The sequence below is a fragment of the Limanda limanda genome, chromosome 11, assembly GCF_963576545.1.
Source record: "Limanda limanda chromosome 11, fLimLim1.1, whole genome shotgun sequence".
NCBI classification, from domain to species: Eukaryota; Metazoa; Chordata; class Actinopteri; order Pleuronectiformes; family Pleuronectidae; genus Limanda; species Limanda limanda.
Window position 1 is genome coordinate 8,262,277 of NC_083646.1, and position 144,179 is coordinate 8,406,455.

Here is a 144,179-nt window from a genome sequence, read left to right on the forward strand (position 1 = left end):
TTTAATATGATTACTGCTCACACATTTGAGTTTTTAACAGATAAATTTTTGAAAATGTTTGAAAAAGAGATCGGTTTGAAAAAATGTAATCTTTGGAATTTTCTGTCTGCAATTAAACCATTCAATATTATGGTGTTTTATGTTTCTAACCTGTGCAGAATGTTTTCTTTAGAATGAGTCGTTTACACTAAACAGTAGATTCTCACATGAATACTAGACATAGAGGGCAGAATAAAGCAGCCTCCCTAAAGTTTTTACCTCCTCCCTCAGGCGCTGAAACTTTTAAGGCAAATCTGCAAGTGGGTGGAGAGGGAGGCTATGCTCTTCATGCTACAGCTCACCTGGGAGCCTGACAAGACCTTGCTTTATGGGTCTGCAATTCCCTTCATGTACAACATTTGAGTTAATAGAAGTCTTCATCCCTGACCAACCTCATCAGGAGCTTACTGCCAAGGAAATTATGGGGCTAAAAATGGCGGCACGGCAGCAGCAGGGTAACTGTGGGGGGGAGGGGGAGGCCTGCTGAGGTAGGACAAGGGAATATCATTACAAGGTTAGATGAGATACAGATATCACAAAAAAATTATAATCAGAGCTGCGTTCACACACAGAGTGTAGCAGGGGGGTTACTTCAGATTAGCACATTGTAGTGGAGTGCTATTAACAGATTGTACCACAGTGACATTACAAACCTCCTAAAAATTATATTTTTATATTATATCGCTACTCAACTATAGCAATTTCTTTTTTTCTATCGAAAAAATGAGGAAATAAATTTCACTCCTGTATGCTTGTACGTTAGCCAGTGGAATGGTTTGTTATCAGGATTATTCATAAAATACGGAGCTGATTTCCATGAAACTTGTTGGAAGGATGGGATACAAGACAAGAAAAAACCCATTACATGTTGAAAGATGTGGGGGTTGGGGGAGGTGTTCACTCGTCAGTTAGGTAAAAACCTCTCGATTTGAGCTTTAATTAGTGGTAGTTTGTTGAGCTAAAAAGAGGGAAAACCTCTGGGGAGATACATTATGCGATATACCAAGTGAGTAGAAGGGGGCGATCTAACAACCAAATAAAAGCCCCAGTTTATTTGTGTGTGTGGCGTCTTGGAAGTGACTGCCTAAATGAGCTTTTGGGGTGATGCATTATAGGAAGGACAAAGGGAGTGCCAAAACTATGCCGTCAGTGCCACTTATGAGGGGAAAAGCTCCAGATTAACATATGGTGTATTCAATCTTGCTAAGCCTTGTGGGGGGGCAGCAATGAGTGATACAGTGAGGAGTTCCATTAAGGAACGGCTGCTTGTATTTGCACTTTATTATTACAAATAGATGCTCTTGCTCCTTCTCTTCCATTGTTTCACGAGCGCTCCATTTTCTCTGCTGATGTCCCCCTTGACAAAGCGCTGTTCGGGTTCTGCAATTTAGATTTTTGCTCATATTTACTTCCATTATTTTGTTGAGTGGAAAGCTTGTACACCAATTGATCAAATTGTCTGCCTAGCGCAGAGTGGTCAAGTACAACGCACTGCTTTCCATTTCAGAAAAGACCTGCTAAATAAGTAAATGTTTGTCAAACATATGAGAATGTCAAGCCCTGAAATCAGTCACTCAGGATGCAGAGTACGAGAGTAACTAAAAGCAAACATTTATTTGAGTACCGGGGCCAGATTCATTCTCTTTGTCAGGAGCACTGTAAGCAGTAAGCAGGCGTCTCACTTCAGAGTTTATTGTTTTTTCCAAACAGTTTGGAATCCAAGATTCTTGCCAAGTGTTTTGATATATGACACAGCTATTCACCCAGATTACAGACCTCAAGCTCTGCCAAGTTAATGTCCCAACCCTTGCTAAAGATTGGTTAAAAGAGAAGGTAAACCTCCTCACAATCATTCCGACCTGCGAGAAAAGACATCTGTCAAATGCATCGGACAAATTGGGGTCATACATTATATTTTCCTGGTAGTTAATTCACCCCGGTAGATGTCAGGAGAAGGTATTTAATTCTCCTTGTGTTGAAGCAATTCCTCCAAAGAGCCAGCTGCCATATGTCAGGAGATTATAAATGACACTTACCGTTTTCCGAGGAAATAAGAAGTGATAACCTTCAACTATTCCAACAGCTGTTGTTCTCTGGTGGACATATCATCACAGTAATATGTAAAGACACGGTGAAAGGTGTTTTCTGGAAACCTTGTCAGGTAATTGTTGGATTGACAATGAAAACATGGTCTGTCTGTGTCATGAGGGCTGGACGGGAGGAGGGAAGAAACAGGGTGAATATAATCAGAGTGAGAGGAAAAACAAAACATCCCCTGCACCTGATTTGCAAAATATTTGTAGTGACATCCAAAATACTCGGCACACATGTGCGGCAAAGACAGGGCTGGCTGTAAGCACTGTCATTTTTAGCTGCTTGGGGAATCGGCTTGGCAGGGCTGACATGTTGCCATTCCTCAAGATGTATAACACGCGCTCTAGCCAAATGAAATGATCTCTCGAAATTGAGGTCATTTCTATTCAAATATTTGTTGTCCTGACGATCCAATGGTAAGGGAAACCCATTACGAAAATAACTGTGATGACAGTGGAAATATTCCGCTATTCATAACATTGTCGGGAAGCAACCCGTGAAGAGAAATCTTTTGTGTGTGTACCAAATTATTTTACACAATTACATGGGAGGAATGAAACATGAATAAATGCATTCCAGTTTTATTTACATTAATGGTGTGCGTTTATAATCTCAACATTTGTGGAAGGGTCAGTCTTTACAGCATTTATCCATAACTGCTGACAGATGAAGCCTGTTGTTTATGTCGGAGATATTTGCACGTTCATTAAAAAACTTGTTATTTGAAAGTTTGTAATGCAACATAAATTGGCTGAGCATCAGCCATAATATTTTACTTGCTTAATCAAACTGCAAGAAAGGGTAATATACACTACTAATTGGATTTGTCATTTAATTTAATAATGAACACGAGAGAACAAAAATAAGCAATGAGCTACCCATCTCATTTATGCAATGTATTCAAAATTATATTGTCAGTGTCAGTAATGTAGTTATGTTAAAAGCTTGTAATAATGCCAGTACATGGTCAAGTGAAGTAGCTGTACTCCATTTGATTACGTTCAGTTCCTCATACAGATACAGTAACACTCAGAGATGTAGTACAGCCGTGCTGGGGTTTTCCTGCTTTAATCCATCATCTGTATCACTCTGCACCTGCAAATTGTATCCATGGTGAACCATATTAACCATATTTCATCTGACACACTTCTCTATCAAGTTTCACGTTGAGGCCGATGAGATGATTAGCTACAGAAACTTTCTATCCACGCTCCCTTAATATCAATGTTTCATCCACTACATATTTGATACGGATTCTGCAGCGCACCCTTTGGCATTATAGCCCTCTGTGACACGTCGTTATTTGCACAGCTGTAAAACACAAATTTGAAGTCCTGACGTTATGGTAGCATGGCTGAGTTTAAGTACCTCATAAAACATGGCTTTGGATGTCATGATCTGATTCTGATCAAATAAAGTCTGATTTTATTATGCTTTTAAAGTAAGGCAGCATAGTCATGATACTCCACCAGATCACACACAGTATGAATGATCACACAGCTCGTACTGTGATTGTTGATTTTTATTCAGATTACGAAGCAAAGTAGCTCATCTTGATCCATCTTTGCAGAACAACATAAAGTTATCAGGCTTGTCCTGCCTGAAACTGACAGGATGGAAATGGGCTGTGGTTTGCCGGCGGCGTCTTCCCAAGGGAACAGCCAGGACATATGGCTGTTGCGATGCAGAGACTTGTTATTCTGCAGTAAAGGAGTCCCACAGGACTACTTAAGTAGTAATGACAGTACGAAATGAATTGACGAGAGTCATATTTCCACAGGTGCTGCACTGAAGTCCCACCCAAGGTTTGTGAGGCCTCTTTTAAACTGATGCCCTGGTTCATCCACAAGGGTATTTTATCCTTTTTTTTCCTTTAGAAAGAGTGATATCTGTTGTGGTATTTCCCTGAATGGTGTGAGCTTGCAGCGTTGGCTGGGGTTGTTGTGGTGCTAGAGGCTGGTGCTTACCTTCCCTAGGCTAATAAGACTCTGATGTTAGTACATCCTGATCTGGCAGGTCAACAAGCGTGTAGAAACCAGTGTTCTCATTAGAGCACGGAACATTGATTAAGATTAAAATGCGCAACGGCACAGTGAAGCCCAAGGACCATGCATAGGACCATCAGCAAGTTTAAATGCAGCACAGCCTCTGTTTACTCTAGGAATTATTTTAAGTTTTTCTTTTACTATTCTCCCCAATTATTATTTGTTTAAAAAGTCAACTTGTTATACTTTTAGAAAAAAAAGACATAAAATATAATCGGGAATGATACTATTCCATTATGCTGAAAGAAAGAAGTAAGAGTCACAAACACATGTGCAGACATTGGTAAAACCTTTTTACCGAGTCATCATGTATGTGAATGTCAGTTAATAAAGAGGGGATGGTTTTGTTTCCTCAGAAACAACCAGACTGGACATGTGGGGCCAACTGAGAGCTGCAGAGAGGTGAGCAGCTTCTCGACTTTCTCGGGTCCACTGATTATGATCTGCCTGCGTCAAGCAGCTCCCAGCAGATATCAGCACATTATCTCAGGTTTAGTACAGCCTCTTAATCACACCAGGCACAGAATTCCATTAGTCTCTGTCACTTTCTCCCCAACTCAGGAAGCTAGATCCCAATCTGCCATTTGAACGTTATGGTCTCTCCCTCTCTGTCTATTTTCCCTCCAACCTTTTTTTTTATTTGCTCCATCCCTCAAGATGTTTCCCAAACAATCTGGCTTACCATTACCTTATTCTGCATTTGTTGCATACTGTGTATTTCCATTTGTGTCTGGGCAGGAATCTCCCTGTATATCATCCCACGGTTCTATCAGCTCTATCTCCAAAAACACATTTTATCCTCACACCCGTGTCAACAAGATGTACAGCGTACAAGGCAATCTTCCAGCTGGAGAGCTGACATTCTTTCCAATGTCATGCCTTAGGCATGTGAAGGTTGTGATGCGACAACCATATTGCATTTATTTCCCCAAAAATGTATATAACCTTACAGAAAATATTGTCTTAATTTCTAGAAATAATGCATAAATTGAATTCAATATGGATACACAGTGAATAAACAATAGAATCTGAAGTTACAATGTCCCACATGAACCAAACAAAAACATTGAAATCTTTAAAAAAACATGGAATATTTTTTTGTTTGTGCCTTTTACAGACTATTTTTGCCTACAGAAAAATCAATAGAGCTTGAGTTATCAAATCCAACGTGTGTTGGAAGAGAACGCAAAGGGGAGAGCGAGCGGCAGCTAAATCAATCCTGAGATATTGCCTTATTTAACAGGTGCCATAAATAGTAGCATTATGATGTTAACTGTTGCTGAAGTTACAGAGAGGACGAGGAGAGGTCAGACTACATGTTACACTCACTCTCTTTGCCCACTCAAAAGCGTCCAGTGTCTCATCCAAGTATACAGTAGCCTCTCCTGTCTAAATTCACTCCTGTAGCCAGGTGCGTTTCCAGTGTCTTCCACATTTTACTGCAACCATATCCCACTCATCAGATTCCATCAGCTAAACAGGGATCACTCATCTCCTTATGATATGGTAATCTGTAAACCAAACCTTCCTGGACGAGCCAGAGCATGCACACATACAGAAATAAATGTTAAAACTAAATAAAGGAGACATTTGTGACAGGATAGTGAAAATTAATCAATGGAGACAATTAGGGGAACTCACTCAGTTCACAGAAATCAGTCTATCAATAAGGCAATATATCATTTTGAAGAGGACTGGCAGGGCTAAATGGATTCCATTAGGTAAATAAATGTACAATCAGTGTGATTAATTGACAGATGAGGTTCATTAATAGAAAAAAACACTATAATAAAAGAGAGAATGAAGGTTAGGAGGGTGTAAATGCTCAAAAGAAATGAATGTTATTAACTGCACAGTAGCAACAGCAGCAGATTTATGTTGCATGCATGTACTTTAAGAGGGGAATGCATGCATTTATTTTAAATTTGGTTTCATTCATTAATTCCACCGTGGATTTATATTACTATTGTGGCTAGGCTACTGTCAGCTAGTGCTTTTCTTATAATTAGCTGGGGCCTCCATACATAATATGTGACTATGTGGCAATGCTCCAGCAGCATCTGCTGAAGCTGTGCTTCCACCCTTAGTGTGAACTACTGCAAGTGAGCCTCAGATTTAACCTCTTCCTAATCCTTCCACCACCTCCCCACTTGCCTCTGCACATGAGCCATCTTGGCAGAACTACAGAGAAAATGTGGGCTTATTGGAAATTTGATTCATGTTGCCCAACGTCACAACTAGGTCTGCTTGCCGTTCAAGTATAAATCGTGTTCCCCAAGTCTAAAAGTAACAGGATTAAAATGGGTAAACTAAACATGTGTATAACATATTTAGTGTTGTGCATTTCAAACTAATGCCATGAAGAGTAGGTTAACATTAGTTCTATTGTAGACAGACCGTGATTCCAAAATCTTAACTGTGGAGAGAAATCTCTTAATCACAGTTCTTGATTGCAGTTACCACAATTCTCTCGATTTTATCACCCAAGTTCAAACACCTCCAAAGGATATTTTTTTAAATTAAAACTGTAGCAGTTAATTTTTGTTTTTGTGTCCAGATGTGCATAGAACATCTGTAGTACAGCTATACATTAAGGAGAATATATAATTTCTGGTTGATTGGAACTAGTAATAGCCTTAGCAAATCAAATCTCTCTTCTCTTTTTCTGTTTAACAGTGGTGCACCCCATGCCACAGTACACTTACAGCTTTATAATGGATAGTCAACGGGAGCTGGGACTTGCTTCTGTGCAGATGAAACTACTTATGAAAGAACTTGCAGAGTTGCAAGGTGCAAATAAAATATAGGGTACCGCACATCTAATCTAGGACACCTAGAGTGTATCATTAGATTTAAACAGATAAACCATCTATGTGTTACTTTGCTTTAGATCTAAAATAGACAATCTGACAATGTTGCACAATTTCAACACAACATTTCAAATACTGCCGACACTTTCTTACACATATAATAATATATTAATATACAAACCAATGCGATAAAAAGCCCAGCTAATCAGCTATCAGTGTTCTTCGAATATTTTATTATCCAGACCTTTTAAGATTAAGCCGTTATCCCATTTCCCATTTTCATATATATATATATATATATATATATATATATATATATATATATATATATATATATTATATTAGTGGAGAAGTTAGAAGCCCGCAGACAAACAAATATAACAATTCTGCAGCATCTCAGCACATGTACTTCTGGCAGGTGTATGAATTGTACTGGCTGTTCTCTGACTGCAGGTTCAACCAAGACATTCATAAAACAGTATTCCCTAGAAAGGCATTCTAAGTATGCTGGCAGACATTTTGTTTCTGGCGAGTAAAGTTGCACCTGTTTTGTGTCTTTTTGTGTTTCTTAGCACAAACAGGAATGGACTGTTTGCTCCATCCATAACAGAGAGAAAGGGAGAGAGAAAGACAAGTATTGCTGTCTTTGCTCTGACAGCTTCAGAGGCACAAGAAGAATCTTGAGGTTACAGGTGCCATGCTGCAAATGTCACACTAGTAGATGAGCTCACAGGGTGTCCAACATGGAGACAGGGAGGGAGATGGACGAAGGGGTCAACCATGCAATGATGATGAAGACCAATACTCTATACTCAATACAAGACTAAAGCTTGACGTTGACATGTTTCAGGGTAGGAAATTGAGAATCAGGAGTCATCCATCCAAGTTGTGCTACTGATATCACAACCTGAAGGTCACTGCTGCCTCTGCAAGCCAACAGCAGCAAGACACCACAAACCAAGCGGTTTCTTCTAGTCAAGACAAATGTTCTCTCCAATGAAGAATAATGATGAAGGCTGTGGCCTGCATCCGAGTCGATCCATCAGTAGTGAATGTTATCTCAGATGCTGCTAATCAGGTTTTGATCATCTGGGAATGATGAATGTCATTGCGTGAGAAATACATCTTCAAAATCCTACTTGACAAGTGAGGGTCATGCTACTGTTTGGAAGATCTGTCTGGCTCTGTAGTTAAAAATACAGACAAAATTATTAATTACAAAAATTGCTCATTTGTATTTTGTCTTATACACCTGCCAGTGGGTAGTGCTTAAACGTTTGTTTACTTCTCCCTGATTGGTCCAAAGTAAATGCATCCTTTGTAGAGGATGACAGCTTGTTTACTGTTGCCTTGTTTTCAGAAAGTCTCATTCTTGCATGTGACTGTCCCTGAGGGATTAAGTTTTCAAGTTTCTTATTTGCTGTCATTCCTGTCATTTTTTTTATCTACTGCCGTTCCACCATTTAATGGTTCATAGTCAAGCACTGCTGCATGTTCCATACAATATCCCTCATTATTTTGGAGCTGTTTGTTCAGTTACAGCAGAGTCACTGGTGGTTCGAGCTCAACAGATGAGGTCTCTCTCTCTGAGCAGCTGTTGCAGGTTATTGATGACCTCATTAGAATGCTGCCTGCGGCACAACGGCTGACTTTGAAGGACTTCCCATATGCAATGGCACAAACTGCCATCGAAGCCCGTGCCACTTGTTTCATGCCAGACAGCATTTCCTAACGGTCTTTTAGTCGCAGAAGTCAAAGGAAAGGAACTGTAAAGGAGTATTGTGGTTCTGAATCCTCGCTCTGAACTGGAGACTCTTTATACTGAAGCATAACTTGAGAGCTTGGACAAATTCCAGTTAGCAGCTTTCCAAGTTTCACTCCTGACACAAATAAATCCACATCCCCTTCATTTATCACATCAACATCAACATCCCACAAAATATTTTTTTTCATATAATTGTACTCATTATATCTCCAAATGGGCTCTTAAATTAAATAACTCAGCTATTCCATGCGGACAAATGAGGTAATACACCATCCCATTTATGCTCCGCTACAGGTGCTGCCTCTTTATCTTTTATATCTGAGACACTAGCTTGCATTAACAAAGCCTCATTGAGCAATAATGCGCTGTAATTAAATATGACTTTACATTTGGCCCTACTCATAAATACAGGCAAGAAGGATCCACAAAAATAAAACACAGTGGGGGACATAAATTGTGATTTTCAGGGTTACACATTAACATTTCTGCAGCTTTGTGTGGACATTAAAACTAGTCTAGCACAACGGAAGTCATCTGCCATAAATACTGAAAGTGCAACACACGTTTTAATCATGCACTTTACTGCTACAGTGTGTGACTTTGTTTGCTACCGCAGTATTTATTGTGATATAAAGCGATGTTAGTTAAATGTCTTAAACAAGGGAAACCCTGTCAAGAAAGCATTCAGAAGAGTTGAAATCAACTCATAATAGATGTTTATCAAAGTATAATTCGAAAGACTAAATTAATTATAGGAAACTAATTAAAATCGTTATTGTCAAGATGCCCAGAGTCTATTAATTTGAGATAAAATGCCAATAAAATAGGTGCATGTGAGATATAAAACAAAAGTACTTGATTGGTCATCGAGGTCCGAAGCAGCTGTTCTGTCTCTTAACCACCACATTTTGGGTTAAACAAAGCTCCCAGCCATCGCTCGCAATCCCGCTTCAGGTGCCAAGAGAGTTGTATGCCAAGTCCCTCCAACTGTCACTTCCTTATTTAATATTAATGAGCAGTTTATGGTACACAGATCCATGCCACTACCTCTCAAAATGTCAGACAGTTTTGAACAGGAGTTTTGATCGCTTAGTGATCGTCCTTTTCCTTCAACGTTCCATTGGAGCGCGACAGAGGGAGGAAGGTGACAGTTCTGTTTTGGCATCCATCTGCACGCAGCTCAAATTGGCCTTCACAGCCCATAAACTTTCCCCCAGCTAGCCAGACACCCTCTAGCACCTTCCCTGTGGACAGGCCATATAATGTTCTCTTATAGAGGAGAGGGGAAAAGGGAGAGACTGTCTGACTTCTATCATTGGGGATGTATCATGTTTTACTAAGGAGGCAAAGAGAGTTTGGAAAAAGACACTCTTGAATTTAACTGGTGGAATAATTACTTTGTCTCTGCAATACTGAAGCAAAATTGGCTTCAACATCTTGTAGTAAAAGACAGCCTCCATTTCACTTATCATCATAATCAAGTCGTTATAATTAATATACCAAGTAAGGACAGATGCTGCAGTGCTGCCAATATTCAAAATGTGCTTTCAGCACATAAATGGCTTTGCAGAGACAAACACAGACACCCTTGATGGTCATAGATTAGTCAAAACATATTGATTCTGTACAATCTATATGTTTTGGATATGCACACTTTGTGTTTTGTAAGAAACTTTTAGAAAGACTGTTGCTGCATGCATTGGCAGCTTTCCAAGCCAAAGGACTGAAATGTGGGGACACAGTCTGATAGAGAATAGCAAATCATCTGCTGGTGAACTTCATCCCCATGTGGAACCAAATGGAATCTGGTCCTGGGCCAACATCAAACAGCCTTGCTGTAGGCTGCAGGCAACCGTGGGATAAAACACTGACAGCATTTCCTCAGGAGGAAATGGGCAAAGATGTTTGGAGTTCCTGTCTGATGAAGAGAGACTTGCTTTGCACTAAAATTCCAGACATACCTTGTTGACATTTAATTTAATAATTCTAGCTAGGAACACTTAAGCTCATCCACATCCGACGATGTGAACACAACTCAACACACTAGCGCATAACTTGTAACCCTCGCTTACAAACAGATGTGTGTTTACTAGGGTGTGGATTCACCAGAGGTGGGCGCTGTTCAGCGATTGGAACAGAAGTTCTTGTTCTAATCTATGCCACCTAGAGGAAAGGAAAGCAACAACAATAAAAGCAGAGTAATCCTGTGATTGGCCAATGAGCAACACTACTCTGTCATGCTTACACTAACTGGCAGGTATCCTGAGAGGGCTATTAATTCACTGAATTTGGTATACCTGCCTGTTAAGGAAGGTACAATTTATTGATATAATGATATAATTTTTTTATTTAAAAAAATGAATTGGCCTGCTGATTCAGTGAGATTTGTACCGGTCTCCCTGCTGGTCAGGTAAGAAGCAACTAATTTAATCGATGTGCTGTGCACAGCTCTGCAATAAAGAAACGGTACATGAGAGATATTATATGGTATTGTAAGAGGTGGGACATTTTGGTTTTGTTTATTATGAGACCGTTGCAGGACAAATTAAACTGTGGTGGTCCGCCGCAGTCAAGGTGATTAATGGGGAACACTAAGATATGGTGACGGTACATCCCACTGGCAAAGAAAGTAATAGCTGCTGCAATTTTATATGGAATACCTCCTGCAGGCAACACGCATTGCAGCTCTACAATTAGATGAAGCTTGCTTGCAACTGCATTGCAATGTCAAAGCTGTCCCTGTTTCATCCAGAACAGACTCAATTCTTCAATGCTTGGACTCAACCAAATGCTTGAGGCTTTCAAGGGAATCTCAGTCTTTGATGACAGGATAACATCTAGCATTTTCTGAAGTAACTACAATGAAACATTCATGCTCTGCTACCGTTTCAAGCATCTCATCTCAAAGGTATTCTGCTGGTGTGTGATCCGTTGTTTGGGCTGATGGTCGGTCTTGCTGCAGCAGAAAAAACACAGCAATTTCGGGATGTTTTGGAGATGTGGGTGAAATCACATCCAATCTGCACCGTTTAAAAATGCCAGCTATGACAGTTGAGCAAAACTGAAGACAATGAGTGTTATAGGTTATAAAGGCTGTTGGCAACATTATTGCATGACATCTTTGTGGGGCAGGGAGTGTCTGCTTTTTATCATGGTAAAAAGGTTTTTTGTTCTTGTTTTTGTCTATTTATTTTTGTGTCATTTTTGTCCAGATGTTTTCAAATGTGATTGTACATATGTTTACAATGTTCCTGACATCAACCATTGACAGGGATGTTTAATAGTACTGTAATGGAGTAATATACATATGCATACAACTTGAAATATCTATTTGGGAAGGTTGATTAAAAAGCATGGCAATTATATTTTATTGATTTGAAACAAAAACAATGCACTTTTATAACAAGCCCTTCACCCTTTCACCACCACTGCCACAACAAGCATTAGGTATTTTGTTTAGATTACAAATTGACTCATCACGATAGGTCAGCAGAAACAAACATTCCTTCATATTGCACAACCAAAGATTAAGATTATATTCTGCTTTAACCAAGCACTGTTAAGGTATAATGATCTGTGTACAAATGAAATGTGCTGCTGCATGCTAACAATAAAACATTGAATAACAATATACACACTATGTAGAGGGGTGAATGAGGTGAACCTAGAGTGTCTATACTGAGTGCATAATACGATGTTAAACGGCAAAAGTACAGTACCTTCTTGACAAACACTCCTCTGCATTAAACGTTCATGAGTTTTGTTTTATGTACACTGGAGAAAAAATGCCTTTCATCCAGTTCTATATTTATATTCATGAAAGCCTTTATTCCAGTCATTATCAGGGTCAAAGACGGAACAGAAAGAGCAAGTCACCAAGGCATTTCATGGGCAATGACTCTAACGGGCTATTTCACATAAAGTCAAATGGATAATTCAACATGATAGTACGAAGATAAAACTCTGATACTGGTGCTGTGAGGGATTTTGCAATGAAAGAGACGAGGTCTGGGATAAACAATTGTTTTCTCTCATTCAGCCATATGGCGTCTCCCGGTACAAACACAATACATGTAATGCCAAGCTCATTATGGAAGGGAGAATATGCACAAGTATTCCCACTGTGGAACCACTTCATTAGAGCAGTACGGTGTGCTGTAATTACATACCCATTAATTGTTCATCCTTTTTAATGTTATTGGGATGGGCAGTGTCATCGACCTTCTATTAGTCTTGTAATCCAGCTCTGGCACGCTGCCCATGGATGAAAGTGAAAATGTATTCATAGTTTGAATATTTGACCTGGAGCACGTAAATACATGTGATGAGTCTCTGTTTTTCCTTTTTGTTACGAGGGCAAAGTTAGGATTTGTAATGTGCCTCTAATGAGTGAATAAAACTGAGTGTTAGTTACCCATTATCTCTAATTTAAAAGTTATTTTTTCCCTCCAAGAAAAGCTGGATGTGCTTTTGTCACTTGCAGCTCACTGCCTTCTTTCATTACTCCCTTGTGAAAATTCCACAATGCACTCTTGAAAAGGCACAGTTAATTTTTGTTGGTCACATATTTAGAATTAAAAACTATCATACTGAGAAAAACTTACAGAATGTAAATACAATCAAAACAATGAAATATCATTCAAATCCTCAGGAAGGAGTTAAATTCCCATGCCCAGTTTTTTAATACCGTCTTTTTTATTTGAAGGTGATATGGACAGCCATTCCTCCAGAACAATTGTTATTTAGCTTCATATCCTATTACAGCTACATATCCTGGGCTGACATTGCCCATAATAAGGTTCAGTGCACACTGGCCCTCCCATCAAGCCAATCCTCTGGTGCAGCTTTAGCCAGGATGGGTCTCTCACCCACTGGGTCCACGGAGATGGGCATGGCACGGGTCAGCCATTCATTCACCCCCAAATGGTCAATGATGCACAGCCATTGGGCCCCAGCACATCACCCCGGAGTGTGAAGCAGAACATCACGCATTGACGGCACTGTCAAGGTCAACAAAAAGAGCACTGGTCTGGACGCGTGCCATCAGAGTGAGAAATCCACCACCAGCCTGCATGAGCAACCGACCAGGGCAGTCACCATGATGGCAAAGACGCTGGAGGTCATCTTTAGGTTGGACTTTATCCTCGCAGAATCTCATTTGTACACTATATTGAAATATGTGAGTATAGATCTGAGGAGATGAATCTGTAAAGGTAACGCAAAGTCTAAATGTCATTCATTACCTCAGCTCTTCACAACATTAGAGACACTATGTAAAACCACTCTAGATAAGTAGTTTATGGTCCTGCATTAGGCTGCAGCCCATTAACATTAAATCAAACGTAGACTTTCCATTATAAAAAATGAGGGAAAAAAACGTCCCTTTAAATGTTGCCTTAAAAGCCGCTCTAATATAATTGAGCACCACAACATACAATTGGCTTTGAATAAAATGATTCTTTTTAATAAAATCCATTTTGTAACTGCAGTTTATTTTCAGGAAGGCCTGTGTCTTAAAATAGTCTATATTTACTGACCTACATTATGGCAGCACTCAGTTTCCAAGCTGAACATATTATATAGCTAATCTTAAAAGGCACGTGCACAGAGTAGCTTGTGGTGTTGTATCAGTCTTTCAACTAATTTGATTTTTTCTACGTTTGGTGTGGATGTGGGAGTTTTTTTCTCTTCCTTTAAGATTGCAGTTATGATGTTTTTAGAAATTGTTAGATTTCCCTGAGAATGATAAAAATAATACAAATCTGGGAAATGTAATTTTTTGATCTTACAGATTTCAGATGCGCCTTCATAGGAAAAATGTAAGGCCTTGGTAGAGGTATATGCTCTTTTGAGTGCCATTCTAAATTCACTTGATTCTTTTTATATTTATCTCACTTGATTCCTGACCTGTCTTCCATTGCTTTTATATAACAAAATCGTCGCTGATCCATTTTTCTTCTCTCTTCACTCTCAAATTGTTGTGGGTGTTCCTTTGAAATCATTCCCTCATTCTCCTTGGCTTTTTTCCTAATGTCATCCCATCTTTTTTCATTTTGCCCCACTGCTCCTACTCCCTCCACCTCTCATGTCCTTTCACATCTTTCTCTCTTCATCTGGCTGGATCCTATCCTCCCTCTGTTTCCCTCTCTCTCTCTCTCTCTTTTACATACTCCCGATGTGCTCCTGCTGGCCCCGGTCTGTCCAAAGGGATTAATTGATAGTGAAAGATAATAAATCTTCCCATTAGGCGCAAGGCCCCTGCCCATCGCTCATTATGAACCCGCTGCTCCTCAACGCCATGGCCTGGGGTTTCCCCGGCTTTTTTAACAGGCACGTCTGCCATCTCGACGCCAGCAAGGTTAATCTCTCTCTATCGCGCTTGATTGGCTACCTCACGTCACGACACATTCTCATTCATGCATGAGCACCGTTTGTGGCGGGTGTTTATTCCTTCCTTTCTCTCTCGATTTGCAGCGCACCGTGTTTTACATGAGAGATCTGAGGCTCGCCGTGCAGCAGCTGTTGCATGTGACTGCAAAGGTCCTCTGCTGTAGGGGTTTGAATTTTATGGATCTCAAAGAAAAGACCTATATAAAAATTCTCATCCAGCAATTCGCATTTTCCCTTATTTACTAGTGATATGATGGATACGAAATATAGAAACTATTCTAGTATCTGGGAGTTGTACTGAATTATTGCTACCCTGAGACCTGTGGGATCCTCAGACATTCAATCTTCAATGGTTCCTCCTTCTTTTTTCAGACCACAGATCTCCTACCTGCATTAGCCAGTAACTGTATCCTTCTCCCAGTCTGGGCAGCTACCGTCCTTATCTATCCTCACATCTGTTTCGCTTTGTTCCTGAATAATTACTGTGACAAAACACACTATGAATAATTGATCCTGCTCATCAGGCGATTTGAGTTTATATGGTTTACCATTAGTCCTTGTAGTAGTTTTTCAGTAGTATAATCCCACTGCGATTACAGTTCAGTACATCCTTGTAGCTTTAAACTGTGGGCATCAACAGTACAGTCGATCTCGAGCAGTCAGAAACCAAAGGTCTACTGAATTTTCTAAATTATTGAAGATTTTTCCCTGGAGACATAGAGATGAATTTTGTTGGAAAAGAATCTCTTTATATTTGAATTAATAAACCTTTCAATTTCTGAAACACTTTAATAAGCTCTGTATATAGCAAGCAATATACAGTATTGGTGATAATCCTATAACTAAAAGCTAAGTTTAACTGTAAGGTGAATTTTATTGCAGCAGTGGACAAAATGATACTTACTAAACATCCTAAATGACATCCAAATCACATGTTTTACTTAATGCTAAAGTCATGTTTGCCTACATGATCTAAGCACAGCAGCACAACACAAATCAATCAGCAGCTGAACAGGAGATATAGATAGTTTGTATTTTTTATTTAAAACTTCATACAACCCATACAGCAAACTGTACAATTGAATTATTCACAGTGAGTTAAAAAGAAAATAATTCAATAGCTTTTCTTAAACATTTTGTTGAATTTCCCCGTGTTTTACTCAGATGTCGCTTATTCTAAGGTTCTCTTAACACATACAGTTACTAGGAAAACAAAATATTTTTTTCCCTTTGTTTTTTACAAAACCTTACAAAAAACTATATTCATATAAATTCTGCATGTCCACAAGGAAAACCCTGGTTGGCACCAACATATTAATCATATTGTTTGAGAGGTTTCCTGCCAAATGATAGAAGCTTTGCAACTGAAAAGAAAGGAATACATAAAAAGGCATACCGTCATGACCTTGGGGAAATCAAAACTCACACACTGCTAATGGAACACAGGTTATGTAGCCTACATTTTGCATTACTTTTCTCTCACAGTTCATACAATTTTGTGTAAAATGACATTATTATTAACATTGATTTATAAAAAGATATATATATATATATATATATTTATATATTCAGTAACCAAACTGACTGAATCAGCCAAATCAGAAACCCTGTTGTAACTAATTTTGATTATGATGATTTCAGTTCTTTTCACATATCAGAGACGTGAAATACAGGCAAACTTGAGTCTTTGACCTGCATGACAAGCTACAGTACACATGAGGGTAACGTTATGTAGTATAGCCATTTTTCAACTGTGGCAACACATTAGACCAGGGGCCCTATTCACAAACATTCTGAGAACACTCTCATACAACCCCAAACTTAGCCTAAAACTTTCCAGCAAGGAGAGTTCTCTGAGCAGCTCAGTAAGAATAAGACAAAAACTGTTAGTCGCTAGTAAGACAAGTTCTTTTAAAAGGTGTGGGAAAAAAATGGATTAAAAGAATAGTGGAAGCACTGGAGAGATGAGCGATGTTTAATCTTAACTTAGTTTGTGGACACGTGTAAAACCATTTCATGACTTCAAACCTGATGTTACAGAGCAAGCAGAGAGGCAGGTTAGGGAGAATATAGCAAAGTGAGCTAACGCCTCCTTCCCGTGCAGCATCAGTGTCATAGCCATGTGTTCTGCATTCTAAAAGCAAAAAACGAAGATTGCAGCATAGAAATTGGATTCTTCATGCACAGGTGAGCGCTGTGTCACTTACTTACAACCACTGGGAACGTTATCTTAAAAAAAAACGTAATAACACAATTTTCTCGTCAGCTTAAGGAATTTTAAAGCCTCTTAAAAAATCCTTGTCCCTGCTACGAACAGTTTTTCACTCAAGGAGGCTCTCTTAAGGGCTAACACTCTTACTGAATACCAGGATCTTGTCTTACCTGTAACAAATTTCAATTCAAGTAACAATTTTCCGCAGAGGTTCGTCACCAGCTTCATGAATATGGCCCCTGGTCCTTCTTGGATTCTCAAGAGAAGTATAGGGAAGTTACGTAAGATTAAACCTTACTCTAAGGGAGTGTCTGCTAAATTCTTGGGAAAGTTAAACATTTTCATTTCACGTTCACCTTGTAGAAATACACTAGTCATCAAATAATATAATGCATTAAAGAGTTTTGGGGCTATGGAACTGGGGAAGTAGTTTAAAGTGAACCCTCTAATGAAATAAATAGCATCTATAACATATTTGACTGTGAGCAGAATTAATTTATAACAGTATAAATTTAGCAAAATACATTTTCTCCTGCTGATCTTATCTACATACTCTACTTTGCAGAAGGGAATCGATAAACAATTATACAGTGACTCTCTACCAAACCAACGCTAAGTTTTACAGATCGGAGTTTCCTTGAATCATATATTTAGTCATATATTTTTTTTTTTCTTGACATTTCCACAACTTGAATCTCACAGAGGTTTGTTGTTTGTTCAGCTCCCCACGTGGCAGCAGCTCACAGACTCTTCGAATCTTCACACAGCTCTCGATTACACTCGCTTAACATATATACTTACTCGACAGACATTAAAGTCAACATGAACACACAAAACGTCTGTCCTCAGTCTATTTACCATCTATTCATCACTTTGTCCTTCAGCATGGTACAAGTATGGAATTACTCTGTTCACAACAGGTAATGGGGTAAAAAAACAAGATAATATTCAAAGTCTTTCCTCATTTAAAAGCAAACATTGGCCAGTTTTCATTACACTTAGTGAAAAGAAATAGCCTCTTGATACAGGCCTGTAAAATAAAGTAACTGTTCAACAACATGTTCAGGAATACTGGGGATATTGAGCAGTCATGTAGCCATGGACAAAGACCAGCGCATATTTTGATGGATATGTCACAATTAAATGCACTCAGTTTTAAGGTCGAAGTCTCTGTGCCTTACAATTCTTTATTGATACAATGCCTTCCATCCCATTCTGTAGCATGCTATCATTTTAACCATGGTGAAAAACTTAACCTGGACTTTTGGAATTGATTAATCGTTCACAAAGGACCAATGTCTTTTTTTTTTTACGGATTGGGAAGTTCATCCAGTAGTTTTCTTATTGTTTGATAGCTTTGTTGATAATGATAGTTTGAAGTGAGGTGTTTTTTATTTTAACCAAGCAAAGACAATGCCACAACCGCCCCAAATACAATTCACCTTCTACATAATACCCTGCAACGAGGGATTCGTAGAACCCCTTGATAGTCCAATTTACACCTCTCCGATTAACTTTGCATGGATCACAAAGTGAGTGTTCTCTAAGAAGCTAAGTGAGCAGTTATTGCTCTAACTTGTCATTATATAGTTGTTAAATGGTCAGATCTTTGGCAATTTAAATGATTCAAATTCAGTCATGTCAAAAATCCTTACTGAAATAATTTGTGTTTCTGGCCAAATCTATCACATAACACTGATCCAGTCATCAACAGTGGAATTTCCTGTTTAATATGGATTTCTCTCAATTGTAGCTTGTTTTGCATGAATGGTTAATTTGTGAGGAACAATATACACATCACAACTTTAACCAAGGAACTGCTGAACAGTTGGAGTACTTTAACAATGCCCCTGTGAACCAAGCATTCAAACGATCCTTTATCATATCCTACTGTCTTTAACTCAAAAATAACCATATAAGCCTAGACAACTGGTTTGAGGTAACTTTATTTTCTTCTGTCAAAGGCCATTTAGGAGTTTGTATAAATCAACAGGATAAAGGTTAGAACGTGATATTTAACAAAACAAAATCAATGAAAACTGCCCTTCCTTGTCCTTTTGTATATCTGTCATTTATTGCCATTCTCATCAAAACCTTTTGTCTTACTTCGGTCCAGTACAATTATCAGTCTCTTCACTGATGAGGATTCCTTAAAATTATTTGTATTTTCTTGTGTTTTTATGTTGCGCACGTAAACATCAGACTTAAAACTGAATATTTGGGTGAACTCTTTTCCCGGAACCGCCCCCGCATATTTATTTTTTTCAAATCTTTTGTGGTTTGGATTAAAGTGGTGAATGTTGTCATACCTGTGTGGCTGATGCTGCCATTTTGAGATGCCCGTGTTTTGTGAGTGTCCCCATGTCACTGAGATGCCCGTGTTTTGTGAGTGTCCCCATGTCACTGTGGTTGATGATGTATCTGGTGATTCCGTCTATGCCATTGTCTCTAGTCTCTGGCACTGCCCCTGACACATTGCTTATGAGGTTCTTGCCCTGGGGGGAACACAACGTCATGGGAACACAGGAGTCATCCCAGTGCTGCAGCTCATGTTGTCCTTTCCCGGGAGTCGTCGGTCGTTGTAGGCGTGCATGTTTATCACTGCATCCGTCTTCACCATGACTGGAGGCTGAGGCTTGTGTTTCACTCGCCTCTCGCAGGTGAACGACAGTCTGATCTCGTCCACCATGGCACTGCACAAAGACCTCTGGGCAAAAAGGGAGGATGCGGGGAGGAGAATAAAAAGAGAAGAGGGGAAAGGGATGGGGGGTATATGCTTTAGCTTTAAATTGTTCTGACAGCAGAGAGTGTCAACACTCTAAAGAGTACAAAATGCATTAGAACACAACATTCATATTGTGTTAACGCTTGCGTGCGTGCGTGTGTGTCCGTGGCTGTCAGCAATGTCAAATCACAGCTCCAACACATGAAGCCTGAACGCTCATTATTGTTGCTGTGTCAGAAAGCATGAACAAGTATGGTGCACGCAACAACTCACTTAGCTTGAGTCAAATTAGTTATTTACAACAGTAAAGGGTTCATGCTATTCTGCCATATTAAATGACTAATAATGGATTAATTTTCTATGCTCCAATTTGCAATTATGCCTGTAAAAATAAGTAAATGTTGTAGTTTTACGGCCAAGTACTCCTGGGGATTAGCTACAGACATGCAAATCCTTTTACAACATATTTAAACTAAAAGGCATGAATAGAGCCCAGCATGGGTTTGGAGGCTATGTGCTGAGGATCAAAAACAAAATAGGCATGTTAAGCAACTTCTTTGGTAAAATGAAGGTCAAAAAAAAATTGTGCAGTGTAATTAAATTAATTCTAGACTAATTTCCCATCTATTCAGCTAAACCACAGAAGAGAGATCAAATTAAGATAAAATAGCATGTTGTGTGTGATTTATGGGGATATACACCTGCTCACGTTCTGCAGTCTTCCTCAGCTTGTAGACGAATTCAGCAATCGCCACAAAGACAGACAGCACCAGGCCAGAAGCCAGCACGATGAATATACCACCCAGGTTCTGGATACCCATGGGGCCTGCCTCACGACGCTCTTCATCCAAGCAGCTGTTCCCGCTCCACCACTTCTCCTTCAGCATGTGTAGGCGCCCATCCTCCATGATGCTTAGGATCGCTATGGTGATTTTGTCCCTGTATGGAGAGCCTGGAAACAACATAAGGCCGGTTTTACTTGGAAGAAATGCCAGCTGCAGTCTGTGATTATGAGGCTCATAAACACGTTGTGGCACACAGTCTGACTAAGAGGGAGAAAGAACCATCTTGTCCTGCTGCATTGTGTAAAAAGCATCCCCCTCATACTTCAAAAGGCGACACACTACTCACAAAAGAGCTGGATTTTTTTTTGTATCACTTTGATTCTCAAATATATTCGCAGGTCATTTGCATGTCTTACCAAGGGGGGTGCCGATGCCGTAGCCTTTGCTGTCGATGAGCCCTCCCACCTGGGTCAGGTTACAGTTCCTCCTAGTGATGTAGTCAATAGTGGTGGACTCCATTATGAGGGCGTAGTCTGACTTCAGCACCCTCTGAATCCCATCCTCAATAGACTTCACCAGGGACGTGCTTGGCCTGCTGCTCATGAAGGCCCACATCTTCTCAAAAGTAGAAACCTTAGATTTCTGAAAGGGAAGGAAAGAGTAGTTTTAAAATAAATGTAACCTTGTTTGAACATCTTTCTCCCTTCAGAAATACCCCCATTAAATATGCAATACTTTTATCACTGAGAAATAGTTAGTAACCTTGTAGACCAAATTATTGAAGCTTGAATTACTCCTAACTTTGAAATACTGTTAGCGCCCCTGATGAAGGGCAGAATGACTGTACACCCATGGGGAGTTTTAAATGCCTGATTAAAAACTGTCAAAGGCGATACATCTGTTACATTATAGACACAGTTTTTTTTTTTTACGAATATGGATTCTTTAGCCAGTGACCAAACAGATTTATGTGATTACTCTCACAGATCTCCACTGTTACAGGATTAAAGGGGAGTAAATTGAAGCTTTGTGCACATCTATTCTCATAAGTGCTACTGAAGCAGCAATAATAGAATGCCTCTCCATTAGTCTTGCATCAGGCTATGTGGTATTTCATGCAATTTTATGTGAGGTCACATTTATGCCATGTCTAATCCTAGATAATTACTGTCTAAAGACTTTAAGCCATTTCAAATTGTGAAAGATGCTGTTATAAGAAGCCCTCCATTATATGTGACTCCAGTAGAAACACGGTATTTGTTGTTTTAAACTGTGATGTGAGTCTGATATTAAAACTTGAAAGCACCAATTAGGATTACTTGTAAGTGTCCTTCTTATATAGAATAAATATAGAAAATAAAATATGGCAATTTAGGACAACTGATGCTGGTTTGAATTACAGCAGTTTGTGATTCAAAAGGTCTCCTGATGATGAATGCTTCCCTATAGATCCCTTCTCCCTGCTCAGGGTACAAAATGGCATACAGCCACTTCCAGCAATTTCTTTCAACCTTTTAACAGCAAATGAAAACTTCATCCTTTGGAAGCAGTTGACTTGTCTACATGTGCCCTTCAGTGCTCTTGATATCCTGACGAATTTAACAAAGCAGCACCCCCTCATAGGAGGGCATTCAATTGACATGGCAACCTTCTTCGCACATCTTAAATTGTGTCTAACGTGATGTATTTGTTGGAACTGTTTCATTACGACACTGACACTGTGACTTGCACAGTGTGTCTTCTTATATCTTGTCATTGCTAAATGATTATCTTGGTGAACATTTACAGAAGTTAGCATTACACTGTATTTGGTCTTTTGGGGTCAGTGTTTTTATTGGCTGCATTTCCTGCCATGAATATTAAAGGGGTGTAATGATGCTTATTTAGAGTTACATATGTCTGGGGGTGACTACAGTGTCTAGAAATATATGACATTTATTATACATACATGTAATACTTCATTACAATATCTGGTTCAATGTTTTCATCTTTATTGCAACAGGAAACAATTTTCCTTTGATAACTAAATTCGTACTATCCGTTTCAAAACAAATCTATTTCAGAACCTTCCTTGGTGAATTTGTACAGCAGTCCATTTTCTTTAGTCCATTTAATTTGAGTGGTCTTATCCTAAAATACAAATCCTATCACATTTAATAGATTTTAAGCAAAACACATAATTTAGTATGTCACCCTAACATAACTTTAGGGCCAAATCCTTCTGGTTCCATACATTTGCAAAGCCCTTATCCTCAGTATTTATCCTGCTTCTCTGCCTCACCGAGTCGACATCATCAGGGCTCTTCTGTGAGCGCAGGCGAGAGCAGAGGGCACTCGAGCCTTGCCGCTTTGATGAGGTAATTAGACACCTGTGTCGCCTTCTATTTATGACGCGACGATCACAACCGCAATTTAGAAAAGTTCACAGAAAGATCTCAAATAACTTCACATGGCTAATCAGAGGAAGCGAAGGTTGATTTCTTTTCAAAGGGTCAACGAGTCGGGTTGGATCCAGGCTGCTTCTTTATCATTACACCCCATTTAATATTCATGGGATGAAATGTAATAAGTTAGCAAACTTACATTGTTATTAACTAACTAAATACTTTTCCTAAAGAATACACAGGCTTTTTCAGTTTTTCCAATTCCTCTGTGTTATGTATGCTCCCAACTAAAGCCAGGTAAAGCAAGAGTGGAGAAAACTTTTCCTTTATGTGCTTGAAGCCTTCACAACATATTGGTCCAGCGAGGGGGGGGGCTCAAAGACATGGTAGCTAAAACCAAGCCTTTCAGATGTGTGTCAACATTAGAGCTTGTATACCTTTTTAAGTTATATATATCCCAAATTCAAATAATGAGCCTGAATATGAGCATAATACAAAAAAAAGATGTACAAAAGTCATCAATAATGATTTCAATGCACATCATATGAGCAAATATCCCGAACCCAAACACGTTCTCGAAGCTGCAGGATCCAAATCATAAACCTTTCAGCAAACTCAACAATGAAGCCTACAACATTTATGAGCTCAGCTACAAAATTTTCAGGGCATACAAACTATGGGAGGAGGGTGCCCAAGAAGAATCCCTTCTCTTTTTCGTGTCTTGCTATTGACTGTTGTAAACTTATGGACTATCTTCAATATAAATGCCTAGTGTTTTCATTTTCTTACTTGGAGAAACAGTAAGTCTGTTACATGTGTTATTCAGCACCAGAGCAGCAGCAGCAGCAACATCTATTGCTCAAAAATAATAAAATAAAGTGAAGGACCCTGCAGGCAAACGCTGAAACTTTGGAATAAAAAAATCATTATGGAGGAACACATCAAACAGTGTAGAGGAGTGGAGAAGCTGAAGAATGTGTCTTTGCTGTGGGACTTAAGATCTAACTGGGGAAAGATAAATAAATAATAAAGATATAGAAAGAAAAGATATAGAATATTTTTCAAAAAGTCCATTTAAAAACTCGAGATTCAACATCTTGCCACATTTCTGAACACACAACTTTTACAGCACTATTACTGTATGAGTTTATAGTTAACAAACTTTAGCTACAGTTTGTTTTTAACTTGGAAATGGAAATGATTACAACAATTCCATAAAATGATAGTGGAACCTTTAGTTTTTTAAAATATGTTTTAAAATATGAATGAAATTGATTTCAAGAATAGATAAATGGCTTGATTCAATGGAGCTGCTCATGCTAGTACCGTACCCTGAAGAAGGACATGGTTGCGGCATCTTTGACGACTCCATACTCAATCTTTGTCTGCTTGGCGATGTCGTCAGCTGAGTCCACAGCCGAGTCCATTCTCTCCACAGTGAGAAAAGCTGTTAGATTCGCTGTGTAGGATGATATGATGATCAGTGTGAAGAACCACCATATCCCGCCAATGATCCGGGTTGACAGGGCTTTGGGCATCAGCTCTGAGCCTGTAAGCAACACAAAGTGAGAAAGATGAAATTGTAGCTGTCAACTCGGTAACAAAATTTAACAAATGCAGAAACATGATCACTGACATTAGTGTTAATTAGCCTGTAAACATTACTGGCAGTGCAACTGGTGTTGATCAAGGTACCGTCAGCGTTTGTCAGGTTAGAATAAACTCGAAGTTAAGAAATAGGTAGATCAGACCTGTAAGTGGTTAGTTTCCAAGGATTTGACACTGGGTGTAAAAAACCTCTCAGTTAAGGCTTTGGTTGCAGATGACTACAGTTTTATTTCAACAAGTCCTCTCACACGACCCATAGCTTGTGTGTCACTACCATAGACTGTATATAGAGATAGATGACGCATCTCTACTTCCTCCCACTATCAAGAAATGTAAACTCTGGTAGTTTGATTTGGTGTTCTTCTTTGTTTGACTTAATAAATCATCATTGTTTGGGTTTTTATTTTGCCTTTAGATCGAAATTCAATAAAAATATGTCTTAATTGAAATTAAAATAAGCATCAACATCCTTTAATGAGCGAATTAAGAAAAGTCACTAGTCCCTGTAAAATTCAAACACTCCTAAGTCATACTCATCAGTTAGGCATTTGCTCTGGACTGTAATCACTACGACAGATTTGCGAAAGGACTTTTGGCATTAAGTTCCCAATTTAGATTTATCTTTTGGCATCAATAGCAGTGGAACCTTCTCCCATTGTTAATTAATTTTTTTCGGAAATGAGTTTTGGTGAACATACGAGTTGATGTATTGCTGTGAAAACTGCATCTCTGTGGGATGTCAGATTAAATATAAATGAGACATGTAACAGAAACAATTATAATTCACTCAGTTTTCCTTCTCTGTTTCTATCTCGTCACGTCGCCAGGATTACAAGACGTACACACAGGTCTATTTTGCAAACAAATCATCACAGTCTGTATAAATAAATGCAAAAAGAATCAAGATATACAATTGTGCGGAGCCCGAGTGACATTACAGCTCTGAATCAGCCTTGACTTTGAGTGGTCCTCTGCTGAGTAATACTATGTTTACAATGGTACACTGACTGGTACTAAAGTTACTTTATATCTCATCTCTGACAACCTTTAAAATACCCTTGTGCTTTGTGCACTCTGTTACTTTACTGAGAAGATTTATGAGGGCAATTCTGAAGAGTAACAAGCCCACAGAAGGGGGGCAGAGTGGTCAGCTCTTTAACCTCTCCCACCAAATTTGATTGGATTTGTCCTTTGAGGTTTGACGAAGACTACATGGTTGCAAACAAGGGACAACAGGAGCGTCCCTTAATTCACTCTGACTTCAGAGGGGGAAGATCCAGATGCATTCCCTGGTCGCACTAAAAATGAAGTGAAGCAACGGGTAACTCAATTGAATTCCACACTATAAAGCCCTGTTGTCAGCAGGGAACTGTGTGTGGCGCTGCATCAGAAGACTAATAAATTCAAAAAACAGATCAGTCGTATTGTGCCAGGGAAACAAAACGATGTCAAAATGGCATTTGTTTACTCTAAGAAGGACTTCAAGGAAACCAAGGGAAATTTAACGTTCTTTCAGGAAAAACAACACTTACTCTGTTACAGTAAATATCACATATCTCACTGACATGAATGCCGTAGATGGTTGTGTACAATTATGAAAACTATTATAATCAATAGTAGGACCTGCGTGTTTGTGACCAAGTTAAGAATTTCTACAATATTTTTAAATTAGAATCGCTAAAGAAGATACAAAGAAATATACGAAAAACATAAGAAAAGGAGTTAACATTACATTTATGATTATATTACAAAAATATATAATAATATTACAACAATATGTGTTTAATTCACTGCATTGTGAAACCAGTTAGATTTATCTTTTCATGCAGTCTCAGGATTAATGTCTCAAGATGAATAGGGAGTTTTGAGTCTTTACATTTCCATTCTTGATGATTCAGTTATTCTGTAATATTAATATTATTAAGTGTGAATAGTAGTTTTTTGTGAGAGTTAAATAATTCCATTTGATTACTAATTGATTCTGTATGTCTTACGGCATCAGTGAATACTTGAGCATGTGTATTACATTACATTACATTACATTTCATTTAGCTGACGCTTTTATCCAAAGCGACTTACAATAAGTGCATTCAACCCTGAGGGTACAAACCAAGAACAACAAGAATCAAGACGGTAAAATTTCTTCTAAATAAAGCAAAACTACAAACTGTGTAGTAACTATATAGATATTTCTGTAGCTTCTACTAACGAGACAGAGCTCCACATTTATAAAGAGGAGATCATAAAGAAGTCACTCTGCTATTCTCCTTTGTGCAAATGAACAGACTGTTTTGCATCTAATGATGCTTTTTGAATTGTCAGTCTTTTGGGACACAAAAAGCTGTTCTCTGTGAATCCAGGAGATCCTTGTGCTCAACATGATGCCCCCAATGTCTGAAGTGTTTCTCCCCACTAGCAATGCCCCACATTAATATGAGAGAACTGGGCTTTCCCATGAGAACATTACCTGCACTTAGCTTTTTCTCTATAGAATCATCACACAAAAGCTGCTGTTCAGTGCTGGGGGCTTTTACTCAGTGTTAATTACTTTGAAATTATGTCAATTGTGAATGGAAATGTTTATTGCATTGCAAGTAAATCTGGATCTGAATCTCTAAAAGAGGCTCCAGTTTCTTAACCACAGACAAAATGCCATCGCAAATTAAATCTTGCATGAAGAACCAAATAGAGAATATAATATTCCAGGCTTAAAAACTGCGGCTAGAAAATGAAAGCAATAATGTCACAGAGATTGAGAGAATTGGGAATAAATCAACTCGTAAATCAAATGTGCTTTCAAAAATTATTTTATATGAGGAAACCAATTTGCGGAAAATGATCAGACATATGTTTGTTGTGAGCAGAAGTCTACTGAGACCCCCAGGAATGCATTTGAAGCGCACAAAGTGTTTGCTTTTGCACCTCCTCGTATTTTGTGTTCTTTGTGTTATCTGTGACACCTCCCTCCCACAGACAAGCTGGTTGATTTTTTTTTTTCTGGATCCCCTCAAACACACCATTTGCATTTTAAACATGTCACGGAAATGGCTCCCGTCTCGGCTGCTGTCACAGTTTGGCATACGAGCAAGAGATGCCTGTTTATGTGACACAAACAAAATATACATCGGTGCGGATACCAGTGGCAGCATGTGCTACGAGAGGCTGTAGGACAACTGGGTGTCGCAGGATCCCAGAATCATTTGTGTAAAATCGAAACACAGACGACTTTCAATCTCCCTGTCAAGACATTTTGACAGTGTTTCATTTAAAGATCATGTCAAAACGGTAATGTGACATGACGGAAAATATGCACCATATGTTCAGACATGAACTTCATGTTAATTCAGATTTCCCAGTGAGATTTTTTTTCTCCATATGAGCTATGAATAAGAGCTGATTAGCAGCTGCTTTAGTCAGCCACGGTAAATATGAGACACACAGAAGCTCAGGCATTGACAGACAGACAGTCGGCCACTGTATACATTATAATAGTGAATTCTCCCCTGTTTAGTTTAATATTATAGGCTACTAACTTGCTCATTTTGATTTGATTCCCTCTCCTTTCCCTCCCCTGCACGCTGCAGCTACATCCGTAGCCCTCTGTCTGCACCAGCAAATTGGCAGAGCTGCTCTGCAGTTTCACAAGAGTGCTGCCGAGCTTCTGTGCTTAATGAATTGCTGAATGTGTTTGCTGTCCTTACGGGCACAGATCCACTCCCGGGTCTCTCGGAGCATCCTTGATTTGTCTTGTTACATTGAGGTTAAACATTTTGTTACTTGGGTCTTTTTTCCCTCCACAGTTGACTTCATTAAGTTATTTCTGGGGCCTTCATTTGCTTACCGATCCCTTTAAGGGACACCTAACGAGTGAAAACCTATTTGTAATCCTTTGGTTTCTACCGTCCAAAGGTAGAATTTAATCTGCAGCTGGAATTTTTGTATGTTTGTTTTTTTCTGTTGAAAGAAGAAATGGGTGCTGTTGTTTTTAGGCTATAAAATGTGTGCATTACATGATACTGGTGCAGTGCCCATTCTAAACCTGCCTGTCTGGAATGGACTTGACGTGATAATGCTGGTTGCAGCTTTCTCTCTGAAACTGTCAAAGTAAAAACAACAGCAATAGAGCTGCAGCTAGTAAAGACCTGCTGCTGCTGGACTCACTCTGCAGAACCCTGAGCCTGCACCACTACTGCTGCACAAAGAGCTTTTCACCTGTTCATTTAAAGCTCGACTCAGTGTGCACAACCCCCCCAACTGGAGAATCTGTTGCTGTTGTTGTGAACGACAACATCACTTGCGTTGATGAGTCCCAGCCGCCACCGCCACAGAGCGCTGATCGCCTGTTTATTCAAATTTTGTTATCATTGAACATTTCACATCGTACTAAATTCAACTTTGTAACATACAGACAGACAGATGGATATTGTTGGAATTATTAGATAGATATACAGCCCACTTTACCATTCAAGTGAATGGGAGTTGTCACATTGTCCACATTTATATACAATCATAAATATATACAGTATATTTAATTGATAGGCTATGTGTTTAACTGTTTTGACTGAGACATATGGATTCTCTACAGCGGGGCACTAAAAGTCCATTTCATACGGCGCTGAAAACATCACACCAGCCAGTTGGAGCATGGCTGACAGCTGGCATTTGTCAGACATGTACTTCGAGTTACCCTTTTTGTCCCGACACTCAGAGAGCTCTTGTGCAGGGCCAGCGACTGTGTTATGGACAAATAAATGCGGCAATGTTTTCCATCCTTACCTGCCAATCTCTGACAAGTGGCTGGCACCTACTCTTCTCTTTTTAAACAGCAGGTAGCTGACAACAGCCTTCCTTTGTCATGAGCTCGGCAGTTGTTCTTGACAGGTAAATGTCTTATGAAACAGTCACAGAATGGAAATCATGGAGCTTAAAGAGGCAGAAAGTGGGAGCTAGCCATGCACAGGAGAGGATGGGGGGGGGAGGGGGGCGTGACAGTATTGTTTTTGACAGGGAAGGGAATGTGTGTGCCGCTGTACCTTGTTGCATTAAGGAGCCGACACCGAACCAGAAGCTGTTGAAGAGGGTGAAGTTGTTTTCCACCACATCTGATCCGGGGTTACACGGATGTGCATCGTACCATTCATATGGACTGAACCTTGGAACGAAACAAGAAGTTAGAAAGCTTTTGTTAAAGCTTTACCGATCTGAAAAAATGCAAAGCTTCCTCTAGTATTTATCCTTTGTGAACACTGTTCCTTGCTCAAGAGGAATTTTAAAATCTGAAATATATTAGCATACGAGCTATTCTGAGATTTGCAGCTATTTTCGAGTTTCACCTTTCGTGTCGAGTAAAAAGAGAAATAACTATTGTGAAGGCTGCTCGACAATGTAGTACTTCAAACAATCTGAATTAATTGTTCCACTTGTGGCAGTGGAACAAGTATCTTGATTAGAGACAGTTGCTTATATCCAAATACAGCAGATAATGATCCACCTTTTCAATACTGTATAGTTTTGTTTGGTATGTCTCTGCCATTTGGAGGTGGGCACTCAATCTACATTTGGTTTATCTAAGCTTTTTAGCTGACAATTTCTGCTTGCTGCTGCTAGAAATGAGTTTGACATTAAAACAGTGAGGCTATCGGCTTTAAAACAAACAATGAGCTCAAAAAAACACAGAATTTGGTATGGCTGAGAGTCACTACTGAGTTGGTTAAAAGTTGTTTATATACTCATCACTGCAAGCTACAGCTTTCAAATTACACACAGTTCTTTGAACCGTTCTTCACACATAGACAGTGAGTCATGCAGCTTTGTGTATGGCTATAACATGGGCATGTAGGGAAAAATCTACATGAGTAAGTTTTATATGTTTGAACATTTTAAAAGTTTAATCCTTGATGAAATGTCAAGTCCAAAACATTGTAGATCAAAACGCTTTTGGTTTCTAAGTCTTATCTTTAGAAAAAACCCTGCACTTTTTGTGTGCTTTGTAGTTAAATGTGACCAACGCGGCAAGAGAGTATTTTTCAGATGGTTTAAAATGGCACATTTGACAATGTGAGGACTTCTCCTAAAGTAACCCAAAAGGAATCTTTCCATATCTCTGCCATTTAATGTGACACTTGCCTGATAATGCTTCACACTTTTATTGCTCAAGTCCTTTTAAAAGGCAGACGCTGAGATAAAACACACTTAATGTCACAGCTTTCTCCCTTTTGAAATATATTTTTATATAATGTGTCAGTATTCCAGGTGAATTCCAGTAGAATTGAATCCCTTAAACTGCAGATATTATCTCAGATAGAAATGTGGCATATTTATTACTTTAAGGAGATACAGACAGTGCTAATGGCTAAAAAAAAAAACATTAAGTAAAGGGTCCATATCCCTGGAACCCACCAAGGTGAATCCTCACAATTGCATTCTCCATTGTTCTCCATTGTGATGGGCTATAGTGAATATAAAAATATGTTTTATTGTTCCAGAGATAGATACACTTCACTCTAATTACATTCTGCAGAAATATTTGGTAATGTTAATCAGCTGCTGAACAGAATCGTTGGCTAATCATGAAACTGCTTCACAATGTAGTCTCTGTTCAAATAATTCAAATTTTATGATAGCAGTTTAAACGTCTGAACTTTTGAGCATAAGGGTTTATTTTGGTCCAACGTTGACTCTTCTAAGCGCAGTCTCTTGTGCATTTAAATTAAAACTATTAAATATACTCACTGGTGTTTCCATTTCTGAGTGTTTCTCTTAAGACTCCAGAGAGGCCTTGGGCTACTGCCGTACTAATATGGTGCTCCCTACTATTTCAATTAATTCCCCCAGTCTCATTTTTGTTTTACTTTAATGTTGAATTGAAAGCCATGGTCAGATAACTTAAGCAGGTTGATAGTGAAGAGGCATGGTAAATGTGTTTCGTAAATCCAAAACTCTCATGAAAAGGACATAAACATGACACAAATGAATTAATATTATTTTTTAATCTATTTTAAGTGCAGCCTTGACACAGAAAATGTTACAAGGCTGATTTGTCTCGCTCGAATTCTCTGCTAATTTCTAAAAAGCACATTCAAATTCACATTCAGACTGTGCAGCCACGTACAGAATTGCCTGCTAAACAACACTATTAACCGTCGGCCAGGAGAACAGCCTACGTCCAAGAGGAGGTCTGGAAACCTGCTTGGCATCCAAGCATCATATAAAGCAAAACGCTCCATGGTTGCATTTACAGACATTATATATAATTTGCACATTGCAGCCAATGATGCAACCTGCACTTTCAACTAATGTTTCAGTTCTGCTAGTCATTAAATTACACTCATTTCCCCACTTCTACAACACTGACTGCATTTTTTTTTTATGCCCCTGCGATCATTTTTTTCAAACAAACCTCTAATGCATTTGTGATTTATAGTCGTCGGCAATAATTCACAAGTTTACTGAAAAACACAATCAGCTATGGATCAATTTGATCACAGATGCATTTAATAACAAACTTGAGCTGGCTACAGCAAAAATCCTTTTCAACCGCATTCCCGTTAGTCTTCAAATTTAAAAATTACAAGTCAAATCTTTACTTACCAAATGCTGTTGGTTTTGAATAATATGATTTAAATTATAAATGTTCTCTTACAGTTAACAAATCTTACACTACCCTAAAGAGAACCTGTGTTAGACTTCAATAGATCCCTTTCACCTAAATATTACACACTGAAACTATAAATCTCTGTGTACCATGATGATAAAATATTTGTATTCGCACATTGAATATACAGATGGCAACTAATTCTCACTCCTTGCAAACCAACATATCTTAACCTCTGTTATTTGGGGGATTTTTTTAGGTATATCTTTTCAGGTTTTCTATTATGGACTTACATTCTCTTGAATCACTCTTAGTTTGAAGGTAAACGTTAATACAAGCATTATCTTTTATTATATTCATCTACAGTTATGAAATAATGTGTGCTTTTGAACAAATAAATAAAATGTACCTTTCAGCATGATTAATAGAATCTAGCAGATGTTCTGTATGACCAAACCTTGACAACTCTGTCCAGCATTTAGAATTGCCCATTGGTGCTGAAGCAGCCCTCTCATTGTTCACTTTTCTGTATCGTTGCATGATGCACATTTGAATATGCAGCTTTTCAGCTATTTCGGCCGACATCCAAACCCCCCCCCATAAAAACTGATGCAACAATTTAAGATGATTTTGTATTTATGTGAAGCCACTCCAGAATGTGTTTGGTCTCACAACAACGAATGAGGAAAGAGGAGCGCAGCTGTTTGCTCTCAAACCCCAGAACTCCTTTCAACGCCCGGTTTTCAAGAACTTCCTCAAGCACCACTTTGCATGAGAAGCAGCAGGAAAGACTGACAATGACACTAACAGGATATTCATCATGCTCATGGCCAAAAAGAAAGAAAAATACAAGTGAAGTACTCTTTAGTCACATTGATAATCTCCATCCATAATAACTTTCACTAATTGCTGCCAGTAATTTTGTTTTTTTGTGCTAAAGATGAACAATAAATACTGTAGATTCTGCCCTTGGAGCTTCACATCAGGTGTGTATATTTATTGCTTTTTGTTCTGCTGAAAATTATAATCTTGGCTTTTGCCACTCTTTCATTTTTTTTTTTTAACGATCTTCTAAAGGCAAATCGTTTGAAGCTGCATTGTTAGTTCCAAAGATATCTCACAGGACTTTGCAACTCAAGTGGCTGGAGTGTGTTGTATTCCTCCTCCCACTTCTGGGCTGTGTAGAACTCATGCAGACATAACTGTGTTGATCACTACCTGGCAGCTTACACAGTATGAGAAACTGGCTGTAGTAGTGCAGTAATAGCTGAGTAAATTATGTCTATTCAAGGGTCCTATGGACAAATTCATGAAAGACCCGCTGGAAAGAATTGCATAGACATTTTACACTTACCTGGCAATGACAAAAAGGACACAGCTAACCCCGAGGTAGGCGAGCAGAATGTAGACCCAGATGTCGGGAGTCATGGGATTCAGGAAGGAGAAGAAGCCGTTGTTGGTGTTATTGGGTTTGCGATACAGGATACTGATGCCCATGCTCATGAAGGGCTTGGAGAAGTCAATAAACTTTTCACGCACGTAGGTTATGGTAAGAGGAGCCACTGCCAAGTCTGCTCTCTGTAGAGGACAAACAAAAACAGTTAGTTTGCTCTTTGTTGACTGTTAGTTTGTTGTCACAATTAGGGATTGCCAAGACATGTAGTAGAAAGATTCATGGTACCCAGAGGATGAATTCTAATAACACTGGTGATGAACCTGACTATCGACCACTCAAGTCACATCACCCTTTACAGACACTTTAAATAGGTCGCTTTTATACACAGACCTTTTTCTAACACACACCATTCACACACTGCCGGCACAGCCATCAGGAGCCATTTGAAACGTCCGCATGCAGAATAAGGGAACAGGGGATAGAAGCAACGACCTTCTCAATATAGTGGATGGCCGTGTTCCTTTTGTACAACCATGGAGTTGATATTTATAACTTTGATGAATATATCTCAACAACTATGAAATAGTATGTTAACATTGTTATTATAAGCCTGTTAACATGCTGACATTAGCATTACTTTGAGTGGGTAAAATACACCGAGAATATGCTTTCAAGTATTAGTCATGTTATATCATTGATACTGTGACTTGTGTGTCAGGAGGCTTTAAGATTTTATTTTTAAGATTTATTTTATTTAATGTGAGGCAACACATAAGCATTTACAGTCATTCATTTCAAATATGATAATACAATTGGTAAATAGTAAATGTGAAACATGTTTTTGTCTCCAATGAAAACAGAAATTGTTCTAATGTATCATGTGCTGCTCCATCTTTACAGCCATTACCTAACGTCAACAGAATAATGACACGATTATGGCATTGTACAAAGGACTTGCTGAGCATGACAGATACGTTTCAGTCACCTATTGTGTGCGTATCACTGCATATTCGGAAGGTTACTGTTCATTTCAACGCTCCTCACAACTCCCCCTGCACCATGTCTGGACAGGAGGTTAATGAAACCAGCTGCTTGGTTCACGCTCGAATACCTCGTTCTTCCAAGAATCCAGACCCATCACAAAGGGAGGCTTTTTTTCTTCCTACACATCGAGCAGTGGAAGAGGAAAAGGACTTGTTCGTACAGCACTTCCCTGTACAGCCTTTTTACCAAGTAATATGAGACAGCTTGTGTGTTTTTTAGTATTTTATGCAAAACCCTGACATCTAACCCTACAAGACTGGAATGTGCTGGTTCCACAAACACATTCAATCTTAATGAGATGAAAAGCTGAGCTGAGTGATGCAGCTATGTCCTGCCCTCCTCTTGCGAGCTGATGTATTCTATGTCATCTTCTCTGTTTTTACCAGCTTAACCATCATTTCTATTCACTTTCGGGGCCCTACGGCTATTCATAACATGAATTTAGCTTCCCCTGTGGCTCAAACAGCTCTTCCCGCAGATTCACTTGATAACTTCCACACAGCAGTAAACAAAGGTCAGAAAGAAAACATTTCCACTTTGCATGTGGCACTGTGGATTATGCACTCCTGTGGTCAGCACCATGGTGGTTAAATGCACAGTGGCCTCTGAAGAGATGGAAAGATGGGAAAACCAGGGCATCCTGTCGTGCCTCTGCTGTCCCTCTTAAAATATTCAAATTTGTACATCACATACTGCTCCCTCTGTTCTCTGCTGCCAACTGCAGCTCTGAACCAACCTGCCACTCAGCCGGAAGATCAACCAGCATGCGATTGCAGACATCCCTACGGCAAGCTAATATACATGCTGCATGTCCTTGTTCTGCTTGCCGCTTAGGCACACAAACTGGGCATATGCAAGATAACCTGATAGTGCATGCCACATGGCTTGGTGTTATCTAGGTTTGCAGATGGTCGGCTTAGTGGTATTCTCCCTCTGGACCTTCTCACCTGACAACAGCCTGGAGGATTCATGAAGTTAAAACTAAGATAGTCTGACTAGCTGAATATAGGCTGCAGGTGTAAGCCAGCTCTTCTCCACCTGTCCACTTCCTGGTTGTAAACCTTTTCAAAGTCCACATAGACAAAAACCTCTGAGCTAGCAACCTACAAAGGCAAGTTTTGACAATAACTTGGATCATAAAATCATTCCTTTACTGTTTTGTACTCCTATATTTCTGTAAATTGTCATTTTCAGTGCAGTGATCACACACACATATATATCTTTATATAGAGAGATATATATGTGAGATATTTGGAATATGCAAATATTCCAAATGTCCCTCCCCTTCAATACTGTTTTGCAGGGGCAGCGTAACTGTATCCTTGGCTTAGTGGGACCCAAGACAATTGTGATTAAAAGACAATTGTGTGTGGTTAAAAAGAAATATAAACAAGCCACAGCATTTTCCCCCTATATAGCAGAATGATAATGGCTGCAGTCAAACCATTCTCCTGCGCTGACGCAGCTCTGTGGAGTATGTATAAGACTGCAACTGAATTAAAGTATTTATTTTTAACTTAACTGTACGCTGACCTTAGACTAAGGGATGTTATCAGTGCATTTACTCAATTCCAAATATGCAGTAATTATGTGCTAATTACAACCAAGCCTTTTGCCACTTATTTACACAGTCCGTAGTCTACATGCATCTCAGAGCAGGTAGTGTGATATAAGAATAATTTCGAAATAATTGACTAATGCAAATTTGATATCCTACTGATTTAGAACAGATTGAAATGCACATTTTTCTGAAGATTGTGATTATTATTGCCGAAATACAATCTGCTGAAATGATTGTTCAGACAACCAAAAGCTATTGTTGATATTTGAATGCTGAAGCAATGTAAAAATAAAACGGTTTTATTCGCCAGTTGTACTCTTATACAAAAAAAGCGTTGTGGGAAACAAATGCACAGTGTGACATTTATGTACTGACCACACACAGTAATATAGATACACACGAACGGTCTCATATGCTGTAGTCTGGTATCAAATATACAAAGGGCTAATGATGAAGCGCACTTACTGTAATCAAGAAATTGGTACTTTGCATAAGCAGCGGGCTTCAGAGTGAGGTCGTCTGGAATGTGATTTACTCAAGGGAAATGTTTGCTGCTGTGGCAGTTTAACTCATGCTCTTACAGCTATTGGTTAGCCACTCTCACAACTACCTAATCCTGCTTCTGAGATTAAAATCAAAGTCACACACACTTGCAGTTACATGTTTCCCCCACGAAATACCCAATTATGGGCGTTTCTACCTGAATACAAATGAATGACGTTGCTTCAGCTTATCATTCCGGCTCAAGTCTCGTCCACTATCTATATGTGTAAGAGGATTTGGGCCGGCTATAACTTATGTGTTGAAGCAAAGATTAATTGCCATGACTGAAACAAATGATGTGCTAAGCACGCTGTTAACATTTCCATCACAGCATGATTAAAGTGATCATCTATTGTGGCTAAATCAAGTTTAACAAGGCCTGTTGCATCATTTAGCACCTTCCAAACAATGCCCTTTGGCACCACAGCAAGCTTTGTGACTACACACAGGCTAATAAAGGGCTGTATGTTACACAATACTAAATCGCTGCACTTGGCAATGTCGCAGTTACTCATTCAGAAGCATCGGTAACACGAGGATTGAAATGTGTAATAGTATCACATTCAAAACACATAAAAAAACTCACACACACAGATTTGTACTCTCTCCTTCTCTGCAACAAATCTTAATGAATTATAGACACAAATGGAGGCTTACAACTGATTTTAATAAACCCAAGTCATGTTCTCTTAAAAATATGTCAGTCAAACAATTTTGTGTAATTTCTATAATGGAACTATGATTTATGAGGCTACACTATGGGAGCTGATAGTTTTAACGCAGGAGTCTAAGTGTTGCAGCACCATTTTATCAGCATAAACCAACACTTTTCCCTGTTTTCTACACTAATACAGACCTTATCTAATGTCATGACCCTTTTTTAAGTAAAGCCACTGATCCCCAGTAAACTGTTACAGATCTTATTTATCTGTTTTACAGCGGAGGGACAATCGGTTTTTAAGGGGTAAATAGAAAGAAGTTATGAATACAAATTGACCAGATACAAATTATGACTTTTGACGTCTACTACCTTCTGTATCTATTTGTATGTTGTGAACACAATGGATTATTATAATAGGTTTTTCAAATAGACCATTCTGTATGGATACCGACTTACTGCATAGATACATGTCACAAGTTTAGAAGAAATATAGCTGCAGTAGTTTGTAGTTAGCTACGTCTTCTCACTGGCCTCTCATATCACTCCAGGGTCAGATCTCTTGAGCTTGCCTTAACGTTTATGTTTCAGGTCTGCTGAATCACGAACAGCTTATCCATACCGACAAGGGTAAGGAAAGCACTAGACCACAAAATAGAACTGACTAAAAATCCACAAAGGCAACGTCATGCATCCTTGGTCATGTGATAAGGAACAGTAAAAGCAATAACTGGCAGTACAGATTCTAATCTACACTTCTGCTGCTATTTACAAAGGCAATAGACCTAAGAAAGGCTCCAATATATAAGTGTCTTATCAAAAGAATCAAGTTTAAATGCAATTTCGTGAACTGTATTTGTTTATTGCTTTATTGTTTCTAACTTTTTAAAGATGTAAACCAAAGCAAATGGAGTAAACATAGAAGATTAGCACTGTTTTCAGAAGGTCTCAATCCCCAGATGCTAGATCTCCTCAAAACACGTGTAAACCTCACTCACACTCATTCTTCTTTTATATTTGACTGAGTTAATGAACAAACTAAATGGAAACCTGCACCAACTCCCTTTAAACTGAAGAACAGACTAATACAACGAGTGAATGTGCAATTTAATGAGGGAACCATGCATCTTCATCTCGGTGCCAGTGTTCTCTGCCTTTAGTAATCCATTTGATCCCCTCAAGGTTATTGTTATCAACATGGATCTAGCAAGAAGCTTGGATGGTGATACAAAGTGTAGTGGATGTCCACCTTTCTCAACCCTTTCAGCACCAAGCCATTGACTCCTGCCATACGATTCCCTGCACTAAATGCCACTTAAGCTATTACAAGTTTTCAGCTGAGTACAGCGCTGACCTGATGGGGCTGAGGACAAAGAGAGAGCACTGACACGGACGCTTATGAAATGCCAGCAGGGAATTGCCACCATGACTTTGGTGTAGCCGCTGCTTCATGGCCGCTGGATGTATGAGTTTTATACGCACAGCTGCGATTGCCCACTCTGCATTAACAAGATGATCGGTATCCTTACAATATGCAATGCATTTACATTGCTCCTCCCAGATCTTCAGCTGAAGGAAGTGGTTTGTCTGGCATCAACACACTTTTAACATTTAGGCAACCTTGACATAATTGTGCCATAAATGTAACTGACAGCTTTGCAGGCTCCCCCTGACTCGTACTCCATCATAACTATGTCACTGTCCACACAGAGGACATAACCAGCAGTTCACTTCAATGGCAGGCTTTTGTAAGTTCATGTGATAATGTAAAACACATTTACAGTATATGGAGCTGCCTTATTGCAGAGATGCAACATATTTAAGGAATAGTTTGACATTTTGAGGAAAAGGGCTCATTTGCTTGCCAAGAATAGGCTGAGAGGATTAATACCACTCTCTTGCCTGTGTGGATAATAAATACAAAATGCTTAGCTGAGCAATAAGACTGGGAACAAGGGGTAACAGCTTGTCTGGATTTATGTAAATATATATACCAACACCTCTAAAGGTCGCCAATTAACATGTAACACCTCATTTGGAACACGAAGCAAAACATAAACACAAAACTTCATGTTGTATACCTGGGGTGGAAGAGTAACTTCTTCTCTAGTTGCCTGGCAACTGCTAGGCTAACTGGCTGCTTGATCCAGCTACTTATTTTATGTATAGTGAGTGTTGCATCCATCTTTTTATCTAATTTCTAATCTAATCTATATCTATATATTCTTGAAATGTCAAACTGTTTCTTTGGGGAAATTTGTTGCAGCAGACAATATAAAGTACAACTTACGTGTTCAATAAGTTCCCTGATCATGCCGTTCCACTGGCCCTTGTCGTCCTGCGAGCCGTATTTTCCATCAGGCACCAGGCGGATCTCATACGTGAAGCCCAGGATGTTGGAGAGCTCTTTTAACAAGTCGATGCAAAACCCTTCGAAGCGGTCGTTCCCAACCAGCGCCTTGTCAGACTTCTTAAGCATGACATATGGCTCCTCCTGCACAGACCCAAAAGATCAAATGAAAAGCAATGGTGAGGTCAGCTTTTTCAATTTGTTTCAGCACATCCACCTAATTGAAGCAAAGTGATATGAGCTGATGAGCCGCTGTTGCATTTAACAGGCAGTGACAGCAGATTCCAACTCGGTGTACGGCTACAGGAGGTGTTAAAATATGAAAGAAGGCTGAGGTTTCTCCTACATTGATGTATTAGTGAAAGGAGACCTGCGCTACTTTAATACTCTAATGCAAGTTAATGTCTTTTAAATTGCAAAGCCCCAACCAGTCTTTGCTATAGTGATGGTAATGCACAGAGAGGGAATGTTTGCCATCGGTTTGTACTATATTTGTAATGTTGAGCTGACTGAACCTACTGTCGTCCCCACTCTGCTGTGTGTTGACCTATATACATGAAGCTGGTGCACAGGTTGTTTATTTAATGGACAGGAAGCTGCCACCTTTTACTGGCCTTTAATATCCTGTCTGGCTGCCCATTCTTTTGGTCTGTGTAAAAGGTTGATCAGGAACAGAATACAGCATCATAATGTTACATGCCCACAACTTTACCTTCATCAACTGTCACTAAACTCCAAGGGACAACAAGTGAGCTGACACCTGCAGTGACACTGACTAATACAGAATAGCTCATCAATTATTTCCTTTAATTAGTGCCTGTTACTTTTTTGCTGCCAGATAGACTTGCATATCCTGCTGCGCATTTCAGGACATATGTTGGTCTATTCATGCAAAGGTTGTAATATAATTTATTGCCTCCAGATGAATTATTTACAAACTAGCACAGGAACAGAGTAATTATCTAGTAAAAGTGAACCTTCGCTTTTTAATATATCTTTTGTCAAAGACGAGAAAATAAGCAAAGTGCCCTTCATTACACAAAAAAATAGTTTTTCATGGGGTCATGTATTGGTTATATGTGTGTAGGAGGACAACGAAAGTTATCGTAACTAAAATACAACATCATGTGCAGGTGGCTTTTAGACATTGTTTTGTTTTGTGGTCTGTAACACAACCTGACATGAAACAGTGCATCAAATAAAAATGCCTGGAAAAACACACAGAGAAAGATACGTGTCTTTAATTGTTTGCTATTAAAACACAGCACCAGTTGGACACTACTATTGCGATGGCCTTTTAAATAAATTATAAGATATGAATACTTGATGACAGTGTACTTAGAGAGTAAGCGCTTAGTCACAAACTTTGCTTAAGTTGTTCAATTAACTTCATCAAAAAGTTTGCATGTTAAGGGGAAAAGTCATTACCATCTGTTTCTAGCCTTCCAATTCTTGCTATTCCCCAAGGTTTGAACTCAAATCAAAGTGTTTATACCAGTTCTACCCTCGCAGTCGCAGCATGGGCTAGCATAACAGAAAGAAGGAGGGAGGTGGGCCTGTGAAGAGACATTACAGGCAATGGAGTGCAAACAATTAATGTAAGGAGGAAAACACATTAAGTGCCTAATCTCCTCGACAAAGTTATCACTATAAAGCTGTCAGACGTCTTGTTCATGCATCACTGGAATCAGTTTGATGCAATATCATTACGCAGAGAGGAGAGATTGATATTAAGACTGAACTCTCTTCAGCGATTTGAAAGTAGCTAGTTTTATGACCTTAAACTAATGATTCCCAGTTAAATAGCAAATCAAAGAACATGTCAGAGATATTCAAATGTATTCTGAATTTCTGGAAAAATTAAATTGAACTTGAATCACTTGAAGTGCTTCGTGATCCACTCCAAATCTGAGGTTAAATCATGAAAACAGTAGCAGGCACTCCCTTGTACACAAGTTAAATATTGCATCACTAGAAACTTCATTCGATTTCTCCTCTTGGAGATGGAATGAACAATGGCATCTGATAAGCATTAATTGGATTATGAATTATTATTATAACAAAATTACAGTCTTGTGGTCGAACATAGTTTTTATGAGTTTAGTTAAGAGTTTATTATTGTAGCTTGTATATCTGTCCCGAAAAGGTGTATCGGGGGGGAACATCTGCTTCAGAAAACCCCAGTATCCAATGGCAGTCTCGTGTACAGGGGTTCTACATGATGTGAAGCTGTGGTAGGGATCACCCAGTTTTTTCCTGAACGTCTGAAAATGTATTTAATTCCATTCTAAACAGCAGTTCATTATAACTTACAACTAGAATGACACTCAGTAGAGCACATACCTCTGCCAACGCCCAAAATGCCCTTTCAATTCAATGAAGCCGCACTTTAGTACCCAAACATTGATATCAGCTCCCTAAATGTGCCTGATATATAAATATTTGTGCTTCATCACCATCCATTCCCTGGGAAATATGAGAAAAAGTAAAAATAAAGGTCTTATTACGCAGACTTTTGACACTTGGCCATTGCCAGCTGAAACGTCAACTGGAGCTGTCACACTTCATCAGCTGTAGTTAACTTGCTAATTAAGCTAACATGAGTTGTTAAAAAACGCCGTCCCCGTCTCTGACTTTTTAATGTTTCCAGCTGACTCATTTTAAATTTGGAACCCTGTAAAAGGGTGTTAAATATGAAATTAATCGCTGCATATGTGATTTTGTGCGAAAAGAATGTGAGGCTGAAGCTGCATGCACGATCCAGGCACAGACTCCTCACCAGTTGTGATGATTCGAGACATTAAAATGAAGATGCAATATTATTCCTATATTGCAGTAAAGGATTTTAACGTAAAGCTATTTCTGGTACTACATTTAAGCTTCTTCAAATCCAGTAAAGGGCAGAACAGAACAGCCTCTAATATGAGCCAAAATTCTGAATTAGTAGCATCCTCACCACAAAGAAATATTACACAGTGGCTGTGCTGTGGTGAACAGAGCTTAAAATGAATGCAACCTTAACAACTGTTGATGATGCAATGCTTCTTGGCCTTAGAATTAATGCTGGTTCATTTATGGTACACATTTGATTCCAAGGCTCAGGAGTAGGCCGATAAAAGTGGTTAGAGTAAGATTAGGTCCAGGTTAAGGTAAAAGAAGACGTAAATCAACGGGGACAACAGACCTGGACTCAACAACACCTCCTCCTGATCCTTCAAATCTAATCAAGTCCTTAACCGTAAGGAGGCTTCTTGCTGGGCTACATTTTCAGCTTATGTTAGAGCACATAAAAAACGCTGCTTGATCCATTCTTACAGTTGTTTTTAGTGGGCAATATATACACAAGTAAAAAGTGATATTTCAAATCATACATGCAATAAACAACGCACTTGAACAATGTACTTCTTTTTCAGGTATGCTGTGCCTGGTTATAGCTGTTAAGCTATGACTGCATAATGGCTGGTGGAGGGGGTTTAGCAAACCATCAATTATAGTAAAATTTTAGTACAGTATCTGATCTATAATCTGTGATTTGTGTGCTAAGTTTAGATCTAGCAAATATAATATGTCAGAAAGATATGTTGTAAACTGAGTGAATCTCTTTTTTAGTGTTGCAGTAAATCTGGAATATAACATGGCTGATGCCCTCTGGATGACAATGAATATCTCTACTGGAGAGAGATAGATATAAGACCTTATGCTGAATTTCAAGGTATTATCTTTCACACCAGGGTGCACAGGTGACCTACCAGGATGGTGGTGATGACGAGGGAGCGGTTGGCCAGGGAGTCGGTGATGTTCATCCCCTTTCGCTTTGGCGCTTCTGTGATGTTAAGACCCCCTGACGGACTCCACTTCCCCACCTGCGGAAGATGAAAAGCCTTTAGTTAAGTGTTCTGTGTCTGTTGGTGGACTGTGACCCCAGCAGAGAACCCGTCCCACGCATTAGAGCCAGGTTGAACACATCTCCTGCAGCATATGATGAGTCACCTTCATATCAGCAGGTCAGGGGGTTTGGAAAGCAAAAGGTAGATAGGTGTATGTCTTGAAATAAATCTTGTATGATGAGCTAACCAAATAAATTTGAGGCATTTGAGGAATTGTATCTTATAAACCAGATTTTATATATATTTCAAATTATTACATTCGGCTATAGTACACAATAATAATATAATGTCTAACATGTCACTTTACTGGTGTTGTGAGTATCAGACATCCATGTAAATTTGAATAACAAAGAAAGAAAGTTTTATACAATGACACTAAAACAAACAGAAAAATTATTAAAATGGAAAATACTGCAACAAGGGTACAGTTCATTTGTATGAAGGTACATCATGGGGCTGCAATTTGGATTACACTGTGAAAGTAATTCTGCTCCGCGGTCTCGGAAAGAAAAGCCAAGAGATTTGAACAAATAAAAGGAGTTATACATGCGCGAAGCCCTCAGGCAAGAACCTCTGCACATTGTGGAGACACACTCTAGAACGTATCATTAGCACAAATAGTCCTCTGGCTGTCAGTTACAATCTCTGTTTGCAAGTCAAACCCTCTACCAAAACCCGCCCTCCATCTTTACTGCGTTCTCTATTACCACAGACACAGCTTTTAATAATCACAGGGGTTTCTGCTCGAGGTGGATCCATTTAAAGACACACAGCGCCCCACAAAAAAAAGCATGAAAAACCTCTGTTAATGTCCTCCCTGCCTAATCCAGAGAGAGGCATATGCTCTAATTTGAAAAGCACATTAGTTACAGCTTGTCAGACAACCAAAGAGGACTCCAGGAGAGAGATTTAAAAATATCTGTGAATGCTTTACGCTTTGCAAAACTCTTTGTAATTGTACCCAGTTACAATTAGCTCAATTCATTAAACATGATTATCAAAAAGACTTGATTCAAAAGTTATTTACTCATGCAACCACACAGCAAGCATTACATTTATGTCGCCCTCCTGAGTGCGCCGGCATGAACTGAAAAGTGGCACTCTAAGAAACTGTTCATAAATCCAGCACAAGCTCACATTTGGGCTAATATTCAATTACAGTGGATTAGTTGAGAAAAGTCCACATCTTAACAGGCTCAAATAGTTAAAGCCGATTCCATGGATATTAAAAAAACGGCATTCCGCAGCACAAGGCTGGATCAACACGAACATGCATGAGTGTAGGACCTGTCAATCACGTGAAGATGCAAATATGTCATTGGATACTTTTATCAATTTGAATGTGCTTCAACTTAATTGACTGCTTGCAGGACAAGATGCCAGTAAAAGAGAGAAGAGGGATAATTTCAAAGCAGCAGTGTTACAAGTGAATATCTCCGTTCTTGAACAGAAGGGTTACAAGCTGAAAAGCCCCTGCTATTATATGGTCCTGAGCCTTTGGGGAGTACTTGAGGAAGTCATAATGGGACTTATCCCTATTTGATGTATTCATAATGTATGAAAGCCCTCTACTAGAGAAAAGCTGTTATAGTCCAGAGGGTACTTTGCCTTACACTATAATAAAATAAGTTCTACATTACAAACCTCTTAGTTCGTTTTTTTCCCCTTTTTGCAAAACATGTTTATACAGCTCATTACCGCCAAACAGCATTTTGGGCATCACCTCGAATTATCATTAAGACAGGCTGCAATTAACACCCTAATGTGTACCCTAATCCAATTTGCTTTATGATCCACTAACTTATGCTTATGTTGAAGCAGCCAATTTGCTTCCTTGTTAGGAGGTAAATGATACTGTCAAATTTGCATTATCCGTTCCACCTCAGGAAGCAAATATGAGATGTATTTCTGAAATCAATATTCCATTTCTTCTTTTTATGGTGTAATCGTCACAGAAGTTTTACTTTTTTATACCCTGTGTTGGGTTATATACATTGCTAAAAGTTTTAGTCCATCTGTGCAAAGAACGCATTGTAAAGGAAGCTAGCATTTCAATAAGTTACCTTTTCAAGTCCGTCCTCCTTTAGACTGACGACATCCAGGTCGAAGTCTGTACGTAGACCAGTTGTCTTGTTGAATGAGAGTCTCCCCGTCAAACCATCCCAGTGGGACTGAAAGATAATACATATTTAAAACCACATTCATTGATCAATTTCCACATTGTCAATGTACAATGATGCACACAGCATTCTAAACTACGGCACAACCAAATGCGACTTATACAGGAATCTAACATCATTATTCACTGTCGCCCAGTCAGATTGGTTCAGATTTAATTGTATTAATAGTAATGGTGCTGTTGCAGTGCATTTTGTCACCACTAGGTGCACTCACCCGCTTATGTTGTAAGTATTTGGTTCATATTGCAATTTGGCAAAACATAATGAAGAACTAATTGCAGAGAAATAAGCAAGTGCTGTCAACAAACACACGCTACAACTTCCTCTATCTTCAACTGAGAGAAAATTCAAACTCACACATGCATGAACACCCATAGACCAAGAGTACGAGCACGAATTGTACAGGCTGCATTTCCTTTTTTTTAAATTGCATTTTACATCTCAACGCCTCCAAAGCATTTTCCCTCCAGACCAAAGAGTTAATTAACAACCATCTCCTTTTGCTTGATTTCCCATGAGGGGGAAGAACACATAACTGCCCCCATTACGATTCCCTGATACCCGCCACCTCCATGGATGTGCGCGTATGCAAACACGACAGTCCCTGCTAAGTACCTGTTTTTCTCACACTTAGGCTAATAGAGGTAGCCATCTATCAGCAGTAATGGAACTACCTCTTCTTTTTTCATTGGTCTTGTCAGCTTTGGTTTAGTCTTGCCATTTGTATTGCTTGCCCAGCTATACAATTTATTTTTAATATAATATCTTATTAATTTGATCTCCTTGAATTATTGTCATATTTGTATCCATTGGTATTCACAAGACCATATCTTTAATAGATCTTGCAGTATGCTGATATTTCAAATCCAAATTCTAACAACTGCTCAGGCTATAACTCCATTGTTCCCTCCTGTCGCTTGTCAGAACTTGTTGTGAGGAGATTCAAGCTTCAAGGAGAAGTTTGTGGCGATCTCCTTTTTCCAAGCCTCGTACCTCATTTCATCTTGCCTATTGCTGCAGAGGTGGGTGTCATGTTCAAACTGCTCTAATTCAAAGAGTGACATAAATGCCTCAGCCACATCACATCTGAAGGACCAATTCGACCTTCAGAACATGTCAGACACTTATCTTGGAGCAATCGTAAATCAGGTCTGAGTAAGGGTTTCTGTAACCTCACACGACAGTCTGTTTGCATAGGAACAACCCTGTAATGATATCTTATTTACTTCAGTCATTATCACACCAAATTGCTAACATGAGTGCTAATGGTACATCTCAGCCTCACAATGCTCATTGTTTCAACTGACCGCACACACACACACACAACATTGTTTGTTATGCATTGTAATGGTGTAAGCCTATGTGATATTGTGTTTGCGCATTTGGCAGACAAGCAGATATTGTTCCGGCAACTCAGACACAAACAATAGTACTCGTGGATCTTGTGCCAGATGGGGATGTGTAGCTGAGAAACATGATAATATGGGGCATCAGTTTTCAGAGCACACTTTACACAATGAATTCCTGGTGTTGTGGGAATGGTTGGAAACAGTTGCATCATGAGCGCACAGACACAAATTACATTTTCTCCCAGGGTGTTCATCATGGATATGGCATTATGAATGGATGGTTACATATTGTTGCTCTAATTCTATTTACTCAGGGAAACTACTCTTAACATTGGATGCTATATACCCTGGGCCCTTATTTTTGCCAAACAAAAAACTGAAAATTGGATTTTGTTTGCTTTTAAATCCTCCTGAAAGACACTGCCTGTACCTTTACTTACTTTGTTAGAGTGATATACCTCAGTTCATATCAACAAGGTGACAATAATCATCGTGACAACAATAATCATTCACAGAAACCTTTTATTACAACCAGCCACTCTAAGCTAAGAGGAAAGGCACACAAACTGTACCCCACAATGCTGACTGGTCAGAAATCGTGCCTCACTGGAAATCTCAACACCTTACTGGTCTTAGTGCACTTAGCTTTCTATATCCTGGTAGCCAAAAAAGGGCCAACTGACACTGGGTGAGAGGTGGGATACACCCTGGACAGGTCACCAGCCAACCACAGGGCTGATGCATTTCAGTCACACAACTGTTCACAGTAATACTTGTGACATTCAATGGCGGCCAGCCTAGGTACAGTGAGGATCTGCTTGGCGACCTCGACCCTAGGGAATGAAACGTGGTGCCACATGGTAGTAACTTGTTAGAAAGGATGCTGTCATTTTGAGGAATGGGTTACCTACGACCACACTGTTCCTCTCTTTCATCAGAGTGAGGCTCAGGAGAGCATTTGAATCAGTTGAATTGTGTTACAGAAAAGTGGATGAGGAATAGAGTTTAGCTTTACCCTTTCATATGGACAGCCCCCTGTTGCTATCACTCTTATTGCTCTGTGGGCATATGCAAATTAATCGGGCAGTTCCCACAGATGATGAATTCTGGTTACAAGCCGGAGCCTTGATGAAATACTGCAGCTCGAGGTTAATGCTTTATTTCAGCAGTAATGTGAGTGATTATAAGATGGAAAGAGAAACAAATGGAATTCCTAGACCACACCCAAGACAAAAAACATCCTAATGATTTTGTTGTTTGAACAGATCAAGATACAAATAGTAGCATCGCTGCACACCCTTCATCTGCCATTTTGCAAAGACTTGTTTGTGTATTCGGAGGCACTGTCAGACTCTCATGTTAGATGAAATAAGAGCTGATTACACAAGTTGCACTCTCAAAAGGTGACAGTACGTGCTTTCCGGAAAATAGGTTATGAATACAGGGAATTTATAAAGCTGACAACAACGCTGCTTTGATGTGTCTATCAAGGCTTGGTTTTCTTTATATGTGGATATTATTGATTTACTGGGTAAATAGCTAAGCCTCAAATGACTACACGGTCCTCACTCCACTCCTATTGTCGTGTTCACCACTCAATCAGTACGCTTTCAAACTCAATTCAAAATATAGCAACATGCAAAAGGTGTAACATTACCTCTTTGATGAAACTCATGAAGCGACCTCCGAATCTCCAGGGTTTGTGGCGGTGGCACTGCAGCGAGTTGACTGTCATCTGCGGAGCGTGCTGGTATGACACGGATACAATGTGGACCGCATCATAGGTCAGAGCTGCATCTGTCTGGAATAAGGGGTGAACATTATTTCAGCTGATGCCTGTGGAAAGATGAAACAGTCGGGTATCCATCAATCTAAAATTCATGCTGATGTGGGACAATCTTAAGAGAAGATTTTTGTTTTTCTAATACCGTCATTATTACCATTGTAAGTATTTTGATGAAACATTCTTTGACACACTTTTGGTGCAGCCATGGCATTTTTGAGATAAATGTATTTACTGTGACGACTAAGCCTTCCTTCAAGCACATGAATGTTTCACTCTCTTTAAACACCCATCATACACATTTTCAGATGATTAAAATGAGATAAATGTACCTGTAAATTACCATCATCAACTGGTAAATGAAAGTATAGTCCTATCTTTGTATTATTTACTTTACACATAGTTACAAATTAAGACATTAAAAGTTGGATTTAGCTGCTGTATACTTATTCATTACAACTACCAGTCAGTTTTAGGACTAATCAGGCTTCAGAAACTTTATTTTTTCCCAAAATAATAGAACTGTGTCCTGTCCTTTCCAGGATTGACCAGGATTGACCTTCCCATTATTATACCGGAACAGAGCCAGGATTTCAGAGCAGGTGGACATGTTCTCCTGTTCAGTCATGTAGCTTCAGAGATCTTGGAGTTGTCATATACAAACCTTTGTTTAAGCTTCACTTGCTTTGTCTACTAGGTTGACGTTAGTCAATAAGTTTAATCAAAGTCTTTAACCACAAAACGAAATTGCCCACAAGTAAAAATAGCATGTACATTGAACCCATGAAGAACTGTTTAGAAGATGCTGGAACCAGTACAAATGATTTTATCTTTAAAAAATATATTAATAATAAATTCATTTATCTCTGTCTTTCCCATTCAATATTTAGTGAAGCAACCCAAACTACACAAGTCTGTCCACATACTAAATAAATAAAAACAATAAATCATGCATAAGCAAAGCCTCAGGCTGTGTAAATTAGAATCATGTATGGTGTGCATTGTGTGAATTGCTGGAGTAAAAGCTTTGATTCTAAAAGTAAAACACAGCAAAATCAAATTCTCACAATGGGCTGAAGCCAATGATCCCTATGTTGACATTTAGATTGACTGACTGACTTTAAATGGAACAACACAGAAGTAATAAAACATACCGTCATGATGCCCTCCAGCAGGCCGGAGTCAGGTTTGTGTGGTAGCTGCCTCTCCATCGACCACTTCTCCACAATGGATGCAACCTGGGGATTATCCACGTTGAGGATGCGGAAGCCGGTCATGTTGACACCACAGAAGCGATATGGCTCCAGGTCAATGGCCATCAGGTCCTTTTTTTGAGAGACAGCAGTATATGGATTTTCATTGAGTGTACGAGTGATGAGCATCTTTATTTTAAGTATTTCTCCTGGATGCGTCCTCCTCACATATAAAAGGAGTGACGCAGCAGCTGATTAAAGAGATACTATATTAAGACCAAAAAAAGGAAAAATACAGATTTCAATGTCACATCAGGAAAATGTAAGTATGGTGTCTAAAGCAGTTTCTGTATAATAAATGAAATCTTAAAAGGCTCTTGCTGCAGAGTCATTTTTCTGCAGGCAAATCCTTTTAGAATTGACAAATTGTTATTTGCTTTGTACCTACATAGCAATGAATGGCACTGCACAAACTACATGCTTGCTCTATACAACATGTTTTTCATTATTATTATCAATCATGCAAAATGTATAGATTCATATTTGTAGCTAAGGAAAAATTGCAAACAAGAAAAAAACAAAAAAAATCCACCAGTTCTGTTGGATCATGTTAATAATTCAACACTTGCATTCCCCCAGCAACTTCTGAGCAAAAAGCAATTCAATTTGAGTCGCTGTAATTTCTGGGGCAGCCGTTGTAGCTGAAGTGTGAAGTCACATGTTGACACATGTCGTGTCGGAATGGGCCAGGGGGCTTGGAAAAGACATTTGGATGAACATAGATATTTCATTAGCACCCTGTGGGGTTAGTGCTGAGGGAACAAGAGCGTGTAAGACACTTACTAAAGAACGGTCGCCGCCAGTCTCTGAAAAATTTCTCCTCATTTATTTTTTCTCTCCCAATAGAATCTAGTACTGTACTATCTTTTATGAACAGAGATCAAAATAAATCACTATTGTTCCATATGACATTCAGAAGCACTCAGCAAAGTAGATCAGGTTACGAGTGTTGTATCTTTGAAGCTAAGAATACAAACTAACTGGGACAGAATTGTTTGTAAAAAATAATTCATCTTTTGCGACATCCTCATTTTGTCTCAGGGCATTTTCGAAAGTCGGGAGAAGTAAGTTGTTCCAATTATAAGTTGACTTTTCGCTGCACTGCCTTTTTACACACGTCGATGAGACAGAAACAACATTATCCAACAACGAAAACATTACACAGCAGTGTTCTTTACCTGAGGAACACGCCCCATATCTCTGAGTACAAGTAGAAGTGTTCTTTATGTGCTTAGCTTTAGGTTCTCACAGATAGCTGCTGTGAGACGAGAGCTATGACAGACTCATTTCACAAGGACAAGGAAGTTATTACCCCATACCACTCTGCTGTTGCCTTTTTTCATGCTCTAATAAGTCGCCATTTCCCTCAGCTCAGAGGGTAAAACACAGACATCAGGAGATTCCTTCGAGGGGAAATTGTATTGCTATGCAAAACCCTGTATTCATCATTTTCAATCAAATCAAGCCACTAGGTATAATCGTATTAATGGTGTGGCAATCAGTATGACAACATATTTAGATAGATCCCACAATGAGATTGTATAAAGATACCCTGAATGAAAAAATATCTTGTTCCAGAAAATCATATCAAATACGAGTTTTACAGTCGTAAATCTATTTTTCTCTTCCATTTATTTGGAAACTGCTACACTTAACACATCAACCAGTGCACTAACAATAAAAGGGAATTTCCCTATTAAAGCAATACACATGCTACACCAACCGGACGCATGACAGAACAATATCATTGCCACGCTGTTGAGCGTGAAAGATGACACCCATCATGCCTGGACCTCTATGTCATATCGCATTATCACAACAGTCGGGCCGAGTCCAGAGAGACAGCCACTGTGTGTGTGTGTGTGCACAAGGGAGGCAGGCACAGACAATAACAGGGAGTGAAAGGAGCAGCATCGAACATGCTGCTATTCATTCCCGCTCAGTCTGTTGTCACCAGATAGCCAGTGTCACAGTGAAGAGCAGCCATGGCTCCCCAGTGGGACTCTGCTAAAATGCCCAACAAGATCATTTTAGCAGAGATACAATGTTTGGCTTTATATCATATATATATGATTTAATACATACAGGTGCCAGTTTATTAGGTACACCTAGCTCAAACTACTGCTCTGATACAGCTGCCATATCTTCATAGAGGTTACGATTTTCAGTTTTCTGTGATTCTACTTTAATACCTTTTAAGGATATTACAAATGATAGGTCTATTTTAGGTCTACTAATGATTTATTGATGTAAACAAACCTTTCATAGAGTCTAAAATCAATAACTTCTTTTGATATAGCTTATCGATTTAAAAGCTAATAAACTGCGGAATTATATTCAGTTAAAAATCTGATTTATATTGGTGCTGTATTGCAAGCAAGTTCATTAAATCACTACATATGGCATCATTCTGTAAAAGCTCACGATGAAACACTTTTTGTAAAATTGGAAATCTCGTTCAGTTTTTAATCTCAGGCTGTTGTTGTTTTCCCTTCTACCACCTCAAAGACTTTTGTTGACTTAACATAAAGCAGAGTGTTTTCTACAGCACACTGAAGACTCCATTAAGCCTGCAGTTTGTCAAACAAAATTGATATAATGGACTGGATCCAAAGCCCATTGGCAATTAGCCACTATTCATCACGATCCTCAAGCGGTGGGGAGATGAGAACAAACAAGACTCTATTTGCATTAACAAGCATGATACATTACCAGAGTGGTGAAGATATAGTGGTAATACTCTGTCATCATCCCCATGGTCTGTGCCTGGAAGGAGATGGAGACAGAGGATGGGAGAGGAAGGTGTGAATGAATGGAGACAGGGGAGAGAAAATGGTCATTTCGTCACGTCAGGGTATTTTAGAATCAACAGAAGGGTGAGAACAGACAAAACCAAAGAGCCTCACGGAATGGGCTTTCATCAGCACAGGAAAAACATATCCAGATTTTAATGAACATATTGACGAACATGCTGTTCATTTTGTGGGCAAGTGTCTGCCATCATTTGCCGTGATTCCTGCGCCATATGTGTGCCAGAGAATTACCGAAAAGCAACTGTACTCGATGCTTTTCTATGCATTTAAACGGTTCGCAATGGCTCAGGACATGTGACGTTATCCCAGCAGAGGCGAGCCTTCAATCAGAAGAGCTCGGTAATCTTTGTCTCATAGCCCAACACTCCATCACTGCCACTTGTTTCACTCAATCTACATTCAAAGGCACCACATTCCCATGGCGGCTGTATTTCCCTCTTAATTGTACCATCTGCCGTGGAGGAAAAAAAAAAGCCAAGGTTATGTAAATAAGATGCTGTGCTTATGTGGAGACAAATTTCACTTCTCTATCTATAGACATCAAGCCAAATGCGTGACATTGAAAACATGAGTGATGTTTTGTATTGTGAGCAGGAGATTTCATTAATTACAGTAATGTATTTACCAATGAATTTAGAGTGTGATGCAATGTGATTCTGTCAACATTTATTTTTTTCATCGGGCTCTTATTCTAGCTTATCTCCATATGTCCCTGGTCTCGCCAGTGGCACAATCATGTTTTAAGATTAATACTTAAGAAATGACACAATGAAGGGCAAAAGGAGAGGTTTGATCTTCAAAGGGAGCAGGGACAGACTTCTTATTTTCCTGCATCCTTTCAGAGAGCGAGTGCAACCTGACAGAGGCGTGTTGAGTGCAGGTGAGCTTGTCAAAACAAAGACGGGACCCAACATACTGTTGACAATCACAGCGTGACAAATGTAACATCCCAAGGGCACAATACAGTAGTTTCAGACGCGATGTTTCAAACCTTTAAAAATACAGTCTCGTCAGATTCTCCTTTAGACGTGTGCAACCCACACCACTCGGGTCAGATTATATTCAGCGCATCAGATTTTCACTTATGTCTTAGAGATGAGCTGCTTTTCTGTAAAGCTGGATTTGAGAATCTTGACATACTGTTGTTCATGAGATGATCTGTTTTGTCACACAACAAATCAAAACTCTCGTGATATGAATTCAAGTGTTCGCCCTTAGAAAGAAAGTTTATTTTATTTCTGCCTCCAGCTTGTCAAATGTCAGTATTTCTTGTTTAAAAAAAATAAAAACTTAATATATTATTATTAAATATGTGGAACCGAATGTATTTTTTTGGTTTGGTGGGTGAATTTATCACAACATTTGTACAATTCGTACAATTCATACCCTAATAAAACATTCACACGACTTAAAATAAATGAAGACAAATACAGGTAGTCTTCGTGGTTGCGCTAATCTTTATCTAATAATTATGATTAACAGGAATTATTGCAGTGTTTTATCTAACGCTGTATTTTGTAAATTAAATATGCACAAAGCTTCTCTAGAAGGCATCACAGCAAAGTGTCACAACAACACACATTTTAAGTTACTACATGTTAGTACTGTATTGAAATAAATTAGCTTTCTCATGATCGCACCTTAATACGTCTGTACCACGACGTCCTGATAATTTGTTGATGGAGAAGAACTGTCTGGAGCAGATTTACCCCTAAACCTTCTCTCACTTCTTCTGGACACTGATTTCATGGTGTGAGATGTGTCGACTGGCCACGAGCACACATGTGTCAACTTAGATCTCCGTAACTTGGGAGGACTGAGTTATTTAAATAACTTGGAAGGAGATGAAGCATTTGATAAACATGTTAATAGAGGATGACAGCAACTGAATGGAAGAGGGGGGAGGGGGAGAGAGAGGGTGGGGGAATCCAGCAGCAGCAGCCTGCCACTGACATCTATAGAGCATCAGACCACCTACACAATCTCAATTTAGTTCTTGTTGACAGCTCTTTGTTGACTGACGGTTGTTTATATCAAAACCATGTATAAACAGGATGTATATTAAAGTCAAATTGGGCGGCAATTCGTCCATAACAACCGCCCTCTGCTTCTCTCCTCCCACCCACCCATTTAAGGTCTTGCTAAATCAAACCCTCCATGAGTCCGTCCACCACAAATATAATAAGAATGAACTGGTGTCAAACAAAGCTTTGAAGCAGAGGACCAGGAGATGTAATTTGTCCGGTTCTATCAATATAAGGCTGAATGCCATTTTATGAAAGGCTCACACTAACCTGTTTGAGAATCTGTGCCGCCATTTGGTGACTGCAGTCGAAGATGATGCGGAACTCGCGATTTCTCTTCATCTCTTTGAGAAGGGGCCTCGTGTCCTGCGTGTCAAGAGGAAGCTGACGTATCTTTAGCCTGATGTTGTACCTGGACGGGGCCATTATCAGCTCCTGGAGCCTTATAAGGCCTGAAGCAGAGAAACAGCACCAATGACGGCATGGCCACACAGAAAATGCTCTGACAATCAGGTACATGATGTAGATTCTGTAACATTACAGGAACATTATATAGAAGTATAACAGTAAACACGGTAAATGGACACCAATATTAACCTGATTAAGACATTAGACTCAATAAGACACTGCCATGTAAACAGCATAGTCAGATTACCTTAACCTGAGTAATATAATACTCAAAATAAGCAGTGATCAGATTAAGAGATGTGGACTATTCTGACCTTATTCTCATTATTTAGACATGTATACATCTTAAACACATTACGTATTATTGGAGTTTGCACAATATTTTGCGATATCAACATAAGGCAGTGATCAGCTACTTCACTCCTCCCCTGATTTTAAATGTAAACCTTTGCAAAATTAGAGAGAAAACACCCAATCACTCCTGGAGGGGACATTGGATATTCTATTAGCAGCATTACATAAACATCACAATCCAAATCAGGTCAATAGTCAGAATATTGCCATTCATGTAAACACAGTCAATATCTTCACCTGTGCTGTCATCATATACCACAGTGGCTGTTTTCCATTTGAGAAACTGCACTAAGTCCAGGATGGCATAGCTGAGGGATGAGTAATCCGGGTATAGGTTTGCGTAGAAGGCGTCCCTGTTGTCCATCGGGTGGTGTTTCCATCGCACCTGGATGTGCGGCACTTCCAGCGCATTGCAGATGGACTGCACAGCATTTGACGATGAGCTGTGTGAGGGCCCAAATATTGCAACCACTCCTAAAGACAGCTGGTCGCAAGCTAGAGAAGAAAAAGACAGAAGAAACGCTTGAGGAGAAAGCAACTCCCAATAATTTACATGAAGCTTCTCTGACCAACCAGCTTTTTGTTGTCCTTCCACAGTGTGATCACAGTCCTTAAACAAACACAAGAAGTAACTCACCTTTCCTCGATGCCTCAAAGCTGTCGTAGATATTAATCCTCTGTATGTCATATGTTAATGTTGTGTTTGGCAACAAAGTCCTGTTTCTGTTGATGTTATTGACAGCAAATTTAAAGGCAAGCTCCTCCGCGCTGACAAGTGAAACAGGTCCTTCTGTTTGCTCGAAAATCCCACCTGAAGGAAAAAAACAGAAGGATACGTAAAGCCCATGACAGTTGGTCTCAAACATTAGCACAAGCAGAGGTAGAAAACGCAGGATTCCAGATATAGGACTAAATGATATCGAGAGGCATTTGCACTTAGGATTGGCAGAGAGGGGAGCAGTGCACATTATACAAGGTATTGAATTTGCTCAGCAAACATGGAGCAGCCCTCTGTATTTTCAGGGAATGTGGAAAAAAACAATATCAGCTTTGAAGTCCAAAGCCATAATGGATTTAATAATGTGTGTGTGTGTGTGTGTGTGTGTGTGTGTGTGTGTGTGTGTGTGTGTGTGTGTGTGTGTGTGTGTGTGTGTTCCATCAGTCCAGCAGAGTAGTTCAGGCTGCTGTCTCTCCATTAAGATGTCCTTTTATTTCAACATACAACCACATTGGCGGAGAACATATCTGGGCTCAGTACTCTTCTTTTACATAAAATTCAAAGTAAAGTTTTTTTAGATGGAATGGACTGCTGCTCAAAACTCACAATAGGGGCTCACATCAAAGTAGACATGAGACATCAGGGCTGCACAACATCCTTCAGATAACGGAAAGAAGAAAAAGCGTATTTTTCTGTAGTTTACGAGATGGACGTTACTTTGCATCATGTGCTAGACCTAAATTTCAAATGCAAAAAAAACTAACAGGATCAAAAAGACGGATTTTATATTTACTTTATGTCCTAAGCCCTGGTTTTATACATTAATTTAAGTACATTTTTAAAAGAACGTAAACTGCTTAATCTATGAACAGCCATACATTTAATCACTTAAATTAAATTTCGGTATCTTAAATTTAGTAACCCTGATGATGTCATTCTGATAGAGTGTAGCATTGATTTAAAATGTGACTAATGTTAATAGTTTACATTGAAACATATTCAATCGGTTAAACTATTTACAAAAATCCAGTTACTTCAGTGTCCTTTAAACACATTATTTGATATTCAGAGTGTTTATTTTGGAAATACGCCACCGTCGTGTCCTCATCTACCACATCTGACAATCCTCTAAGTTCCACAAATTGTGTGTAATCGTCGGGGAAGTAAGAAACGCAAGTACTGTCAAATGTGAGACAACAAAGTTGGTCTGTGGCTCAGCTGCAGCCTTGAAGACGACAGCTTCGACAGCTTCCTGGAAAAACGCCTGTAGGAACATCAGCTTATGGAGAGACCAGCTCCTCCACCTCCACTCTCATCATATTATCCCTTTCAATAACAAGGAAGAATGCCTTGGCCTTCTTCTATCAAACCTAAAAGGAATGTTCACTGTCTTCAAAAGTCTGTATCTGTATTTAAATTGAACTTGAATGGCTAGAATTGAGGCAACCTTTTAAAACAAGCTTCTTCTGCATCCAGATCACACATTTATAAACACCGAATCATCACAGTGGAAGTAATGTTAAAAATTATTTAGAAATATTGAACTGATTTTATATGATTTCTCTTAAAACGTTGATAATCATTTGAAATCTCTGTCCATTCCCTCAAGACTCTGCTTTATGGTAGTTACTAGTTGGTTTTGTGTTGCATAATATTCCAAAATTACTTTTCAAATACTTCCTTATTGAAAACAGTTTTCTTGGTTCAATTGCATTTTAATCCAGTCATTTCTGTCTTGACAATAGGCCCATTTTCATAAATCACATCCTGTTGGTGTGGCAGCCAACCATTATTTTTAATGATCCATTAATCAATTGATGATGTCCAAGGCGACAACATCTGGCTGTTTTCCCCCAAGAAAAGACTATAAAACTTAAAGATATCCAGTTATAACACATCAGAGAGAAAAGCTGTACAAAAGCTGGAACCATGAAAATATTTGGCATTTATTCCCACATGGAAGACAATTAATTGCTGTTTTAAATTGTTACTAGTTCATTTTGTACAGTTTTTGGCTTCGTGCATACCTTAATCAATATTGAAAGACAACAAATAATAATCAATTAAAAATACTCTATTGTAATATGGCCCAAAAGGCAATGGATTTGTATTGTTCAATATTCCTGTTTTGCTGTATTATTTGTTCTGTGGGATTTTGCACTTCCATGGCCTAGTGCACAAACTGTCTGGCACCCTGGTATCATTTCACTAATCCCAGAGAATACCTGGTTGCAGAGAGCTGAGCTTGTAAATAGCATCTGTGACCCACTGATGCCCCTGAACAGACCCCCAGTGCCCGGATCACAGAACCATATATCTGCTGCTGCTATGGGCACAGTGGCAAGTCTGGGAGCCAAGATCATCCCACAATTTATGACTCAAAGCCTTCCCGGATTGCGGGGGGGACATGATGCATAAACCGCCCGGTGGAATGCGTCACATTAAAATAAATGAATCCTTCCATTTCATAGGGAAATCTCATTAGAGTACATTAAGTAATCACTGGAGTATATAGTAATTTGACTGTTAAGAGGATAAAATGTGCATTGCTCAGAAACACTCTAACAAATTTAATAAACAAGAGGAAAAACCTGCTCCTTGGGAAGAAAGTCCTGAGGATAAGTTGGTTTCCCATTTTTAGAATTCTGCCATAAATACAATGGCAAGAGCTGCTGCAACTCCATCAGATGAGGGCAAATCAGTTCTTTTTAGCATCACGCCAACTTAACTCTAATGATGTAGAGATTGGAATATTATGGATGGAGCGATTTTTACCAGCTCCCATTTAAACTACTATGCTGAATGCGTGCACGAATTGAGATGCATAAATACGAGACCTGATTTTGTGAATCATCGTCAAAAGGCCTGAAATTAGCATGTCTATAGACACACACACAAAGGCCTTTAATTAGTCTCTAAGGTCCCCCTACAATATATAAATCCGCCACTAATTGCAGCTGTTTCCATAATTTGTGGATTGGCTGCATTCATAAACCACAGACTGATGCATGTGGAGAGAGGAATATGCTACAGTGGCATAAAGTACATTAAACTCGACCACCCAAACTTTGAGACATGAGGAGGGGCTTCTAGTACTTGTGCTGTATGATATAATCACAATCTGGTTCTGACTCTTATATTGTGCAGAATTATACACAAAACAACACACGTTATTAATCAGTTACTTCAGTTTTACTGTGTTCAAGTCATTTCATAATTTCCTAATTCCCAATCTGATGTATTTCGGGGACTGATGTCTATGAGAATGCAGTTTGAATGATTTTAAGATTGAATTTAAAGACTGTTGTGCCGTGGTGCAGGTATTAGCTGTATTTAATGCCATTGTACTGCATTCCGCTTATCCTCAGTGTTGCTGGTGCCAAAATCCATTACCACTCATTAAATGTGTTAAGCCTACAAGATTTGCAGATGTAATTATACAAAACAAAGGCATCATGAAAGTAGAAAGCCAGGGTATGTTGACGGGGCTACAAAGTAATCGTTTATAAAATATACAATGTACATCGTAAAGTACATCACAGAGTTAAATATAGATATTGGAACAAAAACAGATGTTCATCGAGACATAAACCTGTTCACCTGATCATAGCAATGAGTACAAGTGCATGGAATGTAATTTTTCAAGCTAATAAATTATACATTAACAAAACATTTGGCCTGAATGCAAATGAAAGCTTTAGGTGATCTGTAGTGAATGAGAATCAAGCTGAATTTAATTCTTAAACAGTTGCTGTGAGTGCTGAGGGGTCTGCAGGGCCTAAAGGATGCAGGCTCGAGTTTCACGTTTCAGCTGTAAAAATCCATGCTCCAGCTTCAGAGCCCTACACGTCATGAACCTACAAACAAAGTGGGCAAACGCACAAGCATAAGCCCACTCTCTCTGCTGTTGTGCGAAAAATACAGATTTTAAACATGTACTGCATTTACTGATAAAAGACTTCAAAGACTGCGATCTGAGTGACAGGGTGACAATCTGCCAAATCCAGCTGCAATGTTGAAATAGAATTTTATCAAGGGTTGTTTTTGCTATTTGTTTGTCATATTTCCCACATTAACATTAAAGCTGTCAGGTTTGGATGAAATATACTTTAGATAAATTTAGTGTTACCACGTGTCGGATTTCCTAATTTTCTGGTGAGGCAGGACTACTCTGAAGAAATGTTTTATTGTATGTTTTGTTTTCCCTTTTATCCGAGTGGATTTATTTGTTGGAGAAACATGCTGCATTTATCTTTCTGAATTTATCTGAATAAATTCATCATGGAAAACTAAATGCAATCTCATCTAACAGCTGTGGTATTGTTGTGGAGCCATTCAAAGAACAATCTTCTTCATCTATGGTCGTCATCCAATAGTTTGTAGTTGTAAGGCAATGTAAACACAAGTGTTGGAAATGTGTCCGTCCCGAATCTAACAGCAATCACACAAACACACAACTCTATTTTTGAAGGAATCATAACATTTTCACTTTTGTCTGAAAATGAGCCCTTCCTTGTTTAAGCAGTTGACTTCATTATTTTGTGTTCAACAAAACTACTGGATACCATTACCACTACAGGATAATAGGCCTTTTTGTTATTTTTCTGCTAAGCAAGAATCCGACCTTACATGTTGATAACAAACTTTGATGACCTCACCCCACTCGTCCTTCTAAACTTTGCAAAACCCTTTTTTTAGAAAGACTACCCTGGGGAAAAATAAAATTTGAAATAGATAAATAATTAAAAAATGTTGTATATAAATACAATGAATAATACATATTCAAAGACATGTAGGTACTACTACATCTATCGCCCTGCATTGCATTATACCTTGAGCTTGTAAAAAACAACTCTTTGCTGCCAGCGCTCCAGCCTAAACAATGAAACTAGCTCATTATGCTCTTGGATACATGTGCACTCGCCCACTGCATTTCTGAGTGTTGCTCTTTTGTACTTTCTTTTCACTGGTGGGATTCCCAATCTCCCTGTGAATAGCTCCCTGTCTCGCTGGACGTACAACAGCACTCAGTTTCACAATGATGGCAGCAAACAATGACCGGCGCGAAGCACACACGCAAACTGCCACGAACACTCGGAAACGCAGCCAATTTCGGGAAGAATACGTTTCTTCATAATTACGGTTGACAACAGAACACTCGGGACCATCGGTTGCGTTTTGCTGGGCCCAGTAGTTGAGTTAGCCAATGCTGTGCTTGCTATCAGAGAAAACACAGGCCAGCAATCTTTTACATTTAATCAATGATAAGTATCATGGCAGGAAATTAAGGGTGCTGGTTAATTAATGGTGTCTGGCAGCGTGTCGGCTCATTAGTCAGCAGAGACACCTCACAGCAAGAAGGTTCCAGGTTTGATCTTAGCTGTGGTTCTTCTCCGCACGTTCACCTAGGTTTCACCCCACCAGTCTGGTTCCCTCCCTGTAGTCGGAACACATGCGGCTCAGGTGAATCAAAGACTCTAAATTGCCTGTGGGTGTTAGTGTGAATGTTTTTCTGCGTGTGTTAACCCCGTGGTGGATCAGTGACCTGTTCAATGTGTTCCTGTGTATTTCTCGTAATGCTCCGGCCCGTCTGTAACCCTTATCAGGACGAAGGGATCATAGGTGAGTGGGTGAGTAATTACTCTGGTGAATTTAACCAGGACTCAGAATCTCAATTTTGTTTTAATTGGATTGCTAATTTGGAGGGAAAATCTGGGCAAGTGTGCATTGAAATATGAGCCACTATCTAGTATATTGTAGAGCAGTAAAAATGTCGATGGAAGAGCTATCTCAAAAACATGTTAGAGTGATTGCAGCCTTGCGTTGTAATTGCATTGCATATAAACCAACTAAAAGATATCACATTAACTTAATAATATAGAATGAGATCTTTTGAAAATGTTAATACCTAAAATATATCACTGTACCCTCTAACATGATGTGTTTAGCATTATTCTTCCCAGTACATATGTTTACAGACATAAGATTAAAACAACGTTAGGATCACGAGCTCCGTGTTCTCTCTGTCGATCAATAGGCTGGACATGATTATCTCACAGAGCCTTCTTACTGTGTTTTGGTAATGTGACCGATTACATTACAAAATAAAGCTAAAGCACAGTATAGCTTAAAGGATTAAATGGGCCATGTTACTTTATGGGTGTCATCCGCTCTTGTGTAAGCGTCTGTGTAAACTGGTAATGCATGTCAATTTACATAACAAGAAGAATAAAGCCTTAATTCTCAGAACAATTGTTATATTTTAACTATAACAATGTGTGATATATTGTTCATTTGATCTTTTTTGTTTTCCAACAATATTTAAATTCACACGCATTTAACAGTGGATTGAAATTCAGCTTTGCTTTATAAAAAATGACAGTAATGTTTGATTGTTTACTTTGATTTATAACCTCAGATTATGAAGCATTTATCTGTTTGCTTTAACTTAATCTATGTCAGTGGCATCTGGTAAAGATTTGACAATGTTAGAACAACTAATATTAGAAAATCTTACTTCCAAATGCACGGCAATGAAACCAGCTGTGAAAAATTTGCAGAAATAAAACTATGTAACAATAGAACATTATTGTTTTATTAATATTTAGACCAGTGCAATATAAAAAGACAAAACAATATATGATTTTCTTTTTGAAACATCAAGCAAAACAATCCAGTTAAATATTTCCCAATAAATATATCACCTCAGAATAAATATATATTAAACATGTTCACATACACATACATTGTTTCTTGCAGCGTGCTATAGATAACGTGACTTGTCTCTCACACACACTGCCTGTCTGCTAAGCTGACGTCCATTCATCATTCAGACTGATTCATTCTGTCTCCATTCATGTCTTAATGATTTATTTTCCTTGGTATTGTAGCCACCAATAACATGGCAAATAATTGTCTCCTCCAACGCTCAGTCTCACAGCGATCCATTAGGAGGAGTGACTGTTTACATTTCTTACTTGTGACAGACTGTCAACATAATTGTATATACATTGTATATACTTGTATATATCACTTATATATAGCAGCTTATAACAATCAATATTGATAATTGATCGCAGCAGGAGAATCTGGTCTTGGATGGAGAATAATGACAGAAATGCACAGAAAGTAGACAAATATAACTGGAAGCAGCTTTTCTTCCAAATTTGACATCGACAGTCGATGACAATGTTTGAAGTGTCACAGCATTTAGACGGATGTGTTGTAATGTGCACAGCTTTCAAAGGACATAATAGATTATCATATAAATTGAATTTGGCCTGTAATGAGAAAGGATGTTTTAATTATGTTATTTCTGCCCCTAACTCGCTGTCCACATTGGATCTTCGTCCGGCTCTATCACAGCTGAGAGGCATTCTTATTTATTTGATACGATTAGTAGCACTCTTGCTGCCCTATAATGTTGTGATATCTCCTCTGTCAGTGGACTGTCAGGTAACAACACATTTGTAAAATCTAATTTTATGCTCAAGTGGTTCTGCTTCTGCAATTTATCGCAGCTATCGCTCACCCTCTCCCCTGCTCGCTCCTGCTCGCTTCCCCTCGCTCCCGCTCCCTCTCCAGTCTCCACCCTCTCTTCCCAGCTTAGTGAGGTGTTTTGATCTCATTATCATTCCCAAACATTCACACCGGATAATCTGTCAGGGCGGGAGCCTGTGCTGTGCACCGTGCAGGGCACCCTGGTCATGATTAGGGGTGTCGGGGCGTGCTTGCAATGAAAATACCTTTTTCTTCAAATTAGAAGTAATCGCTGTATCTTTCTCCCGGTATGCTTCAAAAACTCGACTCTGTCAATGAGATTCTTTAGTCAAGAGAAGCTGCCTCATACTGTATGAGAACAGCTGTGGGCCAACCCGGGGAGGACACTGAATTGATTAGCCAAACAGAGCAGTGGGATTCAGGTGGCCTTTCAGAAGCCACAAATCCCTTTCCAGAAACACTGCACAATGCACAGTGAACCTGCATTAGACAATCCCGTTCCACAATGCACGATACAAACAGCCACCTCTCTCCTGTCTGTGGCCTATTGTTATCACGGACTTAAAACCCACCTCATGCCAAATCCTCACCTCGCTGCCAGTTCAATCAAACATTGTGCCAGGGAAACGGGGAGCGAGACAATGGCGACTAATGCCAGGTGGATGGGGGCTCTGGATGTGCCAAGCTACCTGTGTCCATCACCATCCCTCCCCCATCTATATCCTCACCCGCTGCCACCTTTCTTTGTCCACATATGGTGGTAGAAAATGCAGACCTGCAGCCCTGGCACTTTGTCACAGTGGGACACAAAGGTGTCCAGCAGCAGGGGAAAGCTCCACGCTGTGCATAAACAACAGCTTTAGAAGGTACATCTTCAACAATCCCTATGTGTATGAGTGTGGTTCTGTTTTGGAAGTGGACCTATATAGGGATAACCACGACAACTTAAGTAAAGCTTATACTTACCAGCCAACCAAGGCTGTTTTTTCAATAATAGAGTACAGATACTCTGCTGTTGTGCATTTTGAGAGAAATACCAAGCTAATAAACTCCAAGGTTATGTCTACATGCAGTATTAACAATAATTTTTCAAGGCCTCAATGCAAATACATATTCTAAATTAAAATCTTATGAGCAGGGACCCTGGAAGTGAGTCAGAGTTGGTTGTGCTTAGAGAAAATCTGTATACATTAATTCCATCATATTAAATGCAGTGCAGCTGTGTTGCGATTTTAATTTTCGGTTGAATGGCCGACAGCATCATATACCAGTTTGAAAACATTTGATATCACAACAGACATTGAAGAAATCACAGTTTCGTTTATAAAGACATATCCAACCCACTAATAACACCAATGAAATTATCTAATTTAGGACTTTACATTATTTACGTCACAACCTCCTTTGCAACCCCCATTCCAGTCTCTATGCTCATCAGGCTACACTAACTTAAGTCTTTAATCCCACTGCAACATCATTTTGTACCTAAAAATTACTGTTTCACATTCACCAGCTCTGATGTATAATAACCGTCGGCCATACTCACTCCCCTGCAGTCACAACAAACCCCAAAAATGTCAAATATAATAATTGAGTGTGCAAAATGGGAGAACTCCAGAACTACTTCAACTACTTATAAATGTTAATGGCCATGTAACGCTAAAACCAAACCTCTCCAGTCCCCTGCACTATTGAAGTGATGTTTTTTCATCAGCTATGAAAAGAAAAATGTCAGTCATGTGTGTATGAAAAGCATGTGCCGAACAACTGTGAGCAAACAATATAACAGCATGAAATGAAAGTGACAGCAGAGGTTCTTTTCTCCCAGTCCGAGTACTTGAATGAAGGGATTTACAGTAAGTAAGTGTGCAAGCTAGTGGGCCTCATCTGCCAGGAGAGCAAAACAGAAGGAGAGGTTTTCTCTTTGCTGCTGCTGCTGCAGAGTAAGGCAGCGTTTGCACAACAACACAGTGTAAAAGAAATCTCTTTGTTTCAATGAGATCACTGTGTTAATGCAGCAGGGGTTTTATTTTTTGCTTTGCTCATACAGCCCTCAGCAAATGTAATGTCTTCTTTTTATTGTATGTCATTTAAATCAGGTGATACAAGTATAGCTGCAGTGAAAAGTTGGCACTCATTCTTACTGAAAATAAATAAATAAATAAAATGTGTGAAGAATAACTTTTTACTTTTAAGTCTTTCAAATTTCATTCTATTAGATTTTATGTCAGAATCAATATAATGTGATGATTGTCAGTAAAACAGCGGCACTGAGGGCTCAGTGTAATGACCTCGTACCTCAAGTCCTCTCCATCCACTTTTATGTTCATATTCTTTGTGTTGGGTCACTTTGGGACTGGAGGGCTTCATTTTCATTAGCGGCACTTTGAAGGGGACCTCTTAATTTTACGGTCAAATACCTGCTGCTGACCAATTGACTCAACCTGAGAGTTAGAGCTCCACGCCTCGATGTATATGGGCTCCAAAGGGGAAGGCTATAGGAAACTACTTTGGGTCACAAAACCACACAGGGGAATTGACATTGATTTTACAACTAAAGGTGCAATTAATATCAAGGCCTTTGTTTATTGCTGCGAGCGGCTTCAAAGTCCATACTAAAACGGAAAGGCATTGTTTAATCTAGGCCACCTTATTACCGTGCAGTTTTGACAACCACTTAGTTGCTTTAATGCTCAACATAATTAGAACAAGAGTTTGAGTTCAGCTACGTATAAAACTCTTTGACAGCGCTATTACTGTCCCCCACCCATAGAAGTTAGCGCCTTTTGCCAGAGGCATAATGAAAACAGGACAAAGAATCTTCTATGATCTTTTCTCTTTCAAAGATCTTTGACAGAAAAAAAAGCTTGACTGCAACCCAAATTAATTCCAAGCAGGATTTATAATAAAACGGTTAAATATCAAACTTATGTATGAAGTTTAAATGTATTTTATGGCGACAGGAAAAAGGCCCTGGAGCTTAGGGGTTGAAAGAGGTCTGAATAGTCACCCTGTTTTTCAAAGTCATTGCAGGCGCGGCTAAATATAAATCTGCCCCACTTATTGCTGGACGGACCACACATGCAAAGTAAATGTGGACAAATGAAGGGGAGGTGCAGGTCAGATCATTTGGGACACCTCTGGCTAGTTTCTGGGACAGGAGGCACTCAAATGGAAATTAACTTCACTGTGTCTGCAACAGCGTTCACTTCCTCGGGAAGAAGCCCAATCTCCCAGCGTCTGATTGGAGGCCCTGGGCGCTCGGTTTCTATCAACGTTCTCTCAAGTTTGCTGGTGGTGTGAGGACGATTATTCCCCTTGGGGGGGCGTATAGAGGGCCACGTACTGAGCGGGATTAGCAGAGAGCAGGAGAGCAACGAATGTGAAGGACCAGTCGACCGAGGAGCTTTTAACTGATCGCTTCTGAATGAAAATCAACATTTATAGAATCAGAATTAAAGATACAGCTGGTAGGCTTTTCTCACTTTAACACAAAATCTACATAGAAGGACATTCCTTCATGTGTAAATCAACATGTTGACTGACAGCCCACATGAAACCTCTCTTGTAAAAAGTAGATCTAGATTTGAATCAGGCTCTCGTACGAGGATTATATTTCTCTTTTTTTGGGGGGATCTCTGTTTCAAAACGTTCTTGTCAAATCAACTTATCAATCTACAGCTTTCTTCTGAGATGATCAGACGAAACACAACACAATGAGAGGAGACATTGTGTGTGTGAAAACTGTTGCATACACATCGTGTCCCGAGTCATTCATTCCCAGTGTGCAGAACCAAATGCACAAAGATTATATTTTTGTTATTTTTCAAACATGGTTTGACTATTGTAACTTTGTAATAAAAGCTGCCTGTTTTATCACAGAGCACAAGCATTATTCCTAAGCACTTTGCACCGTCTTTTCAAAGCCGATTAGAGCACGGAGAAGGAAGCAAGCTCATCCTCGCAGAAGCAGGATATTTACATTTCAGTGCCCTGTGCAGGGAATTTAAATTTGGCTGCTACGATTTAAAAAATGCCGGCTTCCTAGCAGTTTCGCACATGAGTGCTTAATGGCTTCGTTAACATCCTGAGGGACTTTCCTCATTACCTGATCTGGTCAGCTCTGACAGGTGCAACGAGTCTCATCACTGACTTTTGTTCATTGTGCCAAGTTCCCTCGCACCAGCGATTGCGGTGGAATCGCAATCAAAGAAACACGTGTGAGTCAAAAAGCCAATGCTCGGAAATAAACGTCAGTCAGAGGCACAGGGGGAAAAATTCTAATGAGATCAGTGCCCTTGACAAAAAATTTACGGCCCAAAGTTAAATCTAGTCTAAATTATTCCTGCATTGCCTTTCTGAGACTCTTTGGACACAGACCAAGAACACCATTAGGCCATTTTAAACAAACCCATTAAGTATGTGTTTCATTACACAGGCACTGATAAAGTCCCGGAGCAATGCTGTAGAAAAATGCTTAAGATTTTTATGTTTTCTCTATTAAATTCACCAAAGATATCAGATAATAGTCTTCTAGCATCCCATGGATTTATCTCTACCTCACATACTTGAAAATCCCCCTACAGCACATCATTTATAATATTTTAATTCAACATCACTTATCAGATTTTTATCCTGAAGGTCATAGAATTTCCCTATAACAGAGGACAGCTTATGTTCGCAGTAATAATTCAGTAATTCAAAAGCCTTGTTTGCATTTTTTCTTCAAAATACAAAACATCTGCTACGTATGTAACGTAATAAGAGGATTTCCACATAAGCAAGGTTGACAGTGTCTGACTGAAACTGTAAAACCTGTGTCCTGCACCAATTGAGTAAAGACTGGCTGCAGGACTCGGTCCACAGAACCACCGCTGCTGCACAAAGACCTGTTCCATTGTAATTGTGATGAACAGGATTTTGCTGTTGTCGTGATCCACAAAGTCAGTTACCTTGATGAGTCCCAGCCACTGTTACAGAGCGCCAGTCATCTGTTTATTCAGAGTTTATTAATATTGAACGTATTGTGTGTCCCAACTGCACTGCACTTGCTTGGGCCCAAAACAACACACATGACAAGTCTGAAAAAGATAAAACTAATGGTTCTTGAGATATGTGTTTTACATACAGACAGAGATTTCTAGAATTATTTATTTTATGAAAACACAAGGTTTCTCTATTTAAGCCCATCCTTATTACAAATTGCTTTGTACAAAATATGATTGGAAGCTGAAGGAGTCAGAGAGGCATCCTAACAACAGTGCTGTCTTCTTGCCAACATCCTCCGACCACGGCAACAACTTGTTTTCTCACACTGCTCCCCCCCCCCACCTCGCCCTCAGAGTGATGGTCACACACGCTGCACAGCATAAATTGTCTTCAGTGTTTGCTTTGATCCCTGACATGAACATGGCACCCCGCTAAAGCAGCTCCATGTGGAGTACTGACAATCAGCCAACACTTTGTTGTGGAGAGAACACAACATGTGTGCGCCTTGTGAATTGCCCTTACAACAGGGTGTGCATCATGTCTGATCACCCACCTGAAAAGCACAGTGGAAATACTCCCCTGTCTGAAGTATGGTAATGAGTTCTGCTCAGGCTCCAGACAACTTTCAAACTCGACACCAAACGCAGACTACATGTGCAGAACTACTGGGACATCTCTTTGTTCTTGTTCTACACTGAGAGTATTTGGGTTTAAAACCATATTTAGGTGTGTTACTCTAAGATATAGAACCTTTTCAACCCACTATTTTTGTAGTTGGGAAATATATTAGAATGATTGTTTATTGTTGGCTGTTTAAATATTATCGGGCTCTCAATGTTTAGTCTTGGTTCTAGCCTTGGGTTTCATCTGTTTATGCTCAAGAGGATAAACCAACATGGAGACCAGGGTCTTAAATCAGGGGAAATCTTCCACTTGTGTGCTGAACAACATTAAACAGGTCGACCAAGGAGAACAACAGCAGTTGAAGGCGGAGACATCAGGAGACATCAGCACCAACCTCCACAGCGAAGGTTTTACAAGCCACTGTGTGAAGAAGGCTTCAGGAGCAGAAATACAGGAGAGGCGTCTCCGCATGATGCCAACCACTCGTCAGCAGAAAGAATCTGAGGGTCACAGTGGAATTTACAAAGAAGGGAGGAGAAAGCTCTGGAACTTACTGTATGTGACCATGATTTACTTCTACCACAGAGACGGAAAGGTCAAAGTGTGGAGAAAGAAAGGATGAGCTCATGGTGCAGAACATCGAAGCTCATCCGTGACACCCAACAATATTAATTCATCAGTGTGCAGCAGAATGAATACAGAAATCAACAAATGCAATTGTCTGCCAATAATTATTCAAATATTAAATTTTATTCAGATTTAGTCACTCAACTTTTTTGCTCGTTTAAACACGGGTGTGTTCATACAAATGGTGCAACGTAATTAGTTTATTAACAAATTAAATTCTGAACATGTGTCTATTATTCTAACCCTCAATCCAGAATGAGTAAATGTATTGGCCTTGCTGTTCCAATAGTGTATTTACTGAAAGAACAGGCGTTCCACACTATGATTAATGATATCATTATTGTTCATAGAAAATCTGCATATTTGTAAAAGAAATGTAACTACAATTGAGCAAGGTCAGGTTCAGCACTCAGTAATGGCAAGCATTAAATAAGAGGTAATATGTTGGCTGTATATAACCTTTAATAAACCTGGCTCTTTATTATGATCTTTATTTTGCAATAAAACCTGCTATAAGATTAAGACCTTGTTTAAATGGTCACTTGGGTTGATCCATTATTTCAGAGAATAATGCTGCTTCTGATTTTTTGGGGGTTATCTGTTTTTGCCTTTTTGTTTTTATTATTTAAGTTTAGGGACCATTATTTCTTAATATATCGGGTATTATAAATTTTTTACACAATTAATTAACAAAAAAGGCAAAATATTTCCATTCTAGATTTCCAAGGTGATTGAAAATTTCCAGAGATATTTAGTTGACAGCACATATGAAATACAAAAGGAAGCTGCACAAGGGCATGTTTATATTTGTAATATTTTCAGCTATATACGTTAATGTATGTAACTGTTGCTGATAAGTGAAATATGAACAATATAGAGTCCCAATTTTCAAGATAGTTTTACAGTTGAGTGTGACTTTGTGCAAAATGTTTAAACATACAATATTAGCACCAACAATTAATAAGTAGGCTTGTTAATGTCATATTGTGTTTATCAGCTGTATTCTCTGTGCACTTGGAGTAACACTGTGTAGTTAAACTGATGTTTTATTGTTGTTTTATTATGCGATCACGTAGTTATTATTTAATCAGAAGTTTTACTCCTTTTTGTCCATTGAATAAGCTTTAAAGTATCACAAGGCCATAGAAGGTATAATAAAAACTTCATCCCACCCACTGCAGAGTAATGTATTCTGCCTGAGCCGATGGCATTTTCCTCTGCCAAATGAAAAAGGCAAGAAATCTCAAATGAAGTGAAAAAGGACCGAGGCAAATCCATACCTCATACTAACCTCAGCTCCTTGTGCAGTCAAGTCTCAGTGCTTTTATCTGGCCGACCTAATGCTATTGATGGGCTCTTGAGAAAGAACAGAAAGTACTGTTGCAACAACAGCATTTTGGCTTCTTAGCATTTGTGGGAATACACAGTACGAGCATTATGGGAGCAGATTATTTATTTTGAATGAGAGGCAATTCAATACCTTGGGTCCAATGGGAGAAGGTAAAATGTGTTCCCGGTGCAAAACAAGCAGCCAAGCAGAGACTTGAGAAATCAAGGTGCTGAATTGAATAATAACGGAAAACGACAAATCCAACAAACTCTGAAACCTCAGAGCTGACAAGTTCATTACCAGCTGAAACCAGCAGGCTAACAGCTTTTCTTAGGAGGTTTTTCACTAATAAAAGGTTTCAAAAATAACTGCACACACTGCGATTTCCGACTGGCCACCACAATGCCGGTGGCTTGGTGTCAAATCAAGGTCATGTTTTTAATCCCATATTTCCCCTTTTCACATTCAAGCTTTTCTTTAGCTGCTGTAACACATCAAACCCAGTGTGTTGTTTTTCCATTATTCAACCACAGAGGCTGCAGCTTGTCCAGTTCATACAAAATGCATTTTAAATGGATGGGAATAAGAGATAACCCAAGATATTTCACATGATTAGACAGATTTGAGAGAACACAAAATATCACTACTCCTCAGTAGAAGGATCAGGGGACATACACAAATGGACAAGACACATGTGCATACTAACCGGAAATAACACAGAAGAGATACCACAGGAAACATCACTGCAGCTCCCCTGAACAAATGATTTTGTCCATAATAGTGTTTTGTTATCGCAATGCCTTTATTTCAGAGTGGTCCTCCTTTTTAAGTTTAGCTGCTTCTAGTAAAAAACATGATGGTGTCGTCAGCTTAGCTCTTTTTTCATGCAACCAGTTCGATGGGTGGGGGGGGGGGGGAATTATCACCCTGGTAACTAAGAGAATGGAGAAGCTCGCTCTGGCCGTTTCTATCCTGAACTCTATGATATGTCAGACACTACAACAAAGAGAAAAAAAGGCCTGTTTGTGGGAACAAATCTTCCAGGAACTGACTGTTGTTTTGCTGAATGTGTTTGTGCTTTTATTTTGTTGTCATAGAAACAAATTCCACGCAAAGTGCTTCTTTTTGTTTCCGATGAAGCACTTGGGTGAAATGCTCCCCAGTGCTGTGCCAACACATTTCGGCAAGAGGAAAAACTATATTGACACACAATCTGATGCATTGCAAAGTAAAATAAAAGGTTTTATCAACAAAATGAGGCACTGTTATTGTTCAGTGTTAATGTTAATACTGATAATATTGGCTAAATGTTCACTGTCTAAATTTGTAGTGTATCTTTAGCCTAAGTGCTCTAGTTGCCTAATGTTTGGAGTTCTAACCCTGATCTATGTGTCTGGGTCTTTGTGTACATTCACTTTTTGTACGACAATAATGTTGTGTACAGGCATGATAACATTTCTCCTTGGGTTGCTCAGAATGGGTGAATTCCGTTGGCGTGTTTGGTATGTGTCTCGGATACACTTGAAAATCAGTGGAACTCTGCCCTTTGTTTCTCCGTGAGAAACAAAGGAGTGCCATTGTTTTGTATGTCTATCTAACACTGTAATAAAAGCCATATGTGAGGAGGCTACAGCTAAATCCACCTTGCCAATCTCAAGGGTGCTTGTGGGATCAAGAGACCAAAGCTAGCGTAACGCCTGGTTTAAAGAGAGCGGGCTGTGTGGCAAGAAGGGAGAGGAGCACCTGGCAAAACAACCCGTGATCCACTCGCTTCCTTAAGCACTTTCACGTGGCACTAGTTTAGTAACAGTCACTCCAACGGCAGCACTTGAAATGTGAAAGCACAGGTGCTGTTAAGCTGGTGTGAGTGGCTGCAGTCAAGGACCTGTTTTGTCATTCAAAGCAGAGATGGCCCGAAGCACTAAGATGTTTGAAGAAACTTAAATATGAACGGCTCTACCTTGGCCATAATATCCTGTTATAGTTTTCCGAGGACGCTATGACAGACTGTGGAAAATCAAGTTGTACAGCTGCGTAACTGTTGTGCGATCACTGAGACCAAATCCCCAACATCAAAGGGGCCTCACTGTCAACTTTGAGAGGACGCACGCATGTGATGTGCAGCGTTTCATGAGCTGTCGTAATCCGTTAACACTCTTAATTAAAAAATCTGAGTGGCGATGCAATCATGATTCGGTCGACTGCCGCGACGACGTCCACTGTTTGTTTGTGCAACCTGGATTCAAATGGGGATAGTCAGTGGAAATCAAGTCATCACTCGGTAATGCCCTTGTGGATGCGACACGCGTCACCAATGACTCATGAAATGTGTTACTCCGATCACAGGTTAAATCCACATCATCAATCCTGGAGATTAATTTGACTTGGGAGATGAGTTATTCAATAATTCATGGTGTAATATTTGCCTGCAAATTAATTCTTATTCAATGTGACAAGGAGAATTAAATGATTGCTTACCAGGTAAATTGAACATAATTATTCTTATTTCAAGCTGTGGTCGGCCCAACAAAAAAAACCTTCAGGCTTTGTCGTTGTTTCTGCCAGGTGCTGCTGTTAAGACAAAGAACCAGCATGTTTGTATTTCCCAGAAGATAAAACAGCTAAGTTTAGACTGGAGCACATGAAAATGATTCATGTGCTTTAGATGTTGTTCATCTCACTGGAAGATTTATGATTGGTATGTTGCACGGTGTAGAAAATGATCATGCTTGAGCCATATGCTCTGAGAAAATCTAATGTTACCACATTTTTTGGGAAGTTTTTGTGACTTTAAACTAGTTTACACAGTGAGAAGAGTTTTACTTTCTTCAAACATGCAAAGAAGTAGAGCTATAGGGTTGGTAATCCTGGGAAAGCTACAGTTAGAGAAGGCTACACTTTGAAAATGCAAACAACATCCTCCCGCTCCCATCAACCCACTCGCCAATACTACGCTTCCATAACGCACACTTCTGCTGGAAGCCGACTTCTCTTGGACTCGCTCGCTGACTTCAGCCTCTGATTCAGCGGCCCATGCCTCTCCGGCTGAAGACTCTGCTCATGTGCTGTGAGAGCAGGCAGACAGGTCGGGTAGTAACAGACCAGTACGCCATGCCAATCATTACAGTTATCATGGGCCATACATATCGGCCATTTTTTACTTTCTTTTTTTTCCAGACAACTTATATATTGATGGCTTGACTTTTTCAACAGATTCGATTTAAAAAAAAATTAGAAACAACCTAACAACCCTACCTCTAAGGCATCCCCTTCGGGTGACCGACTTTTCGTCTGAATATGTGTTTCAAATTTTTTTTTTTCAAAACTTCATAATATCAGATTTTCCAGTCGGACAATAAAGTATTTTGCACTTTGAAATTGCTGCCGTTCTTGTGAATGTGATTCAAAAGGTGAAGGTCAGCGTGATAAAGAGTAAAGTTGTTAAAGCCTGTTAACTACAGAGTGAACTGTAATTATATGAGTCTACAGAATGGAAGCAGCAGCACTTCTACGACGTGACCTCAAAGGCAGTTTCTCATTCACCGCCTGACAGAGTTATTACACCAGGTCGTTACAATTACTGCTGAACAACAATCTCGTACTCTGACATTTTAAAAGTGCAACTTTAAACCTACAAAGCGCACCACTGGAACAGGAGTTTAAGCATTTATTATGTTAATTGAAAGTGAATTTAGTGAGAACCCTCACAATTCATGCACCAGAAATGCCTCAGCTTTATAGTAATGTACTGATAAAAAAACAAAAAAAAGTGCTATCAGAATCACTCAGTGTGATACAGCACAGGAACAAGTATCTCCACTTTACTCACACCTGCTGTCTACCTGTCAAAAGCCTTCACTGTACTGCTGGTTCGCCTCCTTCACCACGAACCCCCCACTCACGCATGGAGCCTATTCACAATTGCAGGCCCCCTATTGCGGTCCGTCAGATGCCAGCCTCAGACATAGTGCACCACTGCGCTGCAGTCTCCGGAGCTAAGTGTCACTTATTCCTCCCGTGCTTCTCTTGAGGAGAGGGAGCGAAAAGCACAAAAACACACTCGGGGAGGAAAGATAGCTGTCAGCCGGTGCTAGAAATCATTAAGGCAAACACATAGTTGAGGGCATGTAATGTTAGTATTGTCAGTGATGCTGCTGCTGCAGTGTGTTAAGTGAGAATATGGAGCCAAAGACGAGAGCTCTGGGTGTTGGCTATGATTATCCCTTACTTCTTATCTAGCTATATTCCTCTTACATAAAAAGGGAAGAGGGCGATAACTTTTTTTTTTTTTTTTAATCCATTCCATCTTTTCCACCTCAGTCCATTTGTTTAGTCTGTTTTCTTATTGGTATGTCTGCAGGGAACAAAACTGCAGAACAGAAACAAAAACTTGTTGGAAGGATTATCAAGTATTGTATCGTCTTTCAGCTGCTCTATCGTCCGCGATGGATCAGTCCTGTTGCCTTAATCAATCCATTTTCAGTCACACTGTTTTCAGCAGAAATGCTCTGACATTCACTGCACACTACACCAGCATGGAACACTACACAGTGTCAGAGACGAGCTACGAGCTGCTGAGCTTAGTCGAGCACTTACATCCATCACATGACCAGAAACATGACTCCTAATGAATGCTAATGTCGCTCCTAACCAGATGTGTGCCAATAGACCTTTATAAGGTGAATGTGTCAATATTGTGTATACAGCTCGTCTCCATCGAGGAAAAGTCAATAATAAATGCATATTCAAACCTCCATCAGTTAATGTCTACGTAGCCTTTGTGGCTCATACGGGAGACGCAGGAAAATAATGGAACCTCTTGTGGTTTCTGGCTCAGTAACTCAGGGTTTATCTATGGATGGAATAATAAGATGTCCCTCAGAAAAACCTCATGTGGACAAATGTCTTCATGGTCTGGACGTCAATATGTGGACCTGCCCATTCCCTGAAAAACTCAAAATGAATCACGGGATCAATTTAAATTCAAGCTGAAACATTTTTTAAATAAACCAGTCATGTATGATTGTGTGCCTTACATTATAGCTTTAAATGGATTTGTATAATTGATTGTATTTGTGTTGTGTATTTGTACAGCAATCTACATTCATTACAAATTCTTAAACACTGTGGTGAATGATAACAAACCTTTCTTAAATTATGTGTTAAATCTTTTGAATATATATTTTATAAGGTATTAAAAAAATTATAAAATACCCATTACAAGACAGACAAGTTATTAAATGTACTCAAATGAATATGTGCCTGAAATTATTTTGTGTACATATGAACATATGTTATTATTTCATGAGAGTTGTACAAACAATATATTCAATATTTATATGTTTATATTCCATGTTTTACATAAAATTATGTAATATAAAAATTGTTAAACTTCAAAATCCAATCAGATACTGCTTAACTGTGTACATAGTGTTTATACTGTATGCTACCATACATTCATAGCATCACCTTCTCTGCACATCATGGATCCGTCATGTACTTTCTGTCCTCAACCACCACTTGAGATGGTGCTTTTGTTGTACATGATATTGGGCGAGTGCAGCCCAGCTGAGTTAATCTGTTTTCTGCATCAGTGACTTGCAACAAGTCCACTCTCTTTTTCATTAAGTGACTGAATGATCCTGGAGGCTGAGCACAGCAGAGCTGCTGTCAAATCGCCCTGCCCATCCATCACACATTATTAGCAGGTGCCCATTTTCAGAAATAACAGGTCTTGCTTACATTTGCGTCTATAAACAGACAAACACACACACAGACACACACAAGCATCATACACACTCTCCCTTGTATTCTTGCAACAAGTTAGCATGATAAGATTTCCCCAGCAGAGGAATCTAGTTGGACAAGTTTCCAAAACTATGTCTAGTATATAAAAAAAGACATGTCAGGTGGATTACCCAAGGCAAAAGTAGTTGGCATCTGTTTGTGTTTAGGTTTCCCTGTTGTTCCCTGCTTAGAAAACTATTGTTTACAACTTCTTTTCTTTTAGAGGAAAGAATAGGAGGGATCAGCGTCCCAGGCCACGAGGTGCCATCGTCTCCTCTCTCCATCTGTCTGCCCACTCTTCCGAGGGCTAATTATCCTAATCCCTTGAATCCAGACTGTAGGCTGGTGGCACACGCCTCAGTCCCAGGACGCAAGCGTTTTGCCTCCCAGTTAAAATGTGGAAATTAATTACCGCCTGCCCTGCTGCCAGTGGGAGGAGGAAGAGGAGCGGCAACCGCAGGAAGGCTTGTCCCTAGCAGGTGTGGGTGGGTGCTAGGGAGTTCTCCTGTGAGCCGGATATAGGGGCTACGACAGCAGCTCAGTTTGTTGAGAGCTGTACTCTACTACAGGAGCCTTGTTGGCCATTTGAAGTCTCTGTAGGACACCACACTGTTGAGTTCAACAAGCTCAGTGAATGGAATACCATGAGATACAATATTTTTTAAGTGTGAGGAATAGAAAAATAACATTGATATAAAATGAACTGTGCTGAACAGAAAAGTCTTCATTTGCCATTATGAAAAAGGGTGAGAATAACTTCATCCTGTGTAAACTATGGTGGGCCATTTTCAAATGAGTTTTATATTGAGAAAAAAGCATTACTGGTGTATGGCATATGTTTCTGCCATTTCTTTAACACAGTTGACTGGATGGAAAAATAACCTGCGAGATATGTGAAAGCTTGCACCCACATGGCCAAATGACATAGACATACTTAGTCACGCTTCTACTTTGCCAAGAGAAACGGGGTGAGAAATACCACTATTAAAATGATATTCATTGGTGAAAAATTGCAGTTTTTGGCTTCCACACTTTCTATTTTTCTCAGGGGGGTTTGCTCTCATTAACACAAGTACTGGTCTTGAAAATGAACTGCCTGAAATGATGCCAGTTCCTAGACATGGATCCTTATGAATTTATAATCTAAACCCTTGAGACTAACCGAGGAAGAGAAGTTCTGTTGACATTTGATTTGCTTCAGAGCCCGGAAGTTCTGCTGAACAAGGGAAAGCCTTACACCTGTGGACATATCTGATGAGAAACAAATTGGAGAGAGCATTTTATCACATGGACATTTACCACATACACAAACTTCACAGGCCAGCATGTGTGTAAAAAAGTATAGCCTCATGACTCACATGTAGTTTCACTGAGGGGCTGTTCTTTTCTGTGTTTATATCACAGATTTGAACATAAAAAACTACCCTTGTGGTTGATGGTAACTCTACGGGCAGTATTGACCTTGAGAGACAATATAATGCATTGTCCAACGAGAAGACAAATGTCTATACTAAAGTACAACCAATAAATACAAATAAAAAAACCTTGTCCACAAAATCGTCATTTAACAAGTCAAGACAAGAACACAAAAATTGCAACAAACCCTCAAACCAGCATGCCTGTCCAGTAGGTGGCTATAAAATCTAGATCAACGACCCATCAAATACTAGAGAGGGAGATTGTACGTATGCTCTGTGAGCTTCTTCTTCTGTCAACCGCTATGTAGCTGCCATTGTTGTTTCTGGTGCAAGCGCATTACAAAAAGCAACACAGGGCTTGCACGAAGTAACTAAGATGTCATTATTTCCCAAACAAGCTGTTTTACACTTAAAATGCAGTTATGCATGTGGATGAAGGGTCCAAAATATTCACATTAGTATGGACAGGGTGTCATCTTAGCAAGGAGGTTCTCTGAGGATAACTCATTATTCATAAACTGTTTGTAAATATCTTTCAAAGGCAGAATTATGTTGTGATATCCTTTAGTTCATCCGTTAAAAATAGATGTGTGTTGTTAGATATCTTTATTTTATAACCTTTTAGTATTTAATTAAATTGTTGGGACTTTACAATGTGAGAGAATGGAGTGTAGAGGAGGATTTTGCATTTGAGGATATCACAACTTCTAATGTCCCTATATAAACCCATGACAGTTTAAAAAATAGATTTAGCTTCTCAAAGACATCTGGTAGGAATAACACACTATGTAGCAGTGTAGCTTATGATTAAATGAACCTGTTGATGCACAGATAGATAGTTCCATTGTAGTCGAGGACACCTTCTAGCCTCTCCACATTTTCTTTGGCCTTGAGTGTGAGATTGTCAGGAAGTACATTTTATTTGATGCAATACATGGCTGACCTGAGTGTCAGGTGGGTAATGGGGGTCATCAGTGAGCAGGTTGCTACGGAGATAATCAAATACCCAGAGGTGCTAAGCGGGTGTGCAGTGTCAGTGGTATCATGCTCTTTCCTGCCCAGACAATGTTCTCTTCCTAAAGCCAAGATAGAGCTGGCTTAATCCACACAGCTCATTTGCTGATGAGCTTAAGAACTGAACAATGTATCAAAGGAAGGTTTCTCAGTGAAAGAAATGTGTTCATGTACAATGATCAGGCACTGCATTCATTTTCATGTTGAGGCTGATAGGTGTTATATCGTGAAAAGGCCAAAATAAGACATTGTTTTTTTAAGAGTTGATCCAAACCCAGATACACCTACAATGCTTTGTATAAGGAAAGTTGTATATTGAGTTTGATAGGTAGTCACATGTATTAGTGTCTTTCTGATAGGAAGTCCTCAATGTCAGATATTTTACAAGCCTGACCTTTTCTGATTATGTATTTGGCTGTCAGAGTATTTTCTGAAGCTTTTTTTGTAATGATGTTTTTAAAAAGTCATCACTCACTCTTTGTGTAATATTTTGTCAAAATAAACACAAGAATTCTTACAACTAAAACCATATTTTGTCAGATCACACTGACCTTTAAACACCAAATCAATTTGTTATTGTGTCCAAGTGAACAAGTGTGCCAGATGTAAATAAATTCCCCTCTGGAGTTCCTGATGAATTGTATTCACAAGAATGTGTCTCACATGAGGTCGCAGTGACCTTGACCTTTAAAGACTAATCAGTTAGACATTGAGTCCAAGTCAATGTTGCCAAATTTGATTAAACTCCCCCAGGCCACTGAGATATCATGCTTATGAATGAGATGGATGCGTGAACAGATAGACCCACAAACCTAATTTCTCCAGCTGCTGCTGTCCCAGCCACTGACCAATGACTGTATATAGAGATGGAAAATGTGTCTCCACTCCCCCTACTGTACAGAAATGAAGCCAAGATATATTGGATAGCTGCCATCTTGTCTGCATTGCAGTGATTGGGGAATGGAGCCGTAGTATCGAGGTTCCAGTGATACACATGCTCAACCCAATGCGAGTTCGTCTCAGCTGTCAATCAATATGTCTTGTCTAATTTTTAAGGTTTCAAATAGTTGATTAAAACTATATATAGGCTACACTTCAGCATTCATCTGTGTGATAAGCACTAGCTAAAGTGGCAGACATTTTAGTTTAGCTAATGTTCCGATTCCAATATGGAGGATACAGCCAGCCACCAAGAGGCTTTGGCTTCACTTTTTGGTTAGCTATCATGTCATCCATCTTTATACATTATAAAGTCTATGATACAGGATGAGTTAAACATCAATAATCTAATCATAATTTAAAATGCATCACTTAAACAGTGTTTTTCTGATGATGTTTAATATACATTTTACAAAATAATACACATGTACCTGCTCTTATACGGCAGTATTCTATGTATGTTTTGCATATGGACATATTCAAACCTTTTTATCGTGGATACCTGACAACACCAGGCTGGCACTTCCTCCAATTCTCCATTATAACCTCGAGACAAGCAGCCGTGTGACAGGAAATGGCCACGAGTTTACAGGTTTTTTATTCCATCCAAACACTACAGAAGTGGTTTCACTGATTAGCATGCCTTCTAGCTGACAGAAGGAACCAATTAGCGTAATCACCTGCTGTACCACGGCACATGGTTTTTCCATCGCCGCTTTAGAGTGAGGCAACAGAAACAGTGCTAGCTAAGTTGATTACAGCATCTAATGACCTTGATAGTGTGACGAGTGGGCCTGTGTGCATTCATGGCTTTTAGCATACTGCAGGAATCTTAACACTCCACTTGACTTTCAGAGATGTGATCCCACCTTCACATTTCCTCATTAGGAACCCTTTGCTGATCATTAGCACCTTAAGTGCCTTTAATTGATAGTCATCTCTCACCGATGACATTCCCATTATTCGCGGACTAGCCCCTGCCCGAGTCAGCCGTACGATTCCTCCACTTTTGCACTTCTCCCCTCCGACGAGATTGGACAGTGATGCATTGAAACATCACTTATCATTCCTCGGAAACTGAAGCATGTCCTGCTCCACAGAACATGACAGTGCTGCAGGACAGAGCAGGTCATTTGTTTTACCACTCAAAAAATCATTTCCCCATAATGCAGCATATGATGCCTCCGATGGAGCGTATCAATTTGAAGGTGAGTCAAATTAGAATATATTTTGAGGTTGGGTCCCATCAACGGAGTGCTATGGAGTGAGTGACAGATGCGTGGCTGCTACAGTCGCAGCCCTTGTCAGTTTTTCTCTCTTTCTCCTTAACCAGTCCCCGCACGGCCATCTATCTTTCTTGTCCTCCACCACAATCTACATCATCTGTTACCGTGGTTTCCTTCCATCTTCCTGTGAATCTCGGCTGAACTGCTCTGTAATTTACATCAGTGACGCAACGCCTTTTGTGCTGCTTCACAAGTTCATGACAGTCTTACCGTACAATTTTTTTCTGATCTCTTACGCGAGGAGAATATAATATAAACGCATGAGGGCAAATTCCTCCAGGCTGTAGAATGAATTTGCTATAACCAACTTTCACTATAAATTATTTGCTATGATTGATGCAATGGGCCTATAATTAACTTAGATTTGCTGAGCTGTGACTAGTGACATTTAAAAAAAGGAATAGATGCAGTGAATAAAATATTGGCTCCAGTTTTTCCGGACCTATCATTATTTCCTTGGACTATAACTGACTTTCTTCATATGGAAACGTTAATACAGTGTTCAGTGCATTTCAAGTGAGAGCCTGAATACAATTTGCTTTTGCAGCTCCCTACATTTAAGCATAAGGTGCTGAGCTTCTACTGGTAAGGAGTCACCACTTGGTTTGAGACGGCTATGAATCAATTTTGAGTTTGTTCGTCGATTCTTGATACAATAGATGTGATTGTATCAATCATCATCCCTGCTAAATCCTGATGAAATATTCAAAATCTCATGGAGACATGCCGGCGCTGCTGTTTTATCTGTTCACAAATGAATGAACAGACATCTAGAGCCAGCTCCTGTTTTTCTACAGCAGCTTGAATTTGGCAGCCAGTGTCTGACCTCCAGGCACGCTAACAGGCTAATGATACGCTAATGTGTCCCATTACGCCCGATTTGCCAGGAGGGGATTCTTTTGGTTGAGCATCACGCTGCTGGTGGATTTCAGATGGGCAGTGTATAATGATGCACGCCTTTCTTCCTGGCTCATAAAAGATAGAAGGAGCAGTCCTGCTGAGAGTCATTAGAGGGCCATTTACACTGTGCTTTTCTTATTCACACACTTTTTGGTGGTCTTTGAAGAGAGCCACAAGGCTACGCAGACATCATGAAAATGAAACGTAAGCCGCCACTCGGGCAGAAAGTAGTTCCTGTGAAGGAGAACTAAAACAGCTGTTCAGCTCTCACAATGATCACCAAAACCAGTGTTTGAGGTTAATGCTTTCCAAGTAGCCAAATAAATAAATAACTTACATGGAAAACCAAAAAATTCTAATTGTATACACAATTGAGGAGGGGAAACGCAGGTTTGGCTTGCATTTCCAGAGCATAAAACACAAATTAGCATGGTGTGATGCAAGCGAGCGGGGCGAAATCACATACCATTTTCTGCCTCCTCTCTCAAGCCTTCCTATTACCATTCCATCGACAAATTGAATCCAAGGCTGATTTGAATTGCACCACCGTATAACCTCTTATTTATTCATTGCTTTTTTTCCCCTCCCCTACGTACTATTAAATCTAATAATTATTTTTCTCAGTACAGCAGCCACCACATACTCTGAACACCAGAGTGACTTCATGCGTCCCAGTACAGGCTTTCAAGCAAAAAAGGAAAAGTGAGATTATGTTTATTAACTTCATCATATTCATCATAGACCCAACTACGGCATCATTTTCCATTCCATTCCATCGATTTTGCCGAAAATTGGGACAGCTGCTTTGCAATGGGAGCTTATTTCTTATTGGTGTAAGTGAGCCTGTGGCTCCAGAGTTTGATCATATGGCAGTTTATGTTCATGTCCTGTTATTAATAATATTTTAAACAATATCCCCCCAAAACACCCGTAATGAGCTTCTCTCTGTAAACTGAACAACGGTGCACAAGAACAAGAAAAAGAAAGATAAACAAGCTCTAGAACAACAACTAATGTTGCATCAAAGTGCCATGAGAGAGCCACCACCAATCTGTTTATAAAACAACTCTTTGCATTATCAATTATTTGGTGCTGGATGAGAAAACGACATCATGTGAAAAAATGGACTGACCTCTGCTTAAACAACCAAAGCTACAAAAGAAGCGAGTGATGAAAATATAAACCTTATATGAAGATTTGTTATGATTCCTTTGGTGAGCGGCCACGTCCAGCCCACCACTGACAGGTAATTACTCCATTACAGTGATACATCTAAGATCTGTCCACTGTTTACTCTGTGCTTGCCCTCGCACATTACACTGCTGTGCCTGACAAGAAAATTATGAAAGAGGCAGTGCTGAGGCGTAGGTTTGTGTGAGTGTGTGTGTGCACGGTGTTAGTGTTAAACGAGGCTGTGATATTTGCCACTTCAGAACCAATAAGCTTTTATATAATGGATGTCTTGTCTCATATCCATGCTCTCCTGATGTCATAGAAAATAGCCTGGAAAACACAAATGTCTTATCTAAGTACGAAAGCCTGTTTGTTCATAGGAAAGAGAGGGAAATAGAAGAATGGAGCCCAGAGAAAGACGGAGGGAGAGATAAGGGTATCATGGTGTTACTGTGTGTGAAGTGCATTTAAAGTCAAATGTTTGGACAAGTTTCTCTTCACATCAACCGACTCTTATCAGCAGTACTGATCATGAATTTTCCACAAATTTATGATCACCCTTTTTCGGATAAACACTGTCAAAGAGCATGACGACCATGGGGTGACGTGTGAAGGAATGTAATGCCAGCACGGTTTGTTCATTAGGAAGAAATTAGAGTGAAGAGCAGTATCACTCCTCCTGATATTTGAACAAACTTTCCGCTGATTACATTTGGAGATAAACTGACATCACTTTGACAGGAATTTAATTGAAGGTCATTTCTCACACTTGAGCGTCAGTTGGAGACATGCAGGCTGAAACTGTGGGCGCCATTCGCCTTCATAATACTTGAAGTGATAATGTTTACACTCTGGATGTGGGCAAAATGACAAAGCACCATGACAGTTTAAAGTGAAAGAGGCTGCAAGGAGGGGAAAGTTTCTCAGCTTTAGAAAAGACATTGAATTACAACAAAGTGATAGCCGGTAGCCACATAACTGACTTGGCAATTCTCGAATAAATGGTAACCCACCATGATGTTGCCCATTGGTTTGTGAATCGCTGTTTTAAAGCTGTGATTCTGGTATTTTGTCCAGCGCCATCCATACCATAGGAGAATTGAGAGAATACAGATTTCTCACACTTTCACATTGGTTTCACTTTCTGGAACCGGAACCTACATCCATTTTTATACACAGTCTCTGTAGCCATCATATTACCGTGACCACACGCAATCAGTACACACAGAACCTAAAGCCACAGCACAGTTCATCACAATGTCCACATGCTACACTATCAACTAGTGACTCCCACACTCCCTGTTGCTCCAGAAAGTTTAGGACATTACAATGTTGTCTGCAAAACACCAAACTGATATATGTAAATAAATATTGATCTTTCTCACTGGTGAGGGCCAAAGTCATAATGCACATAATCCCCTACAGGCACTGCTTTTTTTTTTTCAACAATCATGTGGCTTAGCAACCTTGACATGAGGTTGGCTAAGTGGGTCATCAAAAAATCTGGGCTTAAAATCTTTCAATGTGAACTAGGCATTAAATGATAGCTGATTAAGTGACTAATCGTGACATCTCTACACCAAGCATGATCATAAACAAAGCTGGTTCGTCCATGAAATAAGAAGGAGTTTTGTTCAGAACATATTAAGCCCGTCTCTTGCAACCTATATACTAACGTTGGACTGTACCATACATACTGCTCCATACATCTCAGAGAGAAAGGCTGAAATGGCGTTGAATTGTAAAGCATGTATAAATTCTCCTCCCCCACATGCTGGGCCTGTGTGTTATCAGTGTGAATAAGCAGGTTTGTTCTCTATCATTACTTGGCCTTTGATTTGCAGCCACATCTCGGTGCTCCAGTTAAGTGATCTGAACACAGCACTGGCAGACTTCCTGTCACAATGCAGATTTTTCTGAGAGAGAATACAGAAAAATTTGTTATAAAAAAAACCATGTCTTCCCAGGCAGAAGCTTGCTCACAGACACCCAGCTACAGCTTGTCAACAAAATGACATGCCTTACTTTGAACTGAGGGGAGTGTATCTGGCTCCAGCAGTGACACATTACCAAGGAGGTGTGAAGCTTTGCAAGGTATTACATACTATTCAGCCCGTATAGGAGGAAGACGCTCAGGGTAGACAGTGGATTCAGGAGTCATGTTTCAGCCGAATCCACAGTAGGTGAAAATCAACCCACATTTTTTCCAAATTGAAAACTCTGTGTATTGTAAGGTAAATGCAGCAATGTTTCAAGAATGGACTGAGTGTTATTTAAATATAGATAGTCAGATATTAAACTGTATTTGAGTCATAAAAGACACCAACAAATGTTGAAAACAAAAAACTCTTATTACACATTCATTTTGAGCATTGAACTATTAGAACATAACAGTTTGTGTCATATTTCCACCACATGCTTTAGCACCATCAACAATCAGGCAACACTTTGGAGGAAGCAGATTTAATGTTCAGTATCGGCTCAGCACAGATCAGTAATGAGGTCTGATTCAGGTAAGTGTATGCTAATGTAAACACAATACCTCTTGTCACAACTTCTTGCAGCCTTAGTCATCAGTGTTAGTGGCTTCTTGCTCTGCAATGCATATTAAATAACCCTAAATAGGAGCAATTATATAAGCATCAGCACCAGCATTGAGGTGATTTTAGGTTTACCGCAGCTTGCATGAAAACATAAGACTTAAAACTATTTAGCATAGAAAAGGAACGTCTTGCAGTTCAGTTACATCAGATTTTTTCGTCCAAAATAATGAAGTTAATTGAGTTAGATAGAGTCCTAGGATTAAGATACAGATGTGTCTACAGAACAAAATCAGCCAAAAAGCTGGTAAACAGTGCTGTCAAATGAACTATTTGGCTAATACAAGGAAAATCTTGTTTCACAGCCGGCTTAATTAAAAATTTAAATCAATTGCTATCATCATCTTCATTTGTATCTCCGTTGTCTTTCTACTGCACAATCAGACACATACAGCTAAGCAGAGTTGGTATAAACCAACATGTCATCTTTACCCTGGTTACAGTACTCTTTAGGGACCCTTGACAAATCCAATATTTTCTCACTGGCCTTTGATGCACTGCAAACACCTCAACTAAATTCTTGAATGCAACTTCTGAAAGCTTACAGATACGGATGAAAGATACAAAAAGAAGCAGTAGCACCACAATAGTTCAAGTCCTGTACAGCCCTGTTGGATTTTCTTTTTAATACAAGACTCTTGAAAGTCTATCACCAAGGTCTGAAACTAACTCAATTCATTCAAGAGCTGTGACACAATCTTTATCAAACAAAAGCAAGGAAGCTCAGTCTTGTAAACATGCCAGAGGTAAAATGACTACGACCGAAATGGGTGTACAAAGAAAATGAACCAATATCGAGAAGTAAAACGTTTGGTATTTCTTTCCTCTCCTCTTATTTTTGTATTTCCCTCTGCAGGGGTTGTTGATTAGAAATAAAAGATGGAAAATGTACCAACAAACGCAAGTTATTTCATCTGAAGGTTGACAACAGGAAAAAGCCTATTTGGTGCGTAAAAAGTCAGGACATGAATACACTTGTGGCTGCAGTCATCACTTCTTTGGTAGAAAGCAGGATAAAAGCTGGCATGCAGTTAAATGTAATTGCACACATCAAGAACAGTGAGCAAGTTTTCCTACAAAACATGGAGGTCGTGTGTGTCGGTGTGTGTCGTGAACACAGGGAAATGACTCATAGGAAATGAGAACGAAGGAGGAAAAGAGATGTTGTTTCGTGTGCCTTGGTTGAGTAAAAAGCAGCTGCTGGGCTGCGTGACAGGAGGCCATCTCAACTATCTGATGAATGAAAATGAATTATAGTTACGTATAGACTCTACCTGCTGGGCCTTTTACCAGAGGCAGAGAGAGAGACCAATCGGATGCATAAACACAGAGCCTGAGAGGGGGCTGATACATGCAAGGCACAATTGTTCTCACTGAACCAACACATGAATGAATAGTCCAGGCTTTTGCCTCAGAAGACACTTAAAGATGTGATGATTCATATGAAAACAGTTCATTCAGCTGTAGTTTTTTGCAGGGTTGCAAAGCCTTTGGTCATGTGGGCAGTCTCACCTCCAACAACTTCATCCTGTATAAATCTTTGAATCCTTAAATCCATTTCACATTAGTGTTCCGACCCATTAAAGTTGATAAGTCTAAAGATTTGCTTCAAACTAATGTCCACTAGATGTCTTACAGTCACCGGTGCAAGTCACAATGTTAAGAAATTCAAGTGTCACTGGAGGCTGACGGCAGGATATAAAAAATAATTAATAAAGTTTTCGACGTGATGAGTTCCACACCTAGGGCAGCTCAAGCTGTATGAATCAATAACCTCAGGGATCCCTGTTCTTACGGCTTTAACTTTCAATCACATATACCCACTCCATAATTATGAATGGCAAGATGGCAATTCTTTTCCAATTGCCTGATTAAAACAGACATTATACTGGGCCCATTCGTAGCTTCTGGTGCTGCCAGAGACAAGGAGAAGGAAGAAGCACAAATGAATCCTACATTTTTTTAGCTGCATCTATACAATTCAATATCTTATTATAAGGCACCATTTGACTAGCTATCTCAAATTGATAGGCCATTCATAGACATAGAGGATTATTTATCATGTTGTCACCTGTTAACTGGAAGCTTCGGAATGGATGCAATTCTTATGACATATCTCTTTTTTGTGTGGAGACATTTCAAGTGTGTTCTGAATAGCGACGGGAAAAGTCAAGCCTCGTGTGGCACCTTCTCTGACACCAAGATGAGATGGCAGCCCACTGGACAATAAAGCAGAATGAGGGGGACAATTATGAAATTCAGCGCAATCAAGGGGGTCCCTGACAGGCTGAGCGAAGTCTGATGAGCCAGTGTGTCACTCCCGAGCTCCGGGGCTCCACAGCTAATCAACCACCAAGGAGGGGCTTGAAGAGCAAGATCACTCAAGCCCTCAAGCACCACAAGCCCAGGACGGCAATCACCAGCCCATTTCCATGTGCTGCTATTCCCACAGTCCCCCCCCCCCTACCTCGGAGTCTCAAATCAAGGTGCACAGGGACATGAACAGGGAAGCACCGGGTGGAGGCAGAGTTGGTTCGTTGTCGCAATCAAATGAAGTGTAAAGAAAAAGAAAGATAAAACTTTTTTTGCATTGAAAGCAGTTTGTTCAAGCTATTAAATGTCTATTAAACAATCTTAAATTGACTGAAAGCACAAGGGGAAGATTTTAAATGAGCCTCAGCTTCCCAACCAGCAGCTCATAAGAGCGTAGTGATTGGGATGGCAAATTGAAATGCAAGTCTTGTAATACAAGTGCACTGAGGAGACAGAAGGGGTGTGGGTCAGGAAAGGTGAGAGAAAGGAGTTCTCGTTTTACCCTGACAAGGGATTAACACAATGAGTGTGTGTTAGCGAGGTCACATCTTCTGTCTGGTGAGAAAAGAGTGGGAGCAAGTGAGAGAAACCCAAACAAAAGCTTATCTGTGACCCTCTTAAAAGAACATGGCTTCAAATAAATGGTTATTTCTTTTCCTAAGAAAAGACGATGGCGGGAATAGGAGGAGAAAATTGAGAGTGAGAGAGCATTCCTTTTCATCATGATACATGTTATGTCAAAGAAAAATGATTTAATAAATGGACTAAACTTTGACAAGGCAGCAGCTTGATGGCGCTCAGATGCACCAAAGCTTGTAATTGGAGGAAATATCTCCGTCTGTCCTCTGTTTTTACCTTGACAGTGGCTGGAGAGGCTTCCCGCACTAATGGGCTTCATTCACACACCAGGTCCATCCTGTCATCTCATACTGTCCCCCGATGCTTAGGCAGAATATTGACAAAGAACGTGAGGTCTCTGATCTATCTGGGCTTGAGCCAGCCACATTAAAGACTGGAAATCCAGCTCACAAAACCCTGCTGATTGTCCCCTGCCCCCCTAAAGACCCTGATAGAGGGGGGGGAAATCCAGCCTCTTTAAAGTCCACCCTCCTCCTTGTATGGTTGAATCTCTGATTTTCTATCACGCTGGGCTAGAGGGAGGTATGAACATCTGAAACAGGGGTCTTTGAGCCGGCTACTCAACAAGACGCTCAGTTTTTACTTTAATTTAGGCCTGAACGTAAACAATTAGCCTTATTATTGATTAGCTGGCTGATTTCTTCGGGGCTGCAAGTAATGTTTATTCTCATTAATGATAAGTTTGTGGATTATGTTTGGTCTGAAGAATAAAATGTCAAAATAGTAAAAAATACAATATCCTAAAACCAAGGACTAATATCTGCCCAAGAAACAATACAGAGAGTACAGGCTGGCCATTAACAAACCCATAATGAAGAAAAACAGAAACTTTAAATATGTATATGAAATTGCTGTAAATATTTTTAAGAAATAATCAATAATAATCATTCAAATTAATTCAAATTATTTCAACTTTTGTGTTTCTTTACTTTTAATTTAAAAAACTGTTATTTTCCATATATAAAACACTAGAATAAATCTAAAATGCCAGTTGCACATGTATATTGACCAACAGCCAAAAAGGTATTACATTATCATCATATGAAAATGTATTTTTTACTAAATGTCTATTCTGTTGAAATATTCCTTCCTGATTGTTGACAATGTTATTGATTAACTGATTAATTATTTCATCTTTATGTGGCCTTTCCTCATTAAGAGATTGCTCTTTTCTGTATGCTGTAAGCCTGTGCTCCCCACACAATAGGAGTGGTCTTAACCACATGTGTGGTAATTACCCCTCTGGCAGACGGGCAGATGGGATTCCTATGTGAACAGTGCAGGGAGAGGCTGAGCGGGACATTAACAGAGCATTAGTCCTGTGATGCCAGTGTGATGCCAAATATTTTACATGTGGTCAGTGTTCTGATGGTTGTAAATTTCTCCAAATACTACTGAAGATAAAATAAATGTTCCTTAATTTAAATGAAAAGGAGAAAGTATTGGACCAAAGCGAGAACAGAATTTTTTTTATTAAAGGAATAAAAATAAAAACCGTAATCCAGTAACATAAGACCCATTTTATTTACCTCTGTTGCACCCACTTACTGTGTTGCATTACTCATGAACCTTTCAGGCCTTTTTACAATACGGACATTTTCTAAACAGTGCTACCGTCTAAGTTTTCTTACTAGTTAAGTCTAGACATGTAATCACGGTGAAGAGCTCTCTCCTTGTTTTGTATCGTAGAAGCCTTCAGCCATGCCGGCCACTCAAGGCCTAAAATTACCAACAGCATTTATTAAAGGAGATGAGAATTTTTTTTCCACAGTTTACTCATACAAAATATTCTGCATGTTGAAACCACTGCAGATGTGTATTTTAAGACCCTGATAATATCTGCTGTTAATATTTCATGGCGTTTTTAGGCTAATATAGCGAGCGACAGTGCCGTGCAATGTTTGCTTTACCAATGAGAATAATCAGCAGCATTTATTCACTGTAAATGTCTCATTACATTTGCATATTATTATTGCAGCATCGGTTCAATTGATCCTTTTCATCAAACCATATAATACTTGCTGATTGCAGACTATTTTTTGGCACAGGCAGATTTCATGGTATTATGTTCGCTCTCGGTGAAAAGCAAATTCAGGAGCATAGTTAGCCCAGTTTTATTCAGAAATTCTCTTTTTTTTCTTCTTTTGGACATCTCTGAGGTTGAGGGGTTAACTGAAAGAGGATTACATTAAGTTTCATTCTCCTTTTCTCTGAATTTGTTGCATCTGAAGTTTTCCTGGTGAATTTTGATCGTCTATCACAGAGGAAAAGGAAAAAAAAAGAAGCAGTGGCAGATTTATTTATTAATGTCGGTAAAGGAGCAAAAACCTTTACAAAGGGTCAAACAAATACCCGTGTTTAGTGTCAGAACTATATAAATAACTGTGTACCCTCTAATTTATGTTTAGGGGCATTAAAATGATTAGTTGTAGTCTGTAATGATTTCCATAATTTGTTTAAAATAATAAATTCATGCCTAAACTGGCACAAAAACAACACGAACAACACACAAGACTGATCAGTAAAAGAAGAAAGAAAACACACTGGAGACTGGAAAACATGATTTAGGAACAAAACAATCAGAAGCCTAATTTTTCATTAACTCTGTGATAGGGAATTGATTAGTGAAAAACAAACCCTGCTGCTCAGATGATAAGCAGTCCCATGCTATAATCTCCAGCATTCACATTCTGGTTTGCCAACTACGTGAGCTGCCGTTACTATGACAGCCATCCCTCCTCCTCAAACCCCACCTGAAATAGTGAAAACCTGCAGGGACCATTAGTTACTAGCCTTTTCTGGCTCTACATTAAAGGCTCTAATTCATATGAGCGTCACTAACCGCTTTACTAAAATGTACTGCCAGCCTCAAACCGCCCACAATCTCTCCTCCTCTTCCTATTCCCTGTCAATGATAATGTCTGTCTTGTTCCATATATCTACAGCCGGTCACATGCAGACAGGCTGTCTTTAGATGAGTCGCGGGGGAACGTTTTGTGGTTAACCACAGTGCTCTCCGGGGGCAACCTGGGCAGTAGATCGGCAGCCGCTAAAAACATTTGCCGAGACCGGGGAGGCTATCCCAGATTGTCTTGCCTGCGCACAGCATGAGTGCTGAGTGGAATCTTCTGGGTATTGGCTGTGTTAACTAAATTGACATTGGCTTCCAACCTCCCGGCTATCCATCAGGGGCGAGGGAAGCAACCCCCGAAGCCTTGTGCACTTCCTGTGGCTGTGCTCACAGGGATGAAAAGAGAGGCGGACATGTGGAGGAGAGGATCTATGTTTCCCCGCGATATTTTTGGTGATAGCCATTCATTTGTAGTGGTTTTGGCCTGAAGAGGTTTGTCTTATCTGTTCCTTCTCCTTCGTCTCTCGGGGGAAAATAGAGGGTGAGTCTTCTCTAGCCTACTCTCTCACAGATGATTAGTAACTCCTGCTCTACCCCTACGCTCCAGGGATTGTATGCCAGCTCCCCTTATACGTCCCCTTGTCATGCACAGACTCGCACTTCCTCTCTTTCTCGCTCTCCGAAACACACACACTCATGCACACGCAGTCAGGGAACAGCAATTTGAGGGAATCACACAACCAAGACCTGACATTTGCAGTGCACCTATAACAATGAGAGCTTGATTAAAAGGGCAAAATGAAACAGTGTCATCCTCCATTCATTGTCCTTATCCCAAGTTAACTAGGATTTAAAACCTGTGCACTGCAGCTGATACCTCCACTGTTGAATCCTGATAGCTTTACAGCGTTGAGAAGAAAAGGTCTGTATGTAACTGAGGTGTCAGAGGTGACCAAGTTTACACGGAGCGTCTGGGAATAGATAAGGACGATACTAATGTGGGGAGGGAAAGCAAAGCTAATACTGCTCCGGCGAACGCTGTGGTGTTTGAAAGGCACGAAAATAAAGCTTGGTTTTATCTGGCTTGGGGCGACACACAAAAGGCACCAACATTGCAACGTGGCGGGTTTTAAAATTGGGATCAAAAGGTTCAAGCTAATTAAAAAGCTAAATAAGAGTCCCCTAGCTTCATTTAAGTAACTACCCTCTCGTCGTCTCCCTCCCTCTGTCTCTCCTGCTGCATTACTTTCTGTGACTATATGGTGTGAGTGTGCCGTTTGCCAGTTTATACAGTGTGTCTGGAAAAGTGAAGACAAATTGCTCTGCAAGCTGAAATGTAAAAAAAAATCACCAAATTACCATCAACAAGATGGTTCTAATTAACTATGTTACATGACCCTGAGAGAGAAATGCCCTGAGATCAAGCTTTCTTCTCAAACTGTTTTGATGTTTCCGACAGAGCCCCGAGGAGGGCTGCTGTGGGAGAGTCAAATAGAAAGGACAAGGGCATGTAATAAAGACAAATGGCTAGAGCATGAAATTTGATTCATTGCCTTGGTACAGAAATATTCATAGGGAAATGGCCAACATTGACATGCCATGAATTTCTAAACACTGTCAAATCCAAAACGTGCACGTCCTGCTGTAATGACATAGAGTCCCTGAGGGACCTGCAGGGGGACTCCAGGCATATTGTGGATCTAATCAATCAGGCTATTGTTTCTGATGGACATATATATATATATATATATATATATATATATTTACTCATATTTTCATATTCTTATGTTTTTATTAACCTGTTTTTCATCCGTATCAAATGAAGGTGACAGAAATGTGGTTCAGTGTGTTCATTTATCTAAAAATTATCTAAAATGTTCCTAATCCAGAGATCTCATAGTTTTTATTTAGTTGTTTTCATTTAGTTGTTAACTATTTACTCTAAAAGACAATAATCCCTAATGAAAACTGTATATCATATAGAAATATCAAACTGTATTGTGTGTATAAAACTCAAATGCGACATTAGACCAAAACTGTCAAAATGGCTTTACAGTGCTAAGGAATAATAGGATGGATTTTTTTTCATCATCATTATTGGGGTAAAGTGATTCTTTAAATATCCTGTTTCACTCTGAATAGTGACACTGAACAAGCAGTGAACTATTTTCTACAAAATAACATCTCGTGTCCATATAGGAGCAAAGGGATTGCCTCACTTTTTGAATGAAAATGATGAAATTTACAGCCATAAGGAACCCAGCGCCTTATTTATTTCAATAGGCATCAGAGGCATATGCTTGCAGCAGACCTTTCACTGCAGAGCACCCTCTTTGTAGTATGATATGAAAACACCATCTGGTGTGTGAGCAGCAGCTAGGCTAAGCTAACTGGGGCTAGATAGGGCCCTGCAGTGTCAAAGGATTATCTTACTGGTTGGTAGATCCGCTCTATTAGCCCCTAGTGGCTGGGATTATTGGATGATCATTATTATGTGTGACTGAACAAGGAGCTAAGTACCTGCACTTCCCCGATGCAGTTAAGTCTTGTTAGTATTAGTGATCAGACACATTACGAGCACATTTCCGAGCATTACGTATTTATTGCACCTATTCTGGGACATCAACAAACTGTTTATTTAATACACTTTGAGCTGGACTCAACAGCGCATTTAATACAGGCTGACTGGATTTCCTGACTCAACTCAACAAAAAGGCAGAGCGCTTCAGGAAAACACAGTCTACGGCGCGCCTGGAACCCATATTTGTTTGTGGAAGTAGAATCTTCCTTTCTAATGCATCTAAAGAGGATCACAGGCGAGTACAGAAGACAGCACGTTCAGAGACAAACCCTCTGCTCAACAAAACGAACATCTGCCGTTTCCCATCAGCGAGATTGAAGCTAATGACGAGCCGTGAGTGTGCTGACAGAGAGAATGGAATTGGATTGTGTACAAGAGGCCCACTGAGACCAGACATATGTTTTGGAAAATGTTGTGTATCGAGTATTGGTTTTACATAGAGTGTGTCCTTGTGTGTGTGTGTGTGTGTGTGTGTGTCTGTTTGTGTGAGTGGAGATGCCGGAGAGTGGGAGAGTCAGAAAATAGGCCTCAGCTATTTCTTTTGCAGTTCGTTTATCTGTCCATGTTTGTACAAGTGGATGAAGGGGAGAGTGATAGCGCAGGTAAAACAAGTGCTGCATCAATCTCTGCTTTCACTAACAGATAATGGAATTACACATCAGAGAAGCTTCTCCCTGTCTCCAATTCTTCTGTGACCTCTACCAGCCTTTGTTCATATTCACCACGACAACTCCCCGGGACCGAGCCTCCACCAGCAGGCTTCTCCCTGTTTCCTCCCTCTGTGTAGCGAGAGATTAAATTCAGATGCAAATGAAATATTCATTTCCACTCAGCAACTGATGGCCATCTTAATTTGAAACAACTTTTTGATGCAGCGTCCCGTCATTGTTTTGCATCATGAAACACTTTTTCTTTAATGTCCCTCCCTTTGCCGACCATCCTCTTGTGGGTGATCTCGATACAAACGCCCCTTTGGGTGCGACTTTGTTAAAACCAGAATTCCAAAGAACCATTACAGCCTTTTACAGTCTCTTGAAATATGTCTGAGTCATTTCAGATGAGACGTTAGCACAGACCCTCGGCGAGGAGGAACTCGGGGAGCATGCGAGTGGAGAGTGCACTCTCTGTAGCTCGCTGGAAGAGTTAATCTCATGAAAACTTCTCAGTCTCTCTCTGCTGCTGGTGCGGGGATAACGACAAGCCTCTGAAGTGGCTGTGTTTGGAGACTTCAACCAAAAGTGGTGACCACAAACCCAATTTATCCCTCTGAAGCCTCTGAGTGGTCACACTGCATGCAGCTTCGAGTGCTGCACATTTGTCAGCTTACATTTACTGTAAGTCTCCGGGCCGTTTCACACACAATAATTAAGTCTGGAGTCATGGCAGCTCCGAAGCATTTTAGGGAGGCTAAATGAAAAATGCATTTGAGCAGGTGTAAGGGAAGAGTGAGTAGCTGAGGAAATGAAATCAACATGAAATCATGAGGGAGATTGATTAACTGGCACTGATTAAGTGCTTTAAGTATTAGGTAGATAAAGTAATTGATTATTCAATAAATCCCTGTCAGGCAGCAAATAACCTCACTGAGAGAAAAGAGAGGCAACAAATGATGAATTAGTTTCATTAAATCACAGATGAAGGAGACGACGTAAAGTAATCTATAATAACTAGATATATAATAAATTTCCTATCAGTTCCTGTACAATTCCTATCTGATGGAGATGGGAGCAATGTGAAGGAAGAACGATGTGCACTGGAGTAACAGAGCAAGGCACAAAAAGTCACATTCAATGAATTCATCAGTGTGATTCTTCAATATCCATATTAATGTTTTCACGTTGGCAAACATACAAATAATTTGCAGACACGCTATCTCCAGGGAGAAAAATCACATCCACATGCTTGAGAATATTTGTCTTTATTAAAGCAAAATTGGATGATGGACACAAATGGTTCCTAATGATGGGATTAGAGGTTGAAAAGATGTCAGGAGGACAAAACAGACGAATAATGAAAAGGCAGGCAGAGGGAGAGTAAAGAGAAAACCTCCGCGTGTAAGAGCACAAATACTGGAGGAGCGGTCTTTTATTCCCTCCGACAAACAGAAGCTGCAGAATGAGACGGAGCGACCATCTGGCCCTAACTTAGAGCAATGCACTTTAAAAGCACTAAAATCAATGGCAACAACTCTACTGTGGATGCCCACCATTACCCAGATGGAGCACAGGCCACCTAACTAAGAGCAGACACAGCACACACCGAGGGCGCCGCGCTCAAATACCACCGCCGCCCACCTGGATGATTTCCACTGGTTTATTTTGTGTTCGTAACCAGTGCTGAGGAGCGATGTTGGCCATTGTTCAAAGAGTAAAAGAGAGCCCTCTGTTGGTTTTGTGACACAGAACACACACACACACACACACATACACACACAAACACACGCTAAGATTCAAATTACAAAAAATGGCAAAAAGGTCCAGTAAACATTGAAAAGAATACGCTCATCCCCAAACACAACAACAAACAGTGAATATTAACTGCAGCCTTTCTGCAATAAGAATACACACAACACACACACACACACACTGCATATTATATCCACACCCTCAAGCTTATCCTGTATTGAAACAGAAATTTAGTAAATTGAATTATAAAAATTATTATATTTATTTGATGTGATTTTCACTTGTATTTTTTTTAATGGACGAATTAAAATGGATACACACGTGGATGTTGCACGTAAACACTCTGCTTCAAAAGATCATACGAAGATATAAGCCCTTTGAATTTTCTTTTTTCTTTTTTCGCTCAGAGGCAAATTCAGAAACCATCTCTTGCATGTCCCTCTGCTCAGGATGTCAAAAAAACAATCCTAGGAATACACACACACACACACACACAAACAAACTGCTCCTGCACCACAAGCAGTGATAGATTCTATAAAAAGCAATAGTGCGACTGTAGCACATTTCAAGGTAAATTTGTCTCAGCACTTTGACATTATTTTAAAAACAAAGCCTGCCAAGTCTATTTCAGGTCTTCATTTGAGCTGCTGCTACAGTAAGAAGGAGAAAAAAAAATGTTCCTTTGACCTAACGATTTCAGATCAGTCGAGAGGGAGCTTTAAGGATTTATGCAGTTTCGCAAGACATCGCCAAAGTCCATACACAGCAATGTCAGAGAAGTCATGGCTCCACAGACTGCAGCAGTCAATCACAGGGACGAGCCGGGCCCTACATCCTGACAGCTGCGTGTGATGCTCGGCAGTAAACAGCATTCTGTGCTCCTACACTTTTCAGCTGAAACTTATTTTATTTAAATTTATAGAAAATGTAGAAAAGGTCCTTTGAGGTTCTGGAGCTGTGAAATGTCCAGGCTCTACTCCATCCAACTTTCATTTGAATGAGCTTCCCATTGTCGACCCACTGAGCTTGACAGGAATCATGAATCAAGAAAATCCCGAGTGGAATCTTGCTGATGTGTCACACGAAAAGACGACTGGTTCCTGAGACACCAGTGACCTCAGTTACAGAGCACAAGAGAATGGATTTTTTGCAACATCCCTCCAGTTTCACCCATCGAGACAAACTCTCTCCTTGCCTGCCCCGGTTCTCCAGGCTGTTGGAAGTGCTCTGTGTTAATGAGGGCCAGTGCCATTTTGAGTAATTGTCCTGCGTGGCACTCTGCCAAATGTCAAAAACGATTTGCCTTGTGACAAAAACCCCTATTGATCTTCATTCTGCTCCTGTCTCTTCTCGGGGCAAAATGTTTCATCGCTTCGTCAGCATCAGAATGACAATTCTCACATTGTTCCTCAGTGAGAGATCCAGCCGGCTTCTTTCTCTCTGTGTCTCACATGGACAATCAGGAGGAGGAACACAGGACTTTACTGTGATATTTCATCAGTTGGATGTTAATGTATGTGTGTGTGTGTGAGGGTGTGTGTGATTATTTGCAGTGATGATCAAAGATGGAAGAGATAATAAATAAACTTAACTAACCTCCCTGGATAAACTATAGTTAGAAACTTTCTGATGGTGTGTACACTGAAAACTGCAGCTTTTTAATCCATCAGACTGTTCTTTAAAAATTAAACTTACTTCCAGAGTGCAAGGCACTGAGCCTGATGACTCAACACACTGGCTGCAGAAAATGGAACAGACAAAGCAGGGTGCGTAGAGGTCACACTAACCCACAAGATCTCGCTTTGCGGAGCAGGCATCCTCAAATTTATAGCCAATCGTCTACTATGAATGCACTGCTCTCCTGTTGCTCCCTGCCTGCTCTCCGTTAAAGCACAATGTCATGGAAGAGACGGACGTTAAATGAAAGAGACTTATTCTCATTTACTCCAAAAAAAAACCTAACCCTAACCCGCCTGTGTGAGTGAGTGAGTGAGTGTGTGTGATAGCAGATGCAGAACTTACCTATTCGAATAACGTGAGGCATCCCGTAAGAGTACTGAATCCAAAAGAGACATAGAACCAGCGAGGTCCAGTATTCCCAAATCGCGCTCCGGGGACACAGCCAAGTATTTCGCATGGTTGTAAAGTCGTTGGATCCACTTTTTTTTAAAATTCCAAAGACGGCTCTGAATTGCTCCTAAAAACTGAACTCGACGGAGCACATATGGATTTTGGTGTCTGCGACAAATCTGCGCTCATTGTACTTGGTGCGACATTCTTCCAGGATTTGTCTCTCTCTCTCTTTATCTCTATCTCGCTCTCTCTCTCTCTCTGTTACTCACAAGTCTGAGCGCGTCTCGGTCAGGATGAAGCTCCGAGTGCCTCACTCGGCGGATCAGTGATACACCTGCGAACACAATGAGCCTGCAGGAGTCTCTGTATCCCCTCCTGCAGCCGATGCTATCTGTCTATTGGCAGCAGCCGAGCCAGACCCCTGCACCTCCTGCACCTCCTGCACCGCTGTGGAGCAGAACTGCGCCTGCGGAACTTTGGGTCGCCTCGAAATGAGTCTGTCTCCTGAAAGACAAAAAACCCAGAGTCTCGTCGCACGATGAGAGACGATGGATGTGCACACGCCACTTGAGACGTTGAGAAAAAAAAAGCGGTCTAATCACTCCAGTCTCTCATCCCAGTTCGTAACGCACTGGGAGACTTTGTGGAGCTGGAGGAGCCGACGTCTCCAGTTACGCGCGGTGATGGCACGAAGCAGGTTATTGAGGAGCGTCCAGATGTGTTAGGATAAAAAGTCTTTGTCACAGCGTCCACCAAAATACACCTCGCAGTTTGTGCTGATTTGAAATGAAGTGCATGAGAGTCGTGCATCTGCAGCGTGCGTCTGACGACCATCCTTCCGCGGTGCCACTAGAGGCACGCGTCATTACGCATTGTTGTCAACTATGTCCAAGAAGTATTTTAATGGAGGTGAACAGGAGCGATGACCCGATTCTCCACTTTGTCAGATGCTGGATGCACTGGCATTATGTTTACGTCTTCATATTTTATATCTTGTGATTTATAACCCGTTTTTTATTTGTTATTTTTTTTCAGCTTTGGCAAAGATGGACATTCAGAAATGTGTATTTACTGCACAGAAATAGAGAAGGAAATCCCCCGGGATGCACACTGTGCTGCGAATGGGATGAATTCTTTGCACAAGGGAAATAAGTGGCAGCTGCGGATTGGTCCATTGACAAAAGAGGCTGCTTATCGCTGTTATTTGAGACATTCTGTCTGTGTCAATACGTGTATTAAAACCCCCGGTTACTGCTGGGTGACTATCTGCTTCCCCATTTTTCATGCCTCACAAAGAGCCGTCGAATACAAACTGCAAGTTAGATATACAGTCACACACATGCACACACACACACACACACACACACACGCACACACACACACACACACACACACACACACACACACACACACACTGCTCCCGACTGTCTCATCACTGCAATAAAGGAGGCACCTATATGGTTTGTGGATCTCAGTAAATGTGTGTATTTAGTGAGAATGAAACTTGTAGCAAGATTTTTAAAGTTTAGTTTGGAGATGAAAGCCTATCAGGGATTAATTTGTGACTACTTACTTTACATTTAGGGAGATGGATGGATAGATTGATGGATGAGATTGGAAATAAGAACATTTATATTTTTACCATTTAAAATTTCTAATGGCCCGAATGCCAAAAAAAACCTGCATGTTCCCCATCGTTGATATGAAGTTATTAAAGATAATCTAAAAAATGCACTGCTACATTATTTGGGCCTAATAGAACGCAGTTGATGAGATAGTACTGCGGCTCATTGGTTTTATTTTTCTGTTTGGAATGGGGGAGAGGAATAAACTGTGCATCAGGGGGCATGCAAGCAAGAACAAGCCAGACTGACTGCCACTGCATATTCATGTCTCCCAGAGCAGATTTATCGCCTCTTGGCACAATGTAAGGACTATCAACGTGAGTTATGTGGCCCGGCTCTCGCATTATCGAGATTCATTGACTTGCTGCTCTTTCAAATACAAAATGTACACAGCTCCAGCAAACAAGACATTCTGGGTGTGCGGGTGCCCTCTATAGAGAGACGGCGGTGTTTGCTCTCAATCACCTGGGCTGATAACTGCAGGGTCGGCCCCGGAGCGGGGGGGCTACCCCTCTGTGACACGCAGAGGAAATGTGAAGCACACGATGATGATCTCTGCTAATTCTCGACATTTTGAAAAGCCGCTGGAGCAAACCGGTTCTGAGTTGTTTGTGTTTCTTGCAGCAGTTGGCAATGACTCTCCCATGAAGCCACGGCCTTGTCTTTCTGCCCCTCCCCTGTCATTGTAAGGAGACATGAAGACGAGAAGACAAGACATTATATCCCAGTGTCTCCTGCTATTATCACAAAGAGTAGGAATGCACTTTGGCAGTGGTGCCACAAGGGGAGCAAACCAGGAGGATTATTAAAAGAGACCAGAGCAGTGCCGGTGTGTCCTGTGTCGTATACATGACTTTAAATCAGCAGGAGAAGAGGTAATCAGATTTCCATTACATTTCATCCTAAACAATATCTAAAATGTACACATAAAGTATATATATGTATGTATATATAAAACATACAATGCTATTAGGGTAATTTTATCATGTTTTATAGTACGATCATATAACTGATAACAACTGCTGCCATAACGCACAAGTAGTATCTTACCATTCTGGCCAGGTGAGTATAGTGTTCAGTACAGTAAGTTGTACTCATCCAGTGGTTCCCAACCTTCGGGCTGGGCCCCTCCAAAGTGTCACAAGATGAATCTGAGGGGTCATGAGATGATTGATGGGAGGAGGGAAAAGAAATACCAAAGTTCTTCAACACAAATTGAACTTGAATTTGCAAATTGTTGCTCTATGGACTCAAATTGTATTACCATGAAACCATACAAAAAGATAGAGGTAAAATGTGTTGAAACCATTGAAGCTAAAAACTGAACATCTCCTCATTTACAGGTTCAAAAGCCACAAATATACAGGAGTCCGATCCGATAAGCATATACTAATTTTATAATAAAATTCACATCATTTTAATCATTAACTCCTCTAACATTGAAGATAAAAATACTATCAAGTGAAAACCCTTGCAAAGAACAATACTTAACAGGTAAATTAACCTGTGCTTATATTACAATGCCAAAATCTTGAATTCTATTTAAAACAACATAAGGCATATGTTTGCACACGCTGTCTTTCAGGAGCACAAGAACATCCATTGACAAACTGAACAAGGACTAAACCAGACGGCTCACTGCTCTCACAGATTCCTACTGTATTTTCTGAGGGTTGTCAAATGGTATCTGAAGTGGCTGTTCAAGGCCCCATGGAAGCAACAAAGACACTGAAGGACACTGGGGACTATTACAACAGCACGAAACCATCGCTGATATAACCAGTCTCTGTACTTTGAGAAAAAATTAGAAGTCGTTGAAGTTGACACTTTCTAAGCAGGTCACACATCCATATAGAGCAGCCTTATTTCTTCAAATGATTGCTGTTACCTTTACAACTGGACAGCGATCAATGCCTCGCCTGGCAAGTTGCTCGTAACAAATGGCTCTAGAGGCATCAAGTCCATTGTCAGGCTGGAGTCATTGACAAGACGTGTACTTAGTTGACTGGATTGATCAGCACATTTTGTTTATTTTTTGTGAGAGTGTGAGAGAGAAGAAAGAGGACAATCAATTTCCACACGGCGCCTTTCACTGCTTGCGTGTACACCTGATGATTGCCTGGAGAAGATGTGCGAGCCGAGATTGTACATAATTATTTGAAGAAATTGCGGCGCTTTGATTGAGCCTCAAGAATGAATCGTGCGAAATGTGTTTGACATTGATTTTGCTTTTCTCTTCGCCAGAAACACAAAGAACTTTGTCACCAGACTGAAGATCGAACATCTCCCATCAACAATGAGTCAATAGGAACTCATCTCTACTTGTAATGTGCTTATAAATTAGACGCCGTTTTCGGGTCTTTTTTGATGGGAATAACTTTTCTTTTGACGAAGCTGTGGCTTTGTTAAAAGAAAAGATGATTGTTTCATTGAAAGGCCGCAGTCAACTTTTCAAACTCTGAGGGAGTTGTGTTGATCTGTCGGAAGAAAAGATAGACAAATACAAAATGGGGTTGAAGGCATAGAATCTTGTTTGTATTACTTGTTCATCATTTCATAGACAAGTAACATGTTGTATGTTTCTTTCCTATAAGTCTGCAGTACCTGTCCACCTCACCATAGAACAGCCTTAAAGAATCCGGCTGTTCGGTCTCATATCTGCTTCTTGGGGTTTGTGGCAGCTCCATTACATCACCTCCACAATGCCTATGCAGCTTTTTGTGGGCAGAGGCAGATAATTAAATGACGATTTACCCTCTTCGGCTGTACGGGGGCAACAACATCGCTGCTTTGCTGACAGATTGAACACTTGCTAAAGCCCCACACTCTTATGATTCAAAGCAAGGTGCCACACGCAGACAAGGTTATGAGGAATTGGCCCAATTCTGGCGCTGATTGCACCGTTTACTGGGGCTCTACACCGCTCTGGCTCGGAGTTAGAGACTGCTCAAGATATATGTGCTGCCGTTGACGTGGCGGTGGTGTGTCGGGGCGAGGGGAGACAATCACAACCCTGATCAGTCATCCAAACAGTCTGTGAGATGGGAAATGACTGCTGGCGGGGTTCAGCCATTGGTTATAGATGAGAAAGGCACAGAGTAATAATAGATTTCTGACCAACCTGATTTATCAATTGAATTATTAGTGTTATCATCCTTATCACACCCATCATCTATCTTCAATAACCACTGAATGTCGGCTTAAAATTGTGAAATATTTCTGAAGCATTTATAAGAGAAAAAAATCCCTGCAGCCGCATGTTCATGACCATTAAATCAACATGTCTATACGCAAGTGAATTAAAGTTCCTAGATATTTCAGTAAAACTCTATTAACACCATAGTTAGAGATAATTATTCTTTATTCTCCTGTTTAAACAAAATCCAGAGTGGCTCAGCTCTGAAGTGACTGGTCCTCGATGTGCAAGAAGACCCACGAGGTCAAGAAGGCAAAGTGGTGAATTAAAATCCCACTGGAACTGGAGAACCTATGGAGTGCAATCAGCGAGACATTAATTTCACCGCAAATCTCTCAGTGATTATACTTGACCCCGCGAGCATTGTCTGCGTCACCTGTCCTGACCTGTACTCCAGCTCTCATCAGAACACAGTCAGGAACAGGATGTTGTTTTTTTGTTCCCGAGCAGAGGTCACATTATTTGCATAGTTTGTCTTTCCTTTTTTTACATTTTTGTATCGTGTTATTTTTGTCTGAGCTCTCAGGGCTTCAATCAGTTTCTGTTCTTGATGCACATGATGAACTGCTGTGCACGGTGCAATGCGTAGATTGTAATCCTCTGCATTTCCTGTCTGTCTCCACTGTCAATTTATTACAAGATAGGAGTCAAATTAAATTCAGTCTATATCCTCATTCTCTATCATGACATTCTCAGATTATATTTAAGAAAGATGTAAAAATGCAACTTTAAATATTTCACCTTGCTCTCATATCTGCTTTGTACAGTTGGAGAAAAATGCACCCGTTAATTAATCAGGCTATTATTTGAATTTTTGATCATGCACAGTTGTAAATGCCAGACAATAGAAGCTTAAACCTCAATGAATTTGCTGAATATTTACAATATAAACAAAACCACCCAACCTCAACCACAAATAATCCGGAATTTCAAACAAAAGGAACAGCAAGCAAACATCATCGAAATGGTCATAAACCAAAATAAATGATAACAAAGTATACATTTTCTCATTAAAAAACAAATGATTAATTGAACGTCAAAGTTGCTGTAAAATTAACAAATGAATGAATTGACTGATCGATTCAGCTCAACTAACGTGACGTTAAACTATGCTGAACAAGAGCAGAATCTTACTAAAACACTTTGGCATAAAATCTTTACGTTTTTTATCTCAATAATCTTCAATAAAACTGTGTGTACAGTGATGCTGGCCCCTCCAGTCTCACCACAGTCACACATTTCCCTCCAGAGAGCCGGACTTGTGTCTGTGCTGAGATCAGTGCAGAGCGGCAGGTTTGAACGTTGGCACAGTGAGAATCTTTGTAAAAACATATGGCTAATTATCCAGTGTGGAACCAAGAGAAGAAGGCCATCATAAGCCAAGCGTCCTTAAAGTGTGTTTACCATCTAAGAGTTTGTTCAGCGCTTCAAAGGGAGGCAGAACGAGAGGCCAGTATCATGACACGCCTTGCAAATACTCAAGCAGCCAATACCCATAAGGCTTTGTTTCGGAGGTTATCTTCGCTCGCCACTCGGTTCACTCGAGTAGCATATCTATCAGTGGCGGAAAGGGAGCGGTGGTGACAGCCGCAGTACGATTAGAAAACTCTGTCGGCTAATATTGCGCAGGCAGTCGAACAGGGCCAGCCTTTGTTGTTGTTTACACAGCGTTTGCCCATCATTAGACTTGGCAAGGCTGGCTGCCTGCTCCTTTTATATTAATTAAAATGAATATACAGTAAAGACCGCACGTGTGGCTCCCGGCCAGAATTTTGAAGTAAGACTCAATTAACCTCCACGACCCAGTCGAACACAAACAAAGAGAATTATATGCTGCATCCAACCCAAACAAGCTGCGAGGCTTCAAAACTACATTATAAATGATTCAGAATGCATTTGCACCTTATTTTTGTTTGTGTCTGCCAAATCAATGGCCCATTAAAAATCTGCAGTAACATAAAATGGATATCATGAAGGAGCAGGTGTCTAAAGGGCAAGAGAGTTTAGAGAACCAGTCAGCTTGCGTATATATGATTATCTTCACGTAGGTAAATCACTGATTTGGCTTTAATGTAAGACAGATATGAGCTTGTCAAATAATTTAAGACAAGGATGAACACAATGTCTGTTTGTGTTTTTTTACCTTAAGGAATCTCGCATTTAAAATCAACTCGACGCTTGAAGATTGTGCGTGCCTTTGTACGTGTGTTTGTGTACACAAGTTCCACACCGACACACATTCAGACAACCTGTGAAAGAAAGTGTCTCGATAATCGGAAACGTGTTTGAATTTGTGCACAATACAGTGATCCGCACACTTTCATGTTATCACATTGGCAGTTATGAGTAATTGCACCCTGCAGCAGTCCCTACCCCTGGACAGCTTTTAATTATGTTACAAAGTGCACATGCTCTCCTGCATTAATGTCTCCGCTGGAGTCCCACATGATTACTTTCACTCTGGTGTGGTGCGAGGGCCCAGCTTCCCTAAATTGCGAAAACATGTTTTTTAATCTCGGGAGAAAAACTCACACCCTGGTATTTGTTGATCTGAGTCAGGGATTACCCTTTGTGTTATTTATGATAACGAATTTGAAAAAAAAAAATCATGTTGCATAGCAGTGGGATGCTCACAAAACCTGAAAGACAGCAGGGGAGCTGAAGTTTATTTATGTATTTATCTCTAAGGAAAGAGAATAGCAGAGAGAGAGAGAGAGAGAGAGAGAGAGCGCTGACAACATGAGTGAATGAACCCACTGTAACATATTCTTCAGGCACCATGGATCATTTATGTCTTGTATGGCCTGTGCCTGAAACATCTCTCCCTGTGGAGCGGGATGTGTGTGTGTGCCGTCCATCACTGTAGGAGCAGATGAGTGTGAAGTGAGGCACATACCAACCAGCAGCTTGTCACTCACACTTTCATGTCGGGCAAGTCCCTCCTGTCACACTGGAGTCGAGGAACGTGTGGAAGCATGATCGCTTCACAACCAGTTTTGACCAACGCGTCAACAAAATATTTGTTTTTTACTAGAATGAGAATATAACAAAATTCTAGTGGAATTCCTACTTCGCAACTCATGTCATGAAACCACAGACGGTAATGACAAATGGATGTAGACTTGGGGTCTGGAAAGTGAAGCCAATGCAGAAGTGCCTGAAATCTGTATTCTCTCCAATGAACAGCAGAGGGCGACTCCACTAATTCAGTTCTAATTGAACAAAATGACCCGACTTCTCACTTGATTTATAACATTAGTAAACATTTTCATAGAGAGTTTATGGTCACGATTTCTAGTTTTGCAACTTCTTCAATAGAGCGTGTTCATTTAATAAATTATGAAAAACCTTGCGATTCGAGAGGGGCGTGGACCATGTGATTTTTGAAAATTACTTTATTGTCACAAAATTGTACATTTGCTTGTAATATGTGGATAATACTAATAGCAGACTTACAAAATAAGTTATGGTTGATTAAAAAAGGATTGTGCGGAAAATTCTATATTGTATTTATTGTTATTCTCTTGCTCTGTATATATTTTTTACTTTGACTGGATCCCCGCGAGGATCAGTAAAGCCCATCTTATTCTTTGTTTGTGGTTGGTTTGAGTTTGAGGTGTTGATAATACCTTCAGTAATATATTCCAGTTTATTTATTTTGTGAGCAAAACATTGAGGACATGAATCATAAAAGATTTATTAGATTATTTTATAGATGATGCCCTTGTTTACATGTTAAAGTATCTATCCAATGCTTGAGTTATCCATGCAAACATAAAGCACACTGTAGAAATAACCAACACACTTACTGAAGTAATCGTTGACTGGGTTTGGAAAAAAAGAAACTGTAATGAGAGACAGGGGTCGTTTGGAAATGTGCTCTTTCAATCAATGTACACTGCTCCGCGCTTGCTTAATCAAAGATCTTGTACATGGATAATCACTACAAGTGAACCTTGCCTGGCTGACATTTGCATATATTGAGTTACAGGAGTCAGTCTCTCTCCAACGATATCTGGTGGATCATCTCATGCGATGTTATCTGTTGCGGAGCAGAAAACATCAGAAGCATGTTCTTTTTCTTTTTTTAAATGAACCATCGGTGTGGTTATAGTTCGATTGTAAATCTGTTTAATGGAGCTGGAGCACGATTCTAATTCTATTATACAGTTACCGCAATTTAGTTAAAGTGGATGTGGAAAATGTTACTGCTTTATATATTATTTTGAAAGTGAACTCATAAGTGCAGTTAATGTTCAGACCTTTGAACAACCATTAATTCAAAAACTCTTGTGCATTAATTCATGTTTCATGTCCTGCAGGTCTGGTAGCTTTCAGTCTAAGTCAGTGGTACCTGACCTGGGGTTCAGGGACCCTGACACGGTGCGGAGAATTTAATCTTGGGAGTCACAGAGGATTGATCGGAAAGAAAAACAGAAAAGAATAGATTATTACAGTATAGTGTATTTGTAAATGAAATAAATATATAATGTGTTCAGAGAGAACTACAGAACCACTGCCTCACAGAGATAACAGTAGAAATATAAATAAAATCATAAGTTACATGAAACAATGAAACTAATACTAAACACAAGTGGCAGTAAGCAGTAACGATAAGAGTGAGTAAAATGGGATACTGCGGACACAACCACAATTAAATGTTCTGATGAAAGAAGGATTTAATCATTGTTCTAGGTAGATATTTTTACCAATCAGCAGAAAGACACATGAGAGCTAAATTAGTTCCAATGGTTTCAAAGGAGATTCTGACTGAGAGTAAATTCCCAATGGAAGTTCTTGGATCTTTTTCGTATAAATAAACCAAACAAGTTAAAAAAAAGAAAAATCTTAAGAGCTTTATTTAATACATTTACAATGGGAAGTTCTGACTTGAGTTTCTTCTTAGATCATTAATGTAATATGGCAGAGGGCAGAGTTTATAAGATTTAAATCAGTAATTTTCAAGGGGAAGTTCTGATTTGAGTCTCTTTTGCAAATAATAATAACAATATTAATAATGAGGAAGAAGAAACTGTCATACAAGAAATGTAAGTCAAAGTGCCTTACAATATAAATATTACAATTACCTCCTCATGACTGTATGCCTCTGCGAAGGAGTCAAGAAATCTATGCAGTGAAGACTTTGACCTTTGACTAATTCTAATCCAGTCAATCCTGAGTCCAAGCGGACGTTCGTGTGAAATCTGAAGATGTTCCCTCGAGGTGTTTCTGAGAATACGACAGACAGATGGACAAGCTGATAACACAAAGCCTTTGGCCATAACTATTGCCATGGTGGAGGTATAATTACATGCCCAGAGTGCTTCACAGTAAAATACACATTGAATGATTATATTTAATGTAACATACCATGGAAAATATACTCCCTTAATGGAAATAATTAATATATAATACGTGTTTCACAAGCACAAGGCAGCTGATAAAACTTCAAAGTCATAAATTCATCAGATTTAAAAGACAGTTAAAGACAGTTCAAAGAAAATTTAAATTCAAGTAAAGTCCTAAAAGCCTCTGTGATACACGTACATCTCAAGGAGGGACTTGAAAGAAATGACTGAGTCAGCAGACCTGGTTTCCTCAGGCAGATTGTTGCAGAGCCTCGAGGCCTTGACTACACACACTCTGTCCCCTTCAGTTTCCGACTCGAAAATAAAGAGGAAAATACAATACATGCGATGCATAAGATAAGGTGGAAATATAGTAAGAATATGATTGACAATGAAGGGAAAATGAAAAAAAAAAGTAGAAAAATACAATGATTACAATAAATGCATTGAATCAAGTTCAGCCTGTATCAGGAAAGTCATAACGAGTTAAAGGCTAAAGTGACTAAAAATATTTTCGGGGTTTATTTTGAAAATATTAAGGGAGCTGGAATCCCTTATATCTATAACTTTGGGGGGTCATTGACAAATATATATCGGCTGTTGATGGGAACCTCTGTTGAAGAAGAAGATGATGTCACTCTTCTTGAGGCAAATATTAATAAAATAAAAGTTACATGAAGCCAGTGCAGTGGAGATGATGGTCAACTGAGTCAAACGCTGCTCTTAGATCCAAGAAGACGAGCAGTGTGACGTTACATTCATCAGAGTTTAGCCTGAAGTCGCTGAGGATTTTATCTGCTGTGGTATATTTTGACATTGGACTTAAACTCCCCCAGGATATTTTTTAAATAGATACAATAAGACCCTGTAAATTAAAACAACTGTAGCTGAACTATCAGGAAGGAAAACACACAAAAAACAGCAAACATTATGTTCATGTTTTTTAGATTTTCCTCTTATAATAATATCTAACATTACATCTCATTAAAATAACCATAAAATCTCTAAAAGCTTCAAGATAAGGACGAAGGTTGTGTTTTTGAAGGAAGTTGGAACCACTGCTAATGATCTACAAAGCGGATGTTGCTTCCACTGACGCTCTTGTTGCAGCAGAACATCCACTCAATCAGTATCTACGCTTTTTTTCCCAGTGTCTCTGTGTTGACACATGAATCCCTGTGAAGATAGTCATCATGGACCAGTACAAGTCCCATGGGAATTAATTAACCTAAATTGTTTATGGTGACATCCCTTGAAGGCCCCGTGGGAAATAATGCAACTGAGACGCTCCTTCTTTACTTGCATAGTCAATAAGAGGGAGTGACCTGACAAGGGCGTACATTTTATTCAAGCTGTTGCACACGCATTTTCTAATGAAGCTCAAGGCTGCTCATTTCTTTTGCATCTCCGGCAGTCATATCCAAACACTCTTTGAAATGACGGTTAGATATTAAATGGCTTATTGCCACTGGCAACCGAGAAGAGTATACATCTTTAGCGTCTGTTATCAGTCATATTATATCTTGACATCCCTCTCGACTGTCAGAGTGGAAGAGCTTTAGTTCCAAGTAAGCATCCACCATCCTGTTAAACAAACCACCAAGCTGTGGCTCCACCGGGAAGCAGCCGCACACATCGGGGCTTCAACTCAAAGACCAGACATTTAAGTGTTTCACCACCGGGAGGTTGCAAAGGTCTAATTAGCCACCGTGTCTGCTCTGTCAGCGATGGCAGACCTGTACAAGGCCCTTCCTTCCACTGCCAAGGAAACTCCACAATAAAGTTTGCTCCATATTACGGCGTCAAGCAGAACTGTGCCTGTTTGCTGTGTGCTGCCTTGGTTCTCTCCATGGGAAAGCTTCTGAGGAGAGGATACAGCAATTATCCACGGGCTGCCAAGTGAAAGGTGAAAGGCTTTGTATTTACCAGCAGGCGAGTGGTTAATGACAATACAATATGCTGGAATTATGGGGATTAGAAGCCAGGGATTTGTGTACAGGCTAAGAAATTTCAATCAACACCTTAGAGTTACCTCAGTAAATTGGTGAGGGACGGGAGTTGTAAGCTGTGGGAAAGGACAAATGAGCAAACAATGAGGTTTCATTTTATTTCACTCAAGGGTTGAATGTCTTGTCTATGAACTATGTAGTGAAACAGGACAACATGGGAGACATTAGCTGAACATTAACATGACCCAGGAGGGTTTTCTAGTCAATTTGAGTTTAGCCCTTAATTACAATTTCACACTCACTTTCATCTGCCCTTAAATAATGCAAGAAGAATGGCAAGAAAAACTTAATTTGTTAGTTGTTCGATGAATGTGGCTTTAAGCACCTTGTCTAACATGTGGGCGTCTCATCCTCACGCAAACTGTGTTTTAATTCACCAAGGATATAAAAAAGTTTTTGTACATCACAGCTCATTTACCCAACATTACAGGCGTCTGCCTCGCCAAATATTACCTGGACCAGAGAAGATGATTTTGTAACATCGTGGGGGCGCAGACGGAGATTTCTTAAAAAACAGATGGAAAAAAATGCACAAGCAAATGCCATCAACACCAGCTTGAGAACCAATGGAAAAAAACATGATTTTGCAACCTTTGCAAAACCCTTTAACTGAGACTGTAAATGAAACACAATTATCTTGGTGCTAGGGTGTACTGAAAAATGTATTCATGGTATATTTCTATAGAAAATGCTTTTTTAAATCAAAACAAAAAGGAATAAGGCAGCAAATATATTCTCTTCTGAAATTCATCAATCCTTTACACAAGTCCCTTGCTCCCACTTGGATGGAGTCATTGGAGTTGGCAGTAGCTGCTGATTCAAAACTAAGTTAGCCAACTTAGTCTTCAACACGACGGTTGCCAACAGCTTGGCATGGAAGTACTTTAAAAGAGTTGACGACAAAGATGCATGAAGTGTCTGCGCTGTGAACGTCTTATAAAATGTGCTGGACATTTGGAGAGTGAAAGCGTGAGAGTGGATTCATACCTGATCCCAAACACTTCCCTGCACAAAATACTGGCAGAGACTGCAGCATATGATCGATTTACATTCAACAGTCTGGTGAAATACATCTATCTCAGAGCGGCACTGAAGAAAAACCAACATATTCTCAATTTGCTTTCTCAAAGCTGGAGCAAATTTTAAGATGCATTTTAAGTTACATTCATTCCAACATTTATTAAAACTAATGGCTTGGTTTTGCCTTAATGATTATTAATACAAACAAATAATACACCAAAACTTTGACGTCTTGGATGCCATCGATTAATTCATATTTTCCTCTTTTAGCATTTAGTGTTGTTCAAAATATGATCAATGTATTTTCAGAAAAGGCCAAGCAAAAGTCTAAGGTTTGGAAAAAAAATGAACCTTCATGCAGTGATAGTAATTAAAAGTGTATTACTTGATGGAGCTGCCGGAACTCATTATGTGTACATAGACTGCTCTTTGCCTTCCTGTCATTGGTAATGTTTGAAGTAGTGTTTCTATTGTACAGGACACAGCGACCAGATTGACGAGTGCATTTACACAAAAAGCAGCAGCACTTTGTGTGAAGCTACTACACTACACATCTAATATTTGCCCTTAATTTCCGGAGGAGCAGCTCTGCTTTACTCAAACAGCACCAACCACTCTGCAGAGAGTGGTAAAATGGCAAAATCTGAATTTGATAAAACACTTATCTGTGGGTCTTTTAACTTATTATGCTTAGTACACTTGATCTAAATCATGTAGTTGAATAAGGACCCCATACATTTTTGGCCTAATCCCACCCGGGCCTGTCGTAATAAACAGAGAAGTGAAGCCAAAAGAGCTTTTCCTCATTAGCTGTCTCATGGTTTCAAGAGGTGAAAGGTGGTGAAGAGTACGGGGAAAAAATGCAAATCACTTCGATGGTTTATTTAAATTTATTTAAAAAATGTGTCAGTGATTCTGTAGTTTTTATCTAAAGGACCACATGAACATTAAATGCAGACCCTATTGACAGAACACTCAGTGACAACATCAGTGCTAGCATTTTAACTTTTTAAGTTTGACTATATATGTCAATTATAGTATAAATAAGGACAACAAACTATATGAAGTTACAAAATTATCATGATTACATACATGTACTTTCTGCTGTGATATATTTAAATGGCACACTAATTCCTGGGACCCGGGTCATGGAACGTAACAGCAGTTGAGTCTTTGAATCAAACCTCTAAAATTACAAAACGTTTGGCGGACAATAGTGGCATGGGGCCTCATTACGGGGTACCACTCCTGTACAGCGATCGTAGAATCCAAAGGGGTTCTCAGAAAGTTTCATTGCTGTTGATCAGCCTTTCTTGACCACTCGGGACCTCAGGCAATTGTCTGCTGTGCTTTCTGTGTTCAGTACTACAATAGCCCTGCGTGCACCTTTTTTGAAGATAATACCTTCAGCAACCACTTTTCTGCACCATAATTATTGTGTTATGTCTGCTTCTTAGAATTTGAGATCTTTCAGTAAGTTAGTTACAGTGAGGGGAGCTTCAGTTCAAGAAGCGACTCAATTGACAATGTTGGTGGTTCATTAACTGAAAAGTGACAAATGCTTAGTCTCTCCAGAAAGTCATTATACTGCCCAAGTGACATCCTGTAAGTAGCATGTGCCCTAGCTACATAACTGTTTGATTCCAGGTGTTTTTCCTTACCACCAAGAGAAACCTAATTCATCCTCTTACATCATAATTTATTCCTTATTGTAACAAGCCAAATCTCTGCCGATGAGGGTTGATCCAAAGACCAGTCTTTGTCGTTTACAACAGCTTTACCACCACAGTCAAATGCAGAGGCTGTGTAACTGTAGTGCCAGACTACAGTGGCATATTATGAAAGAAGCATTTGTCTGAAAAATAAGTTTTTTACAACACTTACAACTTGAATGATTTTCACAAAGGTTGACTCGGAGTAGCACATCAATTGTGACAACGCTATGGTCCAACCGCGCATGTAATTGAAACAATCGATTGCAATTTCATAAACACAAATGTGCATAAAGCACAGGACCGGTAAAGTAAGCTTCTGTTGGTTGAGCGATCAGAGCGGCATGCCTATCAATCTCTCCGTCCCGTCCCCCCCCCTCACCCCCAGGCTTGTTTATTGCTTTCCCATTGCATGCTGAATAGGGAGCCACTGCAAGGGTCTTTTACCATCACAGGGAGAGGCAGCTTCTGAGCAGGATCAGTTCACTCAGTCCAACGGAACAAATGTCTGGTGTTACAGACGAGAAAAACGACATTGATCACTCGAAGTCATCATAGATCAGTTGGGATCCCTTATCGATCAATCTTTTTATTAATCTTCCAGCCAAACCAGTATTTGATCCCAACGTTCACGTCAGTTATCATTGCCCTTATTGGCCTTATCGAACTCTAATGGTGAAAACAGTTCACTTGTAGCTAAATAAATCACACCAGTATGAATTACTGTATATTGTAAGACATGTATGGTGTAGTTATATCATCTATCTGAGGCACTTAGCTGCTGCTCTTTGAATTTCCTTCCAGCACATTGTCACATCTGCTGGTGAAATGCTCTGCTAGGTTTGTGTCGCCTCCCGTAGTCGGCGTTTGTTTCTACACATTTTTTTCTGTTGACTATGTAAGTGAAATAATTCCATATCTTACTTCTTGGGTCTCAATTGAAAATGTGACAGGTGAATGTTGGATTTCCTGCCTGACTTACGTATACTATCTGATAATCACAACCATCAAGGTAACACTCCCAGGCAGTTATTTTGTGCTACCAAGACCAGACTGTTTTCTAAATGAATGGGGAAAAGAGCCATAACTGCACCTTCAATGGTCACCGCCGGAAATACACAGTATAGAAACAACAGTCATACTTATTTCCTACACAGGAACATTTCAAGGGACTGTGTGAGCTGCACGTAAATGGGACCTGGGAGCCGTTCACCTAACCAAACCTCTAAATGTATTAAGCTTTTGGCTGAAACCTAGTGACATGGGACCTATTCAGTGAGTCTCTAACCATGGTGTTGTTTAGTCTCCTGTACTTAGCTGATTAAGGGATTTCTCAGAAATTGTCGTTGCAGTGGACTAATGTAATCAGCTGTTCTCAGAGCCCCCCCCCCCTCTTTGCTCATTTCCCAAAGCAATTGCCTGCTTTGCATACCACGTTACGATGTCCCTGACTTTGCATGTGCAAGGTTGTGCAACAACACAATCTGCTTGATATGTTTCAATTGCTGTAAAGCTGCTGATTGGCTTATCTTTGGTTTGATGTACTTTTCTGCAAAGCATTTTAAAGGTTGTTTGTCTCTCTGTTTTAATGTCTCTGGTGTCGCCATTACCTATTGAAATGGATTTAGTTTTGTCAGTTTTTTAGCTACAACCAACTGACCAATGAAAACGTTCAAATGACAAACTGCACTGAGCTATGTGGCATTACTCATTACTTGTCTCTCTGTCTTTTTCTAAATCTATTTGTCAGTTCCTCTCTCTTTGTCCATCTGTCTATCCTGGTGTTAAATTAGATGGGAATAGGTAAAGAGAACATTTCATGCCAGGAGCATTGGTAACAATAATAATTTATGTCAATTGTTTTTTGGATCTGCTAAATATAAGGCATCAGGCTGAATTATCTCCTCGTATCAAATCACATTAATCAACATTTGTGGCCACCTGCTAATCACACTAATGTGCTCCATGGCCTGAAAATTTGGAAAAGGGCACTGAGTGAATGCATAAGGAATCAAATTTGGTGTTGGGCGTTCCGATTTCACAAATGTGTAGAAAGGTGGATTCTCATAGGAACTGTTTGAGCAAATGAGAGTTCAGTCATTTCCTTTTAATCACGTCTGCATTTGTTATATATTATACTTCAGAGGAAATTCCATTAAAACTCAATGCACCAGTTTGATATTGGCCAGTTTTTCAGTCGGGTTGTGGATAACTGGTCAACTGTGAACCATGTATGGAATCTTCAGTGCAGCAACATTGGAGATTAGATTTTTAAAAGATCTCAGCTATCTACAACTTGTAAAGATCAGGTTCCCTGAGACACAGAGGGCAAGAGGTTCTTTTTAGATGCACCCTCTTGCCTCGATGCTCGGCAGTCATACAGGACGAAATCCATTACAGATGACGGGCAGGCTTCTGAGTAATAGGTGCATCTCACCTCTTTGTGACCTGAAAAAATACTCACTTTATTACTTGTTCTGTTTTCCTCGCGCTGTTTTTAACCACACGGAATGAATAAAAGTTCAGGTGCTTCTTTCTATGGCAATGTAGAAAAGCACTCAGGGAAACCGAAGAGAATAAATGTTACAGAAGGAAAGGCTAAAAGAGTGTAGAAGGTCAATTCAAACTCTGTCTCTAAACCACAAGAATCGTGATAAAATAAATGATATCTGAGACTGGGATTTAAAAAGCATCTCCTGTATTAGAGGGAGCTGATTTGTTGATCTTGACGAGTTCTTGAGGATTCTTTTTTGTCCACATTGTTTGGACCCTTGCCACCTCTCTCTGCCATTGAAAATCCCCCCCAGATTTTCACTTCCGAGGTTTTGCCAGCTGGCGTATGTACGATAAAAGCCGCACCTAACTAAATCCTGCACAATGTGGTGTGACCGAAAACAGCTCAGGTTGCAGCCAAATTGTTGCTCTGCTCCAGGTGATTTAAAAAGCTCAAATGTCAGCCAGGGAAGACCCAGCTGCTATCGATGGCTGAAATAGGAATCCTGTTATCAAGGAGATATAAGAGACATTTGTATTGGATGTATTGTGGATATCATTATTTGTCAGAGTGGACTCCTCCCGGCATCAACACTGCAAGTCCATGTTGAGCTACGGGTAATTTCAGACTGTACATCAGATTATCTGAGCAATGTGGCTAAGGACAGTGTTTGCAGTAGTTATTGGGGACGTGGGAGTAATCATAGAGGATTTGGAGGAACAGCGGTCTTATTTTGGAGTTATTGATTTTTTTTACCGCCACTGGCAATGTTAGGAATTCCAACCCTCCAACTGTTTTTTTCGCAAGGACTAATAGAGCCCCTCTTGCGGCCACAACAGCACACTCACACTCATTGTGTTCTCTGGTAATACTTTTAGATATTTTAGGGTAACTTCAAACCTCAGTTGCATCCGTTGCCCGTCGGCTGTGTTTTGTTGCCAGTTCAATTTACATGTTATGCATCTGGTACACATTCTGACAAGTATAAAAATTGCACAGCTCTGTCAAACCCCAGGCTTTCAGAGGAAAGCTTAGCGAAGAGCTCTTCTAATTTCTCTTCCCGATCCCTCCCCGTTTTGGATCGCTGCACGCATACTGTGGTGCATTACAACCAGCGTGTCTGCTCTCGAGCCCCTGCTGCCTGCCTCTCCTCTTCTTCTACATCTAATTCTGGAAAACTGAAATCCAAGGTCCCTGTGAGATTCCACCACTGCTAAAATGCAACTCACTGGAATCCTCCGCTTTTTATCATACAACAATGAAAATTAATATATAGTGTTATTCTCTGTGTGAAATATAGTTTGCTGAATTTCTATGGTAATTTAAAGGTTTTGTGGCTCTTGGGATGGCAATGTGTGTGTTCCCCAAAGCAATATCTCTGCAGCAATTAGAGGGATTGTTGTGAGTTCATTTGCACCTAAGTTTCAACTGTACTGATTCTCTGACCTTACTCCTAGCGCCATCTTAATATTAATGTTTTATTTTAATTTTTTTTATGTGTTGGCAACTACATGAATGATTTGCTGTGGACATTTGTGTCATACCTAAAATATCAACAGTGTGTTAGCATTGTCAATATGAGGACGTTAGCATGTGAGAGCATTTTAGCATTTTGTTGAAAGCCCTGCTGTGCCTAGTATTCCATATAATGTATATAAAGATGGACGACACGTCTCAACTTCCTGGATATTAACGCTGTCTTCTTGCACTGATGTCGTCAGTGGAGCCAGGTTCTGCTCAGTAGTGATCAGGGGATGGAGCTGTGGTATCGAGGTCCTGCCGATACACATGCTCGACCAATTGTAGTCTATGATACATCCTCACAGTTACCGTCATAGCAATGAACATTAGTCTTATATAAATATTAGTTTTCATTTCTGGGTTCCTGTTTGTACAGTGATAACTACGACTCACTTAAATTCACATAAATTGGCCTGGATACCTAATTCAATAGGCTCTGATTTCAGACTGATTAACAGGCATTGTGAAGGGGGCTTTCATGTTGAATGTCCCTGATGTGAGCTCAACCCAGTCAGAGGTTTGCTCATCTCTCTCACTGGACCAGGAAGGATGCCTCTGCTGAGATCATGAAGTGCACAGCAACAGACACTTCTACATCAGGAATCATCTTGTAATTACTGTAATGCTAATCAGCCAGTAATCACCTTAAGAGCCTGTCGAGCCCTTGACGGAGCATCGCGGGGGACATCATTCTCATCAATGTGACCACACAGCTGACACAAGTCTCATCCTGTTACGGGGCCTCACTTGAACTCCCTCCAGCAGGAATATGCTGACGGGGTATCCATCCTCCAGCTATTGTTCCTCGTCTAATCTCCTCAAACAGAACAGTTTCAAATCGAGCTTTTCACAGAAGTAAGTGTGAAGCGAAGACCTCCAGGGCGGGTCTCTGATTTCTCCCCAAAAAATTGTATTTTCAGATGGATGTAGATTTGGGAGAGAATAATGATACTTAGAGGGATTTTTTCCTACTTATTAAGCTCAAGGTGACAACTTCCAACAACCAGTGGTCAAATACCTCAGGAATATCAATTTATAATCATAATCAAATGGCTCTCAGTAGAGTGCATACTTTACCTAAAAGTACCCAAATGGAACCACATTTAAATATACTCAATCTAGATGTTTATTAACAGTAGATCTGCACAGATTCTTTTCCCATCAAGATTTTTAAAAATTGTCATACCCCAGCCCTTTATCAAGAATTAGTCATTCTCCTGCTGATCAAGTGATGTCAATGGCACAACAACTCCTTTAGCTTCTGCTCGATCATAAATTAGAGCTATTTTCCCAAAAGCCCCTCTCATAGACTCCATGTCCATTCAGTGAAATAAGAGCAGATTTTAGTGTTGCGGTGCGAAATGGAACATGAGGTTGTTCGATGAACAGAATGATAAGTCAGGCATGAGTGACTCATTTGTCCCAGAAGATTATACAGCATTATGGTAACTGCTCATTTGGTAGTCTCTGCTCAATTGCATAGCTATGCATTCTGTTGCTGCTCTTTGCCAACATGTTATCGCTTTATTGCAGAGCTGCCACTATTTCATGGGAGTAAACATTTGTGCTACAGTCTATTAAAATGGTTAAGAAAAATAATAACACACACAGTGAGTCGTTGTCAAGGTGTATTTGCTCCTCATTTGTGAGCGAAATGAAGGTAAATTTAATATCTGAACTTTTAAACACTTTCACTCAGACCGTGTGGGTTTTCCTGAATATTAATGAGAAGCAAGTGACCCTGGAGAGGATCTTGAGTGAGTGACTGGTGAGCATGCTCTGCCCCACTGCCCTATGTTCAGCTGTGGCATTGTTCATTAAAATCCCCCGAGAAACAAATGAAACTGTGGAAATAGTGTAATGGATTTAGCTTTTCTTCCCCTCTCATATTAAGACGTATTTTGAGAATGCAAATACACATTCAGTGGACCTCCCGAGCTTTCGTTTAATTAGGGGTTTATGTATTATATTTTTCATGGCTGCTCAGAGGCAGAGTTAAAAAAGCACTCAGAAGCCAAACTGCAAATAAGGCACATAGAGCAAGTCATGGGGTTTTATTCTGTGTCAACCGCAGCCTGTGTTGCTATCTGTTCCAGAGCTCTTTTTAAAATTACTCCTCCTTACCTCCTTCTAAGGCCAATTTTTCCACCATTAAGCTGACAGATTTACTCTGGTGATTTAATTCAATCAATTGGAAAGGGCAATGAGATATATTCCAGCCGTGGGACAAAGGTCTGCATCATTCGTCTGCACTCAGTCCAAGCAAAACAATTATACAAATAACCTTTGAACACATTACCTTATTTACTTCATTAGGTTAAGTGGTTCCCTTTGAGCTACAAGGCCGGATAATCTTCACTTGACTCTGACTTGGCCACGACAATGAGCTTTATTTTAAGAAAATGCAGCGAATATAAAAGGTCAAAAGTCACCTAGCTGCATAAATCTGTCAGTCTACATCCATGCCAACTTCCTTACTTTCATGCACTCACATTGAAATCTTGCTTGAATGCCGGTAAGAGCTTTTAGTCACCTTTTTATTGTGCAGTTCTACAGATTGAAAAAAAGGAGTGCAGCATTTTGAGGTGAAAGTGGTTAGTAGTGAATATAGACTGTCACTGCTCGGAGAGAAAGAGAGAACGAAATGAGAGAAAACAGGTACATCTCCCCCAGGTCTATAATCCTGAGATTACTGTTTGCTCTGGGGCCTGTCTGACTGCACTCCGGGCCGCCTGTGCTTCACTTCTAATCTCCTCGGCCCCAGCTGTCCAAGAATTGATTTGAAGATTCTCTGAATCAATTACTCTTCTGTCCAAGGTCTCATTGCCTGGGAGAGATACTCGCACGTGCACATGCGCACATGTTTACATGCACACATGGAGAAAATATAAAGAGAAAAATGCACACACACACAAAAGGCTCATTCATCCCTCCGTAATAAACACTCATTCACCGAGGTTAATTGCAGAACCTCTGACACACCAGTCTTGAACCCGGCCTTGTCCTTCTCTGTTGTATCTCATACAGTCGCGTATGAGGCCATTAACCGGCCACAGATGAGATTTGATCTTTTACTTAGTTTACCTTCTCCACTAATTTGGTTGTGAAGGTGGAAACAGCGTCCACCTTCATTTCTCATTGAAAAAACCTGCTCACATGTTTACCTCTGCCAAGGAGTTTAGCTTTTCGCTCTTGTGCATTTGTTTGTTTGTTTGTTTGTCAGCAGGATTACACAAAAACTACTCAATGGATTTCTACGGGATTTGGAGAAACTATAGGACCTGGGTCAAGACAGACACGACAAAATTTTGGTGCAGATCTGCTAAATGTCTCATGTATCTGTGCTTTACTTAAAGGTCCAGTGTGTTAGATTTAGGTAAAAGGGATCGTTTGGCAGAAGTTTAATGTAAAATTATCCTAGTGATGTTTTCACCAGTGTGATCATCTAACATGTATGAATTGTTGTTTTTTCTTTACACTTTATATTTAAGTACTTTATATTTACCTTTCTACGGAGGCTGCCATGTTTTATACAGTAGCCTTGTGAGGACAAAGTAAACCCCTTTTGAGATTTTTAATCTCCACAGGTTCTCTATCATGTTTGAAAGGGGAGAGTGAGGTGAGGAGTGTTCAACTGCAACATGTTACTTCACCACTAGATGTCACTAAATTCTACACACCGAACCTTTAAATGGACATATATTTACTTCTCACTTATACTCCACAACATGTTTCAGCAAATATCTGTATTTTTTACTTCACCATAATGTGGAACTCTCACTTGGGAACATTTGTGTTGATTTATTTTTACTTTAACTTAAGTAAAACGTTCTACCAAAGTATGAATGGTTTGCAATTTGTTGCCGCTTGATTGAATTTAAAGCAGCTGCTGACCTTGGCACAGGTATGAGCTCTAGTTCCAACCTATTTTGTTTACAGTATGCCACAGTAGGGTGCAGTTATTTATAATCTGCAAATATCTACTGCTACCACACTGGATGCTATCATGTACAATACTGAATGTTTTATTCAGTACCTCTGCTCATGACCCTGGATTTTTCAAGTGGTTGTAATAAGATGAAGTGGATAAACACTACACAGAATGCTGAGGAAATGGAGTGTTTTCAATATACCTACTGTTAACTTATTTGTGAGTACAATTCCCCATCATCAGCCAGGTTTATAACCACACACTCGCATTCCTAAATGTATGAATAATGCATGTGAGAAGGGAATAGGGAGGTTTCTGTGTAAAGGGAGAAGAAGCTGGAGCATGAATGTTGACCGAGTGCCTTCAATTGAGCTTATTATTTATTCATCTATTTTTTATTGAGTCATGGAAAGCTGCAGACAAGCCCACAAATGTATTATTGTGAAAGCAGGGGAGAAGAAATTGACTCCTTTGGTGCAGGGGAACTTTTAAGATGAACTTGCCCAGCCTCTCAGCAGTAATTATTATCTCTCCATACAGCCACGCAGCGTGGAGGGGGAGAAATCCAGGGAAGCTGGCTTTCTTTTCATTCTCTCGTCCAACACTGTTTGTCGTAGGGTAGAAATGCAGTTTGCAGCTGCAAAATAATTACAGTTTATTGCCAATTAAACTAATGAGTTCTAAAATAGCCTCAAGTGTGTTGTCTGACAAAGCTGAGTAAAACTGCACATGGAGAAAAATCTGTAATGTAGGAAAACCAGCAGGAAGACTTGGTGATAACTAAAGGTAACGAAATTGAAGGTCAGTCTAAAAGAACCTGTCAAACACACACTTCTCCCCTCACACCTGTCTGGACTGAAGTACCTGAGCGTGGAAAGAGATGTGCTGCTCTTTGATAGATGTCCTCCCCAGGCTCGGCCTCCAGATCCTCCCTAAGCTGCTCATCGTTAATAATGCAGCATGCTCTTACTCAAACCTGCCTGACAGATGTGCATAGATTGAGCCCGAGGTTCCCCGCTGCTTGTAAACAGTCTGCTGTTATTTTTAGGGACAGGTTGTACTACAGCTCTGCAGCATGTTTTAGGTAGAGGTGACTCAGACAAAACAATAGACTGAGCATATTTGTCACTTTCCCAAAGTCTGCTCTGAAGAGTCTGAGCGCTACATCTGCTGCTTTTGTCCAAACAGAAATATCTCCACAGCTATTGGATGGACTCCTGTGAAACGTAACCGATAATTATGCTCATGGGAGGATAAACTATAATAACTTTGCTGATCCATGATTTTTTTTTTTCTGTGCATCAACATGAGATGTGAAGTTTTGCCAAAACTCATTAACGTTTGATTCAGGATCAATTGTTGTGACTTTAGTGATCCTTTTACTTTTCATCCAGCATCATTATGAAGTCAATTAAACTTTTTAAGATTATTTTATAACTAATTACATGCAAACCAAATAACATTCCCATCAGCCCTACCTACTCTGTACTTGGTGTATTAGCAAACATTACCATACGAATAGGACAAACCAGAAATGCTTAACTTTAGAATGTTAGCATGATCACCATGATTATGTCTTAATGCTGACTTTAGCATTTAGCTCAATACACAGCTTGTCAGAGCCGCTAGCATGGCCATGGGCTTTTGTTTTTCCTTCAGCAAGTCAGAAGCCAAGTTTTAAAGAATTTAGAGTTGACATTTTTAAGATATAAACCCCCTAATTTACGTCCCTTGGAATAATTTGACATAGACTTTGTTTTATCACTTCTACTTTATTATTTGAAAGAACAACACAAGAGGAATGTCTAAGGGAGATATTTGACAAAATGTATCAAATGTATCATGATGGTTTTGCAGATCCCCATTTGAGGACCACTGCTCTGGAGGACAGTTTAGCTCATTTCTGTTACATGGCACATTGAACATGCTGTACAAGCCTTAGATGCAACAACAGGAATCTACAGTTGACAAACAACAGGATTGCATGCACTGACAGGAATCTGACAGCCAGGCAGCACCTCTGCCTACAGTGTGAGTACCTAAGAAATAAGTAATGTCTTATTTTATAATACAGTGCATTTTTTATTATATATTCTATCATATTATTTATAGAATAACTATATCTGTAACCGAGAGCTGTCAACTTAGTCGACTGGCATCCGAACACATGTATAAATTCAGATTTCATATAATAAATGTGTTTGTTTGCTGATCGTAGCTTGCTATGAGAGAAAGATGAATGGGAACACGTTGGTTCACAAACAGCAGGTTCACATGTACAGTAAGTGTTTTAGTATGAACTCTTTCAACTGTCACTGTCATTCTTATGCTCCAGTTGTCTCTTAAATGAAAACAGGGCTCTGTACCAATGACAAAAAACAATTACTAAAGGTTTTAGCTGTACTCCGTCCGCACTATTTGAACTGTGTACCTCTGAAACATGCAGTAGCTCCCAGTACAGCAGCTCTGCAATCCACATCCAATTGCACTGTAGAGTTTTCCATTATTTATAAATGGTCAGTCAATAGCCTTTTCTCTACGGGGATTTCACTTTCACTCTATACATGCAATATGATATGTGATGGAGAACAAGCGTCGTCTCAGCATGTGTGTGATTTATTGTTTTAAATACTTACTGTCGTTGTTTTAAATGTGGGGCTTTCGCTGGATTTCAATCCGGAGGGGGACTGAACAGTTATGCAGCCGCCAACCTACCGAGCACTGAGTCATTAGAGCAACAGTAGGATGAGTCCAGGCAATGACTCATAATAGTAATGAAAAACGAGCGTGCCTGTTGACATTAGAATTCAGTGCAGTGCTCAGCGACGGGATCAGTTCACATTAACACTCTGTGGTCAGTCGTGGCTCGTACTGTAACTGTCACGGAGACAGTTAAAGCTGCTGAAGCCTGAGAGACGTCAGTTTAGCCGCGGGGACGTCACATGGACTGAGCTTTGCGACTTAAGATAAATGACTCTGACCTGACGTTGACTGTGTTTACTTGAAGGCTGCGAGTGAATAACAAACAAATACAAAAGCCTGCCATACCACATGAATCTCATTGTTTTGCCCTCGGGAGCTGTGCGTTTAATTGTGTTTAAATTAGGCAGCAGAGGACTGCAAAGCAGTGACCCGACATCTGGCGTTTAAATCTGATCACTAATCGTTCAAAACAAACAGGAAGAGCATATTCCAGAAGTGCCCCTTCTACCGATCTGCTGTTTTTGTGATGCTTGAAACGATGCTGCCACCTTTGCCTCCGCACAGATGTGAAGGGGCCAAGAAGGCGCGACAGTGTGGTGTCCCTCGCTGGCACCCCTGTGTCAGCCATCATCGCAGGGCCGCCGTGGCACTGAGGTTATTAAAAACACAGCCTTTCCATCTGTCAGAGCGTGGTGTGTTTCTGGCCTTTTGTCTCTTTGAAGATGCAGCCTGTCAGGCTTTCCACCCCATGAAGTGATTGGAGATAAAACCCAAATCCGTTATCAGCATGTCTGTCAACTATCGACAATCCCATCTGTCTTCCCCGATAAGACTCGTCTCGCATCACGGTTTAGAATTTTCACAAGGCGTGGACGATTCTTTCTGATGCTCTGAAAAAAAGGGAAATGTGATAAAATTAGAGGCGGCCTCATTAAAGATTAAATGTGGTAAATGTTGAGCCTAATAGAATTTCTACTCACACAAAATCGTGCGGGCAGAAAACACGAGCAGCTACAGTTTGAACTCCTGAGTTGGTTCAGAGTTTGAGATCGTGAGGCCATAGATGTTTTCATATAAAAATGCTGCAGCCTCAGACCTTAAGAACTTCAGATGGTGAAAATCCTCTAAGATGCAGAAAAACAAGACAACTTTTACTGCAAAGCAAAATTGCTTTGACTAATGCATCGGTTTGGGTTCCTTCTGCAGAATATTCTCTACTCAGAAAGACTCAGTCTTTCTACAACGGTTCAATACCTTTATTCTCCAATTAATGCAGCATCGCTCGTGACATGAACATTTACTATTTTTCAGGGCCATCAGTTTCCAAAACTTGTCTCCAAACAACAAGCGGGGATTCAGCCGGCAAATCAGTTTGTGGACTCTCACTGAATGCAACAAGGAAACAAAGCTTTGCTGTTACACAACACTGCGCGCGTTAGTATCTGTGTCTGTACACCAGTATGAGCTCTGAATTATTAATATACAGTATGAAGGCAAATGAGCGTTGCCTTTTCAGAAACCAGATAATCAAATGAGAAAGAGGGGAAAGAAAAGCTGGATCAATAATGAATGAATTTGTCCCAGATTTGTCTGCTTGCAAAACTCGTCTGCAACCCAAATTAAATATCTTGTGTTGCAGGAAAAAAAATAATACACTTTTAATTTCATCATCATGTGTTTTTCAAGTAGTTTAGAGTTCTTACTGTGTTCACTCTCTTGTTGACATCAGTAATAGAAAAGTTCAATTCCAAAGTCTGTATGCATTTTAGAGTGCAATATATCTACATTTATAAGTTGCTTCCTCTGCAATATACTCAGATGATTTTTTCTTCGGGGGTAAATTTCAATATTTCTTTGATATCTGCGCACTATCATACATTTCTATTTCACTAGAAATTCAGTCGTCAAATGTTAATGTTTTATATTGAGAAGCATCTTGGGCTGCGGCTGAGGGAAGAAAGTTATGCTGTTACTTTTCACCGACTCCCTGTAAATAAAGAATCTAGGACTCACCGTGATGAATCTTCTTTTCAGTGTCACCTTCATGAAACCTAGACCTAAGTTTTCCACAACTAAAAATAAAATATAAATCTCATATTTGACAGAGCATGCTCCAGTTGGACTTACTGCGGCTATTTTAGTTTGTGTACAGGCATCAGATAAATCTCATGGTCCTATTGAGGTTGACCACAGTAACATAGATTTCACTGAATGCAACACGCAATGGTCGTGTCTTTGCCGTAGGCCCCTGGTGTACTCACCTCTGTTAGCACCAGGGTGAAGTCATGAAAAATGTAATCATATTCACGACACATTAATTGTTTGTAAAAGTACATTACTTTATTAATTACTCATCAGTAGAAGTAAATACTTGTTCCATCAATGTTCTTCTTTACATCTCTTTACACAATGTGTAGAAATAGAAGGTGAGATATTCCCATTCAACACATGTATACTATGTACCTGCAGGCGGCAATCTGGATGTTATATCCCACAGTAAACTGCTCGCACCCTCTAACTATGAAAGAAGGCAACATTAATACTAGTAAATTTTGCTTTAGAATGCCTTCATAAACAAAAACATATTGATGTATTGTAACAATGCTGAAAATGCATCGAGGGCTCTAAATTATTAACATTTTCTCTGTTAGGTTACATTAGCTGTCAAACCTCATGCAATATATTTCAACCTGCACATTTGTTAGAGTTTTTAAAGGTTTTCCTCTCACTGTGGATTATCTGCAGAGTTCAGTTGCTCCAGTAATTAGTGTTTGACTTGAACAGCCTCTTTTTCACCCCCACATCCCATGAGTTTGGACATGGTTTCAGTCATACCCTCCCACCATTTCACAATTACAGGCCTCCAGTGTTCTTCAGAGGGAAAAGTAGTAATGGGCCATTATTTCAATGCTCACCAACCATAGCTTTTATCACAGGCTACCCACACTAAACAGCAGAGATGGGACCACTGGTGGAGAGGGTGGCTCCTGCCTCTGGGATCCACAGAAAAAAAAGAAGAATCTCTGATAATATCTGGCCTAAATAAACTGTTGTTGGCCTCAATGAGACAACACTTTTAATGTTTTAAAATTGGCTTGTTGTTAAACTCAGGGTATCTCAAATAAATGCAGTTAATTGTCAGAATAACGGTTTAAACAACCGGTCAAATTGGCCGTTTAATATGAGCTTTGGATATTAACTCCAGATTGATAAAAGGGAGACTAACTATGCAGTCTAGGGAAAGTCACAGTAAACTCCGAATGAGAGGAAGGACGGGATGATGGGTGGAGAGAGCGAGGGGGCTCGGTAAATGAAAAGGGAGAGAGAGAGTGAGTGAGAGAGGACAGTCACCAACTGACTAAAAAGTGGCCTTTTATCATTTATTCATTTGAAATGCAAAATCGTGGAGGCAGACATTGAACATCCCCAACTAAGCCCTCCTCTCCTCTCCCCTCCCCTCCTCTCCTCTCCTCTCCTCTCCTCTCCTCTCCTCTCCTCTCCTCTCCTCTCCTCTCCTCTCCTCTCCTCTCCTCTCCTCTCCTCTCCTCTCCTCTCCTCATTTGCATTGAAAGGACTGCAGGGTTCATGTGAAGGCTGGAGCTCATGAGCTTCATGGCACCGTGTGGGCCCCTTGAGCCGGTTCATACGCCCACATGTTTGTGAACATGCAAGAGTTCTGAGCAAAGGCAAGGCAAACAGCACTCACTGCCCCCACTCACATTTTTGGCAGCTTTGCACATGGAGACGCAAACTGGGATAAATACCCAAGTGTCTTAACATGTTACATGCTAAGAGCCCCACTGCCTGCCTCACTAGAGTGAATAAATCAGTTTGCATTGAACATGTATTCGATGAAATTCAAATTAAATACAAGTTTAAATTTTTAAATAAAGTCAAAATGAACATAGCGACTTAAGGTCTTATTTTTTGCCAATGAATGTGTCCTTAGTTTGACTTTCAATATTTGGTCAAAAGTTTAAAAACCAGAACATTTGAACTAAAGTTATTTTTGCATTAGCAATGTGCCAGTAATCTCTACATGGTGTAAATTTCATTACAAGCTACTGGATACATGAAGCTGTTCATGACATTTTTTTGTCTGTAATTTGATTGTAGTAGCAGCTTCCCCAACACTGGGTTTTGGGCGCTCCTATATTATTCCATTATTATCTCCACCAAGGTTATATTTTGCCTTTGTTTGTGAGTTTGCTGAATACAGCAGAAACTACTCAAACGATTTCCAGGGCACTAATCTTTACACTTTCTTTAAACATTGTATGGTGTGAATCTTGCCTTGTCCCTACAAAATTCTAAGCAATATAATGAATAATATGCCAAATATAACTGTGGAATCTATAGAGTTTACAAGCTACATGCTCACATCAACCTTACAATTTCTCTACATTCTAATGTGGCCAAACTAAGCTGCTGGTTGAGACTATCTCTCTGATACCATAAAAATCCAATCTACTCTCGGCAGGAAATTAAATCACAAACCTTAATCAGAAAATTAGGGCAATACCGAAAGAATGACTGCTCTCACAAGAGTATTATTCATTTGCCTGAGGAAATAAACAGACACAGAACAAGAGCAAAACGTGTATAAAATGAAAAACACCACAAAAGTATGCCCAAGTATATTTTATTTAATTTATTTATTTAAATTAGATTAATGTAATTCATACCATTGCTGTCATCTAAATATGTAACCGATTTCATCTTGACTAAAAAAGGTTGCTTTAAATATAACCAGACAAAGAGGAGGAGTAACTGATTTGACTCTGCATGTACATTTAAAAGGATGAAATTGAGCAGAACTGCAGCCGCTGTGCAGTGATCACCTGAGCCCGGCTCCGGCTGGACTTTCATTTGGCTCCAGGAATCTCACTAACTACAAAGAACTTTGTGTCCCACTGTGCCTTGTATATGTATGTGTGTGTGTGTGTGTGTGTGTGTAGGGGTGTGTGTGCACACATGCTTGCACATCCAGCAGAGGCTGTACTAGAGGGAGGGGGTAACATGCTGACCGTCACTTTCCCTTGCTGTCAGGACCAATCAGTGTCTGCCAAGTTAATGGAGAACACAAAACCTATTTAAAAGCTACATTTACCACTTGGCTGATTCCATTACATTGTGTAATTTCCAGGTGTCACATTTCCCCTCCACACGTCTGTCTTAATGCTCTCCCAAGCACCCTCTGATTAGTCAGCCTCGGCTGGCTCCCCGAAATCCAGTCTAGCAGAGCACCCCATCCGTTTACATCCTCCTTAAAGGGAAAAAGTCCTTACAGCACATTTTATTCGGGTGTTCAGCAAGTTACCAAATAATACTGGACACCAGCCTGGCTGTAAAATGCTGAATGGTGCAGGCTTCCTCTGTTCTTGGAAGGGTCGATCGAGTGTCATCCTGATTTTTTAAAAGTCCGTCCAGCTTTTCACTACTTTTTGTGTCAAACCCAGAGTTTGAATCAAAGTCTGTGTACCAGAGTGTCATGGGTTGTTGATGTATGAACAAATAATGTAATTTCCTGAAGCCATTGTCAAATATCATAAAGAATGCACATATTTATAATATACACAATGTTTCATTTGGCTCCAAAAGGCAGAGCGGCTCCTTTGTTTACTTCAGAAAGGGCTAAATGCACATGCAACTGTTGAGGTTTCATATATGAATGTTTCTAAGCCAGTTTTTACAGAAGTCATTTGAGCTGTATAATTGAAGACAAATCATCATGTAAAGGTACATTTTATCTTGATTTCTGATTATGCTTGAGGGACGTGTCTTATTCTGAGGTTTAAACTTCTTTCTTATTACAACTGCATCAAGATCCGTGGAAGCCAACCATTGATTGGTTGATTGGTCAATAAGAAGCCGCTGAGTGAAATCACCAGTTCAAAATCAGCGTTTGATTTCCAGCGGTGCAAACGGTGGTCAGGGGATAACCTCCACTACTTTGTCAAACATGGTGCTGATGTATAATCAGTGGCCAGACATTGAATTGTAATCATCCGCAGACCAAGGAAATCAATGTCGCTTGAAAATGCAATCAAGAGCTTAATTTGATTTGTGACATGAAGTGTCACTGTTTTTGGGATTCAGACGGCCACATGGGAGCCGCGGCTACCAACTGTTTGGCCCAGAGAAATCCTGCAACCTAGAAACCTTTCATTTTCTCCATCAGAGTTTATAGTCAGTGGAGAGTGTGCACTTCCTCCACGTAAAGGTCACCAGCCTGTTACAGTGTGTTATGTGTGAGGACACTCATTATAATGGGTCATCTTATGACTCCGTCATTACTATGTGCTCAGAGTGAGGCTGTAGCTGCCACACATGTTTTTTTTTTGTTTCATGGTTTGCGGATGAATGTGAGCTCTGAAAATCAGGTCATTAGAAATGCAAAGCCTTGCCAACGCAAGGATCCTCTTCGCTCCTTTTAATCACATTCAATACCCTGCAGTTATGAGATCTATCAAGCTGCCAATAGTTACAAGTGGGGAAATAAGGTCGTAATTGATTTCAGAATTGGTGATCATTGCTATTGAAGTAGCACAGTCCTCTGTGTGACTCACCAGTCATAACAAATCAACACGACTTACTGACGAAATGCAGATAGATAATGAGATATATAACAATGAGGATTTTTACTTCAGCTGCTTCTAGGTTGTATTGTACTTGTTAACGCAAAGCATCCAGTCAATATCATCAGTTAATTCCTCAATACTTTAAGGACTATTAATAAAGGTGAATTATATTTTGCTACACATTACACGACAGAGATTAATTACTCTCTTCTAACCGCTCATATAAAAGCAATGGTTGGCAAACAGTGGAGGGGGGGCCTCCTTATTTTTAGTGCAGCTGAATTCCAGCCTACAGCAAATTACAGGTCAGTAAGGTTGGTATGCGTGTTGGGTCCTCCCACTCAAGTCACTGCTGAATTGCCCACTGTCGGAGGAGTATATTAAAAGGACCCACAGGGCCACTAATGATCTGCTCTCCATCAATGTGCAGCTTGCCAGGAAATGTCCTGCGCTTTAATTAATGATTCCGAAGCTAACAATCAATTCAGGCGTATGTTAAAGGAATTAAAACTGTCTGCTGAAAATGTTCCCATTTGGTGGGTGGACATGGTAATTGTTAGCATTACTGACAGTCGAGCATGTTGTTTAAAAAAGATAGAGGAAAAATAACAACAAGGCAGGCTGTCCATTTTTCCCTGGGTCAAATGGAGTGCGTGTATAGGGCAGCATTCGTCATGTGAGCTGCGAGCTATTTTCTGTCTGCTGACTGACTGGAGGCAATCCTTCAGGAATTCATCATTTATCAAACCGGTTGAGATCCCCTCCGGCAGGTCGGGAGCGGATGAAGTCTGACACCTCTGGGTTTGCCTGGAGAGAAAAAGGCCAATCGGGATGTTTTAGCTCCCAGCCTAACTACGGCATTATTACCACTCTCATGAAACTGGGCTTACAGATGATAACAAATGAATACTCAGGCACCGTGATATCTACGGCTTCTTGTACTCATGCAAACAGACATACAGACATACAGACGTGCTTTGCACAGCCACAGAACTTCGGGGGCAAAGATGTAGCTAAAGTAAATGCTCTAATGCTTATAAAACAGTTCACACTGGATATTTTGTGAATATCTTTACATGTAAAAGAATAACTGCAGAAAGTAGATCCTGTAAATATCATGGCGCAGTATGACTTTACCTCTCAAACTGGATAAAAGGCTAACTGACTAGAGGTATTATTAGAATGACAAGAACATTACGTCCATGTCTAAGTTTTGAAACAATTCTATGCAGCTTCATAATACATTTCATGGAGTGATTGTGTCATTTGGAAAAGGTTTTTTCCAGAGAACAGCAGTTAGAAGAAAGGGTGAATGAGTCAATATAGTCAGGACAAAAGTCTTTGCCCTTTTTTCTCACTGCGTGTGCACGAAATGGCTCGAAAGAGAGGACATGGTGCATAATAAGGACAAAAAACAAAAAACCTGGTCGATCTGTGGAAACAGCATATTTGCCTGTTCAATGTTTCCATTCCGTAGTGGCATATATGGTCAAGGAAGTCTTCTTCTCCTTTGTTAGCACTGTGAAAGCAAACAAACTTTGACTTTTCCTTCTTGGATTCATGCAGTTCCAGAACTCAGGTTTTTTGCTTGACAAGATACAATACAGTATGGGTAAATAAATCTTGTGGTGGTCAGTGTCTAACCCTGCAGATCTCACAGCACAGCCTTGTAAAGACCAGAAATCTTTCTCACAACTAACAAAGGTCTATACAAAGCGACAAACACATGCCCACAGAGAAGCAAAAGTATACACTGTGACAAAACCCTCTATTCCACCAAAAAGGTACGCAGACAAATATCACACAGTTATTTTTTCGGGCCTGTTGACAATAAGTGCAATCTGCAGACACAAAATCCTTTGAAACTGTATCTGAAACCCAAAAGTGAGGGAAATTGTCATACCAGGACACACAGCGGGACCCAATCTACCAAACAACCTCTGTAAACATGAACCAGACTGTCTTGGATGACATGTCTCCGCTTCCTCCTGTTATTGAAAAAAGAAGCTAAAATGTCACAAATAGGGCTCTACCATTCTGTGCTTTTAGCTAAATTTACAGCCAGAGTTTTGCTTGTGGTGCTTGTGGTGTTGAGCCAGGGTGTCGGGGGGCCTGCTTAAACAACCAATCGAAAGGTCAGTCTCAGCTGTCAATCATGAAGTGACAACAGCCATATTTAACTAGTACTCCCCTTACATAGGTGTGCACAATGATTTGATTTTAGCTTTGGAAAGCTGTCGTGTCATCCATCTTAATATACAGTCTTTGGAATGAACAGAAATGAAAAAAGAGTCAAACACAGTCCTCAGTGCTGATACAATTGGAAAGGACAGACCTTAGTGGAAGCCAGCCTATCAGAGTTGACTGCAGTAGACCATGCTTAGAATGTCCAGTGAGATTTATCTGCTTACATCAGCACCAGGGACAGTTGCTGAAATATGCATTTTGATTCTGCCAAAAAGACAATTTATCAGTGTGCTTTCTTGTTGACTTTGCATGATGTGACAAATGAAGCAGAGAAGCTGCAACATACACCTTGATTTAAAAGAAAAGACAGAGACATTAAAGGAGGATCAGGGAAGAAAAGTACAATTTCCACAGCTTCGAATACAGGGAAAGCAGAGAAGTACCGATGTACTTTCCATTATAGTTAGATTGTGTGATGGGTTTATTATCAGAAATTAAATTGCTTTCACAGTTGCCGAATAAAATTGAGAGCTGACTCACACCATCCATGTACACTGTGTGCCCTGTAATATTGCAAAGGCAAGGCTCACATTCACTGGCTGAGCAGGCGCAAGGGGATCTCTGGGTGCTGCTCTGCAGGGCAGCGTGGTCGAGGCTGGAGAAGCTGCGAGAGGTTTGTGAACTAGAACTAGAGACTGAGAGCAAGAAACTTGTGTTAAAACATCATCTTTGCCTGAAGGCCATTCTGTATTGTCAAAATAAAATAAAAATACTAATAAAATACTGTTTTATTCACAATAAGTAAAAGGAACATGCAGAATTTTAACAAGTTCTAAACCCCGACAGATAATTTGCCTTGTGCATGTATAACAACACATACTCATGTAAAGTATATATACTTTACACTCATGTACATGTCTTTGTACATCTCCTGATACTATACAGAGCAAATTCTAGCAGGACTAGTAATGAATGCCCGGTGGGAAGACATGAATATGCATGACCACTTCTGGATGTGTATATATATCATCGTGTGTGCTTGGCGTGTACTCATCAGTGCTTTAAATAGACATTTTGATGTTAATATTTATATTAACTCAGCAACTCTTTAATTGCACTAACATATATTCAGCATGCCCCATTTGTTTACATGTACATGGAGGGTTAAGGTATTAAATGTGAAATCAATAATTAAGAGTAAGCACTAATTGGTTGATAGTATTGCCAATAGTTTAATGGAATGACCTCCCAGTATGGAGTCCTATAATTAGATTCTCTGCATTCCTGGGTTAGCAGCCTTTGCTGGAAAAGCTCATGCTCATGTATATGAGGGCAAAGAACATCTCTCAAGGCAAACTACTGCACTGGCTGCATGTTTTTGTGTAGGCAGCAGAATGTAGCTGATTTCTTATACATCATGTAAACAAGAATCCTGGTTTCTGTAATTAGGGGTCAGAATAAAGTATTGTTTTTTCCTAGCTAGAATTCTCTCGGAGCATGCTGGTTCCTTTAACATATACGGGTAACCAGGTTTCTAATTGGCTCCTTTCAACGATGCATGGGCATTAATAAAGAAAAAAACTGCAGATGCTGCGTGAGTGGATTAAATAAGAGATAATTTCCCACCGCAACACATCTCTCTTTCAAAAATAACTTAATTAAAATTCTAACTGAAACCAAAACTGCCACAAAATAACATTCAGAAGTTTTAATAAACAAGTTCCCACCACGTTTATTATTCTCTATTAAGGTCTAAAGTAAGGTCAGTAATTAGGGAGTAAACATTATGCATTTGCCAAATAAATCCATATATATATACATATATTATATATATACAGATTTACAATATTACATGTGTAACCTTTTTTTCTATGATAGAGGAGATAGAGGTCTAATGTTGAATTGACCTCTATACTTTTAATTAGCTGATGACATTATAATGTAAGATCCCTTCAGACACTTTCACATCCCTTGTGACGAATGCAGCTGTCTTGCTCTTCTTTCTTTCCCCACAAGCCTGCCTTTGGCTTTGAGTACCTATTGTGTAGATTTCACACAGACAACACCTGACACCACATAATGGTCACACTAGGCGCCATGCAGTGCGGCACACAAAGAAGATGAAAGCTCCATACTATTGCGTTTGGGCATATGGATGCTCACAGATTCAGGCAGTCATACGAACAACTAATGTACATAGACTTGAATCAATAAAGAGATGAAAGTTTCTTTATTTCAGTTACTCCATCAGCCAAGGGTACGGCTGCTTTGTTTCGAAGAATGTTTATCTCTATTTGCCATGTTTGGGAAGGGGGCCACGGCTGGATGATGTCAGTTTTGCTTCACTGGCTCAGTACATTAAGTCGACTATTTGCTCTATGTGAGAATCAATAATGGAGCATCTGCAGAGGACTATTAGAGTCATAATCTAACATGAGGCAGCATCCTCATGATTCACACAAAGAACACCTTGTACAAGGTTAATATCGAGAGTGGCAAAAAAAAAATCTAACACTGTAAAATAGGTATTGGATGGGAAAAAATCTAATGACCTAAGATGGAGGTGTGCAGGGGTAGTGTTAAGCACATCAGCACACAATTTTCTTTAGGGTCTTCTGACCATCAGGCGATATCTTTTAATCAAACTTGTAAGTTGTAATCCTGTGAGATTTCTGATGGAACCGTCCAAAGGTGTGATGATGGACAGATCGTGTTGGTCAATCCGATAAATCACTAGTGGTTTTTACACATTTGGGAAGAGCTCCTGAACATCCCAAGGTTTTTTTTTCTTCTTTTTTGTGTCGCATGCTCCCTGACTCGCTGAGCCATGATTGAACCATGGGTCCTACCTCTCATCGAGCACTCTTCACTTCAGGCAATCATCCGTGCCCTTACCTGTGTTCCCCTGGCAGTTGCTATGACAACAGCCTCCGCTTGATCAGCCGCCTATTCATGGAGTGACACTTGAATGACCACTTCATGGATCAGTGAAAGGAACCCATCTGGATAAAGAAATACAGAAAGGTGTGATGATAATGACCACAGAATCATCGATCCCTTTGAACTAAATAAAAGTTTCAGTTCTGTCTCGTTGCTGCACAAGAGCGAACCGGTTTCAGAAACGTTTGTCTATTGACCAGTTGACCATGAAAACCACTGATACACAAGGCCACGCTACTGTTGGCATAAGGTCAAACTAGATGGATGCCTGTGTGGTGCATTATTAAAAGATGTTAAACCAAAGAGGAGCAAATATTTTTGAAGGATTAGAATGTGTTCAAACAGCTTTCTTCCCTGACCGAGGAGCACTTCTCCCCAAAAAACGCTGTGCATGATTTTGTTGCTATGACAACAAAATCTTGGCAACACATCATCATCACTGGTTTATGATAGATCAGCTTAAAGACTAAGCTTTTTTTACCTCTTGCGTGGGGAATGACTCGAGGTTGAACCCATTACATTTTAGCGTGGATCTGGATAAATGGGCAAATCCAGGTTGGTTGGTGCCCTTGTTTTGCTTGCTCTATGTTGGATGACCTAAATGCTGCTTGATGTGACAGCCATAGAGCAAGATATGGTGTCATAACAGCCTACAACATTTTAACAACGTGTGATGAGCAACATACAGTAGTGTCCAAACCAAAAAAACGTGGTACACTAAAAAATATGTCATGTGCAGCAGTTTGTTCTCTTAGCAGAAAAAAACTGCTGGTGCTCTGAAAAATATGCTCTATGGATGCATGCTCTTATGGGATTTCTTTTTTTCAATGAGTCTGCTGACGTTTTCATGATATCTGTATCTACGTCTTAAAGATTCTACCAAACTGAAATGAGAACCCAAAATATTTGAAAGTCATTTTCACCAAATACTAAAGGGCTGAAGATTTAAGGATTCCTTTAGGTCTTGAGTTGGCCCCTGGTTTGGGAATTAATTTACTGAATCTGTTATGCAGTGACTGATATTGACTGATGTCCTATTTTTAAAATGATAAAGCCAATCCTGATTTAAGTTTGAGAGTCAAATCCGGATTTTTGCAACAGTTGTTTGACAAGAAGAATCTACTTACCAGTCCTTGTCCAGAGTTTTCCACCATAGCTAATGATCACCTGACACATCCAAATGCTAGAATTTCACTTGGAGAGCACTTCCCTCCATCAAGGCTAACGTCCTATAGGCTAACCAATATATGCTAAAGAATCCGGTTCGAGCCTGTTTCTCTAGAACCGCTCCAAAATTGAATGGGTTCTTTCTTTGTCATAGCTGCACCCATTCCATCAACTTTCATGGAAATCAATCACTTATCAACATTGTAAAATAAATGCAGTTTGTTTTTATACATATACATTTTATTTTTTTAAATAGTTAATTACCAACTTCTGTGGCTAGGTTTATTAGATCAGATTGACATTCTAAATATCCATGGAATGCCATTAATTCTAATCTAACATTCATATGTGAGCAAATTTCATGGTTTAAGCTGCAGCGTGTAACTGGGAGTGAGCATCATTTTTTCATGACAGGCTGTGCAGCACACATGCTGCTACCAACCGATGTAAAGTGTTTCATGCTGATGCCAGCTCTTCGTTGTGCTCAGATCAGAGATGGGGAGATTCTCTGTCCCGTCATTTAGACTGATACAGCTTCATTTTTATAGTTGGCTACACCTGAAGCACACCCACAAGCAGACAGGCCTGAAATAGAGCCTATGTTAGTATTTCATAGACAAATAAAGCTACCAATAAATTTAGCTAAAATCAAGGAGTGAATAATTACCTCTGCCAAGGAGGATGCTTCTGTCTGTGTTTGTTCGTCAGTTAGAAGGATTACATAAAAAAAACTATACTAGAGATTTCCATTGAATTTTGTGGAAGGGTGGGACGTGGCCCAAGGAAGAATCCATTAAAGTAATGGGAAACTCTGCTTTGACATGGCGAGATAGGGCATAAGCCTTGGCGGAGATATACACAACTAAAGATCCCGTATTCTAGGTCACAAGAGGCAGACTACAATGTGCAACCATATTCATTCAAAATCACATATTTTCCCTTTTCATTTAACATATTTGTGTAGTTGTTGTACATGAAGATTACAAAAAACAGACACAAACATTTCCCTCCTTCTTCATACTGCGGAGATTAAAATGGGACGAGAGCTGTCGCTGAACAAGGATTACACATGCACCTTGCAGCGAGATGAATGCTTAACTCATGTCAGCGGGGTTGTGTTGCAGTGGAGCTCGGGCTGAGTGCTGCTCAAAGCATCGCATGGAGCGTATCATGAAGCAGAGCGGCTCACACAAACAAAATCCTCTGAAAATGCTTTTCATTTTCAGCCGTGTGCCACAAAAAATGGTTTTGGTTATTGACTTAAAATTGGTCTGATCCTCATTTGAGCATCACCTTGTATTGATTTTAATCATAATCATGTCTTTGGCTTAAGCAGAGAAACACGCGTTACTCAGTGGACTCAAGTGTTGCATGTGATTCAACAAGCAACACAACTCATATTTTAGTCGAAGTAGCACTGAAACTTGGAGCTCTTTTCTCCTCAGCTCGATACGGAAGGCGCAGATGCATTTGCCGTGTAGCTGTAATGTTGCCTCGAGAGCTGAGATACAGTAATGGACTATGACAGGGCCTTTTCTCTACCTGCCTCCGGGGCAGTTAGTCATGTGCGGTTGAAGTGGAGCGAGCCCTCCCAGGACCTTTCCAATCTGAAGCATATTCTGTCAGCAACCCCCATCCCCCCTCCCCCCCCCCCCTTGCAACATTCTGCTCATGTCATCTATCAATCTTTACCTTCGCTTATTCACTGAGCCCCATAGTCAAGCCCAGAGATGACAGGGACTGCTGGTGCTTCTGGGGCTTCAAAAGCTCCCACCCCCCCTACCCCTCTGCAGCATGTTGGTGGAATGGGCCATCGAGCAGCAGACGGCCGATCACATGTGACAGTATGAGGACCGCAGACCTTAGGAGGAGGCTGTTTGTGGCGTAAACAGGCTCTGACAGCAACACTGACTAACAATACACACGGCTACAGAAAGTGGAGGCTATTTATATCAGCTAACACCCCCCCACCCACTCCCACTCCCAACAACCAGGTGACAGTGCAGAGATGAAGCACGCAGGACACCAAAGCCACTGACATGAGAAAGGAAACAAAACAAACCTCTTCCTGACAACACAATAAGTGGATATGAGGAGTCAACTTTCATCCGAGCAGAACACCTCAATACTGCTGACATGTCGCTTCAGCCCTTTTTTATATTTCAAACCTATCCGCTGCAAGCTGCCGTCATAAACCGGCAATGGGAGGTTAGAAAGGCGAATGGACAGACGCGCACCTATACGATGGAGCTGATAATGCCAAGTAGCCTTTTATGGAGGAGCATTGTCCCACTTTGGTGCAGAGCAGTCAATGGCAATTTTTCACATCTGTCACGTCATGGCATCTCAACAGTTTGGCGAAGTCCCAGCGAAAGTGCTGACACAACCGCTTCTGCACACAGACCAGGTTGTTATTTTATTTATTTTTCACACAATGAATTATCAAGATCACCTGAGACAGTGAAGAAATGCAGCTTGTTTCTGCAGCAGCATTTATACAATTATGTGAAATGATAAATAAACTGTATTTTTCAGCATAATCCTAGCTTAACATTTGGCCTGATGCAAAAAATATTTTATATTCTTACCCTGAGTGACTACTTTTTCTCGGTAATGAAAAGGTGATTGTACCTGTTTGTGATCGTGGCTCCAGCATTATGGAATGATAATCCTATTGACCCACAATCTGCAGCATCTGTTAAATCATTCACAAGACAACTGAAAACCCATTTATTAATAAGTCTGAACTTGTGCATTGCAGTGTAACTTTGAGACCTTGCACTTTAACATAAACATACTCAAGTGTGGGATGGCACAATTCAAGAGATTTGTTGACATTATAATAGTGCTTTCTTTCTTTTTCTCTTTCTTATGATTACTGTTCCCCACCACCACAGTCATAAATTGGCCGAGCTTGCACTTTCCCCCCGATTTCATATTCACATCAGCTATTATAGGTGCAGTATTCCACAGACAAGAGAAAATACATTAACCAGCAAACAAAAAAAGCCCAAATAATTGAAAGCAACAAAAACAGTTTTGTTGTTTTCTGGAAATACAAGAACAAAAACTTGCTAATACTCATGGGTAATAGGGCAATGCGAGATGGGGAATGGATTAAGAAATTAACTTGTTTTCATCTTGTTGCAGCTCATTATTTCAAAGAGAATAAGATATTAAGATGTTGTTTCGATAAACAAAGCCTGATTAATATCCATGGCAAACAATGTCTAATGGTTCCTGTCTTTTTTGAAAAATTATTTTGAAAGAGCTTCACATGGTACAAAGAAACCTTTCATGCAGCAAACCCCCACCCAAAAAGACATAACAAATCAACAATAATTCTAATAAAATACAGAATCACACTGTAGTTGTCAGGAACAAACAACTAATCCAGGAAGCAAAAAAACAAGTACAAAAAGTATTTGAAGTGCCCGTCTACTCAGTTAAACGTTTTACTTAACTGTCGGCTTGAGTCCCACAATTTAAAACTTTTGTCTCTGTAAAAAAAAAGAAATATGTTTTTGTCAGATATTCCTTCTCGGCTTTTATGATGTATGAATATTTTGTATTCAAACGGTGGCATTTACGGGTACAGAGAATCAAATTCATACAGGTGCTTTTCCCATAAGCCCAGAATCAGCTTCATTACTGACTCGGAGTTGTCAACTAGATCAAAGAGGATCCACGGCCTCTTTCCTTTTCTGTAGAGATATACTGGCTCCGCGTATGGCCAGGCAAAGCAAACTGTACTGTACCGGTGGGGGTTTCTCTCTGATCATCACCGGCCCCAGCGCTTTACTCTTTACTTCTATGTAGATCTTAACAGTGCATGAAAAAGAGAATAAATTAAACCGTAATTCCAGGTGGAATCTTAGAGGCATGGATTTTTTTGCATTCCACTGACGATGAGCAGATAAGAAAAGGAACGAGCTCAGCGACGGCTGAACCCTCCCACTAAATTGATACAAATGAGGTATTTATGCGGCGGGGATGGCGAGTGGTTGTCATTTCAAAGGTTCCCAGCTTGAACGCGTTTCATGTAATGAAATAAGTGCGATTATTAAACGGATCAGAGGAGGGCTGGAGTTTTATTTCACCTTGTATTTACTTCTTATTCAGGATTATTATAAGGAAGAGTTTGGTATTTTAAGAAACATGCTTATTCTTCTCAAGATAATATTGATACCTCTCAAAATTGTACAGTGAATATGAAGCTACAGGAGATGGTTAGCTTAGCTTATCACTAAAACTGTTCTATCTAAGCTCATCAATTGGCTTGTAAAGGTATTTAAACTTTTTGCCTTTAGACAGCGCTACAGGCTAGCTGTTTCCCTCTGCTCCCAGTCTTTATGCTAAGCTAAATCAACCAAATCGGGACTCTGTATTTTTACCGTACAGAAAAGAGAGTCGTATCTTGTCAAAAAAGTCTCAGCAAGACAGTGAATTAGCAAATTTCTCAAAATGCCAGCTCCCGATGTAATTATAGGCATGTTTATGTATATATACTGTACATTATTACACTGTGAAGTCAATAATAACGTGAACATGCAATTTTTCATAGTTAAGCGTTAATTAAGTAGTACACATCCAGAGTGAAAACATTCATGTCCTCCTCTCCGCATCCACCTCAGTGGTCATTCTGCTGCAAATACAAAGGCATTGTTCAAGTCAGAGCAAAACAAAAAGTAATTCATGGGATGTGCCCGAGAGCATGTATTGTGTTTGGTTTATCACATGTGATGCACAAAGACTAATAGGATGAAGGAACGGCACCTGTGACTGTATAATAGGTTTAATAGAAGTACCTGAGATGGGTTTCAGGAATTGAACAGTAGTTGTACAGTGGTAAAGAAACTTTTCAGATCCTTAACTGAAGAAAAAAGTGGTAATATATGCAAAGGTCCTGGATTAAAAAGTAAATGAATGACAGTGTAATATCCTAAAGGCACTCATGGATATTTAAGCAATGCATTCTTCTTATTGTCTCAATTACATAAGCAACCTTTCATTGTTTTAGCTGCAGCCTGATTAAACGATGAATATATACCATATTAATTTGTGAGTTTACAAAGTGCTGTTTGGCAGAAGTATCTCAAAACTACAGTTCAGTACATTACATGAGCGAATGCATTTACAGGCTTATTTAAGGGATGGATATCGAGGAGTGTGTATAATTTGGTGCACACCCGCTAGATCCAACAAAATCTGGATCTAGCGGATTTAAATGTGCTTTCATAAGGAGACAGTTGGGCCTTGGCAGCGAAATGAGCTCCTTTGTAGCCCAGTCGCAATGATGACATTAAAAGCAACATCATTATCTCTTTTCCTGACCATCTCATATGCATCATTGACGGATGCCACCATTAAAGCAGCATAGACTGAACATTTTAAATATGTACTCAGAAGTCGGGTGTTTTGCTTTGCAGCCACCTTTTTAATGTAGCATACACCCGCATAAAATCTTATTGATTGAAAGAAAAAGTGCTGGCTTCCACTCCGCTCCGGCATCCCAAGCAAACAGCACTTACAAATTGTGATCTATGATGAGTAAAACTCCTCACATTGGCAAGCTGCCCTTTCATTTATCTCTGTGAGCGTAATCACTGTTTATCTGTTTCGCATCATGGCTCCCACCTGCACAGCACAGTCACTTTTAGTGACATTAAGTGAACATGTGGAATTCACTGCGCCTGGGAATATCGCCTCCATCACATTCCTTCCCGGTCCTTTACTGTAATATATTCAGAATCGCACTCATCCCTGCTAGGTGATCGTAATATTTAGTGTGTAAAAATGGTGAAAATACTTAATATTCTAACAGGTTAAAGGTTAAAGTAATTCCTGCAGGTGAGACTCTAAGGATAACAGATTTAGGTGGTTGGCATGATGAGCCAAACAAGCTGTGAGAAAAGACCAGGGGG

General features: G+C 39.8%; 1 protein-coding gene across 1 annotated transcript; it reads right to left on the bottom strand.

Moving 5' to 3' along the window:
- Positions 1-19,867: 19,867 nt before the first annotated feature.
- Positions 19,868-99,885, bottom strand: grik3 (glutamate ionotropic receptor kainate type subunit 3). Its single transcript, XM_061080900.1, has 16 exons — positions 99,771-99,885; positions 56,692-56,865; positions 56,292-56,549; positions 55,563-55,744; positions 53,168-53,221; positions 50,357-50,527; positions 49,077-49,220; positions 45,954-46,061; positions 43,753-43,866; positions 39,944-40,147; positions 33,806-34,029; positions 29,891-30,009; positions 24,581-24,798; positions 21,282-21,507; positions 20,782-21,032; positions 19,868-20,062 (listed from the first exon to the last, which is right to left on the bottom strand). The coding sequence occupies exons 1-16, from the start codon at positions 99,883-99,885 to the stop codon at positions 19,868-19,870; spliced, it is 2,757 nt and encodes a 918-aa protein (XP_060936883.1).
- Between the last annotated feature and the right edge of the window lie 44,294 nt (positions 99,886-144,179).

Bases quoted from the DNA above. Each gene is read 5' to 3' on its own strand.
- grik3 (XM_061080900.1), bottom strand. From the start codon at position 99,885: ATGCGAAATACTTGGCTGTGTCCCCGGAGCGCGATTTGGGAATACTGG. The intron at 55,745-56,291 runs GTGAAGATATTG...TCTCTGCTTCAG, and splicing joins GGTATATGATGACAGCACAG to GCCTTATAAGGCTCCAGGAG. The intron at 50,528-53,167 runs GTAATGTATCAT...TCTCAAAAAAAG, and splicing joins ACTATATCTTCACCACTCTG to GACCTGATGGCCATTGACCT.